The sequence below is a fragment of the Gymnodraco acuticeps genome, unplaced genomic scaffold (genome assembly GCF_902827175.1).
Source record: "Gymnodraco acuticeps unplaced genomic scaffold, fGymAcu1.1, whole genome shotgun sequence".
Classification (NCBI taxonomy): Eukaryota; Metazoa; Chordata; class Actinopteri; order Perciformes; family Bathydraconidae; genus Gymnodraco; species Gymnodraco acuticeps.
This window is the reverse complement of record NW_022991216.1, coordinates 121,856-266,034: the sequence shown is the minus strand read 5'-3', so window position 1 is coordinate 266,034 and position 144,179 is coordinate 121,856. Positions and strand designations below refer to the sequence as shown.

Genomic DNA, 144,179 nt, shown 5'->3' with positions numbered 1-144,179 from the left:
ATTGTGTTTGAAGTGCGATTGCGAACTGCTTGTTGCTTTTGGTGACCCACGTGTGTGTAGCGACGCGTCGACGCGGAAATATGTCGTGGACGATATTTTGAAGTCGTCGACGCGTCGCTACAGCACTACGATACAGTGATACTTTATTGTCCGATCATATCTGGAATCTTTCTTGCATCACAGAAACTCCATTAGCAACATCAACAATGGCAAATATTTAAGAGAAGAAACAAGGAAACAGATTTAACAATATGTTAGATTTGACCTGGGATTAACTCTGCGTTTAATTTTATGATTGACTGTTGCACGAAATAGTATTTTAGTCTAACTTTATTAAATCCTGGGACTCTGTGTCTGTACCTTTTACACATATTTAATTTGTTTATTCTGTTCCCTCACCTCTTAAGTTCTTGTATTTGCATGCTACTCTGTAATCCTGTTCCTGAGATCGCAATTAGTCGGCATCAAGAATCAGTTGAGAGTGAACTATCGGAGGGTAAGATCTTAGCATTTCCACTGAGGACCCTGTGCATTCATGCTGGAAACACCACCGTGAATGTTAAATAGACCTCATTGCGCTGTGAGAGCTTTGTTTACTTTTCTCTGAATTGAGACAAAGGACTTGTCAGTGGAAGTTGAATTTCCTCCTGCCTTAGAGAGCCCTTAGGGTTTGAGATGTCTAGTGTCTAAGCTTGTTTTAAAGTAGAACATCAAATGGTAAGGATTACAATGTTATTCTGATCAATGACTTGAGTCTCTTGACTCAAGTCATTGCAGTTGATAAGGATGACTTGCATATTTTTACAAAATGTTAACAGAAACTGGAAGGCAACAATTTAGCGCGTTCACTAGCATTGTTGCCAGGGTAATAGCTTGACTGCTCATTGCAAGATTTGTATTCTTGGGTTTCGTATAGGGTTAGTGGAAACGCAGTAATGTTAGTCAATGCTACACAAGCTGTTAAAGCTTAGCGTGCACAATAAAGGGAAGTTGGAATACAATCCTGTGCATAACAACGTCTCCCAGCACTATGTTTTGATGGCATTTCATTGTGACGGATAGTAACAATAGCACCAACAGTTTCATGGCTAGAATATGACTGTAAAGGTGTACATACAACAACTCTAGTTTACTCCCACCACCGAGCACCTATGAAGTTCTGTATAGCTGCTGTTTCTTGTCATACACCTCTTTGTCTTTCTACGCTCTCGGAAACTCGGTCACGGTGACAATTGATGCGTTAAGTTGAGGGCATGGCAGAGGCCACAGACCTGAGGTTACGTTATTTGTTTAAACTTCTTATCAAGCCTTCATGTTGCTATGAATACAAACTCTTTAAACAAAAATACCTATATTGGAGACTGCGTAAACCCAGTCATTTAAACATGGCGTCCCCCTATGCAGGACTTCACACATCAGCTGTTCAATATGAATTGTTCCTGTGAGATTGGCAAATGGAGCACCAACGCTGCCAACTAGGGGTGTAACGGTTCACAGAAGTCACGGTTCGGTTCATACCTCGGTTTGGGGGTCACGGTTCGGTACGGGTTCGGTACAACAAGGAAAAGCAAAAAAAAGTCTCAAATGCATAATTTTTTTTGCTGTTATCAATTTTTAACAGTAGTGCAAGTTTTAGTGTGTAAATAAGGAACTCTAACATTTGGAATCATTAACTGTATTACACAGTTAAAAACAAACTACAAACAGTAACACACACACACTCAGATGGCCATATTATTTATAATGGCTGATGTCAAACTAAAAGGTTAAATAAGCTGGACAACTAAAAAGAATGTCTTGAAAATATTAAAATAAATAATAAGAAAGTGTTTCAATCACAATCAATAAAAGGCAATACAGAACTGTATAACATCTCCTGATGTCAAAATATAAAATAAATACAATGATAAATATATAACAAAATAAAATCTGTACCTTTAGGAGCAATGTCTAACATGTGTAATTCACTTGTGAGTGTGTGTGAGGCCATTATGCCTAAATAAAGGTACTCAAGCTTTACTCTATTTTCAAGTTGTTCTTCAAAAAGATGAGTTTGTCTACGTTGTCAGTAGTGAGGGCAGATCTGTTGGTGGTAACTATGTCACCTGCCGTCGAGAAAACCCTCTCGCTGGGGACTGAGACTGACTCGGATGTGATTGAGCATGTTTGACGTGTTACCACCAGCATACCGCACCGCTGTCGAACAACGCCGACACACCGTCCTAGTCCGATCCACAACTCGCACCCCATCATTGTTGTAGTCCACAGGGAACCCGCAATGTTCCCACATAGCTGATTTAAAAGAAGCAGCTGGGTCTTCTAGCTCCTGTGTGTTGTGTGAACTCGCCATAGCTAACTTTTCTTCTTCATGTATTGTGTTCGTTTTGTTGTGTTTTGTTCTTGTTCTTCATTTGTTATTTACGGGCGGCTGGCTTTTAGGCGCAATACCGCCCCCTGGATTATATATAGTGTAATACTGCCCTGAGTGACAGACTTTTTTCCCACTCGTAAAAAAAGGCATATTCGCCGTGTGACTGCATGTGCCGAACCGTGCCGTCCGAACCGCGACGGTACGGGACGAATACGGATACCGTTACACCCCTACTGCCAACACTTTAAAAGGACCTCTCCAATTGATGGAGAGCCAGAGTTGGCTCTATGCCTGTGGTAATGAGTGATAACACAATTTGTTCCTGATAACTGGGGTCAGTGTGTACTTTAGATAGTGGAGTGGGGGGGATGTCAGCTGTATGTGCTGGGAGGAAAGGTATTTCTCATTTACACTCAATTCCTATTTATTCTTTTTTTTAGCTGTGGATTTCTTCAACCAGATCAACATGCTGTATGGCACCATCACAGATTTTTGCACAGAAGAAAGCTGTTCAGTCATGTCTGCTGGTCCTAAGTAAGTTTGTTATCTTTTCAAACCAACCACAGCTTTGCCTCACTCGTCTTCCTCTGTCATGGCTCAACAGGGCTAGTAGGCTAGTTTGTCAGTCAGACAAAATAACCTCAATTAGCATTAGATGTGACAATGGAAGTTCTATTCATATTCATAATACAGAAGACGTCATGTAAAACACCTACCCTAGTCAGCAGTTGACCCTCTGCTGCCAGGATCAGTCAATTATGTTGAATGTTTTACAAACAAGTATATCACAGGGAAAGCTGAGCTCACAACATCTATGTTGACTTATGAAAGATTGACCAGGTCCATATGAGTAATAGAATCGCATCACACGAAAGTGCAAACCTCCCTGAAGGCCAATGTTGCATTCGTGTGCTCCTCAGATCTTTAGTTTGGAACTTGATCACATGCTTTAAGTCGTAATATTAAAAACAACATGGATGCTACAAAGGAGATGTGTAACATTTGATTGCTTAGAGCATTGAAACAAGACGTTGATATCTGTTTCTGAGTTGTTGTTCCAACTTGAGGAAATGTAGAATTTTCCCAGTCAGGAACTACATTTTCCAATTATTGCAAAACGAAACCGGCCAGTCGTTTTTTTAGTAATCCTGCTGACAGACACCAAACATACAGACAGCCGAGTCTCAAACATAACCTCCCTGGCGCAGGGAGTGATGTATTTGGTGACTTTGCATCAGCCTTTTGTAAAAGAGGAAGTGAAACTGAAGTCAGAAATACCATGGTGTTGCACACTTCATGGACGTCAGTGGTAAATGATGGTGAACCTAGATTCAATTCATTCATGTTTTTCAATATATAATGTTGGTCATCTACATTTTTTCTTTAGATACGAGTACCATTGGGCGGATGGAACCAACATCAAGAAGCCAATCAAATGCTCCGCTCCCAAGTATATCGATTACCTCATGACCTGGGTGCAAGACCAGCTGGATGATGAGACCCTTTTCCCTTCAAAAATCGGTAAGATTAGCGTTTTCTTCATCTTATCTTCTTTATATTTGTATTTGTGAGGGTTTCATATGTTTTCTATTACTACTCAGCTTTTAACGGGAGCAACATTCATAAACCTGCTGAATGCGTCATTATTTTCTTGTGACTGATGGTTTTACTCAAAAGCACCTACTATACAATGAATCTGCTTGCAAGATAAATGAATATTAATCTAATTGATTTGAATTTAAGCATTTATATAAACTTTTTAAACATTGGTAATGGATAAATATGTGTGGCACAAGCTGAAATGGATTATTAGTAGGGATGTAACGATATACCGAATATCGCAGTATCGCGGTAAATAAACGTCCCAATACCGTCGTGAGACTGACAAAATCTACCGCCAGTTTAAAAAATAAATAAAAATGTAAACACTTTTTTTTGTTTTAAACCTTTATTTAACCAGATGGTCCCATTGAGATCATCGATCTCTTTTTCAAGAGAGACCTGTCCAACATGGCAGCAAGTAGGTTACAACATGAACATAAAACAACAGATAACACAAAAGGACATCGTATTTACAGGGCTACATGTAGCCTACATACCTAGAGACATTGACAAGTACCAACAGTATATTTATATCTCTGTCAATAAGCCTCACCTTCTTGGCAACAACTGTATTTTTTTTGAAGTGGTGGAGAGACAATGCACAGTTTGACCCACTGCTGTCACCCATGGCCAAAGCATATCTCTCCGTCCCACAGAGGTGGCGTTAGACTTTTTCGCTGTCCGTCATTTTGACAGACAGGATCGTAAAATATCCGTCATGTCCCTTATTACCCGTCGGGTCTGAACAGTTCACGAGAGAGCACGCTCGTGAACTGTCAACGGGGGGGGGGGCGTGTGTCCATGCACCTCGCGGGAGCGCGCACAGCGTAAAGCAAAACCTCCCAGACATGTGTTGATCTGTACGGTTTGGAAACTATATCATTTCCTTTTGGAGGGCATGCATAACACGGCATAGCACCAGAGCCTCGCTGCGGGGAAACGTTGGCGCTGTTCCGAGTTTGTTCTAATCTGTCTGATTGCTTTCAGATTTTTCAGTCATTGATAAATAAAATATTCGGTTAACGCGACCACTGCTGTCCCAGCAACATCAGTGCCAAGCGAGAGAGTTTTTTCCAGAGCAGGGGATATTGTAAATGCCCAAACATCCCAGCTTATAAATACCTGGAAATGTGGACATTCTCATATTCCTAACCTGTCTGATGATGCCGAGTGAGTGACTTAGTGAGTTTGAGTTGAGTTACTTGAAAAACTAAAGTGAAACTTGATTTATTTTATTGCAGGGTCTGATTATTAAATGTTTATTTGTGAGATGCAGTGGCACAAAGAAAATGCCTACTTTGTTTGGTAGTACTAGTAGGTACAAAAACACTGGTTTTCTTGTTCCAGGCTGTTACTGTCACTTTGTTGTTGACACTGTAAAATACTGCTATCCTACTAAAATGCTGTACAAATCAGATTTATTATGTAATAAAGAAACATTTTCTGAGTAAATAAAAATGTTATTGAAAAAAAAAAAATCCAATTATTTTTTTCTTCCCTTTATTATTCAATATCGAGATAAATACCGTACCGTGGACTTGTTATCGCGATATTATCGTACCGTGAGTTTTTGGTATCGTTACATCCCTAATTATTAGTAAAGTCCTTGGGGGAGATCGTCTGCGTTGTCATCAGCTGAGCACACATAAATACGTCTTTGTGCTTATTTGTATGACCCGAAATATATTTCACATATACTTCAGATGAACTTATTTAGAATTGCCTGTAGTTGACCATGTATAGGCTCATTGAGAAGGGTTTGAATACTTACCAGCTCAGTTCTCCGCCTCCTTACTAGTAGAGGCTTGGGTTATCAAGGGTGGAGCCTTAATAGAGCTGGATGGAAGCCAACGCAAAGAAATGCCTCGTCTTTTCCTCTGTGAATCTCAATGAAAAGAGCAGTAGTGATGGAATGTGCTTCATTTTCCACCATCGCTACATCAATAAGTGCTATTCACTATTTACCAGGAGTGCCCCAAAGCCTTTCACCAGCCTAAAAACAAGTAGGGTCACAAGTTAAGAACTCCACAGGATACCTTTTTAATATTTTTTACCTGGTCAGGTTTTATCCCACCTTAACCTCAAAATGATTACTATTCCTGAATTAGTCTAGTTCGTGTCCAAGTGAATTATTCAAAAGAGTGGACCATGTGCACATTCAGCCCTAGGTGGTTACCTGTCGGTCACCGGCGCCTTTTGAATAATAGATGTGTGGTTTTTCTGTTGCTACGTTATCTCTATGTACACTCTGGGAAGAAGCTGTCCATCAGGCTTCTCTACTCACAATCTCTTTACTGAATCAACACACCAGACTGTCCCGACTACAAATGAACGGGTTGTTTCCATGAGGTGGTTCCTTATTGCTCTCTTGATTGTTTGCACTTCACTTACATCTTGCTGCGGCCTGCCTGAAATGTGCAATCGAGAACATGTTGGAGCTGCATCGGTGTTCATTGCTCTGAGCTGTCGGGGCTTTTTATTTTTCTTCGTAGCTAATAGCTCGTTTAGGAAAAATGCATCATTCAAAGGTTGATGGTGCGATCCTACCAATGTATTATTTGTATTTAAGCTATGCCTGAAGAAATCCGAATTAGAAACAGGTGTATTGCCAAGTAGGTTTACACATACAAGCAATCTGCCTGGGTGTGTATGGTGCATGCACAAACAGTTAAAGAAGATACATTGTAATGAAAACAACCCAAAAAAAAAATCGATTAGAACATTAAGATATAGAAAATGATTATTACGAAATATAGATATACCAAAAACCTACGTACAGTATACTATAACAAAATACTAGTATATAGAATAATAAAATATATGCAGTTTTGTTACAGCATTGACATTGTACTCTATGTGCAGTATTGTTATTATATCAAGCACAGTTTGTAAAATACATATCATTTTTGGGCATTTTGAAACTCTAAAAACAACCGAAAGTGTTTCCATCCAGTCATTTTCTCTACCTAACCACTGACTGTACTATCCATATCTTTGGTTACATCATAAGTCTTTCTTGTCCTTTTCCCCCCAGGTGTCCCCTTCAAGCGAAACTTTATGTCTGTGGCGAAGACCATCCTGAAGCGCCTGTTCAGGGTCTACGCTCACATCTACCACCAGCACTTTGACTCTGTGATGCAGCTGCAGGAGGAGGCCCACCTCAACACGTCGTTCAAACACTTCATCTTTTTTGTTCAGGTAAAGAATATCTGACATACGAGTGTGGACTTTTATGTATGATGTACTGTATATGAGCGTTAAAATGTAGCTTATAGCGGATCATCTGACTTGTGTTTGCTCCCTTCCCCGTCTCTTTTCCAGGAGTTCAACCTCATTGACCGGAAAGAGCTGGTTCCACTTCAGGAGCTGATTGAAAAACTGACAACCAAGGATAGATAAATAACAATGTAACCCTTATTTTATTGGTCTTCTAGTTTTTTGCACAGATACCCACCCCGCCCTGGCTGTATGTATGCAGTAAATACTATATTTCCATTTGGGGAAATGTTTTTAATAAGGCCAGGAAGAAGGAAGGGTCTTGATAGGGTTAAGGCTAACGCTATCAGGGATTACACACTAGAACAAACCACAGATTAACATATAGGAGGAGATGTTTTTATTGGTGTGGAACGAGCTCCAGCATTCAGTCATGGCTTACATTTAGAATAATATAGACTTATGTTCATTAGTTTTTTACTATACTGCACAGATGTTTGTTTCACTTGGATTTATGGCAACACGAGGCGTTTCGATGCTCTTAGATTCCCATTTCTAACTCACTTGCAGGGTAGAACTGTGTAAGCAAAGTTACTGGATCATATTAGGAAGGCTATGGGGGTGTTACGGCTAGAGTTTAAGCCAACTTCACCGCAGTAGCTAGTTATTTTATTCAATTATCTACATGAAAGGATTTGGGCTGGGGTCTGCTTTTTTCTCATCTGTAAGAGCCTGCATCCTTCAAAACAAAATAATCCTAAGTGCCTCACATGGCTCATTTTTTGCCCTATTTCAACAAAGAAAGCTGTAAGAAGATAAATGCCATAAACCACTGACTTAATAGACAAAACATTAAATGATCCATGCCACCTCCTTCTGAGTTTCTGTGGTTCTATATTTACGCCCATTTTCTTCATACTCGCCAATGTTATTCTTACTTAGAAAGTCTATTAACCAAGTGTTCTGTGCAGGTTATGATACATGAATGTTGTGAGGACATAGGAATAAGGCTAGAATATTGTCATGTTGTAGCATGGACTTAAATTGATTAAACTTTGTAGCTTTTCCTTTAGTGACATGTTCCTGTGTACGAGTTGTTTCCCCTCAAAACTTGAAGTAGAAACAAAACTTAGGAAAATTCTTCAAGGGATCTCAAATTGTATATAAACGTCCTCAAATAGAAATAGAGACCTGTTTGAATTCACGACCTGTTCAATAATAATTGGATTATGCTGCATCCCTTGTTATCTCACTAGCCATAAAGCACTTTGAACTATTTCCCTGACCTCTTTTTGCCTGAATGTTTATTCTGCATAGACTGTGCTTTGTGAGAAGCTGTATCATGTGACTGATCATAGTTTATTTCCTCCCCTCTTACTTCCCTAAATGAATGTTGAATTGCTTAACCCCCTCTGAAATTGGCTGTGAGGCACAAGTGAGATTTATTAGGCTTGTGTATGGGTTGTTTGTTGCTGTGCTTCAAACAGCAGATGCATGAACCCTTCCCAATATCAAATGTTGTTGACGATGCAATCATTTACACTAAAAGGGTGGCTCATTCATACTTTATCTAACATTAATTTCCTTTATAGTGCTTAAATCCTGGGTTATGATGAAATGGTCTTTCAGGTTTGGTTTCAAAGCAGGGAGATGAACACTTTATATATCGTTATATATAACTTGTGAGAGAGGTGTAATACTTCAATGCACACATGTAAATACTGAGGGTTAGACCTGTCTTAAAGATAATTTTTCAGCGAGCATGGCGTGGCAGCTTTTGCCATCATGTCTTTTTTGAGGCTGCTTTCCTCCCCCATCTTGAAACCTTGTTTGTTTTATTGTGTCTTTTCCCACTTCCTTAGCTTACTATTCTGAATGTTACTGCTCACCAGATATCCGAAAATGTAATAGAAAATCAGTCATCCTGAAAGCATCTCATCCTTATGAAATGCTCGTAACATAGCCTATTGCCTACGGTTTTTCCTCCTTGACTGTAATCATTCTTGAGATGTTTGTAAATATTGGCTTGGTAGGGGTTTTCAATGCTACTGAATTGATTTATGCTGTTTACAAGGAAAATAAAGGTGGTCTTGACTCTTTGAATGAAGCGTATGTTTATTTATGTCAAGTGCAAATACCAGGTACTTATGCTAAAACCTTCCCTGTCTATACCACTTTACACTGCGTTCCAATACATTTCAGAGGGAAATGTACCATACAAAACATAATTTAGTTTATAAAATATATTGCGTTGTTTCAGATTAAATATCACTTAAGTATTGTTAAAATCCTCTTTAACCAACTATAAAGTGCTGCTTGAATGTTAATTCATCGTTGATCATTTTCCAATCATGTAACTGACTGAACGCTTTCTGGCTGATGTTAACTTTGATAATTAAAGTACGTTGTTTTCAATTAATTTACTTGGGCAACATTTCAAATGCTTTACTTTGAGTCCAACTATACGTTTTTATGATTTGTGGGGGATTGTGTAAGAGTATTTTAATAATACATAATACATTTCCTCAAAAAGTACGACAGGTTTTATAGTATAACATTACAATTTATACTTCTTTTTTTTTTAAACGTATTGTTTCTACATATCAAAGAGAAATGCTCGTTTTTATACTTTACTACATTTATTAAATAGCTATAACAGTTACCTTTCAAATTAAGAATTGTAATACAAAAGATGCATTAATTTAGATTAAAGAACAAAACTGCTTCAACACTGACATGGACTATTCTACAGAATTAGTACTTTTACTTCTGATACTATAATTAAATGTTGTTTCTAATGCTAATACACCTTTGGTAACAATTCAATCCAGGGGTTTCTCTTAATAATCCAGTATGTTTGCAGTATGGTATTGCATGAATGGTATTACAACAACACAAAGCCTGGAGCCGGGCCACAGCTGCTGCTTCCTGGGCGGGGACACAGCGCGCACCAGACCGCCACTTCCTGACAGGGTTACCGCCAAACTTTAAACAACAAGCTGTAGCTATCACCGCTCTGATTAACAAGCAGGTTTATTAATCTGCAGAAAATGTCTTTAACTCCAAAGAGGCCGTGTCCCGACTCAATAGACGACACTATGAACAACTCCATGGAGAAGAGGATACGCCGGATATCAATTGAGGGAAATATTGGTGAGCAAAGCACCACTTTATGGCGAAAATAATTAAAAAAATCTAGCTCAGAACCTTAACTGCTCGCTAGTTTAGGTGACAGGTGTTGCGTTCCAGACAGTGATAACTCTTTATTGATCCACTATTGTTTCGTTACAGTTTTACCGCCAATTGAAGGCTGCATTTTATGCCTCCACTTATACTAACAGTACAGCTAACATACCTGCATGATGTCGTGTTGCTACATATCACTGACTATGATCAATGTTGACTTTCTGGATCCTTTTGTGTTCAGCGGCGGGCAAATCTACCTTTGTGCGGCTTTTGGAGCAGGAGAGCGGGGACTGGGAGGTGGTACCAGAGCCAATCGCCAGATGGTGCAATGTCCAAACAAAAGGCAGTGACTTTGAGGTATTCACATTGCATTTTTAAAAGTAATGGTCCCAAATCAGTCAGTTGGCACCCATACACAGTGAATACGCAGCACACGGTTGTGGAATATCTTCACATCTGCTTTCTTCACATCTGCTGTGTTTACAAGCGCTGCTTCCTCTTTAAGTCTGGGATACATTTCATTATGCACCAGCATGCTGCGATCCTCTCTCAACCAGTGATTCAACATGCTCTGCACACATGAAGATGACAGGGAGAGTCTTCATCTGTATTTAGAGTGCAGCTGCCATCTGTCCACATATCTGCACTGGTCATCACCACACACACACCCAACAGATGGTCCATCTCTGGACAGATGAACATGCCTTCCTAGGGCCGGGGCGAACATCTCTGACCCCCCAACACAACCGCAGGGCTAGCCTCACCCTCACTCATTATTGGTGGTTTAACACACCCACATATACACATCACTCATACTGTGGGTTTAGCAATATTCAGGGTGATTTGAACTAGTTTGTTGGCATATCATAACATGTACTGTATCGTAGAATGGTATAGTTGTCTCTTGATGACTAAGGATTCTGATACATCTGAATGAATGTCCCCTTAGTTCACTGTGAAAGTAAAAGGGATATTATCAGTATGGACAACTGTTGAGAAATCCTCCTACACTCATCTGCTGCCACAACTCTCAGTATATTGTGAACAAACATAGATGGTTGTGCGCCCTCTGCTGATCAGGATGATGTTCATTAGAATCATGCATGGTGGAATGAGTGTGTTTAAATAATTCTGCTTCAGTCATCAATCTTGCGAGTTGTCATTTTTAATTTTAAGCTTTGGATAAAACTTAAAGGAATGCTCCACTCATTAGATAATTAATCAAAACTTCAGTATTTAGTGAAACATTATGTTTAAACCATACCCTGAAGAAATCAGCGATATTCCCCGGTAAATAATGATTTTATAGCTCTTTTTGATCAAAACCTGTATATTCCGTCAGGCCGCTGCCATTTTGCCCATTTTCAGTAGTCACGTGATGGTCGTGACGTCATCAATGCGTTCACTTTGTAAACACACGAAAACATGGCGAAGTTTTGAGCAATATGAAGAGATTGGAAGGGGGAATTCAGCCATACAGGTTCGAGCCTACTTAGTACTACTTAGTAGATACAATGATTTTGATTACTAGATATGTATGCATGTAGTACCACCCTTGCTAGCGATTCCCTCTCTAGTTTAGCATACTCAGCCTCGTTGTCCCTGGCCCTAGAACCACGATTTTATGGGGCCGGAAAAACTGGGGGGGAAATACCCACTAGCCGGTACTACGCTATATGGAAAGGCCACCCAAAACTGGCCTGGCCTGGACGATAAAGGACGTTTAAACGGGGCTACCCGCTGCAATGGAAATGCGCCATAACATACCTTATTCTTACTCCGAGCACTACTTCTGGTCCTCCGTCGCTTCACACTTGCAGAGGGCGATTTCTCAACTGGCCGAACTGGTGTCCTGGTCGGTGATGACACCAGAAAGACCGATGGTACTGCATCTCCATTAAGTAATGGTTGTTCAATAAATCCCATGTTATGTTTTATCATACTCATAGTAGTCGTCCGGAAACTTGAAATGTTCGCTGCATACATGCGCCTGTGGATCTTTCGGTTCGGGCCGGCCACATTTCGCTAGCCACTGCCTCCGAACGTACTTCCTACGCTTACCTTTTGGCAACAGATGGAACCGAGCATTCCGTGGATTGTTCCCATCAGAATTGTGGCAATGTTTCGCGATACAATGAGGCATATTTGAAGAGAGTAACTACAGTAAATAACATGAACATCAACGTGTCCTCGAAACCAAACGCATGGTTTACGTCACGTCCGGTAAAATGGCGCCGCTGTTGATGTTATTTCGGTAATTAATCAGTTTAAAATCACTGTTAATGTCATCGGATTAAAAAAAAAAAAAGAGAGACTGGCAGAGACTGGTCTGTTTTATCGGATGATCATTTTTTTTAAATGAGTGTCATGAGCATACCATTCCTTTAAATAAATGTAATTGCTGCATTTATGGAGACATTGTTTAGTTTACCTTTTTAATAGGCGACAAGTAGTTTTGACCTGAGTAGATATGTGTTTTAATGATTGATTCTTCCATTGTTTTCCTTTTGCCAAAATGCAACATTGCAAACATTATCCATTTGCTGCAATTTCAATGTGATGATTTTCACTAGCTTAAACATATACTAGGAAAACAACCAAATGTTGGGTTTGGATTGAATCCGAATGCAATCAATGTAGAAATACATGGACTGTACACTAACCTATACTTGCAACAGACTTATTGATCCCTAATTGGGATGCACTCACTTATGACCTCTATTACATTCCCCTTGTCCCTGTGTCTCAGGAGCTGACCACCTCTCAGAGGAGTGGGGGGAATGTGTTGCAGATGATGTATGAGAAACCTGAGAGGTGGGCCTACACCTTCCAGAGCTACGCCTGCATCAGCAGAGTGCGCGCTCAGATCACGTCGGCCAATGGGAAGCTGCGAGAAGCCGAGAACCCTGTGCAGTTCTTCGAGCGCTCCATCTACAGCGACAGGTACCACTGAAAAAACGGATGAATTCAACAAGTATAAAAAGCATTGGTGCAGATATAAAAAAGGGTGACGGTGGTTATCCATCACTCTTGGCAAAAACTGAACAGTTTGTGTTTTGGTATTCATTTTAAGATGTCATGGCTTATAAAGAAATGCAATCTTTTTATTGAAAAATATGTTTTGATGGATAATGGGATTAATGTGAATATGCAGCTTGCAATAAACACTGACTATGGTTATTTTGTTATATGTTTAATCATCTGAAAATCCTTGTCATTAATGTCCCAGATACATCTTTGCAGCCAACCTGTATGAGAGCGAGTGCCTGAACGAGACGGAGTGGTCCATCTATCAGGACTGGCACGGGTGGCTGCACAGCCAGTTTGGAAAGCACATAGAGCTGGACGGTATCATCTACCTCAGAGCGGCCCCGGAGGTAGGCTGGCGGACTCTGTTGCCTCCTTGCAATCAAACTACACCGGAATAGAATGACCTTGCTAAGGAAAATACTAAGGGAGTCACATTGATAACTATGTGTTATGTCATGGAGGGATATCATCATCCAAAGCAAGTCTGTCACTATTACATCCTAGTGCATCACCTTTCCCTTGCCCATTAATGATATTGTGTCAACTTATAGTTGTTTATTCTGACTCAATTTTAGAATGATTACACATTTAGTTTAGAGGTAATATGTTATATGATCATATCAATCGCAGGCAACTGAACTGCATCTAATACAAATCATATTGTGGTAGAAATTGCAAATAATTGATCATATTGTTATGAAACCTGAGGTTTACAGGGTTCAGTACATACAGATTTCAATAATATGATTTTGTTGTGTGTAGAAATGTTTACAGCGGTTGCATCTGAGAGGCAGAGAAGAAGAGCAAGACATCCCTCTGGAGTATCTGGAGAAACTCCACTTCAAGCACGAGAGCTGGCTGCAGCACAAGACCATGAGGTGAGCACACACACACGCATCAAACGTTGCATTGCTGTGTGGACAACAGATGTCTTTTTATAACAGAAAAAGGATGTTCTTACTGATCTTGGCCATTAGAAAATACCCCATTATTGCAATAACCTGAGGGCAACTAATACATTGAAACTGTTTTGATACATGTGATTTACTGGAAATGTGTTAGTTTGTCCCATTCTCTGTACACGATTTACTAACCAAGATTGTTCATCCTCTGAAGGGAGTAGCTTAATTCATATTCAGGATACTGCATCCATTTTGATGTTGCTTAATCATCACTGACAGTGTCCCCTGTCCTCTCCGGCCCACAGAACGGATTTTGAGTATCTCAATGATGTGCCCGTTCTGACCATAGATGTAAATGAAGACTTTAAAGGAAACAACAGCAAGAGCGCTGACATGATTGAGAAGGTGAGTGACGGTTCAGCCAAAATTAAGATTTGAAATGGACAGAATGGTTTGGGATTTGTCTCCACCCAAATACTCCAAACACGCCTTTTTACTTTGTTATCCCCACAGCTGGATTATTTAACCAGAGTATCGCCTTTTTGATAATGATGTTTTACTTTCAGAGCGAGTTTAGTTCCACATTTATTGTTTGCATTAGTGACTTTAATTAGTTATTTTGTATATGCAAACACAAAGGATGAGATCATAGGTATGTTACCTGTAACTACCTAACCAGAAAGCAGTTCAAATGGGCTCCACCTCCACCAGCTCAACATCAAAAGAGTACATTCATGTAATCCTATCTGATGCAGTATGAACGAGCTATTAAAGCATTACATGCTATAATATTGAGCATTTCATTGTTGTTTTCTTATAACAAATGTGAAGCATGTTTCTAATGCAAATCAAGTTGTTTCAATAAGTACACGTTTGTGTCATTTGAGAGAAGATAGAATAAGGCTTCACTTTAATCAAGAAAATGACCTTTAGTTTAAAAGATTTGAAACCACTTCATTTGTATTAGAAATATGTTCGCCCAATTTTCACTTAAAAATAAAACATGTGTTCACTATTTAGAAACCAAATGAAGTATAACTAGACAGTAAAATGTGTATTGAGTGTTTGCTGTGATACTGACACACACACATCCAGGTTTCACCTGTAGTAATGAGGCCTGCAGGGATGCTTATGTAGCAGTTTCATGTTGATGGTAAACACAGACGCTTTTTAGAGATTTCACAATGTTTCCAGTTATCATCATAACCCTTTGCACCAATTCGGAAAGCTACTTGTTTATCACTTATTGTGATTTTGGAAAATAATGTCCCTAAAGAACAGCAATGATTGTACTAATGTGTTAACTCATTCATGCTGACTCTTGTTTTTTTATTTTTCAGGTCAAGGAGTTTTTGAGCACTTTGTAGAATTCAACTGATGATAGAGATTTAATTTGCAGCTCAAAGAAGAGAACCTGGATGGAGTTTTGTATAATGATGAAATGTATCAACAACTTATTTTTCTACCCCCTACAATCCCCATTAATGTTCTGACATGTGGTGTTTTTCTAAAAAGACGTTTTTATTACTGTTTTCTTACATTTTTGGTGTATTTATAAATATTTTGTGTGCATATGCATGCCTGTTGGTCCTTACAAATGACAATTAACTTGACATACTTTATTAATTTGTGTGTTTCCTTGTCTAATATATACTGTAGAAATAAGTCCTAAGAAGAAAGTATTTTTTCAAATTAAAATCATTTTAGTTTATTTAAACATCCAAACCCAGGGTTTATTGATTTTCAAAATAAAAGATTGTAATAGCTGGCCTTTATGGCTCTGACTGGAATCTTCTCAAGTCTTCCAGAAGATGTCGCCAGTCCCCATAATGCACTGCTGTCAGCTATTTCAGACTGCTGAGCTTGCTTTTACCTGGCAGCTTTAATGGAATTGTTTTAAGCTACCTGAAATAGGTGCCTTCCTTCACCTATGGCGCCGTGTATGTATGTGTGTACATATTTAATATACATATCACAATGCAAAGCAATGTGTAACGCCTAACCCATTAAAAACGTGTTTAAAATCAACAATAACTAGTTTAGTTAGTATGTGATCGATATACCAACTGAATACACATCAGCATTTATTCATAGGTTGAATCTTGATATAAACTGTACTTTACAAATAAACGGGGTCCACGCTGATGGAATTCTCCGTCCAAACAAAGAAAGTGCGTCTAATATTTATTTATTTTCATATGTGACACATCCGGTGATATTATAGGATGTCCTTTTTAAAATGCAATGTGGACAGTAGACAAGACCTTTGTAAAGTTTAAGTGTTTGGTGCGCCACCCATGAGCAACTTTGTGACCTCCACCCCCCGGTGGCGTCACGCAGGAGGAGGGATGGCACTTTAAATATGGAGAAAGACACGCTGCGGTCTCAGAGACTCTCCACACGCTTCCAGCGAGACACAAAGGGAGACTAGCTCAAGATGTCACCTGGAGAAAACCTGCAGAAGTCCAGCACGATATGAAGATTGTGTGTTACAAGTTACATTTGATTTGTAGAGTCGCAGAAATCATTCCAGAGAGATAGCTCCTCGACTCCTTTCTTTTATCCACTTAAAAAAAGCGTCAGCTAGAGGTTTTCAAACATCGACTACAAAAGGACTGCTGGACGCCACACTGATCATCTGTAAAGGCGAACTTTGTCACCATGAGTTCCGAAAAGAAGTAAGTTCATGATTTTCCTTTTTTACTCTTTTCAGCAGTCTGAGTAACCATGTTTGTGAACTTTTACTTTGTAGCTTGCGGTCCATTTCCTGCCAGGTGTAAATTAGTCATCAGGTGAATATCATTCAGCAACTTAACTGAACATTCAGAGTGTTTTCCGTAATATTTTCTGTGCGTAAATTCAGTGCATCATCTGGGTTGAGTTACACCTTGGCTGCAGCCACTGGTGCCTTACTGCTGTGGTTATGGACGTCCTGTAAAAGGCTAATCTATTTTCCAGGCTGTCATTCTGAGTTAGAGTGACGCGGGGAAAGCAGGCCAAGCGTTGGAGAGTTGTCCTTGGTGTAACTTTATGATTTAAAGCTGTGTATGCCTCAGACCATACGGTATCCGAGCTGAGCAGACACCCCAAAAATCCACACTGGTTGTGAGTCAGCGTGTGTGTACACGTTGCGCAATGACGCAGCAACCGCAACAAATCAGACTGGAGGGTTACTATCAAACACGGAAACGCACTAGTTAGTGTGGAGAAACTTTTCTGACATGCACCTGGAATTCATCAGCTGGTTTGCGAATTTCAGCTGCAGCCAGTGTACGTAAGGTTTAAAGTATCAGTGTGAGCCCCACTGAATTGTTAGTAGGTGTGGCGCACAATCCCTTAAAGCAGGGTGCCCAACCAGTCGATCGCGAGATGTGTCTAAAAATAGAACAATATTCTGTTTTATCTGTGCCAGAATAATGCACGTGAACGCATCAAAGCTTTGTGATTGGCCGGCGTGACCCCATGTGTCTAACTCAAGTTAGATACCGTTATTAAGCAGCTGTAAGTTTTAGTTTGTTTGAATTTATTCATTATAATTATTGTACAAAATGGTATAAGAATGCAAACTTAAATTGATTATAGTCTATTATCAATTCAGGTTAAGAAACTAGTGTTGCTTGCATCCTATTTTAAAGGCATTTATTTTTATAATCTACTAAAATGCAACAAAAAAAGGGTTTGATTCTATTAATTTTGTCTTTTTTATTGCACCTTGGCAGCAGATTCCTGTGTAGCTTCAGATCTGAGTTGTCTTATTAGTAAGCCTCATTTATACTTTTGTAGCAACACTATTTTTATATAATGGCAAAGAAAGGGTTCAGAGTCTTTCCTTTTTTCCCTGTGTCATATGTGGCAGCACTGTTCAATGTTTCTTGAAAACATTACCCACTGTAGTGACGTGTGAATAAACTCCAACTCTGTATCAACAGCACTGTTGTGTAACTTCAGTTGAATACTTGTATGTGTGTAGATTAGAAAGAGGTAAGATAAAGGATCTGCAGTATTTTATGAAGTATTCATCGTACAAAGGTCAGTTTTATACAAGTAGAAGTGTGTATTTATACCTGGTTGTAGGCTGTCAGTAACTACGCCTCTCTATTTGGACTGGTAGATCTCGGCAGACTGGCAACTTTAAAAGTAGCTCTCGGTTCAAAAAAGGTTGGGCACCCCTGCCTTAAAGCAACATGGGGTGAAACCAAGAGTAAATAACCTGTAGTGATAATGTTGCTGTCCTTTGCTTTCACAATGGCTGCAAAAACACAAGATTTGTGTATTCCTCATTCTTTAGTAATTTCTCGAAATGTGTTGCAATGAGGAAATGTTCCCTTTACTTTTGTTCCATGCAATGACTGTGTGCATCTGTGCTGCCTGGAATGGTGAATGCTCCTTTGTGCTCTGCTGAGTGATGCTCACTACAATCCATTTCCTCACCTATGCGAGGAAATTCCAAAAGTGAAGGCAGACCTGTTGAGCGGGTGGTTTAATATCACAAAAGGTATAATATCCTTAGCCCTGAGCCTGTTTTCAGGTCTCAGGCTCGAAAATGACATTCCCAGAACAAATGACCATATCTTCACTTCTAAAAGGGGTAAATTAATAATATTTTTTCTCAAAGCAATGATAGACCTGTGAGTTGGATGTAGAAAAGTCAGAATCAATATAGATGTTTTTTATTTTAAAGTAAATTCAGATTGAACATAGTAAAAAAAAAAGTAAATTACAGTGTCTGTCAAAAAAAACATGACTTATAGTGAAAACCACCCTTGAATGATGGGATAGTAGACTAAAAGCTTTAGGAATCCAAACTATAACATAAGTACCCTGTATCAAGATTGATACTTATATTTCTAGAATCTGTGGAATCTCAGCTAGCTGATATCTTTTTTGTGCAGATCTGATAAGTAATAAAGTATTTATAGTTCTGTGCGAAGTGTGTTAGCATTTTTCGCTCGGGGCTCATTTAGACGCTTCTTGTGAGACTTGTGTTTTGTTTCGGTAAAAATGGTTCATATCGTATAGTTATAGGGTCACCTGGCCGGGGGGGATTGGCTGCTCCCTCTGTAAAGAGACGGATCCCTGATCCCCAGCAGCTGGTCCCGGCTCCTCACGCACCGACAGCTTTATCCAGCCTCATGAGGTCAAGACACAGAAGTGAGAGGTTGTGAGATGACTGCATCTGATCGCTCTGACCCTCACCCAGCTTTGATTATTTGTATTAATCATGCAGAAGAAGACAAATGAAAAAGAAGTGTTGATATTTATAAGAAGAGCAAGGATCTTATCGGTCTTGTGCTTCATATACATTTACAAGAGATGCATTTGGCTTTTATTTTTTTGACCGGTTTTCACATTTTTGACATAAAGTCGTTTAGACCTAAGTTACTGTAGAGTAGATTTAAGCTTTTTCACCTTGCAGCTCCCCCTGTCTTCTGCATTTCATCCCGGTCTTATTATTTTGATCTGTGCACCACCTGTGGTATGTTTCTCAACATGAGGGTCTCCCTGTCTGAGGCCTTTTTAGAGTAGATCGATTTAACGTGGCGCCATAGTTAACCTGCAAGTTGAGCTTTCTTTGCTCTCCTGTGAGACCAATAGTTTTCAGTGAAATGACCTGCCTGCATGGTACATGTTGCAGACGTAAACGCTACAGGCTGGAGATGTGCTTCTGTAAAGATCCTTTGCATATGCAATATTTGCAAGAAAAAAAAAAAACTCCACCTATTTGCTTTCTATGTCTGTTCACTTACACATTCTCAGTTGAAAATAGGGTCGTTTAATGATAAATGGAAAAGTATGAGTTCTTCCCAAAAGAAAAAAAACATGTGACCGAAATCCCTGAAGCTGGTGGTGTTTTCTGTACGATCTGTCCTGGGGGGAAAGGAGAGAGGACAAGTAGAACAGAACATTCACAGAATCTGCAGCGGAGCAATAGCGCTGGCGTTGTTCACAGGTTGCTGTGTGGGAACCAGACTCCTCTTTTCTTTTTGTGAGCAACAATGGGCCACAAAAGCAGGGTACAGAGTCTAATCACTGTATTGGTATTGCTGGTGAAGTTGGCAGCGAGCCCGGCCCCTCCTTAACACTTGTTTGATCTCAGAGCTGGAGGATCAACATTACGTCAGCTATCAGCGTTCTGCTTCTCTCCCTCTCTCTTAAGGCCTGATAGCATATCCACAGGGGAGGTTCAGATGAGCGTGCAGCGCAATCAGAGGAACAAGTTGCGTCCTTCCGGACTTTGTTTATTTAGCAGCTGATGTACACTGCTCCTATCCCCTCCTTTCTTGAACTGTGTCATCCCCAGACGAAGATTTCTCAGTGGAAACTGTCCATGTGTTTATTGACATTCTTGATGCGCATCTAAAATCAAATATTTATTTTTTGTTGTTGGAGAAAACTCATAAAGCGGTTGGACAAATTAGCCACGATTTGATACTGACACGCTTAACATTAATAATTGGATCCTCTTATACGCTTTCTGTTTCTTGACATTATGCCTAAATATAAATGAGTTATTCCTATGAGTGAAACGTCAACCTTCACGTTGTGAAGACGGTGCATTCTTTCCATTTTGCAATTTCTTTTTAGCAGAGTATCCATTTTAAAGTTACAATTTTTCCAATTATTGACTTATTTAGTCCACGCTTTGCTGGACTGGAGGAGGCACATTCCTGCTTTGAGGGATGTTGACAATTACCGATCAAAGGAAACTGAAGGTCCAGAAGATGTCTCTGAAATAAGACATTGTTTGTTCACCTTAAAGTCCAATAATGACTCTCCAGATCTTACTGGGTGAAAAGTGGGTTTTACTTTACATTTTCTACATTCACTCACAGAGGAGAAGAAGCTGTAGAAAATATATTAATGTTGTGCAAAGCATTGTAGGTGAATGGGAACTTAACATTTGATCAAATGTGGGAGATAAGCATAGCATCAGAAATGCTAATATACGTGAGAGCTTGATCTGAGCACCTATTCATCATATTTATTTTTTAAATTAAAATGTACAAAATGATTGTTATGGACAGGGGTGCACATAACTTTTTTGCCCTGGTTCTCAAAGGAGCACCTGGAGATGTTGCTTGGTGCTCATCCTTAAAATGAAATAAACGGTAACTTTTGAGGGGGTCTTGACTTTATTTGCCAGACACACGGCACTAAACACACATGCAGAGGTGAACACAGAACACACACACAGAGGTGAACACAAGACAACATTAGCACGACCAGTAATCCTACAAGCTGTCATCACTACCCTCCTGACTGTTCTCCTCACTGTCTTCCTCTCTGTCAGACATGGTAGCTGATGATGTAGGCCTACTTCTTTCTCTCTGGTTGAGTCTGCGATTAGCTGCTTGCATCCACAAGTCAACAGCTGGTTTTGAGTCGAAAGTCTCTGTTGTCATCTTAGACAAGTGGATGTAATCAAATAAGTATGTGAACATAACCAATAGCCTACCATAGCCAATAACAAATGAATGTAACTTATTTTATTTGTGTTGTTCATTCATATCTTATTTTACCTTAACATTTATTTATTTATGCATTTTATTTTTGGTTACTGTCCTATAGTATACATTGGAATGATTTAAAACCTGTTTATCCCAATAATTACAAAGGAGTGCCTTGGAAATATGTGTTTACATAAATTGTGACCAAACCGTTTGAACTTAGACTAACGGCCCGTCCACACAGCAGCTTTGAACAAATCTTGAAAATCTTGGAGCTGGGCGTGTCTGACAGCTTGGGGATTTTTTGCGAGCAGCCTCAAAAGTTGAACATTGTTCAACTTTGGAATCCTGAACATCCTGGAAATCCTGGAAATCTTCGCCTCGCCCCCCCACAATGCAGTTCGGCGACAAGCGAGGGAAAGTGATGTGATCCCCATTCAAAGTCAATGGGCGGAGACGCGCTGGAAGCGGTGGACAAATCGCCAAAAGCTGCTGTGTGTACGGGCCGTGACAGCTTGGGGATTTTTTGCGAGCAACACGACGAACAACCAATCACATGAATCTCCCGCCCCCGACATACAAAGCAAAAAAAAACGGGGATTTTATGCGTTTATATAAACTCCCCAAACAGGCGAAAACCTACCAGTTTCATCCACTGTCTCTGGCACCTCCCTCCATGCCTGGTTCCTCCGGTTTGTATCCCGGTAAATAGTCTGGTCGTAAAGAACCGGGTGATTTGCTACCGTAATTTCTCGTTTGGAATATGAGGAAATGAACTGCGGTCTGGCTCTCCCTGCTTACACGCGGTTTGATTGGCTAGAGCTTCTACTGTCAGATTTTACGGTAGCAAATCACCCGGTTCTTTACGACCAGACTATTTACTGGGATACAAACCGGAGGAACCAGGCATGGAGGGAGGTGGCAGAGACAGTGGGTGAAACTGGTAGGTTTTCGCCTGTTTGGGGAGTTTATATATATATATATATATATATATATATATATATATATATATATTGCTCGCATAAAATCCCCGGGTTTTTTTTCTTTGTATGTCGGGGGCGGGAGATTCATGTGATTGGTTGTTGGGTCGTGTTGCTCGCAAAAAATCCCCAAGATGTCAGACACGCCCAGCTCCAAGATTTTCAAGATTTGTTCAAAGCTGCTGTGTGGACGGGCCGTAAGAGTCCTTTACCTCACTGAGCTGTAGTTAACTTATCAGCCTCTCAGTCTGACTGGAGAGGACTCTCCCTCCACATTATTGTAGAAACATCTTCTTATCTCCGTTAGAGCAGCTAGCACGGCACCAGATTATAATAACAACAGCGCTGGTAGGCTACCTCTCTCCCTCGCTCACTCGCATTTTGTCTGTGAGCTGCGGGCGCCAGATAAACCAACATCTCCCATTTTCATCACTTACAGCGCCCATCGTACAGGGCAAATGAAAGGTGGAACCGGGGTGAAAAGGGTGTTACATTGACTTAATTGTGAATATTGTTACATCAAGGCCGAAAATTAGGATGAGCCCCAACGGTCAAAATGTTTTTTTCCCTCCCAGAACTGCCAGCGCAGCGCCTCCCCAGATCTAGCGCCCTATGCGAACATCTAGCCAGCGCTACGGGCCGGCCCTGAGTTCATATCATGGTTCATATGCAACTCGCAAATATCTTTCTCTCTCTCTCCTCTCTCCTCTATTTTCTCTTTTCTCTTCTCTCTCTCCCTCTCAATGTTGGTACGCAAATGCGCTTTGTTTCAAATGACCCGGTGCTCTTTGTTTGGCGGAGGTGCGTATGCGCACCTGCGCACTAGTTATGTGCAGCCCTGGTTATCGAAGTCGTGGCTCAATATTGCTCTTTAAAATGTAGGTTTTTTTTGCGCCACAGTTACAAGTTAACAAAGAGAACAATATAATAGCCTGTATGCTTATTCAACAGCAGAAACTAGCTGAGTAAGTGTGTTTATCAGGATTTTGTTACAGAATAACCAGAATATGACTTTTATTTTTGGGCCCAACATGGATTTGAATAAAAATAGGGCAAAGCACATTGTCTAAAAGGTTGAAAATGTTGCTTCTTAATGTGTTTTTGATTAATGTGTTTTCAAATATTTGGTTGTTTAATCATTGTTTAATTTGAGTTTGTTTTATTGTCTCAGTGATGGTGGAGGACAAAACGTGTACATCTTCAAGTATGTTCCAGCGACTATGTGGTGATCCATATTGAATATTTGATCTCTTTTGCCTTGCAGAGTTGAAGACGAGGCAGTCTTGGACAGAGGAGCGTCCTGTGTCAAACATGTCTGCGATGAACAGGAAGTGGAGGGTAAGATCAGTGATGAATTCCAGCACATTGTCTAGCTGACAGACATGTCATAAGCATTAACCTATCCTTGTCTTTCCACACATACTGTTCACAGCATAGTGTGCATGTGGAAGCTTAGTGTCCCCTCTAGTACAAGCACAGAATTCAACAAGTTATATAACATGAATAAATATCCACTTTATCTTGACATTTCTGAACAGGAAGAAGTGTCTTCAAGTGCTCTAATCCTGTCCAGTGCTGGCTGTCAGCTAAAGCCACAGAATAATTTATCTTGATAGGCTTTCATGCAGTTACATTCACATTTCACAAACCAACACTTGCACATAAAGAGACGTACGTCACAGCGTCTGGAAATATGTCAAGCTGTTCGTGTGTACTCAGTAATTGTTGCAAAATCCTTTTTGCTTCTCTTGCATGGGAATGTGGTGTGCATGTTGTTTAGCGTGTGCCTAACGTGGTCTTTGGTTTCTAAAAGGAAGCAAAACTGACAACTTTGGATGTGAAAGATACCATCAAATCCAAAAAGGCATGTTTATGGAATTCATGGTTGAATGGAAAAATACATGGTCGCTTCAACACTAACTCAGTCAGTAAATCCAGTTTGAGTTTTCACTCTCTCTGTGTCTCTTTAATTACTTCCTGGAGACATTCAGTTACCATTTCCTGTATAAGCTGATGTGTAGGAAGTAGTTATTTATTTGATTTAGCAGTTTGACTGACTGATAAGTAACCCACCAACATTATCACTGAACCGTTTCGACCTCGGCAAGCTAAAAAAACTGTTTGCGTCAAAGCAGCCTTGTGATAAGCAAACATTTCACACCGCATCCGAGTGCTGAGACAAATTGCCAGCATTCACCATTAATGTGATTTCCCTGTAACCGGAGAGTAATCCGACCTGCGTTTCCTCTGTTGCTCTGCACAGGTCACCACACTGTGTACATTGGTGTGCATGTTCCCAAGAGCTACCACCGCAGGAGACGCCACAGACGCAAGTCCGGCCACAAGGAGAGGCGGGACCGAGCCGAGCACGGCACGGAGGGGTCCAAGTCGGACGGGGACAACGCAGACGAATCCCCTCCAAGCATCCTCAAACCCCTCGGTGAGTAATGATAGTGATGGAAAAAGTATTCAGGTCTTTTACTGAAGTACTAAAGTACAGATACCATATTTTAAAAATACTCTGTTACAAGTACATTTCCTGCATACAAAATCTTACTTGAGTAAAAGTATAAGCATCAAAATATACTTTAGGTAGCAAACGTAGTAGTCCTTGTTATGGAAAATGGCCCATAATATATTAAATGACTGCATTATGATTATTGATGCGTTAATGTGTTCATCACAGCTGGTAAAGGTGGGCTAGTTGTAGTTACTTTATATACTGCTGCTGGATATTATAACCAATATTTAGTAGTGGTTTATATTTAGTTTTAGCTAATTATCTGTATATGTAAAGTATTAAAGCTGTCAAATAAATATAAAGGAGTACAATTACAATATTGGCTTCTAAAATGTAGTAGAGTAAAATAATACAGTAACATAGATACTCAAGGAAAGTACCAGTAACTCAAAATGGTATTTGAGTAAATGTACTACAATCGACCACTGGTAATGATCAGAGTATAAATTCACCACATTAATAACAGTTGTATCATTTTTGAGATGTTGGTTGAGTCCCATTGGGTGAGGTCCAGCAGCCCTCTGGGAAACACAGTATCAGCGTTTCTGTAGTTAAGGACACAGGGTGGGGTCGCAGCACCAAAAACAAAACCACAACACAGAAACCTACACTCAACAGAATTAGTGGAGCGAGGGAATGGGAACATGCCGAATACTAATCTGAAAATGATACCGGATTGGCTTAACGTGTGTGAAGTAACTACAACAGGGGTATTATCTGTTGTCATGATGATTAACACTGTACTGTGTGGGATCTGTGAGGAAGGATTCCCAGAACATGTAAAAAAGGTAGATGGGAAGAAAGATTTGGAGTTAAAGATAGCCAAAACAGCGATAAGTGATATGAGGATAATGCTACACATAATGGGCCTAATGTAATTTCAGTACTTATAAGAGCAGTGAAATAACAAGTATGGATCAGATAGTTGTCAATTAACATGATGAAGCGGGTTTTCAAAATCAGAAATCCTTTAATAGTTCCAAATAAATCCAATAAAGTGCATATCCATGGTATTTTAGTGCTGTTCTGCCAATAGCACTAAATGAATGTTAGTCCATAAAATGCACATACAAATAGTCTCTGGAGTCTTCTTCCTGCTGAAGGAAACACACCAGATGTCTTTCCATATAGAAGCTTAAGGAGGGGCATTGTAAAACCAATAATCCCAAGATCATTTTCAAGACCAGGAGGATGTAAATCAGAAAGAGTCTTTAGATATAGGTCAGTGTCAAAGCCATACATCTTCTGAATGTATTAGGATTCTTTTTTGAACACCTTGTGGTTACACAGGTGGGAAACCAAGAGCAACTGTTGGTAAATGAGCCATATAATTATGTAGGTCTTTGTTTAATCTCTGTATAGTCTGTACCACCACACAAACCCAATAGGGAATTCAAAGAGCAGCAAACATTACAATCAGGTTTAAAGCTATTTGCAAGATATAATTATTCCAGCCTTGGAATTCACCTTCTAATAGCACAGCCTGGAAACTGGCATAATGGAGCGTGTTTACTCTGCTTTACTGTGGTGGAGGTAACCATTAAGGTCTCAAAATGAACTGAAGATGGGAAAAGGAAGGGATTTTCTTCTTAACTCGTGTGTGAACAATAATATCAGCACAACATACCTGAATCCTTTTTTAAAGGTTAACTACATTTACAATTATAAGATATCACGAGCTGGTAATTACTATCTGAAATAGACAGTCACAGTCAGTTTTAAGATTGGGCTTGAATCAAATGTGTAGTAAATTGTGGTTTAATCCAATCATAGCAGACGCATCACACAAGAATTCAAAGAAACCATAAAGGAGCTTTAGTTTTCTAGCAACGTGTGCAGACATGCACTCACTCTGGGAAAATACAGAAGAGAAGTCTGTGTAGGTTTGAAGTGGTAGCCTAGTTTTAAACAAACCCGTTAAAAAATGAACAGGTTGAACTGCAACATCAAATGTTAAGGCGTGTTAAATCATCTTTAAGGTTAACCCAGGGCAATAAGAAAGCTTGTGTGTGTTATTGGTTGACTGCAGTATAACATTTGCAAAGAAACAGACCCCAAAGAGAACTGGATGCCTCTAACTGGATTTGGAAATAAAACTGTACACTACACTGTGTGCTACAGATCATGGTTGGGATATATTATCAAGCAACAGGCGTGTCATGACTGATGTTTCCCTATCTGACAGTTTCATTTTTTTTTTTATTCAGCAGCTGCTACATATGTTGAGAAATCAAGATGAACTTTACTGATTTGGCTTTTCACACATGTTGCAGCCATAAAATAAGTTCCAGTTAAAAAACATGCATACGCAAAAAACAACAGTGGTGATAAAGGAAGCCCCTTTCCCTCCCCTACAAATCCCTTTAAAAAAACAAAACAAGGATAATCCAATGTCAATTGTGTGTATTTTTATTTGTTCTAATTACACAGCCATACATTAGTTTTTAGAATCTTATTTTCCCTCTACAAGATACAATATGATTGTTCCCTCAACATGTATTCAGGACATCAGTTGCCTATTGATCTGTTACTCAAATTGGATGCAGATCAGTAAGAGGAGAACATTAAGGCATCCCCATGTTACTTATCATACGAGAAGAACATTGTCCCTCTATCTTGGATGTGTTTCCCCCCCACGTCACACCTTTCTCTAACCTGCCGGCATCACGTTGAGCTGCGGCTCGCAGACGAGCACCTGAGTAATCCTCTCTCGCTCCTCTGACACTGTAATCCTCCTCTGTTACGCCTCGTGCCCAGGTGATAAACCCCTCTGTGCTTAGTCATCCCCAGCTCGCATGATATAACTAGAGTTTTGCTCACATTAATCTGTCTAGATGTCTGGCCCCCATCTGTTTACTCTGTGAGCCCAATTACAGCCTTCTCCAATATTGCAAATCCCTCTCAAAGAGACTAATGGGCAATTAGATTAGGTATTTGATAATGCTTATTTGACCCCTTGTGAAGCTGTTATCAAAAACAGGGTCGTAAAAATTCAGAACCGTAGCTGTGAACACTTAATATTAAATCATAAATGAATGTCAATGGCGGTCTCTTCATTAAAGGTCTTTTCGAAATGCTTGCAGCCTTTTTAAAATGCTACACGGTAATTTAAGGCCACTCTTTTGTGTGTATGGTTAAAACACGGCAACATTAGTTTAAATGCAAACAGTGTTGATGGTATATCCAAAGAATCAGACTGTGAATCAGAAGGCGTCAGATGTGGAACAAAACTAAACAAAGACAAGACTGAAACTGAACTGTGGCCCTCTTTAAATGCACACACACACACACACACACACACACACACACACACACACACACACACACACACACACACACACACACACACACACACACACACACACACACACACACACACAGCCACTGTGGGGATACATATTTGTTTTCCTGTTGAGCTGTACACCACTTTTTTAACCCCCTACAATACAATAAAAATGTAAACTAGATTTTTGCTATTTTTAGGTGACCGTGGTTCTGGCTAATTAATGAGGGGTGGGTGTGTGTGAGAGTTTGATGTTGCATTCAGGCTGACATGTGCCAATTGTCAAAAGCCCTAATTCAAAACACACAATGCTAGACAGAGCCCTCCACTTGTTGGATTTTCCGCTGTTTTGCCCTCCATCTAAATCCCCATAATCCTGTTGACTCTGGCAAACCCTGTGGATCCGTCCACTTAAAAGGTGTGTGTGTAACCACAACAAAGGCCTGGTTTTCATTGATAACACCGGTTGTGAGACTTAGAGGTGAGTGGTGTTGTGAAGTGTTGCGCTACCAGTCAGTCGGCTAGATGGCATAAAGGCCATTAGGACGACTGACAGATGTCAAGTGTGTGTGTGTGTGTGTTTTGGGCCATTGGTGTTTGACGTCTGTGTCGATACAATATACTGATATACAAAACAGAGAAGGAATGTTTCCAGTGTGTCCAATACATCTGTCCTGACCTTCTAGGTTTCCGTGCTACATCAGAAGAGTTCTACCTGTACTATTTTAAAAACAAGCATCCTTAATGAAGCCTGGATGCTGTGCTGGGATTAAAAGGTTACAGGCACTGTTACGTTGTCAAGGTATCCACCTGTTCAGTCCTGACTACAGTGTGTCAAGAAACATTCCTAGAAGCGTTAAATCATTCTACCTAAAATAGATAACCGCATGTACACGATATAAATCATTTTAACCATCCTTGTTGCATAATTGAGGATTTATCTGTGATCCATGAGCTCATAACTGACATTTCTGAAGGGGAGTAAGAACATTTACTGGAAGGGATTCATCTTGACAAGTCAGTATTGAAATATATTTTGACGCACCTTTGCCTGAAGGAAGTTTTTCCTCACAAGGGTGTGTTGTCAAAGTATTCTAGTTTAATTGCATAATGAGATTGTAATGTGTATTTTACTTTCAGTCTGCAGAATCGACGAAACAAAGATATTTGAATTCAACTGGAAAAAGCCAGACTGTCTAGGCAATCAGGAAGTGTTTAGCATGGCCTATTCCTTACCTCATTCATGCACAGCCACATACTACATTCTCAATCACAAATCACCATTATTTTAAACCATGCTTATGTACAGTAACTCAACCTTAACTTGACTGTAACATTTGGAGAGCTGAAATCTTTTTCCAAAGTTAGGGTTTCTTGGACATCATATGAAGTTGTGCTGGATGCTTTGATGATTCCTAACATGCCTCTTTCTCTCTGCAGTTACTCCGGCTGAGAGGATCAGGTTTATCCTGGGAGAGGAAGACGATGGCCCCCCTCCTCCTCAGCTCTTCACAGAGCTGGACGAGCTCCTGTCTGTGGACGGGCAGGAGATGGAGTGGAAGGAAACGGCCAGGTGAGCTGCTGAGCCCAATGTCCTTTAAAGCCAGGCATTCATCTATCACAACCCCCCCCCCCCATTCTACTCTTTTACATAAAAAGCCGTGGGCAGTGTGCTCCAAAATGTCCTGCTTCCCAATCCCGGCGCAGTCAGCAGAACACAATCACTTGTGAATAATCGTGTTTTGTGTGTGTAGGGAAATAGGCTGAACCCCAGTGAACTCCCACTCTGCTCTTATCTGATTGAGATCTGTAGTACCTGCCTCTGTGAGACCGGGGAAAAAAGCAGAAACACCCACATGGCTACAACAAGACTCAATGTTCCACTTGGCTCTGGAGCATATGAGAAAAAAAGCTTATACAAATGTTTAATAGTTCCCTATTTTATTGTCCACAGTAGCTTTTACATGGTCCACGTGACATGTTTGCCTTCTTGTTTTACCCATTGTGATAGAGGAAGTTTTAATCAAAATGATATAGTTTTAGTATTGTACTTAAAAATAGTAATCTGGGTCTGAGAGATAGACAGTTTTGCTGCAGATAAGCTAGAAAGTAGGTCAAAGACAAAGTCATACAACATTTTGGGGAAGGGGAAGCAGGGCTTGCATGACGGAGAAGATAAATGAACTCTTTGAGGTCGACAGTTTCTCCAGGCTTCTTTCCTAGTTAGAAGGCTGGTCACAGGATTGGGTTTGAGCCAGAAGGGATACTCTATCCCCGGAGGAAACCCCATCCTCAGGCCTCAGGAGAATGGCTCTTTTGTAGCGGTGACATGTGAGGCATCATTATTACAAATCATTCTTCTCCTGAACCCTACCTTCGAGGCTAATCTCATCCATGGTAGGAAAGAAGTGTCGTTTCTCACATTTAACCGTGTGTTGAAGACTGTCGCCATCCCAGAATGCCATTATTTTGTATTTCTAAGCTGTCCTGCATCACCTATTTTGGCCTTTTGAACTGTGACCAAATCAAAACACTATGGGGTTGTTTTGTAAATAAAAGAGAACCTTTCTTGTCTAATTTTTTGTTTGTAGCCCATAAATCCATGTTACGTACTTTTTATTTGTAATGGGCAGTGACCTTTTTACTTTCAGGAACATGTTTGTGTATCGTTTTCTTCCTCTCTCACTCTTGCCTTTTCAGGAACACAGAGTTATCTGACAAGGTCAAACACAGCAGTACGAGCCCAGTCCTGAAAACACATCTCACCACTCCCTACTTCTGTCTTTTTGTCCTCCCTTGTACAGATGGATCAAGTTTGAGGAGAAGGTGGAGACGGGTGGTGAGCGGTGGAGTAAGCCTCATGTGGCCACGCTGTCCCTACACAGCCTGATGGAGCTCAAAACGTGCATCGAGAAGGGCACCATCATGCTGGACCTGGAGGCCTCCACGCTGCCGCAGATTGTCGGTGAGTGAGGTTTATCAGAGTACCAGCACACTGTTGAAGGTTTTAAAACAGCTAAAGGTGACTCACGATGTTCTATCCCTCTAACAGAGATGATCATCGACAGCCAGATTGAGTCCGATCAGCTGAAGTCGGACCAGAAGGAGAAGGTCATGTACACGCTGCTACGAAAGCATCGCCACCAGACCAAGAAGTCCAACCTGCGCTCCCTCGCTGACATTGGCAAGAGTGTTTCCAGTGCAAGTAGACTGTTCAGCAACCAGGAGAACGGTAATGCAAAATCCCCCTTTTCTTTTTACCCTCTTAACCCAACATCTTACATGTATTCTCTTCTGGTGTCTTATTTCTGATCCTCAAACTTCCTATTGAAGGATTTTCTTTTCCTAATCTTTTTTTTCTGGTCTTCTCTCTTCTGTTCCTTCCCTACCTTGTCATTTTCCTTCTCTTTTGGGTCTGTCTCTGTCCTCCTTCATCTGGGGTGTTATAGCCCGCAACCGCCTTGAGACCCCCGTGCCTTGTTCTAGCCTACTTGACCCAGCTGAACCATGTGAGGTCGTGAGGAGCTCCAGCATGGGATACCTCTGTAAGACAGAGCACAGTCATAGCACTCCCACTGAGAGCAGCATGGTTTGAACACACTCATGTAAAAACGGACACAGTTAAACTCTGCTTCAGTTTGATTTTGATTTTTTTTTAAAAAGAAGCAGGATGTAAAATGGTCACTAACAGCATCCTTAAATGGATCCTAGTTTACATTCTCACTCATTTGCCAGAAGTTGACTTGGCTTGTTTCTGCTGACACGCAGAAGCAGCCAACTAAAGACTGCAATGTGTCCCAGCTCTCTGAAGTGGCTGAGTGAATGACAAACTGGCATTAGGCCCACAGCTTAAGCCTTGCCACATTTAGCCATGTCCAGCAGTTTATGGCTCTCTTAATCTGCTTTCCTGGTGCCTTTCTTCTCTGGGGCTCGTCTTCTTTCTTTGCCAAACATGTCTCTTTTGAAGCTCTGCTGTTTTGATCATCTTCTTTTGATCCTAACAGTGTCTCACCTCTCTGCAGGTAGCCCAACCACTGCCCACAGAAACCTCACCTCCAACAGCCTGAGTGACTTCTCCGACAAACCAGAGAAGGATCAGGTAATCTGCTTCTGTCTCTTTGAATTGTGGCATAAAGACATGCAACTATTATGCATCCTCTGATACTTAAGCTGTCTGTTCACAAAGGAGCGCTATGCAGGGTCATGTGTGGCTGTGTGTGTGCTGATGGGCTTCACACACTGATAGATAAGACCCCTGGCTCTCTATCGTGCTCTCCCACAACAAAAGCTCATTGTCTCCAGTCTTTGTCCTGAGTTTCTATGTGCAGTTTCTCTCGCTGTCATGAGTCATGACAAATAACAGTTTTTTTTCCGAAACAGAAACCTCGCACACAGAGGCGCGGGAAGGTATTTTGAGTGGGGGTGCTGAGGTGCTGTCCGATGTGCTAATTACGCACGGGGGGGGGGTGATGCCACACACACACACACACACACACACACACACACACACACACACACACACACAGTGCATAACAATGGACTCCAGTGCACGCTATTACGGGCACTATAGAGCAGGCACAAAAGCGCGAGGACAAACACACTATTAAGATGTAAAATATTATTGTACCAACAATGTGGAATTTACATTAATTGAAGTAGGCTATCAAGGCATTGCTAATTCCTGGCTACATATTACACAGATTCTGCGTAATAATGCCCCTGCATCTTCTATTTCAATCTTTTTAGCAGATTTAGCGTTTTTAGTGAGAAGGAATTCCGGACATACGTTTTTGCGCCATGTCAGTTACTTGTCACTTGTGTTGCGCGTCACGTTAAAAGTAGCCGACTAAAAACTAACAACACTTTTTTCCCACATCTTTTTTATGTTTCTTCCCTGAAGCTAAGTCATTTATTATATAGTTTAAAATGATCATTTGAATAATAATATATAATGTAAAATATATCTCAGGCACAATGAAATGAAATGAAAAATATATATATAGCACCCCCCTTCCCGCGCCCCTGCCCACACACATAGATACAAGCTCAAAGAAGCAGTTTACTCTTAACAGCTGGTATATGCTCCTTCATCTGTTAATTAAAATGTATTTGTCCAAATGTAACGTCACACCAAAGTCTTGGTTAATCTTCTCCCTTTTCTTTTATAGACAACTTATGTGTGTATTCTGTGTTCAAAAAGTGGCATGCAGTCAAGCTGCTGTTTTAGGACGTCATTTTAGGAGAGGGCGGGCACAGACAAACTGTACCACATCAGTCTTTTTCTTGTTACAACCACATTTTAATCACCAACTGTACTTACAATGTCTTTCTTATCTTTAATTGTTCTCCATGTGACAGAGAAAGGAATGTTGTGTCTATCTTGCATTGAAGCCTGACATTTTAATTTGCTCACTTCATTCTCTGCTATTTCTTTCCTAATAGCTGAAGAATAAGTTCATGAAGAAGTTGCCCCCTGATGCAGAGGCATCAAACGTGCTGGTTGGAGAGGTGGACTTCCTGGAAGCCCCCTTCGTGGCATTTGTTCGCCTGCAGCAGGCCGTCATGCTGGGGTCTCTGACCGAGGTCCCTGTGCCCACCAGGTATAAAAGCTTCATCCTTTACTGAAAAATACTCCCATCACCTTATTTCAATGAAACTCAGATTCTCATTTTTTGAAATTGTGGCCTAACATCTTACTTTCTTGTTGCATAGATTTCTCTTTATCCTGCTGGGCCCCAAAGGTAAAGCGAAGTCCTATCATGAAATTGGAAGAGCCATCGCCACCCTGATGTCAGATGAGGTACTTTTACTTTAATTGGATAATAACTTTTACAGTTCTTAGTATTCACTCTTGTGCAGGGAGTTTAGTGTGTTTTTGATGTGAGATAGCTGTACTTGTATTAAGGGATGATCTTAATCTCAGGTGCAATGTGTTTTCTAAAATTCACGTTTTGTTCTTCCAGTTTTATTTCGAATTATTAGGGCTTTGATTCATGTATTGGTTATGTTTTGAACTCTAAAGCAACAGGACTTCAGTACACGAAAATGAATCCTCACTGCTCTAACAAACACCTTTTTATCCCCTTTAAATCCTGATTGGTTGTGAATTTAAGATAATCTGTTCTGGAAAGATGTGGCCTTTTCTCCAGACATGAAACACCCCATTAAGGTTATATAAGTTGTTGGCATACAAGGAAAAAAAGGTTTCTCAAATCTCGGTCTACAATCTAACTATATACTATAAATTAAACAAATAAAACATCAATAACTAAGACAGAGTTACTCGCCCTGCTTGCTGCTGTGTGAGGTTTTACTTAGGCACAGCGGTGCTTTGAGCTAAATGCTAATGTAGGCATGCTAGCATACGTGACATCTTGATTTTTTGCAGGTTTCTGTTAACCATGTTAATCACCTTTGTTCCATGCATTGACATGTACTTAGTAGTCTTTAACAAATGAATGTCCCTAGTTTTGAAGGTATTTGGTCATTTCATGACAGTTCATCCCAGTTAACAGGAAACTTGACCCAAAACTAAAAATCTCATGTTGGCACTGGATGAAAAAGAGGATTACACCTTCTACACTACTTGTCTTCTTGCCAAATCTCTCTACTCTGGATATCAATCATTACAGCAGGTTACCTGGCCAGACATGTGTTTGGCTGTGAACATTTTATAGCTTAATTGTTAATCTGTGTGTTGATGTTTTAGGACACATATTTGTTTTTGTATTGGCATAATAAATCCAATTCAATAAGGCAAACAAATTCAGGCTTATCAGCTCTGCCTGCTTCTTATGTTTGGTGTTTACCTTTACCTAACCCCTTAATGTAAGGTGACCAGATTTTCAAAATTAAAACCGGGGACATTTAGAGTTTTGCGGTCAAAATCTCATTAACATATCCAATTTTCTTCACTGTTAAAGAATAAAGGGGGACAATTCTGGTTCAATGTTATTCGAACATTTGAACTGTTGGATACAAACAGAAGGACGATAGCTCATATATGAGACTTCAGAGGTCTTTTATTTTTAAACTGTATATCAGATTGTCCAGATTCTCTCTGAGTGATTAGATGGGGTGTCCTGCTATCACCCTGGAGTGAAATAAGTCTTTGATACTGGATAGGTTTGGTTTTATTCTTATCTAAAAATAGAGGGATGATAGCTCATATATGAGACTACAAAGGTCTTTTATTTTGAAACTCTACATCAGAATGTCCTGATTCTCTCTGAGTGACTAGATGGGGTGTCCTGCTATCACCCTGGAGTGAAATAAGTCTTTGATCATTTGACAGTTTTTTTATTTATTCTTGTATAAAAACAGAAGGACGATAGCCCATATATGAGATTTCAAAACTATTTTATTTTGAAACTCTACATCAGATTGTCCTGATTTTCTCTGATTGACTAGATGGGGTCTCCTGCTATCACCCTGAAGTGAAATAAGTGTTTGACTTCGAATGACTCTTTGATTATGGACAGTTTCCATTAAATAATAATCAAAATATAGATGGACAATAGAACTAATTTGAGATTTTAAACAGCATACATTTGAAATTGTGCTTCAGAAAGTAATGTTATTTTAGGAGTGTTGTGAGATGGTGTCAACATCAATTGAAATTAGTCAACCAGTGGAAATGTCAGATATGTCTTCATAACTGTATCCTTATATTTTACATTCACTCAGTTATGATGTGGGAGTTATACGTAGTTTTTAAAAAATAAATTATTGATCACATTATATAGTACATATTTCTTAATTTAAGATCCAGTATATATGAATATGTTTGGTGTGTTTTTTAGGTATATTTGTTATTGACCGAGTAAACGCTTGTATTTTGAAGGCAGTTTTTACAGGCCTCTACCGTAATGCATAGGATATTCGCGCACCGCAATACAACGTGCGGGCTGGCTTGACTGTGTTTTCCGAAGTGGGGGCTGGCTTGACCACAGTCTGTTTACCCAGTGTTTCCTGACATGAAACGTTTTTATTTCACCTTGCTATGTGTTTTTAACGTATATTAAAAAACGGGGACAGGCCAATACAAACGGGGACTGTCCCCGGAAAACGGGAACGTCTGGTCACCCTACCTTAATGTTATCAGGAATGCTAACAGACGACACATAACCCTTTCTAACCCTGAGAGCACCTTGCGCAAACATTCCCACAGGCAATCAGCTTTTCCCAGTATATCTCGTATGTCAACGAGCCAGGATAGGACATGTTGTCCAGGATTTCCTCAAGTTGAACTTTACCCTCTCAGCTCTCCTCTGAACGCAGTGACATAGGTTCATCAGATGTTTGTGTTTTTGAGTAATCAGTCCTGTATTAGTAATCTACCTACTTGTCTTTGTGACCCTAGGGTGCACACAGATAATGACCAACCCTTTGTATACATTGTGATGTATATGTACAGAGTATGTCAATGTATAGATGTTAAGTTGGCTGCTATGATTTGCATTTTAGAGACTTGCTGGGTTCCATTGTAGTAAATAAACGTTAGTAGACACTAGGTTGAACCATACAGTTAATTTAAATTGAATTATGGCATACTTAATTTCCCATGTGCAGTCCCACACATACCGTATTTTATACAGACTCAAACAATTATAATAATATTGATTTCAATAAGAATTTGGGTAATAATTCAAACTGAATTATTTCCTCCAACATTGTGAATTAAAAAGCATATCAAAAATAATTACTTTTTAAAAAAAATGTTTTATTGTTCAGCCCGAGTAGGTGGTTCTTCAGGGAGCTATTGTAGTGATTTGCTGATTATTAATCGATAAGTTATTTTTGTTTGCTGGCAGGTGTTCCATGATATTGCCTACAAAGCGAAGGACAGGCAGGACCTGCTGGCAGGTATCGAGGAGTTCCTGGACGAGGTGATCGTGCTGCCCCCCGGAGAGTGGGACCCCAACATCAGGATAGAGCCCCCCAAGTCTCTGCCCTCCGCAGACAAGAGGTCAGCTTTAATCCACACTATTTTTACAAATGATATTTGTGCATAAATATATTACTACCCAATGTGTAACATGGCACCACAACAAAAGCAGTGGTTACAAATCATTATTTAAAGGTAAATGCAAAGCTACAGTTCAGCCTAAAGTCCGAAATGGATTCGGTAATGTATGTTTCAGCAATATGTATCAAAAGCTTGCTTACATGGATTGCATTGGCCATCAGAAACTACTCATACCAAGACAAATAAGGCTGTTTTTATTGATGAAGTTTTAGATAGTCATTCTTAAGAACAAAAATGTAATTTATTCTTTCAGAAGTCATATCTCTGTTTTTATACCTCTACTGTGAGTTGTAATAAGTACTATATCACACATTTCAAAACAAAACCCTACATATTACATAATCAATTTTGTCATGCCTTTTTTCTGATTAAGCGATTGTTTTCTTGTTTGGATCTATTTAAATAGATATACATAACATACATTTCCAAGAATAGTTATTAGTGTTTATTGTTAACCATCTTAGTATTGTGAAAAAATTTATTTGACCCCACACATTTTTTTCTTTGTGGAATTTGACCGTTTCCTATGTTTTCAAAGGAAGAACATGTATTCTGGACAAGAGGCGCCTCAGATGAATGGTGACACTCCCCATGATGCAGGACATGGAGGGGGAGGAGGACACGCGGTTGGAGAGGAGCTTCAACGCACAAAAAAGTAATTTGCATTTCCTTTTTTCCCCATTTACACTAAAATAATAAAGAAAGAAATATCCCAGTTTTGCATTGCCAAGGTCTTAATAATAATACATACCTTTTAAGGATGTGGGAGCATTATAGTCCTGATCATAATTGTGATGGCATGGGAGATCCCGTCAGTGAAGACATGCGTCATAAAGTAAAAGTCATAACTGGGAAATATGTTTTTCTTACTCTGTCAGTTTCCAGTAATGAAATATTCCACACATGACTAGTGAACAATTTAAGTGCTTCACTATTGCACAACAGTTGGTTTTCATTCATTTGGAATATATTTATTTCTTTGGAAACCATTGGCAGTAAAGCATAGTAGGCCAGGATGTGACATGAAACAATATGTATCCTACTAACTTGAATGGCTTCGTCTTTAAGGTTTTGTGGAGGTCTCGTCCTGGATATCAAGCGAAAGCTGCCATTTTTCGCCAGTGACTTCTATGATGCACTCCATATCCAGTCTCTGTCGGCCATATTGTTCATCTATCTAGGCACAGTCACCAATGCGATCACATTTGGAGGCTTGCTTGGTGATGCAACAGAAAACATGCAGGTAAACCCACACATCCCTCAAATACCTAACCCTATTAAGTGCAGCCCTTTGAACTATCCTAAATGAACATTAAACATAGCCCTGAGTTAGTGAAGCAGCCTGTAGCATGCTGTTTCCTAATTCTAATGCTAAAGTAGGCTTTGGTTTACAGAGGTGCAACTCTGAGCCTCTATTTTGGTCAAACGGTGTTAGGGTAACTAGATTAAAGAGCTGATGCGTCATGGTACTTTGGCTCGAATTCATGGCTACTGCATGACCTAAACATTGTGTAGCATTTCTTGCATTTACATGGCACATTTTGCCTTTCCGAATGTTAACAATGGAGAATAGCTCACATTAGCAGGGCACTGTATGGATCCTGTGTACACTTAAGGGGATGACATCATCTGTTTTTAGATGGCATAGCTCTTGTTAAGTCACAGACTACCAAACAAAATAAAGAGTTAACCAGCTGCTAAGCCATGCTCATTTGGAGCTCAGAGGCTCCATCTGTTGTACCTGCTGCTGACAGAACTGCATATGTAAAAGTTGTGGTATAATATCATTCCCTGGTGTGCCCATCCCTGTGTTCTGGCAGTGCAGAGTACTGTCCCTGGCTGCTCTCCTCACACAGAGTTGCCTCATAGCACACCTGCACCGGCCTGGAGGATCTGCTCAGGCTGTAAATAACCAGATCCAGATTACACTGTAGCCTCGTCATGGCTGCATTTCCAATGACCCTCCAGCACCTCCTAAAGCCTCAATCGCTTTCCCTTTCCACTCCAAGCACAGCGGAGGGAATCCCTGAACTCACCTGACCTTTCTTAGAGTTGTAAATAATCATCTATGGGCTGTTTTCACATAGCTTTCGGCTTGTTAAATGCTCAGTCTGAACATCTGTCATGGCTGGAAGTGAAACAGGCCTGTCCTGGTGGGCCTGCCCTGCAGCTGCGTCATGTGTACAGGCAAAACAAAAGCTTCCAGCTGAGTTGGCAGAATTACAGTAATCATGTCACGAGGCTCAAAGAAAACAAAATTGAAATGTTTTTATTTTACTCTAAAATCTGTTTAATAAATACTTTCCAATGTAGTAAATATGGAGTCCATTCTGCTGTGTGTAAAGGCTGTATGTGTTTTTTCCATGCGTGCAGGGAGTGTTGGAGAGTTTCCTGGGCACAGCGCTGACAGGAATAGTGTTCTGTCTGCTGGCCGGGCAGCCGCTCACCATTCTCAGCTCCACAGGCCCCGTGCTGGTCTTTGAGAGACTTCTCTTCAGTTTCAGCAAGTGAGTCATTTAAAGGTCACCTATTATGCAAAATCCACATGTCTTTTATACATCAACATGTGTCCCCTCTGTGTAAAGAGATTCTGAAAGTTTCAGGAAAAAAGATTCGCTCACTTTTTGTCCTGATCCATTTCTATAAAAACCTATCTGAAAATGAGCTGATCAGATTTTGGCCACTTTATGATGTCATAACGATTTTTTGGCTTGTGTAACCATTAGCCAATCAGCAACCAAGGTAACCCCCCCCCCCCACACACCTTATCACCCGAATCTCCTCCTAGAGCACCATTGTGTTCTTTGTAACCAAATATCTCTCAGAGGGGCGTGGGGAGGGGCTCCTTATTTTCATCTAAAGTAACAGACAGAGAATCAGCACTTTGGAAACAGAGGGGATTATGGGATGCTGCAATGATCGGTTTGGTGTTTCAGCCAATCAGAGACAGGCTCTGTATATATCGGAGACCTGTAATATATTGATGAAAAACAGTATAATAGGGCACCTTTTTATTTCAGGAACTTTGGAATCAATGCACATTAGCGAGGGTGAAATCAGATACAGCTGCAGTAGCCTGATAGATATTTATAGATCTTTGTCTATCCCCAAATGACATGCTGTTTGTATGTTTACATTGATGCTATCTTAGTGTACCCCTATAAATTACATTTAAACATGTGGAATACAAATAATTAATATTTACGGTAGGGTGGCAACTTAGTTTAAAGATTGATATTAACAGTGCCTCCCTAGAAGTGTTTTGTAAATCTGCCGGTGGTTACAGTTGCCAGCTGATTGTTAATGCATCATGTTTTTTTGCAGTCAACTTCCTGTCCCCATTTACCCTTCAACCACACACACACCCTTGTGTAGTACCAGATGTAGTAGAGGGTTTTATACAAGTGGTTTCAACAACAAAAATGTGCCTCCTGCATTCAGCTCTATAGAACTCTATATTTAAGGGGGTGTGATCTAGGACATATACAACAATTAATGTTTTTTTATGCATACTTTCCAAATAGAGAAAAGTAGAGAGAAAAGATAGAGGAAAATGTTTCACAGCTTCAGAATCACAAGGTTTTATTTTAAAGAGCTCCAGAGAATAACTGATATGTTCCAACTTTTAATTTGTCACACAATCCAGGTTAGACGGAGGTGATGGAAAGTACACTGAGATCTTGAAGTTATTATGAATGAATAGTACTCTTGTGCACAATAAATTCTCAATCCTCATTTAATCAACCCTCCTTTCTCTCAGAGACAACGAGTTGGACTACCTAGAGTTCCGGCTGTGGATCGGGCTGTGGTCGGGGGTATTCTGTCTGGTGCTGGTCGCCACGGACGCCAGTTTCCTGGTGCAGTACTTCACACGATTCACAGAGGAAGGCTTCTCCTCGCTCATCAGCTTCATCTTCATCTACGACGCTTTCAAAAAGATGTTGAAGCTGGCCCACCACAACCAGATTAACTCCGGCTACGATCCCAACCTCGTCACCATCTACGACTGCAGCTGCATGCCTGGTACTTTATCTTTTTTCTTCATTTGTCTATGTATATATTTTATTATCTTAGATACAAAATATATATCAATGACATCCATGGCACGTCTGTCAATCCTGGTAGAGAAATCCCTCCTCTGTTGCTCTCCGAGGTTTCCTCCATTTTCCCCCCTTTTAAAGAGGCCATATTATGTTAACTTTGAAGTTCATATTGATATGTACTAGTGTCTCTCCTGGGACATGTCTCCATGCTTTAATGTTCAAAAAGCTCTTTATTCTTCTCATACTGCCTGTGCTGCAGCACCTCTTTTCACCCTCTGTCTGTAACCAGAGCCCAGTCTGCTCTGATTGGTTAGCCGGCTCTGTTGTGATTGGTCAACCGCTTAGAGATATACCACCCTGTGTGTGTGTGTGTGTGTGTGTGTGTGTGTGTGTGTGTGTGTGTGTGTGTGTGTGTGTGTGTGTGTGTGTGTGTGTGTGTGTGTGTGTGTGTGTGTGTGTGTGTGTGTGTGTGTGTGTGTGTGTGTGTGTGTGTGTGTGTGTGTGTGTGTGTGTGTGTGTGTGTGTGTGTGTGTGTGTGTGTGTGTGTGTGTGTGTGTGTGTGTGTGTGTGTGTGTGTGTGTGTGTGTGTGTGTGTGTGTGTGTGTGTGTGTGTGTGTGTGTGTGTGTGTGTGTGTGTGTGTGGTGTGTGTGTGTGTGTGTGTGTGTGTGTGTGTGTGTGTGTGTGTGTGTGTGTGTGTGTGTGTGTGTGTGTGTGTGTGTGTGTGTGTGTGTGTGTGTGTGTGTGTGTGTGTGTGTACCCCTATAGAACATGCTACAGGAAAGGGGAAACCCCAAAAAGTACAATAGGGTATTTTTTATAATTTGGTTTCTTTGGGTATTTTTCCTTTTTTGCTGCAAGGGTCTAAGGACAGGGTCTTGTAGGCTTTACAAACAACATAAGAAAAAGCTGCAGGGGTTTCACTGTATCCCTTAACACAGGTCTGATACCACCACTCTAATGTTGAACCATGAGAAAGATGTTTGGCGCCGTCAGAATCTCAGTGATACCAGACAGTGAAAGATGAACAGTGGTATTTGGTTCAGTCCCATTTGGCAGTGATGTCACCATTGTATGTTAAACAAAGCGTTCTTCTTATTTTAGCTGTGTTTACTGTGAGATAACAAATGATACTAGTATGAGTAGGCCTGTGGATACCACTGTTTACTTTCTCAAAAGCCCTATCGGTTTCTGTGGTCGAGTGACTTGGCAGGATTGTTTGGGGGAGAGTTTTGACACTGATCAAAAAGTGTGATACTGTGAGTAATACAAGTATTCTCATTTTATTACTCATTGTTTCTCTTTACCAGGCAACTCATCAGATGTCCATGATCTCTCTCCATGGTCAAACAGTACTGATATGGTATGTAGTATCCTTGTTTTTGTGACATTTTGTAGCATGGATTCAGAATAAATAAATGTTTGAAGAGGTGTTTTTCTCCAAATATTGTTGCTTTAAGGATCTTCTTGTCTTTCCAGCAAATGAATGCCACATGGGCGTCCCTGAACATGGAGCAGTGTCTGAAGTTCGGAGGGCAGCTGGTCGGAAGCGCCTGTGGCTACGTGCCTGACATCACCCTGATGTCTTTCATCCTGTTCTTTGGGACCTACGCCTGCTCCATGGCTCTGAAGAAGTTCAAGTTCAGCCTCTTCTTCCCCACCACAGTGAGTGAAAGCACCCAGCAATGCATGTGCAGCTGTTTGTCTCTCAATTCTGATCCTAATGCTGGAAGCAGCTCGTATCTAGTGAAACTGGTGAACACCACAAACATCTATAATGTCACATGTAATGTAACAGGCTGTTAAGTTGCACTTTCAATTTAATCTAAAAGCTCCAATGTCGGTGTGAGGTCAGATCTCACATTTTGAACAGTGTTGGATGTAAATAACGCATGAGACTCAAGCTCAGATCGATACATTATTGCTGGCTTATATTCATTTTGTTATATCTTTTTTGTACATCTGGTAAATCACTCAAATAAATGACATAACATTGTGTTGAGGCTTAGATTTCCAGGTCATAAACCAAATGATTGATGATGATAAAAAAGACAAGGAATCTTTATTGTAAGTTATTACATTTCAGCATCATGGGAACATGGATTTCTATACCAAGTTTAATTGCAAACTGTCCAATATTTGTTGCAACATGTCAGTCTTGGCCAAACTAAGCTAAAATTGCCATCCCTGCTAGCAAGGCTAAAAATGACATAGCATTTTGTGAATGTTACGAAACTGATATGGTAATGTCCCATTTGCATTTTCTTCCAGAAAATAATTGAATTGGTTCTTCATCAGCCTCCGGTCTGGTTTAAAACCTTCTAGTCACAAATTGCAGAACAACTTTGTTTACTTTAAATAAATAATGGATATAATGACTCTAGCTGCACTTCTAGTAGCAAAAGCAAGTTTAGTAGCAAGCTAGGCAAGGTTATGTGTAAAACATGTTTTCTGACAAGATGAAGTTGTTCTTGGTCAAACACACAAGGAAAATGTCACTGAAGCTGTTCGTTCATACTGCCACAAGCTAAAAGAAAACTGCTGTAAAATGTGTATCTCTTCTAGGTGAGGAAGCTAATCAGTGACTTCGCCATCATCCTGACTATTCTTCTGTTCTGCGGCGTGGACGCTCTTGTGGGTGTGAGCACTCCAAAGCTCATAGTGCCGAGTCAATTCAAGGTACGTACCAAGCATGAATGAAGTGATTGCAATACAAAAACTAGCAATCATTATGTTTTATGCATTGACTTGTTTTTTATCTGACTGACAAGTGCAAGCCGGATGCCGTTTCCTGGGATTACACTGATAATGATCCATGTTTCTGCCAGAGAGACTAGGAAAATCCTAGCATAATGCTTCCTTTGTAGTTTGCCCAGTAAGTGATACAGGAAGCTAAGGCACAGTCAGTCTGAGAGATTACTCAGCTCAAATGTTCCTCAGCTGGCTTTAGGACCACCCCGCCTTGACATAGAGGAAGGGAGTGATGGGGTAGAGCAGTGGTTCCCAAACTTTTTGTGCCCAAGGCACACCAAAGGACAAGTAAAAATCTCAAGGCACACCTATTGTGCAAAATAGCCCTTATAACACGTGTTATCACTCATATCATGTAAAATATCTGTAAATGTGCATAATTATTTACTAATGCCAAATAAAATGTGACAAAGACAACTATATTACTCATGAAATATTTATTAACGAAATATTTCAGAAATTAATTTGAAACTTTATCAAATTAGGTTTCATCAAAGCAGCAACACACTAATTTAAACCAGACAGGTCACAAAATTAACATTTCAGCATTGAAACATGTGCTATTGTAAATATTTTTGCCGACTTACAAATTAGTGAGATACATGGGCCTGTCGGGGCGCGCAGAATGTTTTAATCCTTGGTGGCACTCGCAAGTCCTGTTCAACAGAGAGCCGTGAGTCCCGTGACCTCCTGTTGTTCTTCATGTAAATCAGAGTAGAGAACGCCAACTCCAGAGATGGGGTCGTTACTAAAATGTTTTAATATATTACATATTACTTTAAAAAAAAGTAATATATTACACTACTTCGTTCCTATCTACATAACGTAACTCGTTACTTTACTCGCCGAGCACGTACGAACTTGCGCATGCTTGAGTGGCAATAACTTTCCTTACCAGCAGGCGGCGGTAGTGTGTATTTGTCATTCAAAACAGGCAACAACCGGAAGACAGAGAAGAAGAACAGACGACGTGATATAAACAAACAACAAATAGCGTGTGCGGTAGCTTCACGCATGTGTTCTTTGCAGGTGTGTGTTGAGGTTTGACCACGTGGTGTTTCCAGCAGTGGATAACAGCTTCTGGCCTGGACACAGTTTGCACCTCACCGTCACATTCCTGTCTATTCTTCGGACGAACTCAAAATAATGGGCATACCTCCACCCCTCGAAAGTTATCGCTGACTCAGCCATGTTTATGCAGCACTGCACGTGGAGATGTGGACGCACACGTCGCGCAGATTACGTACATATAAACCTACAAAGTACTGATATTATAGTAAATAAAAAAATTATTATTTTTGTGTAGTTGTATATTGCAATAATAATTTATGGTTGTCACAAAATCCCACGGCACACTCGGACTTGCCTCACGGCACACCAGTGTGCCGCGGCACACCGTTTGGGAACCACTGGGGTAGAGGAGCGTAGTTGCATCGAATAACAACTTGATTATAGGTGATGTGTGAACACACACCATCTTATCGCCGCCAGCACAGAACCAGCTTTGTCTGACCAGTGTCTTAATTCTCAGACTTCTGTCCTGTAATAATGCACCACGCTCTGTTCAGTGTTAAAGGGTGTAATAGGATATCACTTCAAATTCGTTTTTCCTGTTCTTTTTTAGATGTTATCTGTTTTTAAGAGATCTGGACTGCACAGAAATAAGAGGATACTCTAGTCAGGTGTCTCAGTGGTTTAGGGTCCAGGTTAACGATCCTGTCTCTTCTTCTTTTTGTCCAGCCCACGAGTCCACTGAGGGGCTGGTTTATTCCTCCGTTTGGAGGGAACCCTTGGTGGGTTTACCTGGCAGCTACCATCCCCGCCCTGCTGGTCACTATTCTGATATTTATGGACCAGCAGATCACTGCTGTGATTGTCAACAGGAAGGAGCACAAACTCAAGGTTGGTGCACCACCTCAAAGATGTATTCATTTCTAGGATAAAACTAATGGATCCATTTAAGGACAAGAGTGTTATATATGAAGTTATGAACAGTCAGTGGTTCACCCCCTGCCCCTTAAGACAAATACATAACCACCAGAAAAAGTCTAATATATTCTTTGAAATTATTTTCTAATCTAACTGTTCAAATGTATTTTATGCAAAGAGTATCTTCCTGTCTAAATACTGTTTCAAAGCATTTTAAATGATGACTTTCCTATGTTAAATATCTTCTTAAAATTCTTATTTTTTAATATAACCTGAAACACTGTTGTATTTATTGTAGATTTTCAACACTTTGTGGTCATTAAAAGTCCAGCCTGCTGTTAATATAATTAGTTTGATAATTAGATTTAGAAATCCTTTATTTGTTTAACTGACATTATGTTGCCTCCTGTGTCCTCTCAGAAAGGGGCAGGCTATCACTTGGATCTGTTCTTGGTGGCGGTCCTGATCATCATCTGCTCCTTCATGGGCCTGCCGTGGTACGTGGCTGCGACCGTCATCTCCATCGCTCACATCGACTCTCTGAAGATGGAGACCCAGACGTCAGCCCCCGGGGAGCAGCCCAAATTCCTGGGAGTCAGGTGAGGCCACGCAGCTGCTGGACAGTGTTGATATTATTTAAGTAATAATAATGGGCACTAATGCTGTGTGCCAATCCCATACCAAAAATGAATATTCCAACCAGTCATTCTGTATAAAGCGTGGTTCCCTCCTGCTATACTCCCATGATTAACGTTTGTTGTGAATGCATTTTTCTTTTCAACAATAAAGGGTCATAAAAGCCAGAAATAAGTCGTTCTCAGGAAGGAGAGAAACATAAGGCACAACAATTAGATAAAAGGGTCCAAAATCTACTCGGAGCCACAGATGTTCATGTATATACTTCCACATTATTTGTACTTTTAGATAGAGAAATACTATATTACCATGAATGTTTTCTTAGTCTTAAAGAAAATAATAAATCGTGGTATTTATTTTAGCGCTTTTCCAAGTGCTCAAGGCAATTTACATTACATATTGTATATATTAGACATGTAATACAGTGGACAATACCCACAGGAGCAGTTCAGGGTGAAGTGTCTTGTGTATCTTGGCATCCCATATTTGTGATGCAGTCAATGACCACAATTACCATATATAGCATTCTTAAGTTGTCATTTGAAAGCACACATTTTTTAATCTCCATTCTATGCATACACAGCTGTTTAAAATGAAGCTATGAGACTAAAATCAATGATTAGTTTCTGCTTTTCGTGCTTGTGACAGTTTCTCAATAACAAAGTGTTTTTCCTCTTCTCCAATCCAGGGAGCAAAGAGTCACCGGTATCATTGTTTTCCTCCTGACGGGACTCTCTGTCTTCATGGCCCCTATCCTCAAGGTAAGAGCTCTAATTTCTTAAATCTTCCATGGAAATATGGATTACTGTCCGCCTCTTTTAGGACAAACTCCTGTCAAATAATTTAAAATCTTGTATTCATCCGATTAGGAACTCCCATAGTTGAAGTAATTTGAAGTGAAATAAGCATGTTCATTTAAACTTAATCTCCGAGTGCCTTCTCGAGTTTCCTTTCCCACATTACGCTGCCAAACGGAAAACGCAGTGTTAGTGAGGGGAGGTTGTTGGAGCTGGTGCGCCCCCGTGTGGACATTTAGGATATTGTCCTTTCCCAGACTGGTTTGTCATCTGTATCAACTTAAATAAGTTGAAATATTTTAGTATAAATGACATTACTATTATATTTCCTACACTATTTCTCTTTCTATTTTTCATGCTTTATTTGCTGGCGATTAAACTATTCACTCACATTTAAACTGCAAAGATCTGCAATAAGTTTACATGTCCCAGTGTTTTTCTTCCCATACTGCTTTTCTTTGGTTAATACTGAATACATAGTTGCCAATAATTACCCAATGCCACCCTAGTGACACTGAAGAATACTAAAAGAGTATTCTTCAAAAAACTTGTTGTGAACTTTTTCAAACTTAGCAACGCTGCTAAAATGATGGTCTAAGGACAGAGGGTGTAGTATTCATATTCTGTACAAACTGTAAAGTCCCCAGAGACAAATGTAAAATGTGTGGTATTGGGATGTATAAATAAACCTTGATTGATCAAATGAAACATAATCATTACCTGTATGAAGCTAACTTGAACATCTTAGTCATCTCTGGATTAAAAACAAATCTTTTAATATGGAAACTGACTAATATCTGTTTGTTGTGCCCCTTCAGTTCATTCCCATGCCAGTGCTCTACGGTGTGTTCCTCTACATGGGGGTGGCCTCGCTCAACGGTGTCCAGGTAAGTGAGTCTGAACAGTGCCTGGTAACCAGTGTTAGCAGGATACTTCAAAATAGTCATTATTACATTACTTAACTGATTACTCAACAACAACACAAATCCATATTACTTTACTTTTGATTCATTACTTTATATAGCCCAGCTTTGTCAGAGGAGCATTTTTAACAAATCTAAAATGTCCAGAGTTTCAGACCACATCTTCTAAACCTAACACATGTAGAATGGAATAAGGACATGGTAGTTTACAGGTAGCCAGCCTGTGGTTAGGAAGTATTTACTTTGGCAAATTCAGTGACCGCAGATTTTCCTGTTCACATGCCCCTCAAAACCAACCTGAATATAGGTTTACCGATCAAATCCAAGCAAAGCTATTGGTGTCTAGCTAATGTAACCGTCTTCCAACATGTTGTCATGTTGGAAGAGGGTTGTTTTTCCTCTTTTGCACTGTACCCACTGTACCCACTGCTCCTCATGCATTCCCTTTTCGTACTATAATAGCTGAATCTCAAATTGTAGTCCCTCGACTGGAAAAGGTTACTACATTTCTGTAAAGTACTGCTGCTAACAACGAATCAAAGTGAATATCACCCTTAGAAAAGCAGTAGAAGCATTCCACCTGCAGTAACAATTACAAGTCAACTAAATGGGTTACGACCTCAAGTGAAATTGAAGATTCTGCAGCATCTTGATATGTTTAAATATTGCCTCTCATGACTGACTGATGTTTGCGTTCCTCAGTTCATGGACCGGCTGCAGCTGCTCCTGATGCCGGCCAAGCACCAGCCGGACCTCATCTACCTGCGCCACGTCCCCCAGAGACGCATCCACCTCTTCACCTTCATCCAGGGCCTGTGTCTGGCCCTCCTCTGGGTCCTCAAGTCCACCGTGGCTGCCATCGTCTTCCCCGTCATGGTGAGAAATGGCTGCCAACACAGATGTAGCTGAACAGGGATTACATAGAGTGCTATAGGAGCATGAACGCTCATTATAAACGATGTCTGTGTCTGCAGATCTTGGCGCTGGTTGCCGTTCGTAAGGCGATGGACTACGTGTTCTCCCAGCACGACCTCAGCTACCTGGACGACGTCATCCCAGAGAAAGACAAGAAGAAGAAGGAGGATGAGAAGAAAAAGAAAATCAAGAAGAAGGGAAGCATAGACAGCGAAATCGAATTTGTAAGATAACCTGATCTTTATATTCCCTGTGTTGTTGTCATGTGTTAGTGTTCAGCCTCCTGTAGATCCTAAAGTGTTAATGTTCTCCCTCCCTCCTCCAGCAGTCTGACTACCCTTACAATGACAATGTACCCAGTATAAAAATCTCCATGGATATGATGGAGGAGCAGGAGCCCATGTTGGGCGATAAATCTATGGATAGTGAGTACTCCAGAGGCGGCGCTAACTCTGCTTTTAAACGCTTCATGACCACATTTCTTTTCTCTTTTACTAGCCGTCTTGCATGCAGTTTTTCACACCAGATGCATTCGTTTATCTGACTCTTCTTTAAAACCGCTCTAGTTTTTATTATTGTAGTTTTGCAGCATTTGCTTTCTCTTTATTTTATTCTCTGTTAATTCATATGAAGTTTAAAGGAAAATGTCCTTAAATATATGTTTCCCCCTCAGGAGATCAACCCCAGACTGTCCCTAACACGCATTCGCCGTGCTGATCCATACTTTGACTCTTCCACAGTGGCTGAGTGAGTGAGTAAAAGCTGGATTTAGCAGGAAATGCTCCAGTAAGGAATTCTGTGTATTGTTATGTTCCTCTGCTATATATTTATATTTCTCTACATCTTTTCTTCTTTCAGTCTGAGCAAAGATTCATACGAAAAAGGGTTGCCTCAGATTGGAATGCACGGCGTCTCTAAGGGAAGCACTTTCTTTTGGAGGAAGGGCTCTGAATCAAATCTGTGACTCAACTATCCAGAGATGCAGAACAACACGGCAAACATCCTCTTTTGTAATATTGAACCTCTTGTTTTTTTTCAATATTCCCTTTGCAAATCAAAATGGCTGGAAGTATTTGTCTTCAAATTGACACAGGATGCATTAGTGCATTCCTGCTCTGCATGCATTCTTGCAGGAAACAGGGCTACTCGAGGTCATCTGTATGCATTTTTAAGTGGCTTTTAAAGAGTTTGTGAAGTCAGGATTTTTTTCTAGGACACATTCATATCATATGAATGTGTATTATAATTTATAATTGGTGTCCAACTAAGATATATTATTTTTATCCAAAGATGTCCAAAATTCACTACTTTTTTCTTTTTCTTCAAAGATTTCTTCCAAATACTACCAAACATAACCAGCTTTTCTGAAAGTACTTTTTTTTACGTTTTGAATCATAACTACTGGAACCTTAAGAGTGGAGGTACTGAAGTTTGAGGCAAGAAAAGAGGATGGACATAAGAAATCTCCCTCTACTCACAGTGAACAAAAGGGATACACGAGGTCATCTGCGCACAGTCATGAGCGTGAACATACATTTTGTATTTATGGGCGTATAAATTATTTATCAAGCATCCATCTAAGACTGTACATTCACAAAAAACTCCCAGCAGTTCATGCAAGATTATTTTTGTTCCATTTTTGGTAAACGGTAACACCAGACGGACTTTGACTTCTGTTTTTGTCTAACTTTTGCCTTTTTTCCTCCTATATTTATTATATTTAAACAGTTTGAACCTATGGCTTTACTATTTAACTCCCTCATTTGTGCAAATTCCATGATATTCCCCCTTGTGGTCTATCCTCTGTCTTTTTCCCAGTTTTAGGGAGATTTAGATGTGAATATACCTGTATTTAGCTCTACCTCTTATGATTTTGTAGGTGCCAGGTATTATATATTAAATTCATCTGTTTTGCAATTATTTGTCATCAAACCCTTTCTTTTTAACCGGCACTGATTAGGATCTCTGAGTCTTCAGTTGACTTCCTTTTTGGTCTATGACACTTAAGATCGATTTTTTGTTTGTCAATATGACAACATTATGTACAATTTTTGCAGTGTTTTTAAGGGTAATTCCACCAAAATCTAATTTTCATCCCTGAAATATTTTAGAATTGTTCCAGTACTGAAGAAAAGGGGAAAATGATGACTAACCATTTACACGCACGACTGTGAACTCGCCCCGCAAATATTTTAGTTGAATATCCTTTTAAGATGTGATCATATTTAAAAGCTGTTCAATGTGATACATTTTCAATCATTGAGTACATTTGTGTTTTGTTTTTTTAAATGATGTAATGTGTTTTATTTTTTAATGCAAATCAACAAACAATCACTGTGAGGTAATGCAACATTGTGACTTTCAGTCCTGGAAGAAAAATGTGCTTTATATGAGGTAAAAAGTGTTTGTGCAACAGCTTTATTTTAAAATGGAGATTTTACTGAGACTATTTTAATGTATCATTTACAGTTTGTCTGTGTTATTCAAATAACTTGATTATGCTTTTATTGCTGATTGAACTACACACTAAACTGATTTAGGATATTAATGCATATCTGAATATAATGCATATATTCCTTGAAGAAAATCCCAATCAGCACTGCTTCTGATCTGATTTGATTTAATGCTTTCACAATAATACACTGTCAAGATGTGAAGCACAAGACTGTTACAGTAGCTATGAACCAAAAACATGGTCTTCCACTTTGTTCTGTGATCTGTATATCTGGACTGTTTGACTTTCTGGTTGTGATTCCACAATGAATGACATATTTTTGAATTCTGAAACAGATTTTATACAAACATCGTATTTGCTCGAAATCCATAGGTTACTCTGAAGGAAGCAGACTTCTGTTTTTTTTTTAATGGAGTTGTGTTTCGAATGAGCGCAATAAAACAGTCCAAATGATTCTTAAATACACTGTTGTGTTTTTCTTTTAATTATTCCAAGAGTTCGGACCAGGCCCGGCTCCAGGATGAAATTACTGAGGGGGCAGTTAAAAAATCAGAGGGGGCGATTTTTTTTTCACAACGACGAAAAATACTGGCAATGTAATAAATTGACACACCAAGCTTTTTTTCCTTCTCACTGCTCTACAATCTCTTTGCTTCTTTATTTTTATTCCGGATTGACCCCTCTCGTTCTGTTCTTTTCCTCTGATCTTTAATAATAGATAGTAGATAGTTGATACATAGATGGCTGCACTTTGGTTAACAGACTAACATTGATTTCCTCAATGTATAAATGGACAGGCTCTGCAATTATACCATAACCTTTTCTCCTCTATCCCTTAACTCGTCTTCCTATCAGATTTACTTACCTCTAGTCAGGATTAAAGAAACTTTAATCTGGTTGATTTTTTTATTTTCAGGATTGAATGTTCAAACCAAGGCCTAAAACCTGGCATTTCATAAGAAAGTGACTAATATATAAACCAAATGTAATATTGGATAAAATACTACACCAAATGGACAGACACAGATTACAAATAAAAATAAAGTCCCCTGGTTTGTCTCTAGAGTCTAACTGCCATGAGAAAAATCAAATCAATGTTCCAAAATCCGTCACTAGATGTCGCTCATTGTACCAATACGGTTGATAGAATACATAACATATTATTATTCTAGTAAAAGGGCTCGCTTTGGAAAAATCCTGATCCATACAGGCAGCCCTAAATAATAAGTAACCATCATGTGTGGTGCTATCTGTAGTTGTCGGTCTTATTTTTTGTTGATGTCATATTGTTTTCACCAGGGCTGGCCCTTGGCATAGGCAGTATAGGAGGATGCTAAGGGAGCATAAACCCATCGGGGGTGCCGAAAATTGGGGAGAAAAATTACATCATGTATTTTTTAGCTGCCCGGATTGTAACAGACAAAGACTCATTCTGAAAACTGTACTGGAACAACATAACATCAAGGACATGGATTTCAAGTCAATACACAAAAGTAAATCAAGAAAATAAGTAAACATGCTGATCTTCAAGTTCCTCAAAAACACTGGTCTGAGGACAAGGATTTAATATAAACATTTAATAAATCAACAGTAGGTGGTGATATATGCTCCAAGTGGAAGTGATTCGCCATTAAAGAAAAAAGAAGAAGTAGTAGAAGAAGAAATACGCTAATGCTGTTACTCTGTTTTTACCGACATGTAACATTTGATTTCACCGTGCTCTATTTTTTTTTAACGCACATTCAAAAACGGGAACATTTTTGGGAGTTTCAACCGGGTACCGGTCACCGAAAACGGGGACTTTGCCCGGAAAACGGGGACGTTTTGGTCACCCATCCGACTGTGTTTACAGCTAAGCACACACGCTAGCATTAAGACTACAAGCTCACCTGGGGTTGAGGCTTGTTTACACGTTGCTTGACCCACTGCCCACATATCTGATCCACACATAGTAATGTGTATTGGGGGAAATAATTATTTAAAGTTATTTAATAATTGTGACATTTATTGTACTTTTTGATGGATGAATGATGCTCAAAGTGAGGGGGCAAAGAATACAACTGAGGGGGAAATGCCCCCTTTTGCCCCCTCATGGCACCAGGCCCGGTTCGGACGATACAGCTCCAAAAAGATGGGTTTTAAATTTGGAGGAACAACTTTGTGTAAAGTCTGGCATGCACAGTAATTTAGAACACTAAGTTTACTTCTTAATGCCCCAAGCCTGTTTTTCAGGAAAATGACATTCCCAGAACAAATGACCATATCTTCCCTTCTAAAAGGGTTAAATTAATAATATTGTTTCTCAAAGTAATGATAAACCTGTGAGTTGGATGTAGAAAAGTCAGAATCAATATAGATGTTTTTTATTTTAAAGAAAATTCAGATTGAACATAGTAAAAAACTGTAAATTATAGTGTCCGTCCAAAAGATATTTTGTACTTATAGTGAAAACTAACCTTGGATGATGGGTTAGTAGACTAAAAGCTTTAAGAATCCAAAGTACAACATATAATAAGTACCCTGTATCAAGATTGATGCAAAACAAGTGATATTTTACCTTTTTAGACAGATTTAGCAAAACCTCTTCTGGGGCCATTTGGGTGGATTTTCCTTATCTCTGGCCCCCCTTCTTCGATTTTGACATGTGACCTCTCTTTCTGACCATTAGAGCCAATAGAATCCAAGGGAAATCGTCCCGCACACACTCATGTTAAAAAAAAAGTGGTGGCCTTGTGCATTCAATCTTGCTACAGAGCATAGGAATGGCCTGAAAACGGAAAACGGAATTGCAGTTTTATTGCTTATAGATTATCAGAACATTTCAAAGGGGACACAATCACATTAGATATTAACCTATGGATTAACTACAGCATCGTTTTTTTATCGTTTTAATGCCATTGAAGACCAGTTTTGACCAGACAAAACCAAGGTAAGCCATGTTAGCGTTTTAGGCTACCTAGCGCCACATATTTTTATGTACGTTTTTGTTGATAACGTCGCGAGTTTGTAGCTTTCAGTGTTGAGGTGGACACCGTTAGATTCTGTGTCTTTACGATCATAAACGATGTGTTGGATGTGCAGCTTGGATAAGTAATAAGGGAGTTAGGAGTGATTTTCGGTGCAATAATAGGTTAGCATTTTTCGCTCGGGGCTAATTCAGTGGCTCACTGTTAGCATTGTGTGTTTTAAAAAAAACAAACAATGAAAAAGATCAGTTAAATGAGTTTTTCCCCGTTATATGGATATACAATATTCATAGTTTATTAAATATTAAGGTTCCTTAGACGTTGTTTCCTACAAATTACACGATTTCGGCCCCGGAACCGGGTCCGTGGGGCTTAAGGCATATATATATGCACTCAAATATGTCAGTTAAAGGGGCCCTATTCTGCTTGTTGGGGTTGTCCCTTTCCTGTAGTGTTATCGGTTTTCCTGCATGTAAATTGTCTGCAAAGGCTAAAATCCCCGTGTTCCCTCCAGAGGGAGTTTTTCTTTCTACATAGCGACATCACTTTGTAACACGCGTTTCTGTACGTGATTGGCTAAGGGGCAGTAGCGTTGTGGGGAAAAATGTAGGGGAAAGCCCATTTTTTGGGTGAAGGGGGGGGGTGGTCAATAACGTAACCAGATGAGTGATTACAGCGCCCGGTATCATTTTACACACATTTGTATCACACAGATGCAGGACATGAACACGCCTGTTATCTAACCGAAAGGTCCGCACGCACTCTCCAGCTGAAACTCTCTCCTTATTAATTTAATGCAGACAATCACACAATCTATGTGATTTTTGGATTTACCGTGCCTCTCAATTGCCCGTGACAGGTTGATGAATCCTGAAGTTGCCCAAGGATTGTTCAGGGAGCACGAATCCTTGTCAAAAAGAAGACATGGCCAGCAAAATAGACGCTGAAGTTTAGCGCTTCCAGTTAGCCACTCCGTGCGGACATATTATCCTCATTGAATGTCCGATTCTCTCCCCTTTTCTTCTGTGTACACACAGCTTGAGTGCGGGCATTGGCCTGTCATCTGATTTAATTTTCCGGTGCTGCTGTAGCGGAAGTTTAGTAAAGTTATGTTTGATTAAGTACGCCAAATCTCCACCCTCCATAATGCTTCATTTGCTTGATAATTTCTAACGGCGGTGATGACAGTTACAGTATTAAAACTGATGTTGATGTGATTTGATTGGATGGCAGTGTCCAATCAAATCGCCAGCCGCCTCTGAAGGGAAGCAAGAGGCGGCTGGCTTCCCTTGGCATGGCCCTGACCAATCACAGGTTGGCAGGGGCATCACGTGGGCCTCATCTGATTGGTCAATCCCTCCATTTTTTTTCACCAAGGGAAGCCAGATTCGGCTGGCCTCCTCTCGCAACAGTGAGTGCAATCTACTGTTTCACCATAACATCTAGAGGGGCGCTGTTTGTTTCACTCTTTGTAAAATACTCAATGAGAATGGGGGAGAGACGGGCCGGCAGCAACACACAGCAAAGGAGAATTATCGAAACAAAACAAAGTGTTTTTATTTATTTATTTAAATTATAACCCTGGCTTCCCTTGGCCTCCGGGAGAAAACGCCACTGCTAAGGGGCGGGACATCTCTAAGCATTTGACCAATCACAACAGAGCCGGCCTGCTAACCAATCAGAGCAGACTGGGCTCTGGTTTCAGACAGAGGGTGAAAGGAGGTGCTGCAGCACAGGCAGTATGAGAAGAATAAAGAGCTTTTTGAACATTAAAGCCTGGAGACATGTCACAGTAGAGACACTACATACTGATATACCAATCCGGTATCATGTCAAGACGTGAACATGTGACGATTTACCATACTGGGAGACGTGAAGATGTCACGATTTCGTCCCTTTAAACGTGACGGTTACACGGTATTGTTAACCAGTGGAGAAATACCCGGAAATGCCAAGCAAATGCTACCCCGACGGTCGGTTGTTATTGTCAATATTAATATAATAATGATTTATTTTGTAATAGTCACACTCGATTACGCCGATTTTCTTGTTGCCCCAGCTGGTCGACACCTCTTTGAGCAGAAACAAAGGCTACATTAATGTATCAAATCGATGTTAATCCATGCGTGTGGATGTGGAATTAACAGACGTGACGTTGTGCGATTGCGTTGCCAGGCAACAGCTTCGGTTCATGTTAATTTACAAACTCTTCAACTACAACCGTAGTTATATTTACAAAATAAATCATTATTATATTAATATTGACAATAACAACTGACCATCGGGGTAATATTTGCTTGGTATTTCCGGGTATTTCTCCACTGGTTAACATGGGTTAACAATACCGTGTAACCGTCACGTTTGAAGGGACGAAATCGTGACATCTTCAAGTCTCCCAGCATGGTAAATCGTCACATGTTCACGTCTTGCCGTGATACCGGGTTGGATATACACCTGAAGAGGAGCATTATTAAGGCCCCTTTAAAGTCCAAGTGTTGACATGTGTATTTAAGGGGATGAATTGGGTTAGCTCAGAGCTAATCTGTGCTCAGTTTGAGCAAATATACAGTAAGTAATGATGGCAGCATACTTTCATCCCATTCCCAGGACTTGTGTCGGCTGCGATGAAACTAATGGGCTCATGATTATGAGTTACTATGTTCCAAACATTGCCAAGAGGATTAATGAATGACTCTGGCTTTCTGGTGCAGGAGAGAACAGAGAACATTGATGTCTTTATCCTGACATTTGGCTCAGGTTTAAATTAGTTGATATAACCATGTTTTGCCTGAGTGAGTAAATGCGAGTGATTGTGTCCACATCAAAGCTCAGGAGGGGATTACCTGACGGGATTTCCTTAAAAATATTCTTCACCCCTGCATCCGTTCTCCAAACAATAGAAGATGGTTCTCACAAGTTTACATTATCAAATCACATTGTTTCATTTTGCAAATGTCAGGCATTCACTTTAACATTTACGTTTGTTAAAAGGTCCCCTATTATACTATTTTTGAACAATATATTCCAGGTCTCAGATACAGAACATGTCTCTGAAGCGTTTGTCTGAAACACCAAACAGATCATTGTAGCATCCAATAAACCCCCCTGTTTCAAAAGTGCTGATTCCGTTTCTGTAGCTTTAAATGCAAATTATCTGAACTTTTTTCCTGAAACTTTCTGAATATCTTTAGGGGACACATATTTGTGTATAAAATACATCAAAAAGTGGATTTTGTATAATAGGTGACCTTTAACAAAAGTAAATGCAGCAATTGTGTAACCATCAGATACAATCAGTATATAATTGGTTGCTCCTTTACATGTTAAATAATTCTAAACTGTATATATATACTATATTTTGTCTGAAGGGGGCAGTAGTGACCTAAAGCACAGACATTCAGGAGCCATTTCTGCTCACGACATCAGCATTTAAGGTCGCTGAAGAAATCTGGAAACAAAAAAACTGTGATGCGATCCATTAAAATAGTGGTAAAAACTGAAGTATAAGGAGGATGTAAATTCAACTCTAGTTGTATTTCAGGCTGTTCTTATGCTTGAATTGCATTGTACTGACGGATGTATTAAAAATTGTGCTTTTCCACAATATTACAAACAAACCCACCTTATCATGCAATAGTTTTGTATATTGGATTGACAAAATAAAATGCGTCAAATATATTTACATTATATATATTTTTAGCTCATCAAGTCTAGAATTTAAAAGTAAATGTATAAAGTAATTTATTAGGGCCTTTTTTTTATCAGTCAATACTTAAAACAAGAGTCGTTCTCAATAAACCAGGCCTCATCAAAATAAAAGCACACATTGCTTTTATTTTGCAGTGATTTTTGTTTGGTGGTGTTTGTTATTTGTTTGCTCTTTAAGCTCTGATAATGCTGTTTGATAGATGCACTTCAAAAGAAACCATGTGTATTATCTTGTAAAGATTATGTGATCTACCCTGAGAGGGAAGTGTTTTATTTCATGCAGGACTGCTGCTTTTTTCCCCTTCTGCTCGAGATATGATAAGAGTATTCATTAGGAGGTTATTCCTGTCAATATGTATGTCAGTATGTGTGATGTGTATTTTCTCTGAGTCAAGATCATATCGGTATGACTCTTGAGACATTAGAGTGTCTGCACATTCATTGTTGTTGTAGGCCGGTCAGGTTAGAGCAACCCTGTCTCCTAAATATATGTTCCCACAGAACTAAACTGCATTCTCAATTACGTTTAGCAAGAAACGTATTTTCTCTCACGTTAAGTTCATTATGAACGTAACTCAAATACGTTTATTTTCTACATATATTCTAGAAATATATTTTCTCCCACGTTACGTTCGTTATGAACGTAATTAAATACGTGTATTCTCTACATATCTTTGCCATTTATTGTCTTGCTTGTGATAATGATAATAGTCATTTATAAATATCATTTTAGAGCACACATTTGAAATCAGTAGGCGAGGCTGTAATTTCTCCAGCTGTTACTCTCATGAGCGAGGCAGAACATAATAGTTTTATCATGCCAAAAAGCTGCTGTGTCGTTTATTGCACCTCAAACATTAAAACAAATCCAGAGTTACGTGTTTCTGTACTTCCTCTAAGAAGAAAGGACAGTAACAGAAGATCTCTGTGGCTTCAGGCTTGATCGCCGTTCAAATGACAGCGTTGGTTTCCCCAAAAGTGGGCGGGGCTGTAAAGTGACGTAGATTTTACTCTCATATATTATTCAAAACCATTCAATTTATTCTGACGTAAATTACATGCCAGTGTTTTATCTTTTTATTTATTTGTTTTTATTTTAAATCGTATAATGTCGGACATTTTTTGCCGTCTGTGAGGAAAAGAAATGGGGCTCAGAGCCTCAAAATACTGAAATCTGTATTTTTTAAAATCTTTTTTTCCTTCTCTCGTTATTCTTTTCTAAATAACACACTTTTCTTTATTCAACAATAACACACAATTATCCTTGTTTTTATTTATTCGTTTGATTCTATAATCTTGGGCTTTTTAGCATGCTTTTTAGCCGTAAATAAAGTCACCGGAAACAGACGTAGGCCTGTAAGGGACATTTCGAGCGATACACACCACAAACCACCCACTGAACAGATTACCCAAGATCCTCAGCTTGAAGCTTGTTGATTGGATGTTTTAGCCGCAATGCATGTTGGGATATGATGTTAATGGGATATGATATCCAAAAACATTTAAAAATAAATAAATAATACTTTATTCCGAGTGTGCTTGCTTTTCTCTTTGGAAGTCATCACATAACGGCATTGTAATACACGGTTCGGCTGCATTACATTTTACACATCTGCCGTAGTTCTTTATTTATAGAGCCCTGCTGAGAAGACTTCTGGACAAACAGGAGAACTGCCGTCAAAACTTTCATTCTCTCTACCCCTTTCCAAACATAACAAACTAATCTCTTCTCATCCTGCACCTGTCCGCCGTAACCTTCGTTCCTTCTCCCCCTCTACCTTTGCCTCATCGGTGCTCTCAGCCCTCCCTTCCTCTGACTCGTTCCAACTCCTGCCTCCAAACTCTGCTGCAGAAACTCTCCTCTCTACTCTCTCATCCTCTCTGGACTCTCTCTGTCCTCTCACATCTCGGCAGGCTCGTCAGTCCCCTCCTGCTCCCTGGCTAAATGACGCACTGCGTGCTAATAGAACCATCCTTAGGGCAGCAGAGCGGAAACGGTGGAAATCCAAACACCGTGACGACCTCTTAACCTATCAGGCTCTCCTCTCCTCTTTCTCTGCTTCGATCTCTCAGGAAAAAAGCACTTTCTTTCAAGATAAGATCCAATCTTCCTATTCCAATCCCAAAAAACTATTTTCCATCTTCTCCACCCTCTTGGACCCTCCCAAAGCCCCTCCCCCCTCCTCACTTCTGTCAAGCGACTTTGTTAACCACTTTGAAAAAAAGGTTGATGATATTCGCTCTTCTTTTTCTGACTCACCTTTACTCACCACTGGGTCACCAGACCCTCCTTTCACCCACACACTTACCTCTTTTTCCCCTCTCTCTCCAAGTGAGGTTCTTACCCTCATTACCTCTGCCCGCCCTACCACCTGTCCTCTGGACCCTATCCCTTCAAACCTCCTTCAGACTATCGCTCCTGATATTCTACCGTTTCTCTCCCATTCCATCAACACTTCTCTAGCTTCTGGTCACTTTCCAAACAGTCTCAAGGAGGCAAGAGTAAACCCTCTCCTAAAGAAACCCACTCTCAACCCGTCTGATGTTATAAACTACAGGCCTGTCTCTCTACTCCCGTTCCTGTCTAAATCACTTGAACGCGCTGTCTTTAAAGGGAGGGAATGCTCATGACACGCATTTTTAAATAATTATCATCCGATAAAACAGACCAGTCTCTGCCAGTCTTTTTTATTTTTTTTATCCGATGACGTTATCAGTGATTTTAAACTGATTCATTACCGAAATAACATCAACCCTGTGGGCGGCGCCATTTTACCGGAAGTGACGTAAACTATGCGTTTGGTGTCGAGGACAAATTGATGTTCATGTTGTTTACTCTAGTTACTCTCTCAATTCTATAGAAATATGCCTCATTGTATCGCGAAACATTGCCACAATTCGGATAGGAACAATCCACGGAATGCTCGGTTCCATCTATTGCTAAAAGGTAAGCGTAGGAAGTACGTTCGGAGGCAGTGGCTAGCGAAATGTGCTCGGCCCTAACCGAAAGATCCACAGGCGCATGTATGCAGCGAACATTTCAAGTTTCCAGACGACTACTCTGAGAGTATGATAAAACATAAAATGGGATTTATTAAACAACTATTACTTAATGGAGATGCAGTGCCATCGGTCTTTCTGGTGTCATCACCGACCAGGACACCAGTTCGGCCAGTTGAGAAATCACCCTCTATAAGTGTGAAGCGACGGAGCACCAGAAGTAGTGCTAGGAGTAAGAATAAGGTATGTTATGGCGCATTTCCATTGCAGCGGGTAGCCCCGTTTAAACGTCCTTTAGCGTCCAGGCCAGGCCAGTTTTTGGTGGCCTTTCCATATAGCGTAGTTCCGGCCCCATAAAATCGTGGTTCTAGGGCCAGCGACAACGAGGCTGAGTATGCTAAACTAGAGAGGGAATCGCTAGCAATGGTGGTACTACATGCATACATATATAGTAATCAAAATAATTGTATCTACTAAGTAGGCCTAAATTGGGGTTGTATTGTTTGCCTTTTTAGAAAACTTTATTTTATATTATTTGGGCAGTACATGATATACACAATTGTATTGTGTGCCTGTAGTTGGCCTTTTAATTAATAAAATATTTGAATTTGAAGTTTTGTAGATAGGGATCATTTGGAATTATATAGTCTTTGTAATTGTCCGGTGACGTTTCTCAGACTGTCCAGACTGCTTTAATTCTCTAGCTTAAATCAGTAAATGTTCTAAAATGTTTGTTGGGGCCCTGACAATACTCAAATACTCCGCCATGTTTTCGTGTGTTTACAAAGTGAACGCATGGATGACGTCACGACCATCACGTGACTACTGAAAATGGCCAAAATGGCAGCTGCCTGACGGAATATACAGGTTTTGATAAAAAAGAGCTATAAAATCATTATTTACCGGGGAATATCGCTGATTTCTTCAGGGTATGGTTTAAACATAATGTTTCATTAAATACTGAAGTTTTGATTAATTATCTAATGAGTGGAGCATTCCTTTAAACAACTCTCCTGTTATCTCCATCAGAACAACCTTCTGGATCCGCACCAGTCTGGTTTCAAGGCAGGTCACTCCACAGAAACTGCTCTCATTACTGTCACAGAGGAACTGCACACTGCCAAAGCAGCATCCCTCTCCTCTGTCATCATCCTGTTGGACCTGTATGCTGCATTCGACACGGTGAATCATCAGATCCTCCTTCGCACTCTCCAAGAACTTGGAGTTTCAGGCTCTGCACTTTCCCTCCTCACCTCATACCTCAAAGACCGTACCTACAGGGTAACTTGGAGAGGGTCTGAGTCCGACCCTTGTCAATTAACTACAGGGGTCCCTCAGGGCTCTGTTCTCGGTCCCCTCCTCTTCTCCCTGTACACAAACTCGCTCGGATCAGTCATTAGCCCGCATGGTTTTTCATACCACTGCTACGCTGACGACACCCAATTAATTCTGTCCTTTCCCCGCTCAGAGACCCAGGTTGTCGCACGCATCTCTGCTTGTCTAGCTGACATCTCTCAGTGGATGTCTGCTCATCACCTCAAGCTCAACCTTGACAAGACTGAACTGCTTTTCTTTCCGGGAAAAGATTGTCCCACTCTTGACCTGACAATCAACATCGGCACCTCTGTTGTTTCCCCGACTCAGACTGCAAGGAATCTGGGTGTGATCCTAGATAACAACCTGTCCTTCACTGCAAACATCGCTGCTACAACCCGTTGCTGCAGATACACGCTTTACAACATCAGGAAGATACATCCCCAGCTGACACAGAAAGTGACGCAGGTTCTGGTCCAGGCTCTCGTCATCTCACGCCTAGACTACTGCAACTCCCTCCTGGCTGGTCTACCTGCATGTGCCATCCGACCTCTGCAGCTCATCCAGAATGCAGCGGCTCGTCTGGTCTTCAACCTTCCTAAATATTCCCACACCACTCCGCTCCTCCGCTCCCTTCACTGGCTTCCGGTAACTGCTAGAATCCACTTCAAGACACTGGTACTTGCTTACCATGCTGCGAATGGATCTGGCCCTTCCTACATCCAGGACATGGTTAAACTGTACACCCCAGCGCGTGCACTACGCTCTGCATCAGCCAAACGACTCGCTGCGCCCTCGCTGCGAGGGGGACCCAAGTTCCCATCAGCAAAAACACGTGGGTGTGCTATCCTGGCTCCAAAATGGTGGAATGAGCTCCCCATTGACATCAGGACAGCAGAAAGCCTGCACATCTTCCGGCGCAGACTGAAAACTCATCTCTTTCGACTCCACTTCGAGCGATAGAATTACTAACAAAGAACTGCTAACAGAGCACTTATATACTAATAAAGGACTGGCTTATCTATAGCCAGTTGAGTAGCACTTGAAATGTGTTGGCTCTATGAAACCTGATGTACTTATATGATTCTGTTTTCTTCAAGGTTGTGTCTTCCTGGTAGAATTTACTTATTGTAAGTCGCTTTGGATAAAAGCGTCAGCTAAATGTAATGTAATGTAAAAACTGAATATGTGACGTGGATCATACATATATCAACAATTAAACAACATCTTGCATTTATTTTCACAAAATACGTCTCCTTGCAGTATCAATAGTAATTCGGCTGACTTTTATATTTGATCCAATTGGTAGATAGGTTATATTTACACCATAACGGTGCACAGCTGATAGAAAAGGACTTGTAGTTTTTAAAGATATTACTGATTTTCTTTGAATATAAGAATGCAAATACTGAGTTGAGAGAATAGTCAGGGGATTTGGGTGATGGGAGACACATCAATGGAATCACAATTTCAATAGCTTACCATTAAATGACGGATATACCTTTCTGTCTGTGATGTTTTACAAATCAGATATTAATGTGTAGAAGTAAAACATGAGAAATAGTATAGCAATATCCTGTAAAATTATGTAAAAACATGAATAAAACTACACATCTTCAGATGTTATACATAAGTGTCCTACACTAATAATAGAACGTTATTATTAGTATGCTGTGTGTACCTTGTGTGCACCGCCTAGTGGTTAAAGCATGTTATTGAATTATTTTTGTTGAATAATGTTATTTTTGTTGAATAATGTTATTTGATGAAAAAAATATTAAGAGTACATACTTTTATAGGGGGAAAGTAGAAGGTCAATGATAGAAATATAGAATATAACAAATCAAGAAGATACTGTGACCTGAACCTGTGACCCAAGGTTTTCATTCATTAACTACACCTTAGTTGTGTATATGATATGTCAATAAACCTTAGAACAGGCATCCTCAAACTACGGACTCCGGTCCGGATCCGGACCGAACCACCACTGTCTCCGGACTCTGAGCAAATTATACTTTTCATATGTATTATCTCTCTGTATTATATGTGAGACATCGCCAGAACGTATTCGCAACGAGTCAAAATTCTCCGCTATGTCCACTGCAAACAGCGCTCTGCATGTCTGACTGTTCCACTGTGTTCCACCTGTGTGTGTCAACGCTTTGGTCCAATCACATTCAGCATCCAGTCAGCGTTTTTTTCCCCCAAACAATCTGCGAATCAGAGGCACAGTAGGGCGGGTCTTCGCGGAATGCGGGTGGGAAAAATGTGTGTGTCTCTTTCAACCTGTCTAAGTCAGAGCGAGAATAAAAAAAAAAAAAATTCAGAGCGAGAGTTAACAGCTCATCTAGTTCCATCTGTACTGTAGCTAGTAGCCTAGTTTCACCTACCGGGGTGGCATCTGACACCATAAAAATAGGCCTTGCCACCCCAGTTGGCAGCTTTGTTTTGAAAGAAAAGTTGTGGCTCATCGGACATTTATGAGAGAAAGTCTCTAATGTCCGAGTGCAAGTGAATGCAGCACAAGATGCACGTCATGCACGTCCCCCGGTCCTGGCGCGAGCGTGGACATACGTTTGGCGGCGATTTCATTTTGAACTGGACGGCGCAAAACGAGAAGCATTCGGACCCAAGCACTGAAGGAATGAGGTATTTGCGGTCTGACAGAGAAGAGACTGTCAGTATGGCTGTACTCAGCATTGAATCAAAACGCACTAAAGCTGTTGATCTTAATACGTTTGTGAGGCGTTTTGCTGAACAAAATGGTAATCGCCGCATTCAGCTGTAATAGACATGTCAACTTGATGCTCTGCTCACGGATGAGCATACACAACTATTAAGATGATGACCTTACGTGTGTAAATTTTTTTTTTTTCTTTGAGGGGGTCTGCCCCCAAAAAACTGTTTTAAGTCCTGAGAAAGTCAAATAAGACGGTGTGTAAAACTACACTGCCCAGCCAAAAAAAAGTAACCACTTTGATTTAACTAGGCCAGTAGGTAAGGGCTTTCCACTGGATAATAACTGCAGTATAAAAGAATGCATGACTGAAGTGATGGAGACCATGTTGAAGGCAAACAAAAAGAGGAAATAACAGGTCAAATCAAGCAAATCCCCCTCTCAGATTCCACAGCAACCAGAAGAACATAAATACTGGCTGGTGATTTGATTAATCAGCTTTGTGATGGAATACAAAATGCACAGTGCATTTCCTTAGCTGTGGGTGAGTCCACTGACACCACTGACAATGCTCAGTTGCTGGTGTTTGTGAGTTTTTATGATGAGGCAAAGGGGGAGTTTGTTGAAGATGTGTTGGGCCTCAGTGGACACACAAGGGGGAATACATTTATAAAGCAATAATGGGAATGCTGAATGAAAGAGGGTGCAGCTGCCTTTATTCATAACTGCAGCTCTTACACTGCGACTCTGAGGGTTCAAACACAGACACAATAACAATGAAAACTGCTGCATACAGATTATTTTTGTTTTTGCAACCTCGTGTTAATGACCGTAATAAACGGACCTTTTTCTTATTGAAACATTTATTTTGGACCTTTAAGATTTGTATTTGAGTACCCCTGCCTTAGAACATCTTGAAATCTTGAAAGGGATGTGCAAAATAGCCATTATATACATTTTTTAATTAACTATTAGTAGAGAATAACGCTTAATGAATATACTTTATAGAGATCTGCAGATAAATGTTTAGTCTTCTCAAGCACCAACTATCAAATATCTCTCCTGATTGTTGGCACTTGACAATCACCTTTCCCTGAATTTTACTCGGGTGTAACTAAAGTCTGATTTAAGGATTGTTTATATTTCACATCATTAATCAGAATCTGCGAAGTAACTAAAATAAATGTAGTGGAGTAAAAATACCAGGTTAACCTCTGAATTGTAGTGGAGTAGAATTACAAAGTAACAATGAGCTGTCATGTGGGTATATATTAATGCTGCCCATTATGGATACAAGCGATTTTCACCCATGTAGTAATTACATGTTTTACATTTGTACACACCAATGTGTTTCCTATCGCCTAAACCTCCAGGGCTGTACACAGTTTAATACTGTCAACTTCTAGTTTTGGGGAAAACGTCTTTTAAAACTACAATTCCCAGTAGAGACGTGCCATAGAGAACATGTTGCGAAACAAAATAGCCAGCATGTGTATTTCTGGGGGGGCGTTCAGGTCCAGTTTTGAATAGTCTGCCGTGGTTTCGTTCCATTTCAAAGAGCTTGACGCTCGGCGTAACCTTGGCGCACTGCCACTCCAACATCCAATCCCAGAGCTTGAAGAATAATCACGGGGTTTGTCACCGGGACTGTAGTCCCAAACGATAGCTGGGGATTATGGGTAGTGTAGTGTCTTCGGCCATCCTAAACTGAATTTTTTTTCGGATATCATATCGCATTAACAACACCACATCTGGTGCACAGAGATCTTCTGTTACTGTCCTTTCTTCTTAGAGGAAGTACAGAAACACGTAACTCTGGATTTGTTTTAATGTTTGAGGTGCAATAAACGACACAGCAGCTTTTTGACATGTTAAAACTATTATTTTCTGCCTCGCTCATGAGAGTAACAGCTGGCGAAATTACAGCCTCGCCTACTGATTTCAAATGTGTGCTCTAAAATGATATTTATAAATGACTATTATCATTATTATAAGCAAGACAATAAATGGCAAAGATATGTAGAAAATAAACGTATTTAAGATACGTTCATAAGAAACGTAACGTGGGAGAAAATATGTTTCTAGAAGATATGTAGAAAATAAACGTATTTGAGATACGGTCATAACGAACGTAACGTGGGAGAAAATATGTTTCCAGCTAAACGTAATTGAGAATGCAGTTTAGTTCTGTGGGAACGTAATATTTAGGAGACAGGGTTGGTTAGAGGTAACACATCCATGAAAATCTAAGGTAAGATGTGAAAAGTTTGGGGAACCATCAACTTATGCCAGAGCTAGATGTTCTGCAGAGCTCTTTCTTAACACTCATAATTACCTGACAAAGCACTAACCTTTCCACACGCTGTAGATCCCTTTTAATGACACACTCCTCACAATAACAATATCCTTTGATTTTCGGTTCAGATTCCGCTCACTGTGTCACTTTTCGAGGGGAGCCATTAGTGTGTTTTTATACAGTATGGTTTTCCCTCTGGGTGTACGGCCATTCTGTCAGTAAAAGGTGTTCTCAAGTGGCCACATGCAATCATGGATGTGTTATAAGAATAGGGAGAGTTGGTCAAACCACTATCTTTAGTTCAATCAGGAGAGACTTCATTTTGTTTAAAGAACATTTATTGACACATGCCATATGATAAATGTTAAGTCTTTGGCCATTAGACCCCGATCCTGAAATATATCTAAAGGGAGAAATGGAGCCGTGAGCATAGGAACCCCCCCACGGTCACTCTAGAGACACTGGTGATGATGCTGAGGATCTGGATTTGATGAGGAGATGGGATGAAGAGGAGGTGTGATGAGGTCTTTGGATTAGCTCTCCTGGGCACTGGATATGATGAAAGGAGGTGGATGGGGAGGAGGCGGGCGGCAGAGAACACCTGAAATCACAGCTGACTGCAGGAAAGAGGAGAACCTGCACAATGATTGGCTGTTGGAGATTGAGGTGAAATGTAATTGGTTAAAAAAAACGCCGCTGATTATATGCAGCTGCGGAGTGAATGTATATTTATATACCCAGTCTTCCTGAAAGAACTCGCGCTGAGCTTCGTTTATATGGTCAATAGCTTTCAACACTTGTTTGTTCACTGCACTTCATAGAGGTGTGTGCCTGTTGATTCGTGCTCTGCACTTTAAGGCAAAGAACATAATGTCAAGGGGAAAGCGCTGTATTGCAGGAGTGAAGCTGATAACAGCAAAAATGCTCAGTAATTAGAGTATCATCATTTGGACGTTAAAAGGAGAACAAATGATTGCCAAATAGATGCTAGTGTAACCTAAATATATCAAGCATACAGTGTGAAAGATGTATTACAATTAGTGCCAGAGGGGGGGGGCAGTGCTGGGAACTTTAGCAGACAGTTTAATAATGAGGTAAACGGAGCAGAAAACCACTGTGCAACAAATTCACTTGTCCACTTGTGAAGCCTGTAATTATTGTTCTATTTATACAGCGACGTCATGTAGGCTGACCCAGATTTTCAAAGTGAGTTTTGTTGGCTGGCTAGTAAAGAATAGCACCTCCTTTATTTTATCTCTGGGAATCACAATGAGGGCATTGTTTAACTGTGATTGAAAACAATTACAGTCCAAATAATTTGTTATGTTACTCCATTGTTTAACTAACGTGATACTAGCTAATAGTTTGGGGAATAATAATAGTGTTTTTCTTTTAAAGTTGTGGATAGTAAAAATGAAATGTGTTTTTTAAGTTTTGCTCCTTTATTCCAAATGTGAACATGTCCCTCTGATATAAAACTGGGCTCCACAAGGTATGGAAGCACATTTCTGCCAGGAAAAGGAAAAAGACAATAAAATGTAATTTTTATCAATTGAAATCTATTGAAAATAAAGATTCTTATGACAAGTAAAAGGATTACTATTTTGACCCACAAGTGTTTTGACTTGCCTAACTATTCATCATGGTGTTAATTTCCTTGCAGATTTGTTGTGTTTCATATATTTTGGCTTCTTTAAAATAAGTGGAGAGGAGTCACATTGGCCATTTATTATATTGCATCGGACAAAATAAATGTTTATAAGCCATTTCATTTGATGGCTGTTGCCAGTGATAATGCTCCCTGTAGTGCACCTAGCTCTTCCTGTTACTATATATTCCCTATCCATTGGTAAATAAAGCAGTATTATGCTAAAAACTCAATAACTTAGATTATTATTTATAGTTTTGCTGAATAGTTTCATGTCCGCTTACCTTAGAAACGTAAAATGCGACGGCAGTGTGCAGATGGGGAGCATGTTAGCTTAGCTTGGTAGCTTCAGCTAGCTCTGGAACTTCCAGCTTGGTGGCAGGAGGTCCCGCCTCGGCTCCGCCTCTTTGTCCTTATTTGGAGCAGGCTGGAGCAGGCGGGAGTTGAACTCTGACGTCACTGTCGAGCCGTTAGTGGCCGACTCCGCCTACTAAGGGCTTCTCTGCAACTCTGCAGAATCCTATGGGTGACGTCACGGACCCTACGTCCATTTATATATACAGTCTATGGTGTGAACAGCTTGTCTGCCCAAGGTTAAAACATTTGGGACAGCATTGAGAATGTGAGGCGCCTGTTATGAGAAACAATTTGTTGCTTAGACTAAACTCGAAGGAAGCTCGACTGGAGAATTTAAAAATAAATCAAAGCAACTGTACATTAATACATCAATTTAGTCCGAATTAAGAGGTTTCAGAGGGGGTAGGGAATTATCTCCAGTGGGGCGCCTTGACCCATGCTTCCACCCTTATACAAGTCATATGATCGGTGCCTGATGACCGTCCAAGAGCGATAACTAGCTTATCCTCTTGCGACAACCACTACTCTATTCTGTGGCGCTATGCCCCCCCCCCCCCCCGATCAGGAGTGCATAGACTTTTATTTTCCCTCTACCCTTTCTCTCCAACAACAGCACAGTTAACTGTAGTCACTACGGACCAGCCTATACACTCGCCATCGAGTTCATCACAACGATGAAACACAGTCTTGCTCTACACTCGCATGCCACTGCCCACCCCCCGTGATCAATTAGCCTATAATTTTATGTATGCACCCCGGACCGGCACCGCACCAGTTCCTCCAGCATGTAGGGAACTGTGGCGCATCAGGAAATGCACGCACCTCGCGCTGCCCCGTTTTACCAGCACGTAGAAAACGGTCACAAACAACGAGTGTGCATTTGGACCATTCTCCTTTTTAATAGAGATGGCGGTGGCGTGAGTTAAAGCCGTAGGCACAGACTATGACTTTCTCCCTCTCAGTTCGCACTAGCAAAACAGATACGGGGAGGTATTTACACACACACCCCGCGCTGCAGCTGGAGCCGTGTTTAAAGAGGCGATAGTCGTGATATCTCTGGCTGCTTCTTCCTAACTAACACGTTCTCACTCCCAACACGTCACATGTTGACGGTCGGTCAGGGCCCCTCCCCGTTACTCTATTACGGACAGGGTACCCCTTGAGAGTCAGTTTTCAACGGGCAGGGCGTCCCATTCTAAGGATAGAGGGTGTCATTTTTCTCATACTGATATTCTGAACAATCTGTGCTGTTGTATTTGCTGTAAAGTGCCTCTACTGTAGGCTATTTTTATTATATGTACAGCACTTTGGCTCCACCAAAAATCGTTTATAAATGTGCTATATAAATAAAACTTGATTTGATTTAATTCACAAGACATGTCACGGGCCACAAGTTGACCACATGGTTGAGATGCCACAATCAATCCTCAAGAACCCTCCTGTAGCCCCAGGTTTTAACTAGTTCAGAGTGTAATACTCAACATTCTTCAATAGACAGACTAAACAGCTGAGGACACTGAATCACAGTTGTTGGGCTTATGGCTCAGGGTCATCTACACCCCGAGAAGGATGTGTTCCAGGTGTCCCACAACAATAACTATCTCTGACTGAGAGTTGCCCGGTCACAAACTGGCAACATCAACAATATGCTAGTATATAATACAATATGCCCCACCTTATGGGAGATAACGGCTGCTCAAGGTTGGTCAGCTGCGTCAGAGGAGGATATGCAGGGCAAATTATTCCCCAACAACATCCCTTTTTGTCAACGATGGTCTCAGCAACTTTTCCAGTAAGCCAGGAGTTCCGAGGCGCTGAGTCATCCATGATGGTCACGATGTCTCCTGGCGGTAAATTGCGTCTGATTTTACACCATTTCTGTCGTTCTTGAAGTAGGGGAAGATATTCTTTAATCCACCTTTTCCAGAATAAGTCTGACATATACTGAACTTGTCTCCACCTGCGGCGAGCGTAAATGTCTTCCTTTTGAAACTGTCCTGGTGGCAGGGATGGTGTTGTCTTAAGGAGCAAAAGATGATTCGGTGTCAGTGCTTTTATTACATTATATTACATTGCATTTAGCTGACACTTTTATCCAAAGCGACTTACAATAAGTGCTTCTAGGTTGTTTAGATCTAGAAGCTGTGGTGATTGGACGGCTATTGAGAATAGCTTCTGCTTCTCATACAGTAAGACTGTGTTAAGTCCCTCTTCGTCGAGACTTTGTACATTCAGGGTGGAGTTGAGGACCTTTCGTACTGATCTGATTCATCTTTCCCAAACATCTCCATGATGTGAGCCAGCTGGGGGATGGAAGATCCAATGAATTCCTTTCTGGAGAAGCCATTACTTACTTAGGCAGCCTTTGCAAAGTTCAAGCTCTTTTTTTTTCTCGGTCTATTTTTAAAAGTCCCACCTCTACCAAACGTAACGGTGGACATGTTCCACTCCTCAAAGTGAGTTTCCCCGCAGTTTTTACAGGATTTGTGTCAAAGCATTTTAAACGTGTTGATTAAGCATTGTTGAGATCTCCATATGAAGTGAATACTTAAAACGAAAGTTAATTATAAATCATATATGATCAATCATATTCTTGTATAAACCCATAATGAGAATACTTCTTGATGGTTTTTGAATATGTATGTATGCTTACAATTTTATCTGTTGCTATTTGATAACTTTGCGTTTTGAAAAGAGGTTGTTGAGAGTTTTCATAGTATGTTTAATACTTAAAACGAAAGTTAGTTATAATCAAATATAATCAATTATATTCTTGTATAACCCACAATGAAAATGCTTCATATTTTAGGTTTTTCTATAGTTACAGTATAAACAAAACCAAGTGGTTTGTTAAGTTGAGTGTACAGCCTATAAAGAGTTATGGGTGTCTCTGATAAGAGAGTAGGCCGTTTTCTCCCTCTCCTCTGACAGCAGTTCACAGGGAGGGGGGCTCCTGGCTTAAGGAGAAACACATTAGAGGCCTCAAAAAGGTGGTTATGTCATAAACGAGAATAATATTTTTCAAATCCTACAGGGGTCATGTCCTTTTTACACAAACATGGGAAGGTATGTCTTATGCCATAAGCTATGGAACATGTCGGGTCATGTCCAGCCCTGTACATTAGAGGCCATGCCCAGTTTTCCACAAATTGGGTGTGGAGGAGGTGCTTTGGGGTTTCGATCCGGGTTTTTGAGCATAAAGAGACTGGTTTTTTGAGAGAGCGCGAGAGAGAGGGGGGTTTCCCCTGGTAGACTCTCTTCCGGTAGGCTTTGTCCTTCAGAGCTGGGTTAATAGCTCTCGGTAAGGTCCTCTCACACTTGGTAAATATCTCTCGAATTTCTTGGTTGTTGGCTGAGTGGAATGATTTGATGAGAGATGTGTTTGTGAATATTATAACCGCCACCTGTGAGGATCTTCCTCCGAATTAATGCGGACAGGAATGGGTTTTTGAATGTTAACCCGCCGTCTGTGTCGGAAAAAGTGTATGAATATTATAACCGCCACCTGTGAGGAATCTTCCTCCGAATTAATGCGGATAGGAACGGGTTTTTGAATGTTATACCCGCCGTCTGTGTCGGAAAAAAGGTATGAAACTGATGTGCATTGATTTGGTGAATGAAAAGTTGAATGCGCTTTTTATTGTCACCGGTCTTTTTATGAGGAAATACCTCTAAATTCTATCGGGAGAATTTTAAAATTTCACAACTGAATTGGGCAGTTGAAATTAAACATTTTGGTAATAAATGTAAGACTGTGAATTAAAGTTTCATATTTGAACATGATCACAGCACCATTTTTTTAGTATGATTATAATGTTGTAAAGAGAGAAGGTAAAAACCCTGCATTAGTTTGGACCTATTTTTCTTCAAATAAACTGAATCCCACCAGTTGGATTGGGATAACTTAAAAGACACCTGTGCTCTCCTCTCCTGCTTAAAAGGTAAGATTGCACCCTGCCACATACACTTAGGTAGGAGCACACTCCATTTACTGATATCAAAATCCTTCGGGATCCCTTAAACAGATTAAAAAAGAGTTGTCTGAATTGAAACAGCAGTTAATTGAACCTGGTTCTTCGGGGAGTTAATAGAGGTGAGATCTTGCTGACGTTGGTGGATCTGAGCCAAGCAGTAAACTTACATAGACTCAATAACTTTGGTCAGGTCAATTAGTAGGTCAGAGTAATTTACCGGAATAAATTATCAGGACCTCTCCGACTCTAAACAGCATCCTGTGGAAACAGCAGTTACAGTTACGTAGCTACGGGTTACTCTGAGAGCAACATTTCACAGTTTCTTCATTTAAACATTGAGGGTGTTGATCTGAAGAGGGTTGGTGCTTGACAGCTAGAGGGTTGATCCAAGACGAGCTACGTCATTTCTCAACACCTTTTTTTCTGCCCCTCAGCAGTGGCGTTTTCTCCCGGAGGCCAAGGGAAGCCAGGCTTCCCCTGTTTTTTCGGATTGTAGTTATAATTTAAATAAATAAATAAAAACACTTTGTTTTGTTTAGATAATTCTCCTTTGCTGTGTGTTGCTGCCGGCCCGTCTCTCCCCCATTTTCATTGAGTATTTTACAAAGAGTGAAACAAACAGCGCCCCTCTAGATGTTATGGTGAAACAGTAGATTGCACTCACTGTTGCGAGAGGAGGCCAGCCGAATCTGGCTTCCCGTGGTGAAAAAAAAATGGAGGGATTGACCAATCAGATGAGGCTCACGTGATGCCCCTGCCAACCTGTGATTGGTCAGGGCCATGCCAAGGGAAGCCAGAGGCGGCTGGCTTCCCTTGCCTCACAATCCAATCAAATCGCATCAACTTAGTGTTGCAGTGACGCGTCCTAAAATCCGGAAGTAAGCTGCTCTCGGTTTCCCTCGACAAAAAAGCAATGGGAGTTCTCCATAGGATTTTGGAAAATAGCTCGAAATAAGGTCAGTGGATAACGAACCGGTTAGATAAATGCAAGTTTTGTTCAGTCGGATAATATCCACATGTCTACCCTACTTTTATAATGTTCGAATCATAAATCTAATCGATAGAAGATAGATAGCGTCACTGCACCACTCTCACCGCCGTTAGAAAGTAGCAAGCAACTGAAGCAAGTGCAATTATGGAGGGTGGAGATTTGGAGTATTTCATCAAAAGTAATTGTACTAAACTTCCGCTACAGCAGCAACAACAAATACAATCTGATGACAGGCCAATGCCCAAACTGGAGCTGTGTACAGCGAGGAACAAAGGAGCGAATCGGACGTAAAACGTTAAAGGTCTCCTGATTTAGTTTGTGAATGAATGCTTATTAGAGTTTCGGCTGGAGAGTGCTTGCGGACCTGTCGGTTAGATAACAGGCGTGTGTAAGTCCTGCATCTGATAAAAATGTGTGTAAAATGATACCGGGTGCTGTAATCACTCATCTGGTTACGTTATTACATTGACCACCACACCCCCGACCCAAAAGAAAGGACGTATTATTGGCTTCCCCTAATTATTTCCCCACGCCACGCTACTGCCCCTCAGAGGTAGATCATTCTGTATCTGAGAGCTGTTCATGCGGCTCAGACTAAACCCCCGGCTGCTCGGCTCTCACATTGAGAGGACAACGTGCAGCTTCACACTCTGAGTGAGGGCACTATCTAGACATGTAGCACATCTAAGGACAGAAGAAGGGATACTGCACGTATACTGTTTTCTCTAAGGTAAGATGTTTTTATTATAACATTATTCAGGACACTTTTTTTTATAGCAAGATCAACTTCCTCTGGCATAAATTAAACAATAGAATGTTCTTTTATTGGTTACTTGTGAAGATTTTAAGATTGTATGACTGCACTTTTGTTAGAAACAAAACACGTTTTCCTTCAGTTATCATTGAGGCACTGTTCAGAACTGATATGAAATGCTACCCGCCAGGCATGACTTTTAAAAGCATCATAACTTAACTTGATGAGATAAAACTGTCTATTTTCATTGTATCTTGAGGCATATTGATTATCAGTTCAACTATGGATCTCCAGGGATTGATTTTTTGTCCTGGATGTTTTCAAAGGATTTGGGAATTGAAATCTAACATATTCTCAGTCATCCATTCTCCAGATTCAAGGAAAACAACCCGTTTTTCCCCCAAAGCTCAACAGATTTAACCACAAACACACTGGTCTCCTCTCAACCACTGAGGTTTAGATTTCCAGGCGTTTGATAGACTCAGATAATTATATTCGTATTACATGCATGCTACAGTATAATGAGCTGTATGATTAATGTGAGTGAATTAACAAGGAACTGAACTATAGGCCTGCAGCTTTATTCTAATATTATCCTATGAAGACTTGAAGGGTGAGAAAAAGAAAAGAAAATGTTTGTGAAGTGAATCTCAGTTCAACTGTATTGTGGCACAGACCTTTGTTTTTTTCTGACAATGAATTTGATGTTACGAGAAAAAAATACACTTAATTTGAAATGTGGAATTTGGTGTAAATATGAAATGGAGCACGAGCGTGCAATTGTTTATTCAAATAGTAGTTCTTTATTCATCACATAACATAAATTACATATTTATAATGTGTTATCCCGGCCTACTTTGATCTATTTATAGTTAAGAAAAAATGTCACACTTTGATTTGATAATCCTTTAGTTGCACTGTACATGTTGAACTGTAGGATATTAATACATCAAATAAAAAACACACAAGCTTTATTAAATTGAATTTGCAGAAGGAACAAACTTAATCTTGCAAAAGATTTCCGAGAGGAAGTCCAATCCAAGATGTGTAAAATATACATATTATGATATATCACATGCTTGTCCAAAATATTTTGAGGAAAACATCTAATTCAATCCCTGAAAGCTGGAGGTGGGTGATTGAAGCAAGCAATCGGCAAGCAACCACTCTCCCACTGTTTTCAGAAGAGATCGGTCATTTTGGTGAGCACGTTGTTATTAGAGAGTGTGAGAGAGCATACACTTGACTGAATCAACCCACTCACAAGAATCAGGAGACACAAGAATAGGACTATTGATTTTGGGATAGGTTCTACAGTTTAATGTTATTACCAATAGATTCCTTCTTCTGGTCTGCCTGATTTCACTCAAATTGGGAGGATGGTGATCTTCTTTTGTAATTGGTTTATTTTGTTAAGAAGATATTAGATACTTAACCCAGAACAAATGCACTAAAATGGCGAGCACATCATAGATAATCTATGTTTTATACCATGTTTTTATACACCCAGATACCACCATGACCCAGAATATACTACTCAACACTACCTGGGAGGGATTGAACCCCTCCAATTCCTCCAGATTGAAGGAAAACCCTTCCAGCCACCAGACCATCACATTTGTGGATTTCTACCTCCACACGTCCTCGGTAGCTGCGGTCTTCACCGTCTCCTACCTCCTCATCTTCCTGGTGTGCATTATGGGTAACGTGGTGGTGTGTTTCATCGTGCTGCGCAACAAGAACATGCGCACGGTCACCAACCTGTTTATCCTCAACCTGGCCATCAGTGACCTGCTGGTTGGCATCTTTTGCATGCCAACCACTCTGGTGGACAACATCATCACAGGTCAGTGATAGGGAAGTTAAACTTGTTCTCTCTTGAAAGAGGATATATTCTGCTGATGTTCAGGTGTATATCAGTATGTAGTGTATCTACTTTAAAGAGTCCTCTCCTGCTGATGTTCAGGTGTATATCAGTATGTAGTGTATCTACTTTAAAGAGTCCTCTCCTGCTGATGTTCAGGTGTATATCAGTATGTAGTGTCTCTACTTTAAAGAGTCCTCTCCTGCTGATGTTCAGGTGTATATCAGTATGTAGTGTATCTACTTTAAAGAGTCCTCTCCTGCTGATGTTCAGGTGTATATCAGTATGTAGTGTCTCTACTTTAAAGAGTTCTCTCCTGCTGATGTTCAGGTGTATATCAGTATGTAGTGTCTCTACTTTAAAGAGTCCTCTCCTGCTGATGTTCAGGTGTATATCAGTATGTAGTGTCTCTACTTTAAAGAGTCCTCTCCTGCTGATGTTCAGGTGTATATCAGTATGTAGTGTATCTACTTTAAAGAGTCCTCTCCTGCTGATGTTCAGGTGTATATCAGTATGTAGTGTCTCTACTTTAAAGAGTTCTCTCCTGCTGATGTTCAGGTGTATATCAGTATGTAGTGTCTCTACTTTAAAGAGTCCTCTCCTGCTGATGTTCAGGTGTATATCAATATGTAGTGTCTCTACTTTAAAGAGTCCTCTCCTGCTGATGTTCAGGTTCATATCAGTATGTATTGTCTCTACTTTAAAGAGTCCTCTCCTGCTGATGTTCAGGTGTATATCAGTATGTAGTGTCTCTACTTTAAAGAGTACTCTCCTGCTGATGTTCAGGTGTATATCAGTATGTAGTGTCTCTACTTTAAAGAGTCCTCTCCTGCTGATGTTCAGGTGTATATCAGTATGTATTGTCTCTACTTTAAAGAGTCCTCTCCTGCTGATGTTCCGGTGTATATCAGTATGTAGTGTCTCTACTTTAAAGAGTCCTCTCCTGCTGATGTTCAGGTGTATATCAGTATGTAGTGTCTCTACTTTAAAGAGTCCTCTCCTGCTGATGTTCAGGTGTATATCAGTATGTAGTGTCTCTACTGTGACATGTATCAGTGCTTTAATGTTCAAAAGCTCTTTATTTTTCTCATACTGCCTGTGCTGCAGCACCTCTTTTCACCCTCTGTCTGAAACCAGAGCCCAGTCTGCTCTGATTGGTTAGCTGACCAACTCTGTTGTGATCAACCGCTTAGATACGTCCCGCCACTTAGCCTATCAAGTGCAAGGTGTTGGAGCATTAACCAATGAAGCAAGAGTGTCACATTGTTACAGAAGAAATCAAATGGAGGCATTTCAGGCAGGGGGGGGGGGAGGGAGGGAGTGTGTGGGAGAGAAACTCCCTCTGGAGGGAACACAGGGATTTTAGCCTTTGCAGACCATTTACATGCACTGAAACCTATAGAACACATTACAGGAAAGGGACAACCATAATAGCGCCTCTTTAATAACATCCCTGATTCAAATCTTCTTTATAAGTTTTATACATTTAACTTCAGCAATGGCTTTAGTTTGAAAATCATGAATATTCCGTTTCCAAAGTACACAAAAGACCGTCTAATCTTTGGTATTAAGTACATTTAAAAATATTCATGCAGCCTGGTTCTCTTAATCTATTTACACTTGTGTTTCTCTTCTCTGCAGGATGGCCATTTGGCAGCGTGGTGTGTAAGCTGAGCGGTATGGTTCAAGGGATTTCCGTGTCAGCGTCTGTGTTCACGCTCGTTGCTATAGCTGTTGACAGGTGAGGGTTGTATTTGTATTAATTGCAAACATTATGTGCTCCTTGCCCACTTCTTTCTCTTGATGCATTTCCCGGCAATTCCCTCTGCGCCAGGTTCCGCTGCATTGTCTACCCTTTCAAGCACAAGATGACCATTTCCACCTCGAAGCTAATCATCGTCATCATATGGGTCATGGCTGTGTTCATCATGTGTCCCTCTGGGGTCATGCTCCAGGCCACAAAGGAGCATAGGGTGCGAATTGTTCTCGGAAGCAACGACACCAGCCCCTTCTACTGGTGTCGAGAAAATTGGCCCAACCAGGAGATGAGGAAAATCTACACCACTGTGCTCTTCGCTAACATCTACCTGGCTCCCCTCAGCCTTATCGTGGTCATGTACGCCCGCATCGGCTACACCCTCTGCAAGGTCGCCATCCCTAAGATGACCGGCAGTGTGAGTGTGTCCGAAGAGGGCGGGAGCAACAACAAACCCAGCATGGAGGGCCGCCTCACGATTACGAAGAAGAAGAACCGAGTGATCATGATGCTGCTGGTCGTGGCTCTGATCTTCATCCTGTCCTGGCTCCCTCTGTGGACGCTGATGATGCTGAGCGACTACGCCAGCCTGACGGAGCACCAGTACCGTGTCATCAACATCTACGTGTACCCCTTAGCTCACTGGTTGGCCTTCTTCAACAGCAGTGTCAACCCCATAATCTACGGGTTCTTCAACGAGAACTTTCGCAGGGGCTTTCAGGCGGCTTTCAAGTTCCAGCTTTGCTCCGAGGGCTTCAGGCACCAGAGGAGCTACTCCCATCGGATCAGAGGGAACGCCGTGCTCCCCGTCCAGCCCGCGGCGGTCCACAGGAGGACGGGCTCTGAAGTCAGATCAGGGTTAGTGGAGAATGGGAAATGCTCGGAAGGGGGCCGCTTGTCTGCTAGAAGTCATATCAAAGGCCAGGACCTGACCATGGAGGACCTGGATAAGTTATCCCAGTTTTAGAGACTGCGTGAGTCTGCTGCCTCTATGTATATCTGTTCCAAGTGAATGTAAACCTCTGCAACATTTTGCATCATGAATCTTTTTGAATGTCTATTGTGAATGTTTATCATGATGTATGGAGCAAAGAGAGGCCCTGAAATTGTGATTATAAAAACGTTATTATTATTTAAAAAATAACGATGCCAGTGGTTGTTTTGCAACAGCCTTTGTTACCATCTTTCCGGGCAGTTTACAATGCTTCTTTGTCAGAAATACAACCGGAGAGAACAGCTAAATAGTCACATTGTTTTAATAAAGAAGTTGGTCGGAAAATATATTCAACCACAATCTGTTTTCATGTTACACAGTAGCTTGATGTTTCAAACTAAAACAGGGCATCGTCAGATTGGTTAAGTTGGACGTGTTTCCTGTGACCTCCTCACAATTACAGCCACTTTGTGTTTTGCCAGTTAAATGATTTGAATGTAAAGCATGAGATGTTGAGTGGACTGATAGCAATGCTCTTGAGATCAACACCAAGAAAACTGAGGAAATCATTTTTGGCTCACCATCTGACTCCCATAAAGTCCCCATTGTCATCCATACAGATGAAATCAAGCAGGGAGTTTCATACAAATACTTGGGTGTAATGATCCATCCAATCCAACTTTATTTATATAGCACTTTAAAAACCTTCAGACCAAAGTGCTGTACAGAGAGATAAGCTCACACAACATCATATAAATACATTTAAAATACAAGATACAAACACAAAACAAACCAGAATAAACGTAATAATTAAATAATAAATAACAGCCATATAATGAAAACAATAGACTACTGAAAGCAAATAAATGCAACAATCTACTTGTTTCTGAATGCCAAGGAGAAGAGGTGGGTTTTAAGACGGGATTTAAAAGCAGTCAGTGTGGGAGCCTGTCTGATGAGCAAGGGCAGGTCGTTCCACAGTTTAGAGGCGGCAGCAGAGAAAGCACGGTCCCCTCTGCGCTTAGTGATGATGATTGACCATCTGCTGTCATGGAAGGATCACATTGAATATCTGAGCAAAAGGACAAAACAAAGAATGTATTTTCTCTGCCATCTCAGGTCTTTTGGGGCGAGCAGATAAATTATTCTGTTGACTTTACATCTGTGATCATGTCCATTCTGCAGTACTGCAATAGGCAAGGCAAGGCAAGTTTATTTATATAGCACTTTTCTGTACGTGACAATTCAAAGTGCTTTAAAAAACAAATTAAAATACTTTTTAGGAATAAATACATTAAAAACACATCATACAATTTTACAACAGACATTACAAAGCAAAGATAATAAAATAATAAAAATAAACACCACAGGTGTACATGTTTAAAAGGCATACTGTAGTTCGAATATGAGCATCTCAATTAAAAGCAGTGGCAAAGAGATATGTTTTTAGTCTCGATTTAAAAATAGTACACGTTTCTGCGGACGTGCATGATTTTGGTAGTTTGTTCCAGAGTGTCGGGCATAACAGCTAAATGCTGCCTCTCCATGTTTTGTTTTTACTCTCGGAGCCGATGGCACGTAATTATGCAGGAGTTCAACAATATACTTTGGTCCTAAACCATGTAATGATTTAAAAACTAGCAATAGTACTTTAAAATCAATTATTTGGCCGACTGGAAGCCAATGTAGAGATCTCAGAACCGGACTGATGTGATCCACTCTTTTAGTGTTAGTGAGGACACGTGCAGCAGCGTTCTGGATCAGCTGCAGTTTTCTGATGGATTTTTTTGTCAGCCCTGTGAATACACCATTGCAGTAGTCGAGTCTACTGAAAATAACAGCATGGACAAGCTTTTCTAAGTCCTGTTGTGACATTAGTTTTTTAATCCTCGATATATTCTTCAGGTGATAATAAGCAGACCTAATGACTGTTGTAATGTGGCTGTTGAACTTCAGGTCTGAGTCCATCACTACACCTAGATTTCTGGCTTTATTAGTGGTTTTGTAGTCTGCCGACTGAAGCTCTGTGATTACTTTTAATCGGTCCTTCTTTGCTCCAAAAACAATGATCTCAGTTTTTTGTTTGTTCAGTTGGAGAAAGTTCTGAGTCATCCAGTCAGTGATGTGCTCAATGCACTTGCTCTGTGTTCTAATCGGAGAATAGTCTCCTGGTGTGATTTTAAAATAAATCTGGGCGTCGTCTGCATAGATGTGATAGCTTAGATCGCTCTTTTTAATAATTTCAGCCAGAGGTAGCATATAAATATTAAAAAGCAAAGGTGGAGCCTTGAATAACCCTGCATGACATATTGTCAAAGTTGATGTGTAGTTGCCTATTGAGACAAAGTTTTTTCTGTCCTTTAAGTAGGTACTAAACCAATTTAGAACTGTTCCTGAAACTCTCACCCAGTTTTCTAGACGGTCTAGCAATATGTTGTGGTCAACAGTATCAAAGGCAGCGCTGAGATCTAATAATACTAAAACTGATATTCTGCCACTGTCTGTGTTTAAATGAATGTCATTTAAGACCTTAACAAGAGCAGTTTCAGTGCTGTGGTTAGGTCTAAAGCCCGACTGAAACACATCAAAACCGTCATTTAAAAACATGAAATGACTCAACTGTTGAAAAACAACTTTTTCAATCAATTTGCTTAAAAAAGGAAGGTTTGATATTGGCCTGTAATTATTCATTACGGTTGTGTCCAAGTTATGCTTTTTTAGGAGCGGTTTAATGACTGCAGTTTTCAGGGCCTGTGGAAAAATACCTGATTGAAGAGAGTTGTTTACTATGTGTAGTATACAGGGAAAAACAGTTTTGAAAAATCCTGTCGGGATGATGTCGAGGCTACAGGAGGAGGATTTCAGATGTTGAATAATGTCTTCCAGGTCTTTAGCATTTATCAGACGGAATTGTGACATGATGTCTAAATTGGCTTTAGGTGAACACAGGGACAGTACATTTGCTGTACCTGATGCAGAGGCACTGACTGCCTGTCTAATTTACATGGTTTTGTCAGTGAAGAAGGAGGCAAAGTCATTGCAGGCCCTGGTGGATAGAAATTCTGAAGCTACTGACACTGGGGGGTTAGTTAGTCTGTCGACGGTAGCAAATAAGGCACGTGAGTTGTTTTTATTTTTGGTAATGATGTCAGAGAAGAAAGACTGTCGTGCTTTTTTTATTTCCTGATTATAGACGCAGAGTTTCTCTTTGTATATTTCGAAGTAAACTTGGAGATTTGTTTTTCTCCACCTGTGTTCAGCTTTTCTGCACTCAGTTTTTGCTGTTCTCACAGTCATGGCTTTTCTCCATGGAGATTTACTACCTGGTACAAGTGTTTGTCAGCAGCTTTAAAATCAAAACTGCTCCACCTGATAAAAATCTGCTCAAAGATTGTTGGTCCACCTGTCAGAGACTCTATGACTCAGCCTATCAACCTAGTGAGGCTGTCCAATAACATCATCTCTGACCCAAACCATGTTCTGAACAGTGAATATGAACTGCTACCATCTAATCGGAGATACAGGGTCCCACCATTCAATAAGGTCAGACTGAAGCACTCCTTTGTGCATCAGTCAATCCTCACAGTAAACACAGAGCTGATCCCAGATCAAATGCACGCTGAAGGCTCTTTGAGCATGTTTTCTCTCACTGATTGTGCTGTTATGTTAAATGTTTGTTGCTTGTGTTTCATGTATTGTGTCTGGATACTTGTCTGTTGATGTTGGACATGGAGCTGCTGTGACGCAAGTCAAATTTCAGACTTGATCTGACAAATAAAGTAATATCGTATCGTATCGTTGGTGTCGATGCTTTGATTGTGTTTTTTGAAATAGGATGACTCCTATTACAAATGATCTTTGCAGGTAACAATATAGTTGAGAGATTTAATGAATGTCAGAGTGGTGCAGTTTGAAACGGGCTGTTATTCAGAAGGGTACAAAACATTTCTCCTGCTAAAACAGTTAGGTTGTTTCAGATAGAAAGGAGGCTACCTAGGCAACCTTTTGACATGATTAGAACAGAACAACCCTCAAGGCTGATGTGCAAAGGAGTTTGATGAGGATTTTGTTAGCTTCCTCTAGACAAAGTGCATGTTCTAGTGCCTCGAGGCAAAAGCGCTGGGTTGACGGCTGTGACAAGCAGCGGCTGGGGAGGAGGGTCTCGGGAACATGTAGCAAGCCTCCATGTATTCTCACAGAGCACGCTAAAACAATGTCAAAAACAAGAAAGTTACATATATTAGCATAATAACTGCTGATGTACTCACCTTTAATAGTAGGGTTCTGGAAACGAAGAAGTCTGCCTCATCTAAAGCAGAACATCATTTCCGTTGAGGACTGGGTTAAAGTTTATTAATATAATGTAAAATATTGCATAGCCTTTCAGAACCACTCAGAAAACATTCAGGTTCTTAACTAACACAACATGGTAACCAACTTTTCAGTGGGTGTTCTGACTGTGAGCAAGCCTCTGCATTCAGGAGGAAAGTGTTCTTGTATTATTGCTGTGCCTATATTATAAAGGCAATAGCAGTGTGACTAATGTATGGCATTATTGTGAAATGTAACTTGTGTGTGTGTTTTGACCATTTCACCACATGCAGTTACATTTAAAACCTCATACCTCAACATGTCATTTGCTAAGTGAAGAGTGGTGATACGGGAACAGGAACATGTAAGTGAGAACATGAGTGCATATATCTGATTCCTATGATTGTTAAAAACCTAATTTGATGAAAACCCTTGTGTTAACGCATCATATAGGATCCTTTCTTTTTTGTGTGTGTTATTGTTTGTTATTATAATGTTTTTTGGTCAATAATTGGCAAGCTACAGTGCATGATGTGTTTGTGCCAAAACCTTAAAGCTGGAAAATGGTTAACGCCATGGAGCATTGTTCTGAATGGGTCCCTATTGTTTTCAGGCCCATTGATACTCATGTGCGTATGACATTTTCCGGATTTTATTTTCATACTTAATTTATTGTAATTTGTTGGTGATATTGCTTCAGGACGTAGCGATGTAAGAAAAAGGTTGATAAAATAAGTCTTCAACTAGCATTACGGTAGGATGAGAGTTCAGTGCTCTGCAAATTAAGAATGAAAATGCAAATAAAGAAAAATGTACATCAGTTTGATGACAGAAAATGCAATGTATTGTATGTAATGTGCATCACTTTTAAGTGTCCCTTGGAAACTGTCACGGTGAGGCCATTTGTTCATTAGCCTTTTTATTGGACTTTTTCTATATGCTGTATTTTTCCATTTGTGTTACTGTGCAGCATTTCGCTTATTTTGCTCCATCTACACACCTCCTATGCATCAGCTCGTTAGTCCTACCCTGCTCCCTTGATTCTGCCCTCCACACACCTCCTCGGAAGCAGCCTCATTAGTCCTTCCAGCCAATCAGCTCCTCTCCTGGTTTAAGTTTTCCCTGTCAATCAGCTCCCTGCCTGGCTCCTATTTAATCACCACAATCATCTCTCCACTTGCACTTCATCACCTCATCAGATCCGTTAACATGTAAGATTTGATGTTATGCTCAATCCTTTATTGGATCTTTGTGTTTGATATATGAAGTTCGGTTTTGTCTTGCCTGAACCAAACCTCAAATTAAAGTTGTTTCCTCTTAAAGCCAGTCTCCTGCATTTGGGTCCAGTTTGCCACTCTTCATGACCAGAGACTGTACAGAAACATTTCCTGTTGTGTTGCTTGCTTTGTGTTGTGTCTATTTGCATGTGTTTTCTTGAGCTCTTAGCCTTATTGTAAAAGATTACATAAGAGGAAAGAAAAGATGTCAGCAATGTTGTTAGAGGGGAGATTACAACAAAGAAATCCCTGCTGACACACTTTAATATGCACCCTCACTAATAAATGTATATTAAACCTCTGAAGAAGCAATCCTTTAGCGATCTACACTGTCACTTACGCCATGAATCCCATAATGAAGATATATAGTCCTGTGTGGATCGTGAAAGATCACGTTAAACTACCTTGGACAAAGCAGGACTAAATGACAACATGAATAAAAATGTCATAGCAAAAGACACAGGAAGGAGACCACTTATGATTAAGATACACATATTTGTCCATAACTAAAATGCAAAGTAATCCAGGGGAGAGAGACGGAGAATAGCTACCAGCAAGACCATGAATCCCCCTCTGGACCCGAACACCCGGTTTTCTGCAGGAATTTAGTTAGCAGGCTTTTTTCATGTTTTTGAAGCCATGGAAGTTGAGATCTGACACTGACAAGTAGAAAGGAATACCTGTGCTACAGCTGGGCTTAATAGACCTGCATGAGAGAGGAGTAACACAGGATCCGAGACAGCTTCTCTGGGGGAAAGTCTAATGAACAGAGAGAACACATGGGCTCTCTCTCAGGTTGAAGTGAGCCCCTTTAATCCTGGGACAAGTTACTTTGAGCTAAAAACCACTGGTGATACAAATCTATCTGAGTACTCTTTAATTATGGTGGTCCTTGACACAGGCCTTTTTATGGATAATTGTTTTTATTTAATATAAATTAGACTAAACCCTGTTTTTGCATCATTTTCTCGCTCAAAGGCTGGGTTTTGAAATCAGAATAAGACATACTGTATAATTCCAATAAGAATAAATACTATCAGAATAAATTGTGGGTTCTGTTGACCTTATTTTTCTTTACTAAAAGCCAATTGTGGCATGGCACTCCATCATTCTTTGCTACGTGTTATAATTTTCCATTCCCAAATTCATTTTTGTCTGAATGTCACGTTTAGAGTTGATTAGAGGTTATCAGATGACCTTGCCCTGGAGTTAGGAATGACCCTTAATTAAAAAATGAAAACAGCTTGGTGCATTTGCCCTTTCGGTCAATCAGAGTGTGACAACGCCCTTCCTTGAGGGTTTAAGAGAGGTGGAGAACTACGCACCCAGGGATTTCTGATCCTTCCCTGACTTAAAGAGCCTGTGACAGCATCCCAACAACTGTTGTGCAATGAAATATTGGTCTACTAGTAATCTCGAACCGTCAGTTTAAAAAAGAGAAAGCGATACCGTTCCGTTAAATATCAATAATTTCGAACATCACGGGGAAATTCCTTCGACTCATTTTGAAGTTTTGGGGGAAGCCGGAAGTGACGTCAATGCGGGAACGCTTCACTGTGCGGCGAGAGAGCCAAACACGGACAAAGTGTGTTGTCATGCGTATAATTGGTGAATTACTGAGTTTAGGCACGTTAATAACGTTTTAATGAAGTTGACTACAGTATATTCATATTTGTCAGTGCTTTCATGTCAATTCGGTGAACATAAACATACATGATCGTGGTGAAGATGATGATTACATTAGGATTACAAATCGGTAGTGAGAGCTGCTGAATTTCCTCCCGTAGGATGTGATATAAAAACAAATCGATTATTTTTGTAGTTGTAAACTCAAGTGGATGAAACTACATTTATTAGTGCTTTCATGTCAATTCGGCGAACATATGATACATTAAATGATCGTGAGAATGATGATTAAAAATCGTTTGTTTGTGCCGGTCTGCATTTCCTGAGAAAACCACCCGATGCTTTTTGTAGTTGTAGTACACCAACATGGATTAAACGTGTGGTTTTTTTCACCACAATGTTGGGGAAATTAATGGATAAAATGCACGGATTATTATTATTATTATTCCCTCTCCGATCGGGAGACAGCAGACATTGCCAGCCAGAGGTTCTGATCTTTTGGGCCTTTTGAGACTTCTTTGCTATCTCATTTTCTCCATCCAATCTGTTCTGATTGGGGCTGTACTCTGCATTCTGAAACCCAGCTAGAGTTCATATTTAAATACACATTTCCACAGGGTAACCGGCACCACAGAGGATTTTTCTACTTTCCTTGCAAGCAAAGTAAAGTAAATCAAAAACCCCTTCATAAACATTTCCTTATCGTCAAAAGAGAATTGTACATTGTGAAGGAACTTGTGAGATGCGTCTCCAAGTAACTTTTATTTTCTTTTAACACATTTCAGCTGCTGTATTTGAATGACCTTTACAAACGAACTTGTCAGAACTCAGGCACTGACACCAACTCTGAGTAAGTTTTTTATTAAACAGCTGGAATCATCCTCAGTGAGGGACACTTTTAAACATCATGAGAAATTCAAAATGACCCACCCTGTCAGGCAAATGAAGCATAAAATCAAAGACAAGTGTTGACAATTTCCTACCAAGACTGAGTAAATGAGCAATGAGGCCGAATGTGATCAACTGATATTACAGGTGATTAGCGAAGGCTGTGATAAACTATCCATCTATTAAATCTGTTTCCTATGGGTAAAGAAAATGGATTGTCGTCTCAACAGATTAAAGTCACCTTCTGGGCCCACTAATCTCCAAACCATTAGTCTATCTGCCTTCAGCAATATGTCTATCCCTGCCCCTCCATTAGGTTTACGTGTCATTGGATGTGTGATTCTCATCCACTTTGTTTTCCTGAGCTGTTCACTGTAAAAGCACCTTTTAGCCGCCCCATAGACATTGTTAATCTCTGTGAGGAGCTTTTTACTTCTGACACTTCATTAAATGATGAGTAAGGGTATCTCAATACCGGGAATTGATTGATTTAGTTGTCATTATCTTGTTCTACCTTGGGAACACCGCAGCAAATTGGTTACTTTACTTAATAAGATGATGGAAGCTTTTATAAGATCGGAGATATTGAGGGGGGTTGATGAGGAATATTCTCATGAGCTTTAAGGTGCTTGATGTGTGATTTTAATATATATATATATATATATATATATATATATATATATCCTGTATATATATGTAGATGTATAAATGAACTAGGTAGCAATTCAGATAAGAGTATTTTCTCTATTGATTATTCTTGTAATCACTGGGAGAACATAATTTAAAAATAATTTGTCTGTCTAATGTTCATCTTACAGAAAGTATTTGCTCACTTTCAAGAATACTATAGGCTAAATGCTAATGTTAGCATGCAAAGATCCTCACAATGATGAAGTTAATATTTAGAACTCATAATGTATACCATTTTGCCTTTAGTTTACTGGTCAACATGCTAGCATTTGCTAATTAGCACTAAATGCAGAGTGGCTTACAACTGGGGCTAGGTTTGTGAGTCTTTGTGAACAAATTCATCTTTTTACAACACAAGGATGGTGCTAGATGAAAAAACAGGTCAAGGATTTGAAAGTCTGGACTACGTCATGACAATCAAGTAAATACTAGGCATTAAAGAAAGTAATGGTATACTCAGTTGGAGTCATCGTCTGGAACCCATGAATGTCAATACAGTATGTTCTGCGGGTCCACTCAGTAGATGTTGAGAGTTTTAGTTTCTTTAAATTATAAAGTTTGAAACGTCAGTGGCACAATTAGATTTTCATGGTAAACTATATTACAATTGTTGATTAATTTGACCAAAAATGTCAAATCATGCTAGCATTAGATGATAAGTCAGGGATCACTGCAGTTACTTGCCATCTTTGTAAGATGTTCTAACTATTTCACACAACGTTCTGTGAAAAATATGGCAATTTATTTTAGGTGAAAAAGCGATTTGTGAGATTCAGAATACTTGATTATACTTGACTTGTGTTCACACCTACACTGAAATAACTAAAACGTTGACTTTAATGAAATGCATTATGTCAACAGATTCCACATACTTGTATTATGATATAGTTGAAAGCAATAATATTAAGTTGACCCAAATATTCTTTATTCAAACGTAATAGTATTGCTTTCAACTGACCTAATACAATTATGTGGAACATCTTGCCATAATACATTTAATTAAAGTCAACGTTTCAGTTTTTTCAGTGCAGTCTTAAGCTTGACAAACTCCTCTCATGTTAACAAAATGCCATTTTGTGAGTTCAGACACGCTATCATATAAATCAACAAAAAAACATACTGCTGTAAATCACAGTGTTCTTGTGCCTCTATGGCTTATTGTATTTGATAGTCATATCCTAGCACTGAAATGAATGAATATGCTAGAGGCAGAATGACTCTGAATTTGAATGCAATCACACCATGTTGCAACTCACCCTTGTTTACAGATGCCCTCCACTGTGCCTGCAGTACATACTGATATTTGACTGCATATTATGATATTTGACTGCAAATGGATGTGGGGTTCTCAAAACGATTACTGATACCCATATAACAATATTCACAAGAACACTTTTTCAGCATTAGCACACATTTTCATTATTACTGCCGAAGAATGAAGTACAAATCGCAGATAAGTAGGGAGGAAAATGTACGAATATTCGCCACAGCTATGGGCTCAGCAACTTAGCAACAACTGAATCAACAGCAGTTTGAAGCTCCAATGAGGGATATTTCTGATATTAACACTGACTGAAGTCACTCCCTGAAGTGTAAAAGGTTGGCATTAACTGAGAATCCCACAGAGAACCAGCACAGACTGCAGCTCTCTGCAGATGTTCAGCTGAAAATCTGCGAGTTAATGTAAAACTGTGGGACGCCACTCACAAACACGCTCAGAAAAGGTGATTGCATGCCACCTCTACTCTGTGAACATTGGAGCCAGAAAGATGACTCCAATGTGTCCGCTGGGTGTGTAAATTGGCAGTTCTTACGGTTTGAATTAGATTTCCCTGATAAGCATACCTACCCCGTATCCCCTAATAATAATTCAAGAATTAGGATTTTATATTTTCCTTGTATTGAAAATAAATAAATAAAAATAAGGAGGAAAGCGTGGTATTCAATTGCTTATCAGTACAGCTACACACCTTTTCACATATAAATTGACCTGCAGACAGGTTTTCAATTTGACATGCAAGTTACAGCTCATGAATTGGAGAAGGTGAGTCACCTACACATGATCACTTGTGTTTTGAGGTAAAAACCATTAAGGGGTGGTAGGGCACGGATTGAGATTTCACTTGTGAAATAACACGCTGTCATGAGAGCGCCCATCATTAAACATTAATTAACAATTTGAGTGCTGGAGCACAATTTGCAAGGGTTCTAGCAGCTTATGAAATGTATTGATGTTCATGTCTTTCCTCCATGTCAGGATTTGTGTAGAGAAAACTCCTCCTGTTATTAGAAAGATGGAACCATTTGATGGCAGGCTGGGTAGAACACAGATCATACCATCTGTGGGGGTGATAATCAAATTAAAATAACATGCTATGCCAATTTAGTTCCGGTTGGTAATGTTCTGATGTTCTGATACAGGGGGGATACTTGTGTATCATTTGTGCCTCACATTTTCTGGTTTAGGGTTAGGTATGACTTTTTCGTACCTGCAAATGCTCTACAAAACATATTGAACTTTTGTCAATTACTGCAGCTAACATATAGAAAATGAAGTTCAGAGGATGGGTAAATACAGAAATTGTTAAAATGGTTGAATTGTTAAATATGAATGTTTTTAAGGAAAATATGGAACAAATACAGGTACAACCAAACAGTTCTCTTGCACCACCTATTGGACCATTGTCAAAACACATCACACACAATAGGTAATATACTTACCTGTACATCCTGCTTTAATGTGGAGGTGGAATGCTGTATTTGATTAAATAATAGCCTTTAGCATCTCTCTTTCATGCTTTTATCACTACTTCCTGTGCTGGATTGATTATACACAAATGCTATAATGACTATACTTATAAAAGCTTCAGCTAAAAGGAAATGTAATAATAGTAATGATATTGATAGCCAACCAGAGGGGCTTTTGGTCAAATTTATTTTGAAGATGTTTAATTGACATATTTCCAGGAATTGTCTTAACAATTGTATCTTCCACTATCCCCCCCCCCCCCCCCCCCCAACAACCAGGAGTAAATGAACGTTGTTTCTTTTAACTTAATTGTCACACAAACTGTACAATATGTGAATAAACTGTAGCACAAGGGATACAAATGTTCGACTTGAGTACTCTTGAATAGACCTATTTGTAGTCTCTTTCATTTTTTTTTTACATTTGATCAAAGATGTATTATCTCTAAAATCACATTCAGAGATTTTACAGTGTTCATTTTTCATTGTTTTTCTTTAAAAACACCTTTCCGTGTGCTTCAACTCCCAAGCCTTGAACATGTCAGCATTGTCATCAGCGGTGCTACGCTGCAGGAGTCCTCTTCAGAAGAGACATACAAACCATGCTCCAAGACATATGAAGGCATTTCATACAATCAAATATATTGATTAAAAACAGTCAGAGAAAACGGGTATCTTACATAATATTTTCAGAAGCAAACACAGAGACATAAGGCAGATAAAAGGGGAAGTGTAGTAAAAGGCCAGCTAACTGAAAAGAACAGCACTATTTGCAGCAAGACATGGTTGAGTGGCATGAGAATACATCGCATTGTTCCATAAGTGGCTCTCTTTGAGTGGTCCTTTCTGCTATATCATTTCCTTTTCTGTCTCAGATAATGAAGAAACCAATGAAAAGGACGTGGTAGGGAATAAATATGAACAACAATACAAAAAAATTGAGGGTCCTTCAGTTCAACCTTCATCTTTTGTGGAGCTATCCTCTAGATCCTCATCGCTGTCTAAATCACTGTGAAGCCTCTTGGCCATGTCGTTTCTGCGTCTTTCCTCTTTATTCCCCTTCTTCAGCCGGACTGGAAATGGTTTCACTGGTTAAAAAAACAAAAACAGGATCAGTATTTTTAACGTGAATTAATTACAAATATTCCCTTTTTTAACCAGAAAATGAATGTCCTCATCTTTCGTTTTCTTCCATTTAGTCACTTCTAAGAAACCTAAGCACCCCTCCTGATGTTTGTCCTTTAACTCTAACCTGCTGATGGAACAAATTGGTCTTCAGCTCCGCCGCCATTATCGCTGTGACTGGCGCTAACCGTCACTTTCTGTTCCTCGTCTGTGACAATTCGCTGTCTCGCACTCTCAAAAACAGACTTAATGACAATGGAATCCTCATAGATCTGCAGTGGTAAACAGAGACACATAAACAGCGTGGGTGGTTCTTCACAGGATCCAAAACCATTATTAGAACAATAACAGAATGGAGACTGAGAACAATAATTGTGTTGCATTCAAATATAAATGTTTCTATTGTTATCACCTGAGATCCCTCCAGGTTATAGGTCTGAGCATTGTGACACAGGAGGAAGACGTCCTTCTCCAAATCCACCACACTTCTGTACTTGTGATTACGCACACGTTCCTGTGAGGCAGAGGCATCAAAACAAGAAATCACTTTTCAGCTTCAACTGTTCAATCAAGCCTTTAATAAGCATTTGTCGAGATGGTATTTTCCTCAAGCAAGTAGCTTAAATCGTTTTTTACCAAGAGATAATTGATGAGATCAGAACCACTTTCATAACTGTACACTTAATGTTAAGGTTAGCACCACCTGCTGAGCATCAAGAAGAAGAGGGAAACAGCTAAATGGCACTTTCCAAAGGTCAAAATGAATCTGCCTACCAGCATCTCAAAGTCCAAACACAAACACAGGTTTTTTCTTTTAAAGAAACTTGTTTTTTGCGTTTCTGCTTTTTTAAACGTTTTTTTCTCCCACACACAAATAGCATTTTATGACACTGCAAGAAGAATTTTAAAAAAGCTACAATTCTTTGGAAACGATGTTTTCAGTGTTGCAAGGTTTGTTTCTTGGTCCTGCAACAATTTAGTCAAGCCTACAATTTAAAAATGTAATGTTGGTATTCATATTTTAACTCAGAGGATACCTAGTTGGATAACCCAATGGGTATTTAAATATATATATATGTGAAATATAATACATTCATAAAAGTTTCAGTGCAAACTACTCTAAAGTTTTTCTTCAAATTGAAAGACGATTCAGAATGTATTGGCATCACACTATCTCTTACAACTTTTGAAATCATTCTCTCAATCAGTATTTACTGAAGAAGTGTTTGAATATTCCATGCACACACCTGTCTTTTGATGCATTGTATATCTGCTCGAGTTTCATCTCCCTTTATGTGAGTTTCTGTTAGAAGATAAGATAGCAGGGATGTCTGTGTGTGAGTTGTGAGGCGTTCAGGGACACCTACCCTGATCCTCCTGAAGTCCACAGGCTTCCGGATCAGCTCGTAGTACTCTGGGACCTCCTTCTTAGAGGGGAGCTGCACAAAGCCTTTGCTGATCTGTCGACCCAAGCTGGAAGCACAATGTGACAGTTCACTTTTCATTTAATTTATCTGATTCTCTTGTCAGTGTTTGATTGAAATGGAATTAGCAAATGCTAGCATGCTAACATGCTACGGTTAGCTCAAAGCACTACTTTGAAACAGTGTTTCATGGCAATTATTGCATCTTATTACTATAGTCCATTTTACAGACAAGTCAAATAAATCTGATTTTTAAAAAAATGTAAATATAAAAAAAGTAAAACATAAGCTTTTCTTTAGCATTTTGGGATGAATACATAATAAATTCATGTTTATATTGAAATGAATAAATGAATGTATGGGTCATGATGTTGTTTTCACACCTGGTCAAATGATCAGGCCCTGGGTTTGAGGATTTCAGGGACAGCTAGTTGATGCGTTTGGACTTACATGTAGTTGCATCACAGTGTCATGACAGAGTCCGTAAATAACTGAGCGCCCTCACCCGTCCTTGTAGTTGATGACCATGTCTACCAGAGTGCTCAGAGTTCTGGTGAGTTCAGGAGGGTTCGGAGGTAGTTTCTCAGCAGGTGGGCGTCCTCGCTTCCTTTTGACCGTTTCCCCTGTTTCCTGCCCGGCCTGCAGGTCTGTCTCCCCATGATGATCACTTTTACGCTTCTTTAGACTGATGTCCTCCTCCATCGCCTCCAGGGAACCGTTCTCTGCTGCCTCAGGCTGCAGGGAGAGGAAGCCACATCCAACACACTCAGACAAACTTATAGCGGGAGAGTAAGGCAAATGTTACTGTTTATGTTGTACACACAAAGCCTATATGTGCTCCCTTTGTTAATCAGGTTGCACCTAACATTACATGAACAATGAAAACATGAAAAGGGAGAACTGTGATAGATTTCCATTCAAAGCTGTACCGTTCCCATTCAGTTGAACTCCACCTGTGATTTTCATGTGACAGTTGGGATGCTCAGAAACTGCTAAACACTGTATTTATTTTTGAAAATAAATTGATCTTTTAGAAAAACTGAAGCACTTTTGACAGCAATCTATAGAATTGAAGTCCTTCAAAAAACACTTATACCATTTTGTTGACTTGAACAAATCTGTAAAACTGAGTTTCTCCACAATTACATTAATCTCAAGTTAACCAGAGACATACTCGTAAAGTTATTCAGCATATAAAAAAAACATATCAACCAAGACATGTCGAGCAACTAAGACAAAAACCAACTAGTCAACAAATCGACTAAGAGGGGGCATAGCTAACATTCTCCGGCAAATAAGCAGTACATGGAGTTCAAGCATCCAGAAGTACATTTGTATTTAAATTAAAGAGCGTTTAATTTATTTAACACAATAGCACACAAACGTGCATGGACTGGGGCGACCCAACTGCTGTGCTGTCTCTGCAAATTTAGGACAGATAATTTTTTCTGGAGGCTTTGATGTCAGATGATTATCGAGGGAAGGCAGTATTTTTTTTTGATGAACATCAAATGTGAATGCATTATAAGGAGCCATGTTATGCCACCACAAATAGTAAAAATGCAGTAAATAAACAATATTTTTCCTGGTTCTTCACAAAATATCAAAATATGAAATAGAAACAAAATGTTCGGTGTGCCTTTTGATGTCTGCTGCATGCCGAGTTGTTTTCAACCATTTCATCACCCCTTTTCAAAATATCTGCTGCAACCACTGTATTTTTCACAAAGGCAATTAGAGACCCGCAACATGAGTATGCATGCAGCAGCTCAGCAGCAGCCCGGCTGGAGTGCAGAGGAGGAGGAATTACAGAAGGCATGCTGTCCAATCCAAACAGCACATTGATGCATCAATCATCCAGTCTCATACAGTACAAGCACACCAACATTTACATCCTATAATAAAGCATGCACTTGGAGGAAATCATTTTTCTCAAGGACAAAGATTAAAGCATGTTGGAAGATTGTATTTTGCACTGAGGAGCAGCACTGTACAGAACTATAATAATTACAACAGCTTCAAACAATAGAACTGATGGTGACAAAATGCATGATGCACATCCTGACCAAAAATACATGGCAGAGGATTGAGTAACAATAGAAATCCTGTTCATCATCGCTCGGCTCAAATGAAGGCTTTAAAAGCCCCGCTGCTCCCTCTGAAGGGCTGCAGTCGTTCACAGGAACACTGGAGGGATGGAGGGTAATCCTAAAAGATGTATAACACAGCTGAGCCGCCTCATTGACTGTGCATGTGTGTGTGTGCATGTGCTGCTCCATGCTATCTCCTATAACAAGCCTGCCTCTTTCCAGACTTATCTGGCAAAGATTCCCTCTCATCTGTTACAACACACACACACCCCCTCTCTCCCCCTGCTCTCACTCACACACAGACAGACAGAAAGACAGACAGGAATAAACTCACTCTCCTTTCCCAAGCCAGCGAGCGCGCGCGCACACACACGCACGCACACACACACACAACACACACACACACACACACACACACACACACACACACACACACACACACACACACACACACACACACACATTCAAACACACATTTCATCCATCTCTTCCTCTCTTTCCCATGCGATGTAGCCTGGCTGAATCTTGAGAGGAAAGACATGGAGGAGCATATTTACCTGAGTGCAATGTGCAGGCTGGCTACCAGGATCGGCTGCAGCTGTTGGGGAGAGAATTAGCAAGCCAGCATAGCGGCGAGCTGCTAGTCTCTTCATCAGCTGATCACTCAGAAGCAGAGCCCAGAAGGGGGGAGAATAAAAGCGCTATGTTTTCATAAACAAATCAATGGGCTGGGGGGAAATAGAAATGCCATACCCATCTCCTGTCTGCAGCTCTCCGAAGTCTTTTTCCTGACTCTGGAAGGCCCCGAGCTTGTCTCCCTCTGCATGTTTTTAATATCGACTGATGCCAGACGGTTTTTTCCCCTCTTCCTACCCTGCTGTTAAAGTTATCGGCTCCATTTTTTTTTTTTTTAATTTTGCATTTCAGTGGGAACGTGTCAGCTAGTGCAGGGATCTGAGGAACATGAGTCCAGCCTTCAGACACATAGGACACTTAGATCATGGGCTAAGTGTGCACGTTTTGGAGCGCGTAATCGCCAAGGGGACACAGGGTCAGAGCCCTTGTGATTTGTGTAATGACCAAATACGAAAACAAATGCTGCAAAATTAAATATGTCACCCTAAATCCTTACTTTTTAAAAGAAATTGCACTCAATCTTTTTATTTGTATAGTTATAGTTTACATTACATTGTTGTGTGGTTGGACAAAAACACGGGTGGCCACTGGTCTGAAACTATCTCTGGTGCATGGTCCTATGGTGTTGTAACTAAGTACTCAAGTACTGTACTTGTTTAGAATTTTGAGGTACTGTACTTTAATCGAGTATTTCAATTGCTACTCTATACTTATTCTCCTCTACAATTCAGAGGTAAATATTTTACTCCACTAAATCTGTGTAATAGGCTACCTTTTATTTACTTTGCAGTTATAGATAATTATTAAAATCTATGATCTACAAGAATTTAGTTACACCTGGGTAAAATTCACAACCTTGCAGTAGATAAAAAAAATAGCTCCACTTTCACCAGCTTGACGAACCCACCATGCATAAATATTTAAAATAAAACACGTAATACATATGATTGTGAAATGGGACGATCTGCACTTTTGGTACTTAAGTAAGTATTTTTAGATACCAATACTTTTGTACTTACTTGAGTAACATTTTGAATAGTACACTGAAAAAATAGAAACGTTGACTTTAATTACATTTATTATGTCAACAAATTACACATAATGTATTAGTTTAGTTGAAAGCAGTAATTTTATGTAAGTTTAAATAAAAATATTAGGTTCAACTTAATATTATTGCTTTCAACTAACGTAATACAGTTATGTTAAATCTGTTGACATTTTATTAAAGACAATTTGAAATGTTTTCAGTGTCCAGGACTTTTACTTCAGAGTATTCCTACACTCTGATACTTCTACTTTTACTTAAGTACAAGATCTGAGTACTTCTTCCACCTCTGGTCCTAATTGCTTGCATCTAACATGTAGCTGATGGTTTAAAGAACATCGTTTGATAGTTTCTATAAAACAAAACTATAGTGGACTGTGTGTCTGGCCTGTGCAACATCTGGATTAAAACAGACAGGCTGACCAGTGAATCGATTGGTTACTTCTGGATAACGAAACCATAAAGACCTTCTGATTCTGGGCGGCTTCATTTGCCAAATCAAGAGCATTCACCATTAATCATTTATTCGTAACATTATTCATTCGTATACGCATTTTACTGCAACCTTAGAATATGTAAATGAAGTGCTAATTTATGTCTTGTTAAGTTTCACAGCTTCGTTATGTTACATATGCCCTCATCTGCGCCCCAGCCCAAAGTCTAACTGAAGATGTCTCCCTTGTTTCTATACAGCCAGAGCATTCCGGCATGGTGACTAATGCATTCATTTGGACTCAGATAAGATGTCATTTCTGTGCCAAGACACAAAGGGAAAATATCTCCATAACACTAATCTGCTGAGCTGTAACAACTGTAGCAAAACAGCCATGCTTTTCTAGTTTGGACCGATATTAAAAACATCTGGTTTCTGTGAATCAATTGTTGTTTTTTCCAAGCGTGCCACAAAATGCTGCAGCAAAACAGCAAACTATGTCAGAATTCGCATCACAGGAAAACAGCACAGACCATGCCACACAGTGAAGTTCTGAACTGAATTCCCTCTAGGGGACCAGTAAAGGGTCCTATTCCTCTTCTAGCAGCTGGCCAAGGCCTTTTGTCATTCTTAACCCTGCAGGGTGTATTTTTACATTACATTCATGCTATCCAAAGAAAGGCCTTAGAATAGAACCACAAATATACCACCTCTGAATCAACAGCTAGTATAGGCACTCACTGTTGGATGTCTTGGATGATATTAGCAGTCTTTTTCATACTCTTATAGCCTCTGGTCTGTATATCAAAACAAAATGCATTTTTTCTAACAAATTCTCTTAAAAGTCACTTTAAATCTCATGTATTTCTTTAATAGATTAATATGAAGGACATTGCATTCAGTGTTGTTATATTCTTAGATAAAAATGTAAATGGCTTTATTATCTTCAGTCACCATGAAAAACATTTTATTTCTCGACCATTCTGTATTTGCATGTGTACTACAGAATACAAGAATACTTTTTACATAAAAAAACAAGGTCAAGGTCTCATGTTTTCTATTATAACAAGTGGAAATTGTGGGGAAATATCAGAAATACTCCTTTTCCTATCAGCCGCTGAAGAGGCAGCAGCTGGCAGTCAAGGTAAACAAGCTTCCTCCTGTAGCTTACAAATAATGTTATTAGTAGAAGTATTGACGAGTAAAAACAGGCATCTGAACGGACAGAAGTGACACACGTGTTGGATAACATGCAGTTTAGCCTGCTTCAGCTGACAAGATAATGAGTTGTCTAGCCGCTCACTGACGTCAGCAGAGCACTTCCATCCATGGAGAGCTGATGGGGTTTTGGTAAATGAATGCAGATGGGGCGTGCAATTTAAATGTGTCCCCTGTTTTGTGACTTTATCTTAGAGGAGAAGACACATGAGATTTAGAGGGCAGATATTAGAAGCTGGACATGATAGATTTATTATTTACAAACAAAGCTGACAGAATAATTAAAACCTACAACTTCCTGACTGGTCTTTCTGACCATAATCTTGTTCTTTTTGCCAGGAAACTCACAAAAAAAAGGTTCATGGCCACACCTAAAACCCCTGCCTCCGGTTCTCGCTTCATCCCTAAAAACCTGCAACAACGTACAATGTCTTCCTTCTCAAGGAGAGGGTGCCTTAGGGACAACACTCCCTGTTCACTCACGACTGCGTGGCCATACACAGCTCCAACATCATCGTGAAGTTAGCTGACGACACGACCGCCATCGGCCAGATCACAGACGGCGATGAGACGGCGTACAGAGAGGTCGAAAACCTGACATCTTGGTGCCAGGATAACAACCTCCATCTCAACGTCAGCAAAACCAAGGAGCTGATTGTGGATTACAGGAAGCAGCAGGGAGAGGGACACGCCCCCATCACCGTCAATGGGACTATGGTGGAGAGAGTCAGCAGCTTCAGGTTCCTCAGTGTCCACATCACTGAGTACCTGACATGGACTCTTCACACCACCCCCCATCACCAAAACAGCTCAACAGCGGCTCTTCTTCCTCCGCAGGCTGAGGAGGTTCAACATGGACTCCAGGATACTCTGCAACTTCTACAGGTGCACCATAGAGAGCATCCTGACCTCCTACAGATGCACCATAGAGAGCATCCTGACCTTCTACAGGTGCTCCATAGAGAGGATCCTGACCTTCTACAGGTGCACCATAGAGAGGATCCTGACCTTCTACAGGTGCACCATAGAGAGCATCCTGACCTTCTACAGGTGCACCATAGAGAGCATCCTGACCTTCTACAGGTGCACCATAGAGAACATCCTGACCTTCTACAGGTGCACCATAGAGAGCATCCTGACCTTCTACAGGTGCACCATAGAGAGCATCCTGACCTTCTACAGGTGCTCCATAGAGAGGATCCTGACCTTCTACAGGTGCACCATAGAGAGGACTCCTGACCTTCTACAGGTGCACCATAGAGAGCACCCTGACCTTCTACAGGTGCACCATAGAGAGCATCCTGACCTTCTACAGGTGCACCATAGAGAGCATCCTGACCTTCTACAGGTGCACCATAGAGGAGGATCCTGACCTTCTACAGGTGCACCATAGAGAGGGATCCTGACCTTCTACAGGTGCACCATAGAGAGCATCCTGACCTTCTACAGGTGCACCATAGAGAGCATCCTGACCTTCTACAGGTGCACCCTAGAGAGGATCCTGACCTTCTACAGGTGCACCATAGAGAGCATCCTGACTGGCTTCATCGCCCTCAATCGTAAGGCTTTACAGAGTGTAGTGAAAACTGCACAGAACATCACCAGGACGGAGCTGCCCTCCATGGAGGACCTCTACTACCAGCGGCTCAGGAAGAAAGCCCTCAGGATTATCAAAGACCCCCATCACCCCAGCCACAAACTATTCTGTCTGCTGCCGTCTGGCAGGCGTTACCACAGCATCAGGACTAAAACCACCAGATTCAGAGACAGCTTCATCCCACAATAAGACTGTTAAACACCTGAACTGCTGAAACAACATCCATCCATTTACACACGGCATCTATTGCACGTCTGTCCGTCCTGGGAGAGGGATCCCTCCTCTGTTGCTCTCCCTGAGGTTTCTCCCATGTTCCCCTTTAAACTGTGGGTTTTCTCTGGAAGTTTTTCCTTGTACGATGTGAGGGTCTAAGGACAGAGGGTGTCGTATTGTCATACTGATATTTTGTACAAACTGTAAAGTCCACTGAGACAAATGTAACATTTGTGATATTGGGCTATATAAATAAACATTGATTGATTGATAACATTCTGCTACTTAGTAATCATTTATCTATTTACCTAATATATCATTCCAATAGCTTGCATATAGACTCTTGTTTCACTATTTCACTTTTTTTAAACTATTCCTTTCTTTTTGCATTTACTTTTAATATTTACTTGCACCATATTTTTCAGTTTTTCTGTAATATTGTGTTGCACTGTTGGAGAAGCCTGCACTCTAAAAACAAATGCCTTGGCTCAACAAAGAAAATCAACGCAACAGTTTGCATCGATGTTTATTGAGTTAAGACAACTTCTAATGAAATTGTCTGAAAGCAACAAAGTTATTTGAGTTAGAGGAGAAGGCTTTTCCTCTACAATCAGAGGTGTTTTTAATTACCACTTACTTAATAATTGGTAGCATGAACACAAGTTTTTAAGTTGATTACTCAAAAAATGAAGTTGCTCCAACTTGTTTTACCACATGATTTAAAAGGATTTTAAGTTGTATGTACTAAATTACCATCATTGTGAACACACGTTTTTAAGTTGACAACCATTTATAAATGAAGTTGCTCCAAATACATTGTATTCAATAGTTTTTTTCTCTTAGCTTTTTCATGTTTTTGCCTTTTTAGAGAAAGAAACTAATTGATTCTACAACACAAATATTAGGCAATTCACTTTTTATTTTGAACTGCAGTTGTTTATTTCAACACATGATGTTTCAATCAGGAGAGAATTCATTATGTTTGAACATTTATTGACACATACCATATGATAAGGTGCATGAACACCTGAAATCACAGCTGACTGCAGGAGAGAGGAGAACCATTTTATAGTTGGGCTGCAGCACGTTGATTGGCTGCTGGAGAATGAGGTGAAATGTAATAGGTTAAAGAGAACGCCTGTGATGAGCTGATTATATGCAGCTGCGGAGTGAATGTATATACACCCAGTCTTCCTGAAAGAACTTGCGCTGAGCTTCATTTCAATCTTGAAAAAAAAGATAAATAACACAAATTTAAATTTCCCCACAAATAATAAATAAACACATTAGCCGTATTACCATGGGACATGGGGACACAGCAAATACATGGTGCCATCACAACGAAGTTAGAAGCCTTTGCATATTTAAAACCAGTGCCAAATACGTCACATCTGTAAAGTTTTTGTAAAACTACAGAAACAAGCTCTCAATGGCCACCAATCTGCAGATCACACACATCCATTTCACAAGAGATGTAACAAAGATGTTTACACTGCCGACAGTGTATTTTATTTCAAACAGTATGAACACATTTAACGCAGAATGCTTGCTCATTCATTTGTTTCCCTCCACCACGATGGTTGCCATCGTATGGTCAGACCCTGGGGTGGACCGGTCACTGATGAAGGCGATATTCATGTCCTTTTGAAGCACATTAAATAATAGGTTAGCGCATAAGAGATAATGAATTAGGTAACTGCATACATAAACTGTCACTCTTAGCTAATTCAGAGCCATTATTACCAGCTGCTAAAGCAACGCTGGTATTATTTTCACCTATTGAGTCTGCATGTGTGTGTCGTCATGGCAATGTGGTCCTGAAGACACACAGAGGTGGTTATGAGTACTTTGCCTAGGACAGATTTTGTCAATCCCAACCAAGAGTATCTTCTCATCTTTTTAGCAGGTTCCATACAATATGTGAACTGGTTAAGTGAAGAGCAGAAGCCACTTTTCAAATGTTACACAATCCTTTTCCCATGCCATTGCTGTCAACACCTATCCATGCTGAACGTTGCTAAGATATTATTGATTGGGGTGTGGCCAAAAGTGCAATATGCTTCAAAATGTAGCTGACAGAGAGCAGTGCTTTTGTCCTGTGTTTTTACACTGTGCCCATGTATTTTATTTTATTTCAAGATTTTTAATTACGTCGCTAAACTCCTTGAAAAGGTCCTCTTCCTTTTCTCCAAGGTACACGACAAGGCAGCGGATGGCTATAGTTCTCTGCGTACTTCAATTGTATTGTGCTATTTTTGAAAAAGGAAAAAAAGAGAAATGACCTAAATGAATATATTCTGAATGGGTGACTGCCAACAACTTGCATTTCAATGACAACTCTAAATAACGATCCTACCTCAAGAAGCATGTCCTTGATCTGCTTCACCGAGATTCATTTTTTAATAAAAAGCGATATCACAATAGTAACCAAAGTATTTGTACTCTCACAGTAGCCTCTACTACTTTGTATCCTCTCACAGAACTATTCACAGTTCAAAGGCTGCTAATGTTGGTCAAACAGCAATTTGCCTATACAGTGCAACTACAAGGCTACACTGTAAAATATTTGGCTGTAAAATTAGAGTAAATTACTGGCTACTAGTTTCACAGTAATTGACTGTAAATATTTCACAGTAATTGACTGTAAATATTTCACAGTAATTTACTGTAGATATTTTACAGTAAATTAGAATAAAAGTACAACTAAATACTGTGACTTTACAGTTGCCATGCCCATGGAATTACTGTGATATAGCAGTACAGAGCTGTGGTATTATGGTACCTTGCTGTACATAAATTACAGTAATTATTTGTATTTTCACACTTTTACTGTAGAAGTAATGCAACACAGTAGCCAGTAATTTACTGTAAATATAAAAATGTAAATAATACGATAATATATTGTAAATTTGACTAGTTAATTGGGATTTTACCATAACTACACAATTGAATCAGCTCAATCAACAAAGAAAAACAAAGAAAATGCCCATTTTAACTTTGTATTACTCCATTGAAGTGCAAAGTACATTTCACAGTGGCTTGGACACGGCCCCAACCTCTACTCCGCGTTAGTGGCTCGTGCTGAGACCCACAACATGAAAGAATACACGCAATAACCGGTACTTGCTAACGAGCATTTATTGATAATCAGCCATTTGCTCACACAAACGAAACAAAAAGAGGTCTGGAGGACTGGCCAAAAGGAACAAACAGAAGGAGGGAACCCGAGCCAGCCACACCACGGGCCGTAGGACCCAGAGCTTCACCCCCCTAACCAGAAATCAATTATAAACCCTATGGGAAACAAAATAAAGCCGCGAAAACTGGACTACCAGGTCCTCCAGGCTGAACATAAACACATCTGCAAAAATATGGCCTACAGCTCAAAATGGCAAAGAGGTATTCTAAGGAGAGTGTCTCCCGACGTTAGGATAGGCGAGACATCCTTCTCCTCCAGCTTCTCTTTATATACACGGCTGAGTGGAATTTGGAACACCTGGGCAGAGGCGGAGCCAGGGGCAGACCAGGTGCACCTGGGCAGAGGCGGAGCCAGGGGCAGACCAGGTGCACCTGGGCAGAGGCGGAGCCAGGGGCAGACCAGGTGCACCTGGGCAGAGGCGGAGCCAGGGGCAGACCAGGTGCACCTGGGCAGAGGCGGAGCCAGGGGCAGACCAGGTGCACCTGTGCAGCAGGGGGACAGAAAAGAAAACAAGGAGGGGAGCACTTGTCTACACAGACATCCACTCGAAGTCAACAATTTTTCTGAAGAATGTGCTGACATGGGGGTTTAAATTGCCATGCCTCTGTTTGGCTTTCGAGCCCGTCTTGGGGTTAATGCCCAGGAAGCACCTGAAAACAATAAGCCAAGACAACAATTTAAATGTTACATATTTATATGTTGCATAGTTTATTTTAAGGCACATGCAGCGGTGCCCCTTTCAATTTAAGTAAAACCTGCACCAAAGAAATAAATTAGTATTTAAAGCCAAGCAAGAGCGATAAAAGCAAGAAAATCACTTAATTTGTTGTGTTATCACAGAGGATGGTCTGAATACAGTATTTTACTATGAAATAATACAGTAACAAGTTGTGAAATCCTGGTAATCATGTATCCTGTACATTCACAGTAATTAACTGTGCCTGCATTGATTTCATTGTGAAATTCAAAATGACAGTATTATATTGTGAACATCACAGGTAAAGACTGTAAAGTGGTAAAACAGTAATTTATTGTAAAATATTACAGCTAAATATTGTGAAATCATGGTAATATTTTACAGTGTATCTACTGTATTTGAATGACAAAAGATGACACTCACCTTAAAATGTCCTTTGTATAGTATTTCTATTTGACTTAACTGTCGGAACTTGTCCAGGCATGTTAAGTGGGAGTGGACTTGAAACCCTTAACTCAAGGTGTAGAACAATGAAGTTATCAAGCCAATTGCATTACTTACTACAACTTGAATTTTGTTTTAAGTCAATTAACGCAGAAATCAGAGTTCAAATTACACACAATATTAAGTTGATGTAATTACCAACATTATTACGTCAACACAACTTATAAATTAATGTTTGCAACTTAAAATGTTTATCTAAATCAATTAACTCACATTTTTATCTTGCAACCATGCATTTAATTAAGTGGAGGTGAAAGGTCGCCTGAATTCGTTTTTAGAGTGTGTGACCTAAGATTTTCATCGACATAACTACTTTGTAGCTATGGTTGTATGACTAATAAGGAACCTTGAACCTTGGAAGGAACATCATCTTCCCTGGCTAAATCTACAGTGCAGGAATGTAATGAAATCCAGAGACCAACTATTAAAGCAGAGCTTGAAATCCGGACTATCCACTGACAGACAGAAATTCACTCATGCTCGTAACAAGGTAACACAAACAATAAGACAGGCCAAAGCAAACTTTTTCATCAATATAATTGAAGGTGCGAAAGGAAAGGTAACAGTAAAACAGTTTGGCAAATCCTAAATAAACTATTAGGTAAAGATAAGAAACAGGAAAATAATGCTCTAGAATTAAAAATCAATGATGCCCTGACAAGAGACCTTGCAGTGTTGGCCAGCTCTCTAAATGAGTATTTTATAAATAGTGCTTTGGACATTACAAAGCTCTTCCCGCCATCTGAGGTCTCACCTAGCCCGATTGTGGATACACGCCCGTTTTTGACCTGCAGGAAATCACAGAGGTGGAGGTAAAAAATATAATTTTAGGATTAAGAGGTTCTAAGGCAAGGGATGCAGATGATTTAGACACCAACTTTATAAAGACACATATCCACGGTCTAATAAAACCAATTACTATGCTAGTGAATCAATCTATTAGCACGAGGGAAGTTCCATCATCCTGGAAGGTGGCCACGGTGACACCAATCTTTAAATCTGGGGATAACGCAATGATGTCCAACTACAGACCAATCAGCATCCTCCCCTGTGTCTCTAAGATAGCTGAGACATGGGTGTCAAAACTAATCACCAAACATTTAGACAAAGGTTTCGCTCCACTCCACCCAATGCAGTTTGCTTTTCGTGCTCACCACTCCACTGAGACAGCTAACTGTGTCTTTTTGGAAAAGGTTCAATCTATGTTGGACACGAGCCCATACAGTAGGTGCTGTCTTCCTTGATCTCAGGAGGGCTTTTGACACTGTTGACCACCAAGTGCTTCTTACAAAGCTGACGTATTTAAATTTTTCGGCGGATTCAATTCAGTGTGTTGAGTCTTACAGTACTTATCGAACAGAAAACAGTGTATTTTGGTCAACGGTACCAAATCCCCCTATACCTTGTCAACCCTGTTGGGGTTCCACAAGGTTCCATTCTTGGACCATTACTGTTTTCTCTGTACATTAATGACTTGCCTAATGTATGTCTTGATTTTAATGTACAAATGTATGCCGATGATGCGGTCATCTTTGTACACGGGAAAAATACTGAAATAATTACATCCTGTCTCTCAACTGCTTTGGACAAGGTTCAACACTGGCTGAACAACATTTGCTTACAGTTAAATGCAAAAAAAAAACAGTATGCATGATGTTCAGTAAACGACCAGTCAAAATCGAAGGATCCAATGTGTTTTTAAACGGAGCAGAATTAGAACTAGTCCCCCACTTCAAGTATCTTGGAGTCATAATGGACTCGAACTTGACTTTTAAGAAACATATTAAGAAAGTATCCAATACTATTAAATTCAACTTGCAACATGTTAAGCAAATGAGACCCTTCTTAACTGTCAATTCTGCAAAGTCATACCTCCACTGTTTGATTCTATCCCACATTGAATAGTGTTTGACAAACTGGTCGTTTGCTTGTGCCACAAACCTGAAACCAATAGAACAGCTGTGCAAGAGAGCTATCAAGGTGTTTGACAGAAAGTCAACCACCACTGTACCATCCTTGAAAAACACAATTTCTTGAGTTTTGACAATTTTAAGTCTTTTAAAAGTATGTGTTTTATTTATAAATGTTTACATGGACTGGCCCCCTCTCCCTTAGGGGAATTCATCCACAGAAAACACACTGGACGCTGCACTAGGTCAGAAACCAGAGGAGACTGTGAAGTTCACCGCAGACGGACCACTTTTGGACAAAATGTCCTCTCCATTAAAGGCAGCTCTTTGTGGAACAGCCTCCCAACTGAGATACGGGATTGTCCCACTCTCAATAGCTTTAAAGGTCAACTCAAAGAATGGTCGAGAAACAACCAGACGTGCGATCACCGCTAAATGCACTTTAACACAGGGGTATCTCCTCTTGCACTTTATGTAGCACTTTTATCTTTTCTTGCACTTTATATGTCGTAGCTGCTATATGTGGTAAATAATTGTGTATGCTGCTCTTGCTCTTTTGCACTTTTTGCATATCATGTATTTTGTTTTTGCTATGTTTGTAAAATGTAATCTTCTTAAATGTTTTATGTGAGGGACTGCGGATGGAAATTAGCTCAAAGCTAAATCTGGCACTGTTACGCTTAACACATTTTAATGTTTAAAGTGTTCATTATTGTGCATTGTCCCTGCCAAATAAACCATTAAATGACTATAATTTACAGGTTTAATCGCTAAGAAAAGAGGTTGCATTGTGTCTTGTTTTCTTAAAGAGACACATATTGTGAAGCAGAGGAATTAGACCATAATTTAACTGCAAGAACCTTAACATATGCACCACTTGCAGGCTTGAAATAATAAATCAAAGGCAGCAAACGAATCATAAGCCAGCCAAAGTCAAACACATGCAACATACTCTATGCTCTTGTGAACAGAAGACCTAAACACACTGAAAAAGCACTTATTTTTAATGGTGTTTTTTATATACACAGTGGATATTCATTGCTTGCCAGTTTCATTTGACATTTAATATTTTTGTTTCACAAAATGAAAAAGAAGGTAGCCCTTATCATTGTTATTTTTGCTTCTATTCTAATGAGGTGTAGTGATGTTTCTATTCAGTGTGTTCATGTAAAGTGACTGGGTCAGCTAACAAGGATCAAAGAGAGGTATCATGTCATTAGGTTCCCATAACCACTTGCTCAAAACCGCTGAGTGTTGCCATGGCAACGGCACATTTTGATGGTAGACCTCCTACAGTTGATCATGGTATTTTATTGCTGTAGCTGGAAAGTGCTCTCAGTCACACTTGCAAAAGCACTCAGTAATGTGGCACAGAAACGGGAGGGAATGACAACATCATGCAGACATCATCCCCTGCCTCTTATCACGTCCAACTTAAAAACCTATGCATAAGGGAAATGTACGGAGCCCTGGAGGGTTCATAGAGAGAAAAATAAATAAAAAGTGGCCACGTTTTACTTTCTCGTGCGCACGCTTTAGTAACTCGTGCGCACGCTTTAGTAACTCGTGCGCACGCTTTAGTAACTCGTGCGCACGAGTTACTAAAGCGTGCGCACGAGTTAATAAAGCGTGGCCTCGTTTTGTGTGTGTGTGTGTGTGCGTGTGCTGTTCGTGGTAATTTGAAAACAAATGCCGGTGGTGTCGGATACACACGAACACGCACACAGAGCGGAGCTGAGCACACACATACACACACCCACACACACACACACATCATGCGCCCCGGTGACAGGACATCTCCTTCATAAAGCGAGGGGGAATACTCTGGTAGTTCGATGTGTGTATAGGTGTGTGTGGTTAAACGTAGCAGCCTCGATCTCTATTCAGCGGTTCTAATGAAGGGAACCGCAGTGAAGTAAACAGTAAAAGGCACAGCTCTTTGCAGCTGGTGCTGCTCTTCTCAGATTCTGCTGAGTAACACGTTACTGCCTCCAGTGCCCTGTACGACGAAGCAGAGTCCTGCATCGGGTCGGGTACCCGCGGGTATCCGACGGGTGACCCGCAAAAAAGGTGATTCGCGGGTGGTATTTTTTCAAACGCTTTTTTCCGGGTTCGGTTCTGGGTAAAACAAAGATGATGCGGGTCGGGTCGCGGGTATTGCATAATAAATATATTAAAATAATAATAAATTAGTTTAATGTTTAAAATCCTCAGACCTCTCTCCCGCGGGACCGCGCATAATCATAACCTCTGCAGCGCATCAATCTGCTGCTGTGCGCGCCACATTCGAAATGGCTGAGCTGAAGCTCTCTAGCGGAGAATACAGCATTTTCAATAACACTTCCTCAAGAGCGAAATCCAACGTCTGGGAGGCTTTTTGTGTCATCCTAGATGGAGAAAATAACCAACATCCCACGCTTTTTGAGACAAATATGCAACTGCGTGTGTTAATAATTGCACGTTTTCACTGCTCATAGGCTATGCGGGTTCGGGTCGGGTTGCGGATCTTGTGCCGACGGGTCGGGTCGGGTTGCGGAACTAATTGGCAATATGTGCGGGTAGCGGGGCGGGTTCGGTATTGCACGTCGCGGGTGCGGGGCGGGAGCGGGTCTTGAAAATCAGACCCGTGCAGGACTCTGCGACGAAGCCAGTTCAACAGACCCTGGACCTGAATATGTTCGATTTACCCGGCTTAACTGACCCTAACAAACGCGATGTCGATAAGCGGTCCTACGAAGCTGGTTATCAACTCAGTAAATCAACCAGGGTTTCTCTGTCCGGCTGAGAGCGCGCTCAGGTGAAAGGGACAGGGTTAGCAACATTTGACCAATCACAAACATGGAGACGCGTGCTGACAGCGCAGCGTCATACTTCATGAATGAATAGTGTAAATAGCCAATCCTGCTTCGTAGTACAGGCCACTGGTGCCGCTGAGATTTCATAAAGTGAAGGAGGTTTTCCTTCTATAAAACAGCTGTGGGCAGCAGATACTGTGAGTCACGGACAGGAATCCCTCAATTTAAATAAAATGAGGCCACACTTTATTAACTCGTGCGCACGCTTTAGTAACTCGTGCGCACGCTTTAGTAACTCGTGCGCACGCTTTAGTAACTCGTGCGCACAAGTTACTAAAGCGTGCGCACGAGAAAGTAAAACGTGGCCACGTTTTATTTATTTTTCTCTCTATGAACCCTCCAGGGCTCCGTAGAAATGCATTTTTTTTGTCGTAAAAAACAAAAGTGAAAGGATGGATACACAACCCACTGTGTCCTGCATGCTCCACTAATGTCAACACTGTATTAATGATTGAATTCTATATCCACACTTTAAAAAGGACTATAGTATTTTATGATTTCTTGTAATTTATTATTATTTAATTTATACTTGTTTACATATGTATTATCAGTGTTCCTATTAAAATTAAACAGTGACATGTGGTGCATGGATAATTCAGAATATAATTTGTTCGTACATTTAATACCAACATGGCCCCACAAACTCTCTCTTCTCCAGCTAGGTCTTATGGAATATGAATTAAAACAGCCTGTACCAGGGAGCAGGTTATTCCGAATGTTTTATTCAATCTTTATAGCTTATTTAAAACTGAAATTCAGTTTTAATTTGAGGAGGTGTGAACACGGAGAGCGCCAAGCATTCTTTGATCAGAACAAAGCCAGTAAAGAATAAGCTAGTCGTTTCTATTGGTCATCTGAACACAGGGTCGGCGTCATGGGGGGTCATTCGCGGGCCATGCCCCCCCAAATGAGTCACTGTGCCCCCCCCAACGCAGGGTGGGCAAGCCTTGTCACTTTGCCGATTTTTTCTTTTTTTTATCATATAGGCTAAGTGAAAACGTTTCCACTAAAGGTTTTTTGTGTGAAATACATCAGAAATAAATAATACAAATATAAAACACAGCCTGAGGTGTGCTCACTGCTGCTCTCTGATTGGTGTGTTGCTTGACCAATGACCCCCGACCTTTTTTTTGTTATCATTACGTGGCTGAGTGTTTAGATGAAAGCCCAGTGACGATCTGTTAATCTGTTACACTGATTATACAGTAAAGCCATCAAAAATAATATGATATACAGTACAGTACAAGTACATGGGTCTCTGTGTTTCATTCAAGCTCTGTGTGTGTGTGGCACGAGCGCATTTTGTGAGTGCGCGAGCGGTAACGTGGAATGTTGTGGTTAGCATCTGGTTAGCTAGCTATGCTAACGGATATAAAGGGCTGTTTCTACACCAAGGTGGAGGAGGGTCCTCTCCTGTCAGACTGAGAGGATCTTATAACGTCAACTCAGTGAGGTAAGGACTCTCTCAGTGTTTAGATAGTTCACTTTAGTGTAAGTTATCTCAGTGGGTCTCAAACGGTTTGGTCACCATTTATGTAAGTATTTTCGAGGAATACCTTTATATGATCATTATAGTTATTAAAGAGAGAATAAATGAAAAACGGGTATGAAATACTATAGGACAGTAACACAAGAATACAGTTTAAAAGGGGAATGATTATTGAAATATCCATAAAGAAAAAGTAAATCTGTTTACAGTTGTGTTTCATATGGATGTTGAGAGATGTATCCATAGATCTCTTCACTTTGCTCTCAAAGTGCACCAGATTGATGCATTTAACTTCAATATTTAAAAAATAATCTTCCTGGGGGAGCATGCCCCCAGACCCTCCTAGAGGAGGTTAGGTCCACCCTCACCTAAAACATGTTCACATGGATAGGATACTAAATACATTTGCACACTTTTTATATGATGGCTTATGTCCATATCAAATCAAATCAAGTTTGATTTATATAGCACATTTTTCAACGATTTTTGGTCGAGCCAAAGTGCTGTATATACAGTATAATACAAAAATAACCTACAGTAAAGACACTTTACAGCAAATACAACAGCACAGTTTGTGCAGAATATCAGTATGAGAAAACGACACCCTCTGTCCTTATATGTTTCTGTTTTGGTGGTCGTGCCACAACCGTGCATGTATGCACAAGTCATAGGTGCACTATACAATAGCACTACACCCTGCAATGTGTGTGAAAGACAATAGACTTTACAGCATGTTTTTTTTAAATTGAAGTTGCGTTGGTGTTTGTGTGTTGGTTGTTGACGGCAGTGTGTGCCCCCCCTTGGTAAATGATTGCCCCCCCCATTCAAGTTGTTCTAGAGCCGACCCTGTCTGAACATATGTTTAAAGCATTGTCAGGCCCTATCCTTACTAATAAGGATACCTAAAGATAATAACAACTAGAACCAAGGGAGGTGAAAGGAAACGAGTGGCGAATGGAGGTGTTAGAGAAAGAACAGGGAGGTAAGCATGATGTTCAGTAAACGACCAGTCAAAATCGAAGGATCCAATGTGTTTTTAAAAGGAGCAGAATTAGAACTAGTCCCCCACTTCAAGTATCTTGGAGTCATAATGGACTCGAACTTGACTTTTAAGAAACATATTAAGAAAGTATCAAATACTATTAAATTCAACTTGCAACATTCAAACAAATTAGACCTTTCAAAACTGTCAATGCTGCAAAATCACTGTATGATTCTATCCCACATTGAATACTGTTTGACAAACTGGTCGTTTGCTTGTGCCACAAACCTGAAACCCATAGAACAGCTGTACAAGAGAGCTATCCAGGTGTTTGACAGAAAGCCATATTCATACCACCACTGTACCATCCTTGAGAAAAACAATTTCTTGAGTTTTGACAATTTTAAGTCTTTTACAAGTATGTGTTTTATTTATAAATGTTTACATGGACTGCCCCCCCCCCCCCCCCCCCCCTTATAGGAATCATCCACAAAAAGACACTGGACGCTGCACTAGGTCAGAAACCAGAGGAGACTGTGAAATCCACTGTAGACGGACCACTTTTGGACAAAATGTCCTTTCCATTAAAGGCAGCTCTTTGTGGAATAGCCTCCCAACTGAGATACGGGATTGTCCCACTCTCAATAGCTTTAAAGGTCAACTCAAAGAATGGTTGAGCAACAAACAGACGTGTAATCACCGCTAAATGCACTTTTATACAGGTGTATCTACTCTTGCACTTTATGTAGCACTTTTATCTCCTCCTGCACTTTATATGTCGTAGCTGCTACATTGTACTGCCATGTGGTAAGTGCTTGTATGCTGCTGATGCTCTTTCTGCATGTCATGTATATTATTCTTGTATGTTGTATGTGAGGGGACTGCGGATGGAAATTAGCTTAAAGCTCAAATCCGGCTAATTTACGCTTGTAAGCATTGTTTTGTTTTAAAGTGTTTATCGATGTGCACTGTCCCGGTTCAAATAAACGATTACAAAAATAAATAAATAAAATAAATCGAACTGGTGTCTGCCAGATGTGAAAATGAGGGAAAGAGGTGTTCATGACCCAGTGAGGTTCAACAGGCATTCTTTCCCCAACTAATTGAGTAACTTATGAACAGCAAATTAAATAAATGTCCATCCCAAACACTGAAACCTTTATTATTATCAACTTTTATTTATCTTCTCATCCAAGCAAGAAAGTTGCGTTTCCAAAAGTTAAAATATTCCTGACAGTAGGCCTACATGTCACCAACAAGACCACCTTTAAAATGACAAAATAAAACATGTTTTTACAACATATCATGCTGTATGATTATTCTATGGAAGCAGTACAGATACAGCAAAAGTATAAACTTAAATACAATTCAATCGTAAAACACAAATAGCCTAAAATAAAAAATACGGATGTCCAAAGTCCCCCTAATTGTTTTACTTAATTGACAAAATGGAAACAATTTATAGCTAATTACTATGTTTGGTCATTTGCATATTATATATGTTTTTGTATAATATTATAATACTATTTTGCATACATATATTAAAAAATATCAGAATAAAATATAATTTGCAAAATAACAATTATAATGATTAAAGAAACATCCATCCATCCATCTTCTCCCGCTTATCCGTGGTCGGGTCGCGGGGGTAGCAGTTCCAGCAGAGAGCCCCAAACTTTCTTTTCCCTGGCGACATCAACCAGCTCTGACTGGGGGATCCCAAGGCGCTCCCAGGCCAGCGAAGAGATATAATCCCTCCACCTGGTCCTAGGTCTACCCCTTGGTCTCTTCCCAGTTGGACGTGCCTGGAACACCTCCCTAGGGAGGCGCCCAGGTGGCATCCTAACTAGGTGCCCGAACCACCTCAACTGGCTCCTTTCGACGCGAAGGAGGAGTGGCTCAACTCCGAGTCCCTCCCTGATGACCGAACTTCTCACCTTATCCCTAAGGGAGACACCAGCCACCCTGCGGAGAAAACCCATCTCGGCCGCTTGTATCCGCGATCTCGTTCTTTCGGTCATGACCCACCCTTCATGACCATAGGTGAGGGTAGGAACGAAAATGGCCCGGTAGACAGAGAGCTTTGCCTTCTGGCTCAGCTCCCTTTTCGTCACAACGGTGCGGTAAAGCGACTGCAGTACCGCTCCCGCTGCTCCGATTCTCCGGCCCATCTCACGCTCCATTGTTCCCTCACTCGAGAACAAGACCCCGAGATACTTGAACTCCTTCACTTGGGGTAAGGACTCATTAAAGAAACAATTGATTGTAAATATTAGATGACTGCCGGATACACACATTAATTATCAACCCTTGTTCAGATGGATTAACAATAACTCTGCCATGCATATGTTACCTGCCGAGTTAATACATAATATGCATTGAATACATTTCAGAGAATAACTAGCATAATGTCATTTAAATGAAAAGTTTGAGTAAGATACTGACACTGTTCAAATTGCCCCACTGTTATGAAGGCTATGATACTGAATCACCTCAAAAGTAAGATCCAAAAAGCATCAGCCTTTGGGGCATCAGCTCATTCGAAGATGTTTCTGCCACCAGAGGAGGACAGAGACCTGCTGCTGTGACGAGCAGCTGCCTGTTAAAACATATAAACACAATACACGTTTTAGGGAAAACTACTCACAAATACTTTGTATAAATGTTAGTTTGAACCCACTTACCCCTGTCTGTCCTTTGGAGAAGTTGGCATGTGCATAAAGGAGCACTGCTATGTCATGATGTCCCGCCTCTAGGGCGATGGACAGGGCTGTGCTGTCATCCTGTAAAAACACAAACACAAATACATTAATAAGTTCTCTGCTGTATATTGCTCATTGATGGTTTTAATGTACAATCTATTCATTTTGCAGCCCTATTATTTGGTAATACAGATGAGCTACATTCTTACCAGCTGCAGTCATTTCATCACATTTCATAGAACTCAAAGCGACCTACAGGCCTCGCATCACAAATCTTGGGATAAAGATGGAGCCTGAACTCGAGCTGGACAGCCAGATCAAGGCAGTAGAAACAGCTTCTTCCACCTCAGGCAGCTAGCCCAAATAAAGCTTTTATAAATAGTGACCTTTTTGAAACGGTAATCCATGCCTTCGTCACCTCCCGCTTGGATTATTGTAATGCACTATATTGGGATAAGTGCGTCCTCCCTTGCTCGCCTGCAGATGGTGCAAAATGCAGCAGCACGGCTACTAACTGGCACACGCAAACACGAACACATGTCCCCCATTTTAGCTTCAATCCGCTGGCTGCCCCTTCATTCGAGGATTCAGTTTTAAACTCTTTTATTTACTTTTAAAGCCCTCAATGGCCCTACCTCTCTGAGCTGTTACACAGCTACACGTCAACTCGCACTCTCAGGTCAGCTGATCAGTTGCTCCTGAGGGTGCCAACAACTAAGTCTAAGCGCAGAGGGGACCGTGCTTTCTCTGCTGCCGCCCCTACACTGTGGAACGACCTGCCCTTGCTCATCAGACAGGCTCCCACACTGTCTGTTTCTAAATCCCGTCTTCAAACCCACCTCTTCTCCTTAGCATTTGGAACCAAGTAAATTGTTGCTTTTATTTGCTTTCAGTGGTCTATTGTTTTTACTATATGGTTGTTTATATGTTTTTATTTTGTAATTGTTACGTTTATTCTGGTTTGTTTTGTGTTTCGTATCTTTTATGTGATTTTATACTTATTTTTATGTTTTGTGAGCTGAGCTGTGTGATTTGATATGTTATGTATCTCTCTGTGCAGCACTTTGGTCTGGAGGTTTTAAAGTGCTTTATAAATAAAGTTGGATTGGATCTACGCCATGCTTACAGGACATATTTTTGGGCTTCAGTATCTTACCCAAAAACACTTCAACACTTCCTCCTGCAGAGGATGGTGATGGAACCACCAACCATTCTGTTGTTAGACAACTATTCTTCCCCCTGAGCCTCCTACATATTCCATTTCATACAATTGATTTGCCTTTGTCTCCTTGATATATTGAATGTTAACTCTGCTTATAATACTACATGGATGTGAAATTTAACACAAAGTGGGAATCCCTTAGTTTCAAAGCTTGAAGCCACCACATTTTTAGAGGCTGCCCGGAGGCGAGGTACTGACTCACATACACTGTCATTCAGGGTGGCATCACAGTGGTCTTGTGCCAGCAGCAGTCTGACGATGTGGGCGTGTCCGTGCTCGCTGGAGCACATGAGCGCCGTGGAGCCCTCGTCATCCTGCAGGTTGACGTCGGCCCCTTGGTCCAGCAGAGCCCGCACCATGTCCGTCCTGCCGTGACTCACAGCCAGCATCAGAGCCGTCTGACCAGCCTGCACGCAGACCACGGGGTCAGACAGGAAACAGGGTTGATGATGCAGAGTTGGCACATGTCAAACATTTCAAATATGGAATCACAGCTTGGTGGTGGAACCATAGAGCTCACACTTTCTCCATTATTCACTAATTGAAGATATACACACATAAAAACATATAGTAATGCTTTATTGCATGGTTCTGCAATTTCCTAAAATTGATCTTGTATATTTTCCTTGATTTTGTAACATGGTACTAATTATGTCTATGCAATACATTGAAATTCATAGCACAGTCCATTGTCTTTATTTCACTTTCACAATTGTTTTAATCCCCTATACCTTCTTTGATGATTCTGCAGGTCCTCAAAAAGTCTTAAACTCAATTGTCTGATAGGAATAAAAAAGTCAAGATCTGTTTTAAATATTTAAAACTAATGCTCTCTTGTTGTCTTTCATGGAATTAGCCACGATGTTTATGAAAACGTGTGAACAAATAAATGCATGAACCTAAAGTAGTTGTAGGACTTATTTTCATTCATTCGCTGCTAACTTCCCTTAATACTTCTGCCCTTTATGACCAAAAACTAGAAATGGGTATTACATGTCCTTCTACGTAGTCTCAAATTGCTCTTGAACTAAACTTTTTGAAACTTGCAGTAACCCTAACAACCTAAAAAAGTATCCAAACACATCCAATTTTATATTATTAACGGGTCAACAACATGCTGTTTTTTTATTTCAGAAGTACCCAGAACAGCATTAGGGCCCATTGAGTGAATCAGCAGGGCCCCACAGCCCCTACCCCTATGAGAGCACTCTGACCTGGCTGGCCTTGGCATTGACGTCTCCTTTTGTGAAGAGCTGCTCCACAACTCTCAGTTCCTCTGGATTCTCCACCGCCGCGAGTGCAGCCAGCATGATGGGCGTGTACCCGGCTTTGTTCTGGTGATCAACGTTACACACCTCTGCAGCCACGGTGGTCAATTGGCGAGAGTAGAAAAAACATAGAGTAAAGCAAAAATAAGTAAGGATGAAAAACTTTTAAAACTTTATTTATTTATTGCTTGTACTCGCAAAATCATTCCTTTATATTGACTACAAAGTTTAAAATTGAAACACTTAGATTGTATCTTCTGATATCGAATGCACACTCATCAAGTGCACAGCCACAACATTACAAATATATTTTAGCCTTGCTCAAAGTGCCCACTCTCTACAGTACATAGTTTACATTTGAACTTGCCTACACGAGCCACATGAAGTGCATCCTGTAAAGCACATCACTAACAATTTCAGAAGAGGTTCAATTAAAGTTATTTTGTTACCATCATACAAAGTACATGGTCATTTGAGTATTTTATGCAACATAATAACAATCTCTAATCATGCTTTTGAAATGTTCAAAAATAACATTGTATATTTTGTAACAGTGGGTTAGTGTTTAGTTTGAGTTTGCTGATTGTTATGCTCCCATTCAACCATACAGAGGAAGGATCAATCTCTTTTGAAAAATGTAGCAAAGCTTTTTGATAAAAATAAGTAAAAATGCTATATCCCCTCCATCAGAAGTGGATTTCTAAAGTACATCTTCGTATCTGTCGTAAATATTATTATTTTCAAAACAGATTTAATGGTAAAACCCAACATATTTTGTCGCTGGAATGTATTTCCTTCATACTGTTGGAAAAAATCTATTATCCTTATTACCCTTTGGAGTTTGAAAAGTGTGCATCTGGGATAGGAAATAGCATTAAGATATACAAACAATTTCCTTATTTTAAGTCATTATTGTGAAAATGTGAGCTTATTTGACTAATTTGTTGTATAAAAAACACCATATGATGCACTCACTGATTCACTCAATGTAACCTAATTGCTCCCGCTATTAGGGAGCATACTGTATATACACAGAACCAGAGCACTAATGCACAATGTTGTAAGAAAACACAACACCCTCTACATTTCTGTACCTGCATCAAGCAATTTCTTGACAATTGCAAAGTGGGAGTGGGACACACTGTAGTGCAGAGCTGTGTTTCCATTGCCGTCAGCCATGTTAGCTATATGTTGCAATACTGAAGGTGAAATGACCCGAAATGCAGACAAGTAATCATCCATTGAGTCAGGAGTGGCTGACTTTTGGCTGGATACAGAAAACCACTCTTGCTCGATTGTTTGTAGACAGTCATGCTGCAAAAGGACACAAAAATACATGAATGTGTTATTTGCTACTATAAAAGTCCATCAGTCCATCCATCTTCTCCCGCTTATCCGTGGTCGGGTCGCAGGGGGTAGCAGTTCCAGCAGAGAGCCCCAAACTTTCCTTAACCTGGCCACATCAAAACTATAAAAGTCACCATAACTTAAAGTACTTTGAAGATAAAGGAGAATCTTCTTCTTACAAGAATGTAAGAGAAATAACGTTGAACTTCATTCTCTCTATTTGTTTACCAAATGATCCTGGCAGCAAGGAGCCTCTTTTACTCCTTTCAAAAATGTCATTCCTTTCAAGCGCGAGAAAAATGTAATAACAGAAAATGACAGAGCCGACACATTCCTGTGCCTTTTCTATCCAATGCAAAAGCCATTTCTTTTTTTAAATAGTATGCTTGAACACACCCCGCCTTAGCATATCTCCGCAGCCATGCAGTGACATTCAATTCAACATGCACACACATTCATACACACATGTACATATAGTGACCTTCAATGGCCCTCAAGCTGAATATACTGAACCAAACATACCAATTCTCTGCTGGATAATGGTGGGTCATCACTCAGGTGCATCTTCAAGGCTTGACAAGCAGAAAACATCTTTTCACTTAACTTACACCTGAAAGGAATAAAGGCTAAATGTTACACAGTGTGAGTTCAGACCTGAGCAGAACCCTTAAAGGTTTGACTGACATGTGCACAATGCTGAACAATATTGTTGTACTGAGATTTTTGGGCTTTAAATCATTACCTCTGTGAATGTGGTGTTGGAGTCCCTTTTGACCCCTTGTTGGAACCACCTTTGCCCTTCCTTCCTTGCGTTCCATCTTGAGATGTTTCCCTTGAATTTTTGTTTCCCCTCTTTTCCACTTCCTCAGAGTTTGCATGCTCACTGGCACAACATTCGTAAGAAGACATGGGATCCAATCTAAGGGCAAAACACGGGATTCAATACATAACTATGCTATTATACTTATGTCTTCAACAGTTTTGACATTAGATGATTACCCTGTGGTCACCCTCATGAATTTCATGCTCTTCCTGGTGCTGCTACAACCCTGGTCGCCATTTCGTTTCTTCATTACAGACCGCACACCGGGATAAGATGACCTGTCTAGAAACAATCAAAATCTTTACACACACAATTATTATTGTGTCATATGCACTGTATTTTATCAAGTACTCCAAAGACGCAGATATCCCCTAGGCCAATCGAGGAAGGACGTACTGAGGATAATCATCATGCTTAATAGTTTCTTACCAATCTGAAGGCCTCATTTTAAAAAGGGAAAGTTTCCTCTATAAACAGATGCTCCTACGATATCACTCTATTTTAGACCCACTGCCACAGACTGGTATGTGGTACGAGACGCCCTCCAAAACCAGATATCATTCCACACATTACAAGAGTATACCTCAAAAAGTAAACACGCAGCGCCAAAGGCAGCCACTTCCTCTAAACCTAAATTAAGTTTAGAGTGGGCCTCGGGAGCTTCTTTCACACAGACATATGCTTCCCCACCCAATGTTTACTGTCTTCATGTGTAGATTACCTTTATAACACATAGACACAGACATGTGCATGTTTACCTTGCAGATTAGAGGATGCCTGTTGTTCCAACATCTGTATCATTCTTTTCACCTCTGAATTAGTGTCACTCTGTTGGCAGAATCCTGGGTTTGCTTGGTCCCACATGGAAGACTCATCTAAGAGTGGAGATGGACATTGAAACTCTCCGCTGACTGCAACAGAGAAAGAGTGTAATGTTGATGCTTTTTAATAGTTCCAGAACAATGATACAAACATTAAAAACGTTTATGTTATTATAAAATAGTGAAACAAAGTAACTAAAAGGTGTTTTTGGCCAGTAGTGCCACACTGTTGTAATCAGGTGGTACACAGGATGTGATAGACTTTCGTGATCAGGATTACAATAATTCAAAGGTTTGGAAAGCTATATGGTGTGCCTTGGTTTAATGCTATTTCACTGACCTGTTGGCAGTAAGATGTGATTAAATGAGGAGGATATGCACAATGCTTTTTTGGTCAGATACATTAGCAAAAACATCTGCAATGTTACCTGATGGCTGAGGACCTAAAGGATGGACTTCTGTTTCTCCTTGTGCTGCAGTTTCGTTATTGCAGGACAGCTTGGAGTTGGCACTTCCTTGGCTACTGGGTTGTGGGACAAATCCTTCTCTCCTCTGAGGTTGGCCATCAGTCAGCAGGTCCCCATGCTCCCTGAGAAGCCATTGCATCTTCTCTATGTAATGGTTCAGCTCGGGGCCCCACTGAGACTGTGAAGATCTCTGGATCATCTGGCCAGGTGCACTGCATGAGACAGACAGATCCTGTATCCTCCCCTCCCCTACACCAATGCTCCTTGTCTTAATGGGGTCAGGTAGATAAGAGGGTCCAGAGGCCATATTCCGGGTTTTCAGCCCAATCAGGAAATGATCATTAATGTTTGTAAATCCAACACCAGCGTCTCGGGTTAACTTGGCGGCAGTCCCTGTTGTTTGGTTTAAGGCACTTCCTTGTATATTTTCAGTTCCTACACCAATAGTGCGGGTCTCTGGGGTACATTTGATGTCTTTGACCCTGTTGCCTACTGACACTGTCCTAGTAAAAGTCTGAGTGGTGTTGGTGTGCTTGTCTTGGGTACTTAAGACAGTATTAGTGCTGGAGTCCGTGTTAAAGGCATGGCTGGTGTTGGTAAAGCGAGACACTGAACTGGATTCTGTGTTGGTACGCTGACAAGCTGTCTGAGGTGATGCCATGACTCCCAGATCTACTCCTCTGACTTGATCTGTGGAAATACCTTGAGACACAACTTCCTTTGCCTCGCTGACTATCACATCAACAGAACAGTCCCCACACCCCACTGAACGATACTTAATCTGACTTTTCTTAGAACCCAGATTCTCCACTGGTATCTCAGTGTTGGTTTCTGCATCACATAACTTTATCGCATTTCCAACTCCCTGTGTGTTGGTAGAAATGTGGATCCCCACACCCTTTTCCATAGTCTCCACCCGCTCCCTGACCTCCCAGTGGCTCATGGGTTCATCTGGTCCTGTACAAACACTCTTAAGCTCAGGCCCGTAACAAGATACTCCCACAGTCTTCACCTCTGTTTCCTTCCCTGTGCTGGCATCTTGGAGCTCTGTGTGATTTCCCACACCCTGGCTTGTGGTGTGGGGCCTTGCCTCAATGCTTTTGCTCTCAGTGCATGGTCTTGCAGAGCAGGCTTTATCAGCTCGGTTCCTTGCTCCTGCAGCATGAAGCTCCAGTTTCAGACGACTCATCTCTGTCTCAAGAGCTGATTCCTTCAACTCTGCTTCCATGTAACACATTCTCTCCTTCAAGGCACCAATTAAAAATTGTTGAGCATCAATCTCTGCTTCCCGTTCTGTGTATAGTCCAAGATTCTCTTCCGTCACTTCTGTTGCAATTGACCTCGTCTGTACCTGATCAGTGTTCACATATTTGTTTTCTTTAGTTGGTTTGGACAGGGTGATATCTATATCTTTATCAGTTACAGCTGCGACTGACTTGATAGCATTGTCATGTAGAGAGATTTGGCCTTTTCCATGCATTGTTTGCAAATGTTTGTCCTTGATGGTTCTTTCCAATGCCTGCATCTCTTCAGTCAATTGCCTGAACTCCTTAAAATTGGTGTGATCATTTCTCAATAATTCCTCAAGTTCTGTATTAATCGTGGTCTCAATGTCAGACTTTTCCATGCTATCGGCTCTCTTCCAGATCACACAATTGATGCCCTCGTTGTCACCTTGGTTCTTGAGCTGAGAGACCAGTTGCCTCTTCTCCTCCTGGAGGACTGAGATGTTTACCTGGAGGATAGGGATGATTGTCACCTGCTCCTCCAGCTCCTTCAGCCTCTGCAGAGCTACCACCATCTGGTCACGAACATGCTGCAGGTGCATGGGGCCGAGACCTGTCGCTGGTGTGGTTCTGCCAGAGCTCTGTGGACTCTGTCTTAAGCATCCTGTGCTGCCTCTACTGCCTAAGGACGAGCTAAGGTGGACATGCATATCACCTCCAGTGCTAGTGGGCTTGTTCCCATTGATGTTCAGGTTATATGCACCCAGGCCAGTGAAGGGGGAGAGAGACCCATGGGAGCTTACCCCTCCAAAGCTGGCCAATCGTCGACGGGGTTGGGGCTGAGGTGGAAGCTGTGTCTTAACCTCCTGTTCCAAGTGTTTTAAGGTCTCCATAATGGCATCTCCCACTACAGGGCGTTGTTTTTGTGAAGGAAAAGATCTTGCAGCCGGCTGAGGCTTTGACTCTACCTGAGAGGTAGTGGGTCCTTCACCCCGTGAGGGTTTGTTATCCAATGAGGAACCATGTGGTGGAGGAAGAGGAGGTCGACGGCTGGTTGTAGATGACATGCCCAGTAGTCTTGTATGATCACTGCAAGATGATGACAATGATTCTGCAGAATACCACTGGCTGGATGAAGCGTTGGATAATTTTTCTGCATTGTTGATGGCCACTTTTGGCCTCCTTTTAAGGCTTAGCCGCTTAATGTTGGCGTTGTTTTGGAAATGGTCCACACACTTGATGTAGTCCAAGTCCGGATGATAACTGTAGTCAATGCCCAGGCAGTTAGGAGCACACTCTTCAGTGCTTTGACCTGTGATTTAAAAATAAGTTAAAAACATTTCCTGCTTTGTGTCTTTAGTTTTTTTTAAAGTAAGTTTTAAAATAGACAATGCATTTACAACTGCAAAACTACTTATAATAAAGTTGGTAATTGTTTTAACTCCCAATAGTAGGAAACACAACAATGTTTTATTAAAAATACACTTACTACTTAAAAAGCTTAATGCTATACAGTATACTTCTCCCCTTACTTTATTTTTCTTTACTTACCTCAGTATTATATTTTCAAAAGCAACCATCGAGCGAGTCTAAAGCCTTCCTTCTATCACCTCGAGATGTTTTTGAATATAAACTCTCTGAGCCTGTCCCACAAGAAGAGGAGGGACAGACGAGGAACTTCTAATTTTGTAGACGCTCTGTTTTCAGTAGTCATTTCTCTCTAAATGGTATGTCTCTCTACATAGACTGAACCCGCTCTATAATTACAATTCAACTCTCCCTCAAAAAGCCTGACCAGACTCTTGGCAGGTTTTCTCAACCACAGACATCTTCCAAATATTTCAGCAAGTAAACATACAAAAATGAACAGAAATCTTTTGCGCTTGAAACAGGTAAAAATGCATATACAATACAATATTTGTTCTTTCTAGTTGAGAGGACTATGTGTTATAGTGTCTTTTAGATTTTTTTATTCCAATACAACTCATTCAAATAATAGGAATAATTTGTTGTGTGCATTACGAATAACATAAAACTTAGGAAATTCACATAGAGAATTAGAAATCATTCTATTTTGAAATTAGTAATAATAGTTACCTGACACATTTCTCCAAATGTAACTGCCTTGAGCCATTTGTGTGATTCACAAAGTATCAAAAATGAAGGGATCCTTTTATATCCAGCTTGGAATTTGAATACATCTGCATAAAAGAAAATACGCAGGTTAAGCATGCTTCACTTCTTGATAATTAGCTTTTCCTGTACATGTATTGTCCTACTGCTTCCCTCATTCAATCTCTCTGTCTCTCCCAGCCTGAGTCCAGCAGTCAATAACAGCTTCCATTACAATGCTTACATATAGGAAATGCAATACCAGGCCATGACACATTATAGTTAATTCTGCAAAAAGTACAGTGAGACAAGGGCTAAGCCTTAGTGCACAACAGCGACTCATCGCATTACAATGCCATATCATTTTCTCATCAGTAAGCATACCTTCAGTTCTCAGCACATTGAGGTTTTAAAGAGAGCTACTAATAGTTTTGAAAATAAGATACCATGAGATAGGCAAATATAAATTAGGTTGTTCCAGCAGCAAAAGCATTACGATTCAACATAAAATATAATAAAAATAGAGCTAGAATGTCACTGTATATAAAGAATGTATACAATTATCTTAGAATACACTGCTGTCAACATCACTATGGTTTCAGTTCCTGCTTTTTCATCCGGTTATCAGTACCAGTCTTCTTCAATTAAACATGAACACTGACATATAACGTTAAGAATATGCATATTATGTGTCAGTAAATAAATTCCCACTTCACATGGAAATCAGGCTGTCTCCACACTGGCATTTTAATCTGAAGCCTGAATGAACACATGACATCAAGCCTCAGGCAATAAATCCAATATGTTTTAACAAGCTCTATTTGGATGCAGCCACAGTGACCGAAAGTACTATTTCTGCTGCTCTCATGTTATAGAGTGACTTGGGAAAACTCATTGTAGGGAAGCAGATTGAAGTTTGCAGCTAAAGAGACAGAATACATGCTTGGAAAAACAGAACTTGGAACAAACGGATGAGGTACGAGTGGATGAGAAGGATAAAGAAAGACACAAAAAGAAATAGTATATTAGAAGTATATTTTAAGGCTTTCGGAGTCCAAATTCTCATTACATCATTAATTTACTAACCTAAAATCTCATTAAGTACTTAACTTGGGTTACATTCATTGGTATGCAGTCAAATAGTGTCGTGCAAAATAGGGTTTAGCAAATACAGTATTATTTTCAAACCAATCTTTTCTTTGTCTTGTGAATAACTAGATACAAAAATAAGTGTGTCCCGGCCAAAACAAGCAGAAATAACAAAGGCCTCACAAAGTTTGACTGCAAAAACCTTAAAGGTCCCATGTCATGCTTTTCCGGTTATTACCCGTCCCCTTGTGTGTTATGAAGGTTTGTAAGCATGTAAACGGTCTGCAGAGTCACAAACCCTCAAAGTACACCCTGTAAAACTCTAACACAGAAAAGACCTGTCTATGCTGCCCAAGAACGCCTCATTGGAGATTTCTCTTTTTCTTCCTGGGTACAGTGATGTGTCCATTCCCAAATGGACCCATTGGTCCAAATGTACTGTACCAATCCGTGGAGCTCCTCACACACACACACTCTCTCAGCGGCGAAACTGTGACGCACTTACACTGTAGGTGCGTCGCGTTTGTGGGTTCGGGTGGGGGGGTGCGGGTGCTAGTGGAGCCTCGCAGATGGGGGTGCTGCAGCCCCCTCAACACCCCCCCTTCCCGCGTCCATTCGCGATGTCTCGCTGTCTTGCAGAACCCACGCAGCAAGCAGGAAATGAACCCAGCTCACACTGTCCGCTCCTCACAGCAACGAGCCACGCAACGTCCCGCCAACACGGCACCCAGAGCCCACGCAGCATTCTCATCTGTTTGTCATTACTGGTGTCATTTTCTGGTTGCTAACAAACGCCATTGTAACATATAATCACTGATGTTCCACTGTAACGGTGGTGGACTCATCAGAACAGAGTGGGCGAGCTGACCAATCAGAGCACAGTGGGCTCACAGGGAGGGGGGGGGCAGGAGCTCCAGCAAGCCATGGACAGAGAGTGAATACACATACTATACAGAGATGCTGCATGAGAAACCAATGTGAGTTTGGAAAATTGCACAATATAATCTATTCTAGTAGACCTCAACAATGGAATTATGATCAGTAGAAATGGCCATGACATGGGACCTTTAATGTCACATACATTGATAGTAGGGATGGTCAGACACGCATTTTGATGGGACCCACACAAGAGCAAAACAGTAGTGTATACAGTAAGAAAGAAACACCCAGTGTACACACAATATATCCTTGGATCATTGGACGTGGGGGATCGCCGTTCCCCCACTTTTTTGAAGGATGATTTTTTGAATAGTCGAATAAATATAAAATCATTGCCAGTGTTATCAGTTGCAAGTGTGTATTTGTTGTAATAATGATGAAAACATAATGCATTTCAATTTCACAGTAATTATAATAAAAACGTAGCTCAAGCATTTATGCAACTTCATTTTAAGTGTGTGTGTGTGAGGGGCAGCACCATGTGTGTGTGTGTGTGTGTGTGTGTGTAGGGTTGGTGACCAGAGGCCTGTACTACGAAGCCGGTTCAACCTAACCTGGATATGTTTGAGTTAGCCGGTTTACCTAATCCAAAACAAACGCGCTCTCGCTAAACTGTCCTACGACGCTGGTTATCAACTCGTTAACTCAAGCCAGCTTTGACCTATCTAGTTAGGTGTGCGTTCACATGAAAGGGGTGGTATTTGGAGCATTCGACCAATCACAAACATGGACAAGCGTACTGACAGCGCAGCGCGTCATACTTCCTGAATGAAAAGTCAACTATAATTAGACAAATATGAAGACGTTAAACTTTAAACATCCATGACTTAACCACTTTATCCAGGATAAAAGCCACATAGCCACCTGCAAGGTGAATACAGCTGGTAAAAGAAAAAGTGTTTGAATGCGTACATTAACAGGTTTATGATATCACTGATCTGACTTTAATTACATTTGACTCGAGTGTTTCGTCAACTTAATGTGTTGCTTCAAATAATACTTCTGCATACAGTATGTGACACTGTGAGTGTTGCATGGCCAGATACGGCTCAGCTGACTCAGATAAGGAGATATATGATACATTATAATGTGATGTGATATGAATGATAATGTCCACAGTACATGACCGTTACATAAATGATATGTGTGTAATGTGTATTTGTAAAGCTCTTTGAGCATCTGAAAAAGCGCTATAATAAATGTAAGGAATTATTATAATGGGACATATCGACGTCTGCACTCAGTGCCACGGACTGTATACGTAATGTTACTTTGATCCGGTTACTTATGTTGTGGCACATATTTAAGTAAGCTTTCTTAATGCTAATGTTATAATAGTCAGATTGCTCTGAAGATGGGAGGTGATATTCTATTCATTTTCACGTTCACACAGTCGGTGATTTTTGCCGGCCGTCTTTCCTGCAACGGCAGTCTAAACTGTATTTCCTTTCTCCTGTAATATGACTTGATCGCTTTCAACTCTGCACACTGAGCTCTGATTGGTCAGCAGGCGGTGCTGTCGCCTAAGAGAAGAAATAAGTTTAAAAAAACTCCTTGGTTGAACTGGTGAAGATATTTCCATTAAGAAGTCAAGAAAACATTGATTTGCCTAGAAGGGTCAAAAGTCCACGACAGACCGTCTCCGGTCTTGCGGAATAGAGAGGCGAAGTCCCTCCCTCTCCGGGGGAACCTCCATGGGACCTTATTTCGGAAAAAGTATGCATTGAAGTTAATGGCGAGAGAAAGATTATCTTTCGATCCCGTTTGAATTTTACCACGAATTACACATATGATGTTTGTCAATTTAAAAGATAATTTTGCAAGTCAAAAAAATGTGTCGTAAAACTGTGAAGTTACACTTTTTTTTGTGTGAAACCGTTCAATTAACTACATCTCCCGTCTCGCACCACACACCAAGACGACCGTCACATTGGCACATTTCACTTCTTTCTTTCAGAATGAGGCAGAAAGTATTAAAAGAGGTGAAAATCACTCCAAGTCTGGGCATGTTGAGAGCTGTACATACACAACACATGGATGTATAATAAGAACTGGATACAGCGTGGGAGGCGGGGCCTCATTCATTCCTATGAGAGTTGCTCATTCGCGCATGATGACAAAATGGCCCAACTTTTGAGAGAGTGAAACGTCACAGATTACCCAGCATGCCTGAGAAGTACCCGTATGTGCGCTCATAGCGCATGTGCAACTTTAACCAAAATGCTCGTTCACATCAAGCACGTCAATTTGCGTACACGTAACAGCACCGCGCGTTCATGACAGCATGGTAATGGATTGATTTCATATTAACGAGGCGGCAGTTAGCAGCTAGCGGCTAGCTAGTAATTATGCTAATGTACACATCAATCGTTATGTACTTATATTACGCTGTAACAGGATCTAGTGATATCCAACAGAGCTTCATTTAGCATGAAATAATTATTGCACTGTATATATATATATATATATATATTTATACACAGTGCAATAAGCTTGTTAGTGCAATAAGAAGCTACAGGGACGTTAATCTACGTCGGTAATATTAACTTTATTTAATACAACATTTACGGTACAACATTTACATCATACAGCCCATGTAGTAGGCTATAATATTTTACAAATGATGAATTACAGCAAACATGTGCAATATCCATTATAACAGCTCCGTGGGCTGGCAGTAAGGTGATATGGTCCGTTCTTATTGTGCATCCATGGGTAAAGATAAACGCATGTAGTGCTGAACACGTATGAACGTGCCGGGCGGCGCGGTCCCGTGGGTTAGATGCGCGTTCATAATGCAGAGGGAAATAACTCTCAGAATCAGGACCGTTTCTAGCTTTTTGGGAGCCCTATGCAAGATGCTGTTTGGGGGCCCTAGTCTTTACAGTTTTTTCACTACAATGGGGGAATTCCGAAGCCTTTAAGACAGGGGTGCCCAACCTTTTTTGAACCAAGAGCTACTTTAAAGTTGCCAGTCTGCCGAGATCTACCAGTCCAAATAGAGAGGGGGGGGGAGCTGCTAGCGAAAATTATGCCATTTAAAAACATAAACGACCGTCAGCTAATCGAACCGGCCCTTGACGACCGGCCGTTCTGTGATTCTCCAGATTCTACAGATGGCCAGTCCACGGAGGGTGGAAAATACATACCTGAAGTAAACAAAGACGTGCAACGGGAAGGTGTTCCCACGGGAAATAAAACTTAAAATATTAAATTAATCAATCTCATCTCTTAAAATTCACAAATTATTATGAATTAAACATTCACAAACTTATAATTATGTATTCACATTAACTCTGTTACATATGCACGCAACGAACAGAAGAGCGTAGGGCAGAATTAGGAGGGAATTCCGTCTCATAGCGTTTGTGCACCGTTTTGAAATGCTCTAAATTACCCTTCTTCGGTAAAGCCACGCTCGCATTGCAGATGAGACAGATGGACTTTGAATTGGAATAGATACAAAAATATAATCATCCTCCAGTGAAAATGATAATGATTTTTATGCTTCTGCCATAATTGCGGTCTTGTGTGTGTGCGGACTGTCACTCCTGTTGACACGGACAACTTCAGCTAACTAGTGCCCACCAGCCACGCCCCGACACATGGGGTCACACCAATCACAAAGCTTTGATGCGTTCAAGTGCATTATTCTGGCACAGGAAGATTATGTTATAGGACATTAACGATAAAACAGAATATTGTTGTTCTATTTTTAGACACATCTCGCGATCGACTGGGAATCTCCCGACTTGGGCACCCCTGCTTTAAGATGATCTGTGGAGATGCATCAATCTGAAAATAGGCTAATTTCACGAAAACCAAGCAATTGAAACTTACAACAATTTATATTAAAAAGGTAAACATTAAGGCTCCGCTATGCAGGGCCGTCCCCCCCACAGGCCGATCATGCAGACTGCGTGGGGCCTCACCTTGCGGAGGGGGCCTCATCTTGCATAGGGTGCCTCAACTGATCAGAAAATGCGGCGCACCTATGAGCTTGCGGCGCAATTAGTGTGGCGCGGGCACGGTTTCGCCGCTGCGAGGCTCCACTAGCCCCCCCCCGTTGACACTCGCGAAACAGAGGGCCTCATCATATAACTTTGCGGGGGGCCTCATGTTGACCAGGGACAATAAAGACGGCTAATTTGAATTCTCCCCAAATATATTGAGGCTGAACCTGAACTTTCAGCTTGGGGGCCCCCCAGTGGCCGCAGGGGCCCTATGCATCTGTATAGTCCGCCTATAGGAAGAAACGGCCCTGCTCAGAATAACGTTATTAGCAAATTAGTACAACTTGAGGAACGAATGTTTTTAATAAGGGCTATACAAGTGTTCATACTGGGTTGTTTATTTAGTTTAAAAAAATTATCCAACGAGTTACAGACCACTCTTTCCCAATGTAAGTCAATGGGAAAAAGTGTTTCCGGGCCCAGCAACCTAAAGGAAGTGTAGTACCACCGTTTGGCCACAACAAATATTCTCATCAGACTCCGGCGCACTTCCTGGGGGCTTGACACAACAGGGGAGTTAGTCGGTTCCGTAAGAGCCAGCATGCGGGACCGGGATTCTGGGATTTGTAGTCTTTCTAGTTGCGTATTTTTCATAGTGTTATATTTCAATAGTTTTACGACAAAATGTTACTTTTTTGACATGGAAATTATTTTTTAAGATTGACAAACATCATATGTGGAATTCGTGGCACAATTCAAACAGGATCGAAAGATACGTTTTCTCTCTCCATTGACTTCAATACATATTTCTTTCCGAAAAAAGGTCCCATGGAGGTCCCTGGAAGGGGAGGGACTTCGTCCTCTCCAAAAATATTCTCCCCCCCTCCCCCACTGCAGGCGGTCAAGATGTCTTCATTTTCATTTCGCTTGGGAATTTCAATCCACCAAAGCTTTACTCAATGTTTGACACTCGGAGAACCTGCTGAAACAGGTATGTACGCTATTCCTAAAAAATATAAATTACACTGATTAAGTCGAAAATGACTTAATGACCCAACATTTACCCACACTGAAATTAGCTATAGGCTTAAAATTGCTTAAGCCTGACGCCTTGTGGTCACGGTGAGATAAGATAAACTTTAACAATGATATCATCATTTTACAAAATGCTTTCTTTGCGGTGAACGGAATACTCTATATTGTTTTTCTGTTTAATTTTGGAAGTTAGCATGCATTCACCTGTTAGCCTACGTTAGCTAGCTAACACAGTGATGGGATGCCACTTACCTTTGCAGGGGAAGTTAACAACAGGTTAGGGTGATGAGAGAAGATAAACATAATGTGACAAAGTATCAGTTGCAAAAGTCGGGTAGCATTTTTAAGACATAAATGCGAAAGCGAGGATATTTGTTCTTCTCTTTTCTTCTTTATTTCTGCTTTGGCTGTGAAACTAAATAAGTTTGCAGCAGTGGGACAGCTACTGCGCATGTGCGGAGCGCTGTCACCATGCACAGCAGGCTCCTGGGAGTCAGGTGATGAAAACTCCTCAGTGAATTATTAATGATGGCTTTCCTTCTATTGAATCGATTACACAGCTACACACTATCATTTTGTCTCCATTGTCGCTGAGGCATATTTTTTAAAACTTTCTGCAGGCTTCCCTCCAGGAGAAGGGCTGCTTCTGTTTTGGCTAAATGTAGTCTAAATACATAATTCAACTTTTTTAGAATATCATATGCATTATGTATTAATAAACTCACCCAAATGCTTACGCTCTTACTATATACTTAGATATATTTTATAATTTTTCAATAATGTTTACCTTTTCTTCTTGAAGCTATCATGGATTCATTCCTCTTACTGTATGACTACAAATGGAAATCAAGTTGATCAATCTCACATCGTGTAGTAGTAGTAAACCTAGATCTTAGGGGACCTAGGGGAAGTGGAAAGTGACTGTCTTTATTTGCAGAGGATTACAAAACTGAACTTCATTTAGTTACCTGCAGGAACTTGCCTGATCCCTAAAATTGGATCTTTTATAAGCTGCACAGCGACATCATGTGGACACAGTAAAGAAATACATTCATTAGACCATTCATAGTCTACCACATTATTTATTGTAAAGTGTGTTGGGTTTAACTAGTAAAATAGTACATATAGTGTGACTTCTGTTTCGTTATAAACAAAAAAGTATAGCTTTCTTATTGAACTGTTTTGGATGTGGGACTCATTACACCAGCTTCTGTTGTGTGATTGTTGTAGCTCTCACATACTGGTCAAGATTGTTATCATTACCTGAAAGAGCTGTGGTTGGTGTGTGATTCTCCGTCATTCATGACCTCATAGTTGTGGCGAGGACCATGCCTGGTATTAAGTTAAGTTCAATGTTCAACTGCAGCTTTCTGTTCTGCAACAGCCCTCTGGTATATGTAATCTAAGCCTATGTTTTATGTGAAGTAATTGCATGGAACATGTGAATACAATACAGACAGACAGTCAGAAACGACATAGACAACATGCACCACCACCACCTCTGAATGTGGCTGTCTATGTTTTGATCAGCACATGTAGTATTAAAGGGGTTGTATAAAACCAGGTAGGGTAGACAAAGACAGTGAGTCCCATGATTTTGAACTTTACCCTTCTTCAGAATCACGCAGGGAAGGAATGTTTTGAGAAGCTATGGTAGTGTATTCAGAGTGCTGAGTTAGTCATGTCCAGTACAAGCTGTGCACCACTTTTTCTAAAAAGGTGTTTTTGCGAGGAACCTTTGTTGTGTTAGTGTCTGTTTATGTTGAGCTAAAGTCTGTTAAATTAGCTAAATAAATCAAGTTATTGGCTTGGCACCTGTAAAAATAGCATTCAAGGAATTATATGAAAAGCATGGAGCTTTTGTTGATAGTCTAGCTCAGGTGTAACCAACAGATCGATTGCGATCGACTGGTCGATCTTCAAAGCCTTCACTGTCGATCCCTAGCATTTAAAAAAAAAATATATATATATTTTCCAAAAAACAAAACAAAATTCCAAAAAATGTTCATGCTCTGGTTGGTTGGTTGTTTAAACAAACTTTTTAGAGCTAGCTCTGGCTTGTTGATTTGAATCACACACAGGTCATTTTACAAACTCCAATTGGTTATTAGATATGTTGACGTCTATGAATTGCTGCATGCAATTATGGGTGGGGTTAAATAAATCTTATTTTAACGGTCATCTTGAGGAGTAATTTAAACTGTACCAAGTTCTGCTAATCTTTAACCAACATCGATATGGCTGAGGGTCCGGCGAAAAATAAATCAAAAACGTATTATTTCCACCCGGAATGGGAGCATGAATTTATTTTCACATCAGCGAAAGAGAAGACTATAATGCCTCATATGCCAACGGGGCAACCTGGAGCGCCATCATGCGAGCACCGGTAAATTCTCATATCCACTCAACAGCGCATTAAGAACCAAAATAATTGATGAACTGAAAAGAGGACTAAAAGCACAGCAGTCGCTTTTCATCGCGCCTACAGCAAAGAGCAATGCAGCTACAGAAACGTCCCTCCGGATTGATTAGCCATATTTTGGCTCAGCACAAAAAAACATTTACGGATGGTGAGATGATTAAAGAAGCAATGAGCGCCACAGCTGACGTCTTGTTTGCGGATTTCAAAAACAAAGAGGACATAAAAGCAAGGATAAAAAGTGTCCCACTTGGTGCACCTACTGTAGCCAGAAGAGTCCAGTCATTGTCCGAAGATGTATCCCAGCAAGTATTAAAATACTTGTCTCTCTCGGAATACTTTTCAGTTCAATTTGACGAGTCTACCGATGCCACAGACACATCCCAGCTAGGTGTGTTTGTCCGGATGGTTTTCATGGATTTTTCTGTCAAGGAGGCCTTTCATGCCCTTATCCCATTGAAAGAAAGAACCAGGGGTGAGGATGTGTACAAGGCATTCAAGGACTATGTTCGTGAGTACAAGATTCCCATTCATAAAATAGTGTCCTTCACAACCGATGGGGCACCAGCGATGCTCGGTGTTCGTTCAGGATTTGTTGCGCTGTGCAGAAAAGACCCAGACTTTCCACCATTTGTAAACTATCACTGTGTGATACATCAACAGGCATTGGCAGCTAAAGCAATTGACATGTCGCATGTATTGAATGTTGTTGTTAAGATTGTCAACTAAATTCGCGCAAAAGCACTCCAGCACCGGCTATTTAAGTCTTTATTGGACGAGCTGGACTCTGTGTATGGAGATTTGATCCTTCACGCAGATGTAAGGTGGCTCAGTCGGGGCAAGGTGCTCCAGCGTTTTCTGGATTTGCTGCCAGAGATCATCAGTTTTCTGAAGTCGAGGAACGAGGAGTATGAGCAGCTGTCCGACGATACTTGGTTATTGGACTTGGGGTTCCTTACCGATCTGACTGCAAAACTCAATGACCTTAACCGATAATTGCAAGGGAAAGACCGAGAGCTTGGTCACATGATTAGCGCAGTGGAGGCATTCAAAGTGAAGTTCAGTTTGTGGACCACTCAGTTAAGACGAGGCTGACACACGTTTTGTATCAAACCCTTTCCTCAGCGTTGACATTTAACAGCTGTCAGCTAAAATGCAGGAGGTGTTTACATTACCTATGGGTGTTGACATGGAGATCATTGAAATGCAAAGCGACATTGAATTGAAGGCCAGAGCAAGAGATCAGGACTTTTGGTCACTCGTGAGTTGAGAGAGGTATCCACTGATTGTGTCATGTGCGCTTAAACTGAAGGCCTACTTTGGCTCCACATACTTATGTGAAACGGCCTTTTCACAAATGAAAATAATTAAATCCAAGTATAGAACTCGTAAGACTGACGCGCATCTTACTGACTGCCTCCGGCTGGCCATCACTAACTATCAGCCAGATTTCAAAAGGCTTACAGATAATGTGCAGTCACAGCAGTCTCATTAAAGGCAGGCTGATAGAGCAACTTGAGCATTGAAAATATATTGTGCATTGAACAGAGAAACTTAATATGGATTACATTGAACTGTAGGCTAATATCTGTACATGTGAATATTACTAATTGAACTGAGAAACTAAATATAGTGCATTGAACAGATACTGTAAATATGAATAGTTTGTATTGAACAGATATGCCTACCGCAAATATGAATATTGTGCATTAAGCAGATACTGCATAACTGTGTCTTTCTTTGTGTGCATCTTTACACATACATTGAGCCTGTTGTAACATAAATTGATTGCAAAAATAAATATGACGATGAACAGTCTTAGTGGGTTTTTTGGAAGATATCGGATTGGTAGATCTCAGTTCACATTTTGGAATAAAAAGTGATCTTTGTCTTGAAAAGGTTGGTTACCACTGGTCTAGCTGATTCATTATATATAAACAGTGTTTCTGTTAAAAGCTTTTCAAATAATATCATCCTAGTGTGTTGAGGCTTGGGGTCATTTAAAGTGTAAATTCCCTCAGTTTTGGTTTAATAAAGTGATTTTGTTCATTCAAATGTTGCTAACAATTTATATTTAGTTTCATTATCTTCAAACGGAACAATGCAGACGGATATCCACCTATCTAATATCACACTATGTGATTGAATCAGGCTCAGGCCATTGCTACTTGAAAACAAATCACTATCTTTGAACTTTGCTCTTTAAACCCACAGTTACAGAAGTGATCAACCAACCACTGTGAGAGAGGACACTTTTGATTGGTTGGAAGAGTCGCACACCCCCGTCCCTTCCCCTATCTCAGTTCTAGAGTCCACTTTTTTAACTTTGTGTCTACGCTTACCTATTTAACTTGAGGCATTTGGTCCCACACCTGACAGCATAATGACTGACAAAGGAGCGTTCGATACCAACGTGCTGACCCTCACCAGGTTTGTCCTGGAGGAGGGCAAGAAGGCCCAGGGGACAGGTGAGCTGACCAACCTGCTGAACTCCATCTGCACAGCCGTCAAAGCCATTTCAACGGCTGTCAGGAAGGCTGGGATCGCCAACCTGTGAGTAGCATAAGTTACTGTTTTCATGTTGGGAAGAATGCACAGAAAAAATGCATGCATGCTAATGTGAATGTAGATATGAGGCTGTCCCATTCCCATTGGACAGATTATCTAGAAGGGGTACAGTATAGATGTTCTGTTTGCTTTGAAATTGCATCTAAATGTATTTAGGCTTTGATCACTTCAGTCTTTTCCTCTTTCTTCTCTTGGAAGATATGGCATTGCTGGAACTACCAACGTGACAGGGGACCAGGTGAAGAAACTGGACATCCTGTCCAATGACATGGTCATCAATATGATCAAGTCCTCCTTCACCTCCTGTGTACTGGTGTCAGAGGAAGATGAGAAGGCCATCATTGTAGAACCAGACAAGCAGGTATTCAATCCAGACGTGCTCATCTTTGCAAATATGTGTCTTGTTTCCTTATGTATTCAAATCATTTCTCCTCATATTATTGTGACATTCATGACATCATTTGTTGACAGGGAAAATACATTGTGTGCTTCGACCCACTGGATGGTTCCTCAAACATTGACTGTCTTGTCTCAATTGGAACAATTTTCGGCATCTACAAAAAGGTATTTTACTACGATACTGCATGCTGATGAACACAGTTATATAATCAGCCTATTGTTTTCTATGGCATTCAGTTATATTATATTGGGATTTCCCCAGAGTTTTGCAAGAAAAGAGAGGGTAGTGTCTAGTGTTGCAACTCATTTAATTTACTCAATGCCTGTACTTTTCTTGAGTGTTTCCATTTGACAACACTTAATAGCAGATGATTGTACATTTAACTCCTCCATTTATCAGACAGTTGAACTGACTCGTTTTTGTAAGATATCAATGCAACCGTTATGATATTCAATTTTGTGAAAATATCAACCAAAATTCCTCTTGGTAGACCACTGATGGTGAGCCGTGTGAGAAGGATGCCCTGCAGCCTGGAAGAAACCTGGTGGCAGCTGGTTATGCTCTGTACGGCAGCGCCACCATGATGGTCCTCTCCACCGGGCAGGGAGTCAACTGCTTCATGCTGGACCCTGTAAGTTGTACTGTCATAGATGGCATCAAAAGTGTTCAAATCATTTCTTTTATGTTAATTATTTCAGTTTGCTGTGTCCTTATTCTGACATTTTCAAAATCAAAATCCTTTTCTTGTATTTTTTTTTACAGTCTATTGGTGAGTTCATCCTGGTGGATCGAGATGTGAAGATTAAGAAAAAGGGAAAAATCTACAGTTTGAATGAGGGATATGCGCAGCATTTTTATCCGGATGTGTCAGAGTACCTACAAAAGAAGAAATTCCCAGAGGTAAAGACAGTCACTGTTGCATTGAAACACTATATTATTGCAATGGCATAAAATGTGGAATTTGCAACAATATATTTTGTATATGAGATAACATGCTGACTTTCATTTTTACGTCTTTGGTTTCTAGGATGGTTCTTCTCCATATGGCAGTCGATATGTTGGTTCGATGGTAGCTGATGTTCATCGTACTTTAGTGTATGGAGGGATCTTTTTATATCCTGCTAATACCAAGAGTCCAAAGGGCAAGGTTAGCACTGGAGCTGATAGGAATGGAGTTTTTTAAAGAAACTTCAGATCATGTGAAGTTGAAGTAAAAATCCAAACTTGTTAGGAATCTTTATATCAAGTCCTTCGTATGTTTTGCTTGTCTCTTTGCAGCTGAGGCTGTTGTATGAATGCAACCCCATGGCCTACATCATGGAGCAGGCAGGAGGCATGGCCACCACAGGGTCCATGAATGTTCTGGACATCCAGCCCACCAGCATCCATGAGCGAGTCCCTGTGGTTCTGGGATCCCCTGATGATGTGCAGGAGTATCTTTCCATCTATAAGAAGCATAACAAATGAGGTATACAACTGACGCAAATGTACACAGGATTCTTTACAACAGGCATTATCAAGCAAACAGTATGGTATCATTTTCTCTGTGTTTCTTTGACAGACTACAATCACAATCAAGCGGCTCAATCAGGATATGCATTGTAAGGTGCTTTCTACTCATTTCCACAAATGCACCTCACTGGTTCTACTGAGCCTGCCTCAAACTGTGCTCCTTCCATCCTGCTGCTGTAAGTGTTTTAAATAAAGGTGATTGAAAAGATGCTCATGTTCATCATTATGTATTTTTATTATTTTACTTGAATGCGCTAGACGCTTGTGTATAGTTTGTGTTCCCATCCAAATCAGACTTTTTGTCACCACCACTCATTCCCCACATACACTTTCAGGCCAAAAGAAGATTGTGTAATTCAATTGACCATCTGTTGAAATTGCTTTTGGAAGCAACAGGCCTAATAGACCACTTTTGGTCTGAGGTATAACAGGATGTTTACACGCATTCACACCGGGAATCTGCCAAGGACACAGTCTGATCTATTGAGCACAGAGCCGCTTCAGGCACATTTTATTATCTTTAAATGGACAGATAAGAATGGATATGGATTTTCTAATTTGGCAAGACAGCAAATAAATGCATTTATTTAACCAGAGAGATCACAAGTTAGAAAAGGTCCTTTTTGTCTGAGTCCAATAACAACTTTTATTTCTCTCTGCCTCCGTGTTTCTTAGTCAGCCTCTCATGATTTCTGGCACCAGCAGGACACTATGACAGGCTTTAAAAGAGCCAGACATGTTTCAGCTTTACCACATCACTAATGAGCCATAAAGAATCACTGAGAAAACAGAAGATCGAACAGTATGCTAACACAAATGCTACATTCAATCAATCATGCTTATTCAAGAAAACAGGCTTTTTGGGCTCTATAGCTCAATGCATTTGAAGTCAGTGTTCACTGTATTTCTGCTGATGTTGTACTGTAGCTTCCAGCAAAGAGGGAAAAACATACATTATGAGCTTTTAATAACATTACAACACAATAGTAACACTGTTTTGTGGATTTCTGGCTGCTTATGTCACTTGGAAACTTGGCATTGAAGGGAAAAACTCCTCTGAGAGCACAATGGAAATGTACTTATGTCTTGGCAATCTGAAGCCTCTTGAATATTGCATGTGAGTCATGTGGATTGATAGCAGATGTTAGATCAGAAATGGATAACTGCTTTCGATAGAACCTTTTTTTGTGTATGAAGAGAATAAGAAAATACATGATGTAGCTGGATGGAAGCCCTAGCGTCTGGTATCCAGTTAAAACTGAACCACGTCCACTTTCTTATGTGCGTTTGTCAGTGTCAGCTTTCAAGGGCCTCAGTGCCCATGAAACACACAAACACTTACGCATTACAGGCACACTTGTTTATTTTTGATTTTGTTCAGACCGTGTATGATTATATGTTACTGAGTCAATATTTAGATTCAGCAGGAAAAGCAAAACCCAGCCTGTTTATTTCCCCCTTGCTACTGTGTGTGTGGTTTGTGTATGTGAGTGTGTATGTTAGTGTGTGTGCGCATATATAGAGAACTAGAAGAGATGAGATATCTTGGTTTGAATAATAATCATACTATTTAAAGGTGGGGTAGATAATTCACTTCAGAAACACTTTTTGTTATATTCCATGGAATGCTCTTAACATCCCGATAGCAATGAATATCTGAAGTGCTTTGACAAAAAATCCATAAGAAAATGTCATCTGTAGAAGCCGTAGCGCTGTAAAAAGCACGACCAATCATCTGAGCCGGCCCGGCTAAAGTAACTGGATGGCCTACCTGCCTGTCAGCCTTCCATCTGTGCACAAATGTATCTCGTGCCCTCATTGGTCATGTGCGCGTCCGTGTGTGTTGGAGGAGGGGCTCTGTAAGGAAGTCTGAAGGAAGGGGCAGATTTTTTCAGCTGCGTACTTTCAAATTCTAGCGCACTCGAGCTGGATTCTCCATACCTACCCTACCTTAAGTATTTCAAATGACTACTGCAGTATCTTCTATAGTAAGGCCTTTCCTGCCCCCCCCCCCCTCCCAAAAGAGCAACTTGTTACATCTAGCTGCATCACTGTCCGACAATTAGTCTTTCCTAGACAAAAGCAGAACAATGTCTTATTAAAATAACATGGTTTTTTAAAAAGTGGTAGAAGCATACCTATTATATAATATAATATTGGATAACTGATCTATTCTTAGTATAAATGAATAATGCATGATATAAAACAATATGATCTTAGCACCACTGTTTTGTCCTCCCTTTCTGCTCCATGACAGGTCAGTACCTGTTGTTGTCTTTTGTAGCCCTTCCTTGTCTGTCTGATATCCAGTCCATGTCCAGACAGGCTCGGTTTACTTTACACTCTGATGAAGAGTGTTATAGTGGTGTGTCTGTGCAGCTGACAGCTTACTCAACAGCCTCCCCCTCTCTGCAGCCCATCTCCATTTAGCTGGATTGTAAGAAAGATCACAAAGACAATATATCCTCCAATTAGTGGTTATGCAGAATATTGGAAAAATAAAGTAGTTGATTATCTTTGAAGCTATAGCCGGTCAGTCGATCCATCACTTTGGTCACAACTGAAATATTTCAACAACTATTGGATGTTCAGGCATTCATGGTCTCCAGAGGATTCATCTTACTGACTTTTATCCTCTGACTTTTCCTGTGGCTAAACTATAAGGTTGGCATCTGTGGATTTAGGGAAATACCTCACAATGTGGTACTTTGAATGTATTGCTAAAAAGCTAAAGTTAGCATACTAAAATGCTAATGTAAGATGTTGAAAATCAGCTTGTTACCACTGTCCTTGTGATGTGTTGGCATGCAGATGTTAGCATTTAGCTCAAAGCAGCAAAATGCCTATCCCAAACAGCTATGGCTGTATAGACTCTATTCTAGTTTTAATTACAGAGTTGAAAAGCCGTGAGAGGAGGTGGAGATGAGCAGGACATGCAACAAATATTCCTAACTGTAACTATATATGTATCTATCCAGCCGGAGACTTCAACTATTTAAGATTCTGTCTGCCAGTTTGATTACCATAAAAAGGTTTTATAACCTCAGTCATCAGACCACACATTTGACTTAGCATCCCACCTCTTGTTTAACTCGTCAGCATGGGTTTTCTCAGCACACTGACAGTATGCAGACCCACAAAGCCCATGTTTAAATGAAACATAAACTCTGTATCCAAGACCACCCTGACTGAAGCTAACTGCGAATCCAAATAATGCCTCAACCTTCAGCCAGAAATAACCCATATTAGTACCTGTTACTTCCTGCATTCCCTATCTTGTCAACCCTGTGAAATGATGTTATTTTGGAGTTAACAGTCCAATGTCCCTTCGTAGAACACATTATATTTTTGTACATCCAAAGTATAAAATTCAAACTGACATCTGAGAGAGTCTGGTTACCCATAGTTCCAATGTCGGTTTGGAGAAAACTCTTGTCTAAGACTGTAACCAAAACTGTCTAATAAAGCCAAGTTGGATAGGAGAAACCATTACTGCAGTTTATAAGCCAAGTGAAGTGTTTTGTAAAAAGTTATGTTACTAGGCAACATTAATGCTTACATTGCACTAAGCTAGGCCAGTAAATTCTCTCATGTTTACCTTCGATATCAGATTTTATTAAATGTCCATTTTCTCATGCATGTCTGTAGCATCTGCTTAAAAAAGAATCGGAGCAAAATAGCTGGCAATGGACAGAGCAAAATGATATTCTAAGAAGATATTTCTTGTTTTATTATGATGTATCGAGAACAGTAGTATATTTAAAAGAATTGGGAAAAAGTCAATCTATTCTTCTTGTCTTGATATATACTGTGATTGGTACAATAAAACCGGACCACCGCTGGTGCTGTACCTTAAGGGTTGTGTGGGTGTGTTTGGATTAAGAGCATGTGGTTACTGTCACTGAAGACAGCCTCATCTGCACTCTGACCACCAGACTCTTCATAAACCAGAATTTTCCGCTTGTAGGATGTGTGTTACATTTTAGGAAAAATAACTGTTGTGTAAATGGACATCTTACCACCAAACTATAGTATGCCTTTCAATCTACATGAACAAAACACAATATATACCAAAGGATGCTCTTGAATATGTTTGCATGTGTATGGATAACATGAGAGATGTATAACTCCTCCTATGTAATCCACTTCTGCAGGTATTACAGATCTGTTACTGCCTTTACACTGAGACGGAATTATATACACTTTTTCCAAATGCATCTGCAATTGTTCATCAGAAAATCAGCCCACGTGTTTCCCATGTCTGGTCTGAAGTCCTAAGAATACTCATGAGGTAGGCAGGAAGATGATCTAGTACCAGTGGCACATTCTTTTCAGCAAGCTTCTTCAATTTTGCTTAAACATTGTGATTAGTCAAATGTCAGTGAAGCCTCAAGTTACATCTCGTTTTTGTCCTCCTAAAACAGTAGCTACGCCTTACAGATTGAGCACAAATGTGCCCAACATTGGCAGGATGCCAGAGGGACTGTTACAGAATGTTCCACGAAAATGAGAGACTGGCAATATGTATACTCGGAGTAGTAATCCCACAACGATCCCTTCTCGCTGTGACTAAAGTATCTCATATCTTTTAGGAAAACATGACCTTTTTGTTTGTTGTCTTACTTGAGGGTGAGAGTTGAGTGGCAGCAGCCACATGTAGCAAAAAGACAGGAAACTGAGGAACACAGCTAGCTTTAGCTTTTGCCTAATATGAGAGTGGAATCGATCTTTACATCAATCCCCAACATTGTCTATTTTTAATGTCCTCCGTCATAGATATTATTTTGGCCACAGCAAAGACTGTGGTGCCTGATGAACCTGTCTGTTTTTATGTTTCTGAACATAACATAGCACTGATATCGCTTAGTCAATTAAACAAGCCTCCTGACTTTATAGACACAGTATTTGAGTTTAAAGAGGAGAGGTCATGTTTCAAACTAGTCTCTTTTCTATTCGTAAAAGCGACCCCACTGATTTTGTACCCATATCCTCTCATTACCTGTGATGAAGTTTGTATGGGTTTATTATCTTCCACTCTTTGAAGAGAAATGGCTCTGTTATCTTAT

At 40.4% G+C, this 144,179-nt stretch overlaps 7 protein-coding genes across 14 annotated transcripts in view; 5 read left to right on the top strand and 2 right to left on the bottom strand.

The window, feature by feature from the left end:
* Positions 1-9,292, top strand: part of LOC117561486 (MOB kinase activator 1B) — a 12,007-nt gene extending 2,715 nt beyond the window's left edge. Inside the window, exons 3-6 of the mRNA XM_034238940.1 lie at positions 2,812-2,905; positions 3,759-3,892; positions 7,008-7,171; positions 7,295-9,292. Of these exons, the coding sequence (XP_034094831.1) occupies positions 2,812-2,905; positions 3,759-3,892; positions 7,008-7,171; positions 7,295-7,372 (470 nt within the window). The 3' untranslated portion in view covers positions 7,373-9,292. The remainder of the gene's footprint in view (positions 1-2,811; positions 2,906-3,758; positions 3,893-7,007; positions 7,172-7,294) is intronic.
* Positions 9,293-10,136: 844 nt separating this feature from the next.
* Positions 10,137-16,474, top strand: dck (deoxycytidine kinase). Of its 2 annotated transcripts, XM_034238775.1 has the most exons (7): positions 10,137-10,342; positions 10,617-10,732; positions 13,125-13,318; positions 13,605-13,752; positions 14,168-14,283; positions 14,613-14,712; positions 15,648-16,474. In XM_034238775.1, the coding sequence occupies exons 1-7, from the start codon at positions 10,240-10,242 to the stop codon at positions 15,672-15,674; spliced, it is 804 nt and encodes a 267-aa protein (XP_034094666.1). In that variant the 5' UTR covers positions 10,137-10,239; the 3' UTR covers positions 15,675-16,474. The 2 variants fall into 2 exon arrangements, with proteins under 2 accessions (XP_034094666.1, XP_034094667.1); XM_034238776.1 differs by lacking the exons at positions 10,137-10,342; positions 10,617-10,732 and adding an exon at positions 11,803-11,855.
* Positions 16,475-16,617: 143 nt separating this feature from the next.
* LOC117561423 (electrogenic sodium bicarbonate cotransporter 1-like) lies at positions 16,618-52,477 on the top strand. Of its 4 annotated transcripts, none has more exons than XM_034238827.1 (26): positions 16,618-16,985; positions 24,000-24,073; positions 24,999-25,175; positions 29,980-30,112; positions 31,344-31,504; positions 31,592-31,771; positions 32,562-32,638; positions 33,982-34,139; positions 34,252-34,339; positions 37,353-37,507; positions 38,106-38,222; positions 38,636-38,810; positions 39,941-40,074; positions 41,328-41,590; positions 42,919-42,971; positions 43,088-43,273; positions 44,174-44,287; positions 46,100-46,261; positions 46,709-46,887; positions 47,613-47,685; positions 48,540-48,608; positions 49,347-49,520; positions 49,619-49,783; positions 49,888-49,984; positions 50,233-50,306; positions 50,418-52,477. In XM_034238827.1, the coding sequence occupies exons 1-25, from the start codon at positions 16,969-16,971 to the stop codon at positions 50,274-50,276; spliced, it is 3,225 nt and encodes a 1,074-aa protein (XP_034094718.1). In that variant the 5' UTR covers positions 16,618-16,968; the 3' UTR covers positions 50,277-50,306; positions 50,418-52,477. The 4 variants fall into 4 exon arrangements, with proteins under 4 accessions (XP_034094718.1, XP_034094719.1, XP_034094716.1 ...); XM_034238828.1 differs by having other exon boundaries at positions 50,233-50,310; XM_034238825.1 differs by having other exon boundaries at positions 16,619-16,985; positions 49,885-49,984.
* Positions 52,478-77,217: 24,740 nt separating this feature from the next.
* Positions 77,218-80,286, top strand: LOC117561469 (neuropeptide FF receptor 2-like). Its single transcript, XM_034238908.1, has 3 exons — positions 77,218-77,545; positions 79,205-79,304; positions 79,398-80,286. The coding sequence occupies exons 1-3, from the start codon at positions 77,218-77,220 to the stop codon at positions 80,284-80,286; spliced, it is 1,317 nt and encodes a 438-aa protein (XP_034094799.1).
* Positions 80,287-92,073: 11,787 nt separating this feature from the next.
* LOC117561515 (probable global transcription activator SNF2L2) lies at positions 92,074-97,333 on the bottom strand. The gene is made up of 6 exons (XM_034239000.1): positions 96,990-97,333; positions 94,848-95,077; positions 94,286-94,391; positions 93,331-93,432; positions 93,046-93,190; positions 92,074-92,881 (listed from the first exon to the last, which is right to left on the bottom strand). Exons 1-6 carry the CDS (start codon positions 97,083-97,085, stop codon positions 92,748-92,750), a joined length of 813 nt encoding a protein of 270 aa, XP_034094891.1. The 5' UTR covers positions 97,086-97,333; the 3' UTR covers positions 92,074-92,747.
* An 18,035-nt stretch (positions 97,334-115,368) lies between these two features.
* LOC117561483 (KN motif and ankyrin repeat domain-containing protein 1-like) lies at positions 115,369-136,006 on the bottom strand. Of its 3 annotated transcripts, XM_034238932.1 has the most exons (12): positions 134,897-136,006; positions 125,184-125,287; positions 121,822-124,398; positions 121,331-121,483; positions 120,749-120,854; positions 120,492-120,668; positions 120,272-120,359; positions 119,497-119,716; positions 118,349-118,491; positions 117,341-117,541; positions 115,895-115,993; positions 115,747-115,809 (listed from the first exon to the last, which is right to left on the bottom strand). In XM_034238932.1, exons 2-12 carry the CDS (start codon positions 125,218-125,220, stop codon positions 115,747-115,749), a joined length of 3,864 nt encoding a protein of 1,287 aa, XP_034094823.1. In that variant the 5' UTR covers positions 125,221-125,287; positions 134,897-136,006. The 3 variants fall into 3 exon arrangements, with proteins under 3 accessions (XP_034094824.1, XP_034094823.1, XP_034094825.1); XM_034238933.1 differs by lacking the exon at positions 134,897-136,006 and having other exon boundaries at positions 115,369-115,809; positions 125,184-125,220; XM_034238934.1 differs by lacking the exon at positions 115,747-115,809 and having other exon boundaries at positions 115,898-115,993; positions 117,337-117,541.
* An 874-nt stretch (positions 136,007-136,880) lies between these two features.
* fbp1b (fructose-1,6-bisphosphatase 1b) lies at positions 136,881-139,322 on the top strand. 2 transcript variants are annotated; one of them, XM_034238935.1, is made up of 8 exons: positions 136,882-137,186; positions 137,400-137,562; positions 137,673-137,765; positions 138,092-138,232; positions 138,364-138,501; positions 138,629-138,748; positions 138,880-139,069; positions 139,163-139,322. In XM_034238935.1, the coding sequence occupies exons 1-7, from the start codon at positions 137,017-137,019 to the stop codon at positions 139,066-139,068; spliced, it is 1,014 nt and encodes a 337-aa protein (XP_034094826.1). In that variant the 5' UTR covers positions 136,882-137,016; the 3' UTR covers position 139,069; positions 139,163-139,322. The 2 variants fall into 2 exon arrangements, with proteins under 2 accessions (XP_034094827.1, XP_034094826.1); XM_034238936.1 differs by lacking the exon at positions 138,629-138,748 and having other exon boundaries at positions 136,881-137,186.
* The last annotated feature ends 4,857 nt before the right edge of the window (positions 139,323-144,179 follow it).

What these genes read in the sequence shown, in the direction of transcription:
- LOC117561423 (XM_034238825.1), top strand. An exon ending in TAGTGCCGAGTCAATTCAAG is followed by an intron (nt 44,288 to 46,099) that starts GTACGTACCAAG and finishes CTTTTTGTCCAG; the next exon opens with CCCACGAGTCCACTGAGGGG. An exon ending in GGAAGGAGCACAAACTCAAG is followed by an intron (nt 46,262 to 46,708) that starts GTTGGTGCACCA and finishes GTGTCCTCTCAG; the next exon opens with AAAGGGGCAGGCTATCACTT.
- LOC117561483 (XM_034238932.1), bottom strand. Translation starts at nt 125,220, where the DNA reads ATGGCTCAAGGCAGTTACATTTGGAGAAATGTGTCAG. An exon ending in CAAGAAATTGCTTGATGCAG is followed by an intron (nt 118,492 to 119,496) that starts GTACAGAAATGT and finishes CCGTGGCTGCAG; the next exon opens with AGGTGTGTAACGTTGATCAC. An exon ending in ATGCCACCCTGAATGACAGT is followed by an intron (nt 115,994 to 117,340) that starts GTATGTGAGTCA and finishes GTGTTTTTACAG; the next exon opens with GATGACAGCACAGCCCTGTC.
- LOC117561515 (XM_034239000.1), bottom strand. Translation starts at nt 97,085, where the DNA reads ATGAAGAGACTAGCAGCTCGCCGCTATGCTGGCTTGCTAATTCTCTCC. An exon ending in GTCATCAACTACAAGGACGG is followed by an intron (nt 94,392 to 94,847) that starts GTGAGGGCGCTC and finishes TTGTGCTTCCAG; the next exon opens with CTTGGGTCGACAGATCAGCA. An exon ending in ATAACCTGGAGGGATCTCAG is followed by an intron (nt 93,191 to 93,330) that starts GTGATAACAATA and finishes TTACCACTGCAG; the next exon opens with ATCTATGAGGATTCCATTGT.
- fbp1b (XM_034238935.1), top strand. Translation starts at nt 137,017, where the DNA reads ATGACTGACAAAGGAGCGTTCGATACCAACGTGCTGACCCTCACCAGG. An exon ending in AAGGCTGGGATCGCCAACCT is followed by an intron (nt 137,187 to 137,399) that starts GTGAGTAGCATA and finishes TTCTCTTGGAAG; the next exon opens with ATATGGCATTGCTGGAACTA. An exon ending in TTTTCGGCATCTACAAAAAG is followed by an intron (nt 137,766 to 138,091) that starts GTATTTTACTAC and finishes TCCTCTTGGTAG; the next exon opens with ACCACTGATGGTGAGCCGTG.
- LOC117561469 (XM_034238908.1), top strand. Translation starts at nt 77,218, where the DNA reads ATGACCCAGAATATACTACTCAACACTACCTGGGAGGGATTGAACCCC. An exon ending in GGTGGACAACATCATCACAG is followed by an intron (nt 77,546 to 79,204) that starts GTCAGTGATAGG and finishes TCTTCTCTGCAG; the next exon opens with GATGGCCATTTGGCAGCGTG. An exon ending in GTTGCTATAGCTGTTGACAG is followed by an intron (nt 79,305 to 79,397) that starts GTGAGGGTTGTA and finishes CCTCTGCGCCAG; the next exon opens with GTTCCGCTGCATTGTCTACC.
- dck (XM_034238775.1), top strand. Translation starts at nt 10,240, where the DNA reads ATGTCTTTAACTCCAAAGAGGCCGTGTCCCGACTCAATAGACGACACT. An exon ending in ATCAATTGAGGGAAATATTG is followed by an intron (nt 10,343 to 10,616) that starts GTGAGCAAAGCA and finishes TTTTGTGTTCAG; the next exon opens with CGGCGGGCAAATCTACCTTT. An exon ending in CTGCAGCACAAGACCATGAG is followed by an intron (nt 14,284 to 14,612) that starts GTGAGCACACAC and finishes TCCGGCCCACAG; the next exon opens with AACGGATTTTGAGTATCTCA.